At 36.5% G+C, this 105,725-nt stretch overlaps 2 protein-coding genes across 3 annotated transcripts; one reads left to right on the forward strand and one right to left on the reverse strand.

The window, feature by feature from the left end:
• Window positions 1-851: 851 nt before the first annotated feature.
• cep78 (centrosomal protein 78) lies at window positions 852-22,638 on the reverse strand. The gene is made up of 15 exons (XM_088912233.1): window positions 22,305-22,638; window positions 21,878-22,047; window positions 21,716-21,788; window positions 21,470-21,573; window positions 19,847-20,021; window positions 18,504-18,617; window positions 17,629-17,693; window positions 15,438-15,546; window positions 14,134-14,257; window positions 10,766-10,820; window positions 8,956-9,084; window positions 8,008-8,085; window positions 6,414-6,580; window positions 3,196-3,346; window positions 852-1,978 (listed from the first exon to the last, which is right to left on the reverse strand). The coding sequence occupies exons 1-15, from the start codon at window positions 22,555-22,557 to the stop codon at window positions 1,589-1,591; spliced, it is 2,157 nt and encodes a 718-aa protein (XP_088768359.1). The 5' UTR covers window positions 22,558-22,638; the 3' UTR covers window positions 852-1,588.
• A 14,387-nt stretch (window positions 22,639-37,025) lies between these two features.
• Window positions 37,026-98,125, forward strand: LOC148837474 (guanine nucleotide-binding protein G(q) subunit alpha). 2 transcript variants are annotated; one of them, XM_088910835.1, is made up of 7 exons: window positions 37,026-38,028; window positions 58,627-58,811; window positions 80,106-80,260; window positions 85,621-85,749; window positions 86,133-86,262; window positions 94,357-94,510; window positions 94,871-98,125. In XM_088910835.1, exons 1-7 carry the CDS (start codon window positions 37,893-37,895, stop codon window positions 95,059-95,061), a joined length of 1,080 nt encoding a protein of 359 aa, XP_088766961.1. In that variant the 5' UTR covers window positions 37,026-37,892; the 3' UTR covers window positions 95,062-98,125. The 2 variants fall into 2 exon arrangements, with proteins under 2 accessions (XP_088766961.1, XP_088766962.1); XM_088910836.1 differs by lacking the exon at window positions 85,621-85,749 and adding an exon at window positions 84,949-85,077 and having other exon boundaries at window positions 37,037-38,028.
• Window positions 98,126-105,725: the final 7,600 nt, after the last annotated feature.

Below are 105,725 nucleotides of genomic sequence, written 5' to 3' on the forward strand. Positions count from 1 at the left end.
CAACCAGACAAGAAGGGCCTTGGTCAAAGAAGTGACCAAGACCACACTGATCACCCAGACAAACTTCCATGGCTGAGACAGGAGACCCTGTCCAGAGGACACAAATCTCTGCAGCTCTGCACAGATTTATATTCTATGGAAAGTGTCTACACAGGATATTACACAAGTTGTGCTTTATTTTTGCTGAGCATATTATCTCAGTATCTGTATCATATGAAATCAAACCAGCAAATCCTTAAATTCAAATTTTTATCTTAGGCAACTTGCATTCAATTTGCACCTGTACAAAATATCAGTGTAGAAATTAGGATTCATGGCCACCTTCCTGCAGGTGGGACTACCACCCCTGTGAGGCGCTGTGCAGCTTGACAAATAAGTGAAACAAATGGTAGCCATTTAAGTCAGTATGGATCTTCAAAAATAAAAAAATAAATGTTTCTTTGATTTGTGGTATAATTAGTCAAACAAGCTGTTGCCATAAATTCTAACAGAACTTATCTAATACATTTTTGTTTAATTAGCAGATTTACAGTAAAACTATTTTCCATTATTTGTTTTTGATAAAGCAATTTCAAAAGACTCACTCTTCTATAAAAAAAACTAAATGTAAACATAAAAATGAAAATCCCAGCCTTTAAGTAAAAAATACCTTTATTTTCAGTAAAACAAAATACTCAAGGAATGAATATCAAATTTATATTACATGAAATGTATAGCACACATACAAAAATAAAAGTACTATTCAAATCAGATTTATATTTATGAAATTGAAAATGATCATTAAAAGATGCATAAATTCTATAAGCAGTAAAAGAGAATGTTTCATAGAAATATATTGACTGTTGTTGTCAAGAAAAATAATATTTATTTTTAAAATGATACTTCTGCAACATAGCAGGTTGACATCAAACACAAAAGAAAGAAAACCTATCACAGCAAGATTTTAAAAGGATATGCATCTTCTCTTTATATACTGAGGCATTACAAAATGCCACAAATTCATATTTGAACCAATAGCATTTGCTGTTTTCAATGCCTCTCTGTATAAATGTAAAAGTGGCACATTTAACAAACATTCCTTCATGCATTTTTTATTTTACTCTCCCTGTGTGGCCGGTTGAACAAGTTATTCTAAATATGAAAGGTTGGCAAAGTTTGTTTCCATACCAAAGAATGCATTATTCAGTTTATCACGGTTTTGTTCAGCCAGCATTGCCTGCATTATGCATTTCAGAACTTGGCAAATAAAACTACAGTACCTGTTTTCCACATGAATCTGGGAAGGGAACTTACCCAGCCCTACCCAAAACCACCCCATTCTTCTCATTTAAGAATATTTTCTGAAAAATTAGAATTCAATAATAAGCTGTATCTTAGCATTATTGCCAGTTTAGCTGTCTGAAAGTTTTTTTTGCTGACTTGCATGTTTTTAATTACACTTCCGGTTGTTTTTACAAATTGCCTGCTGGATGTAATTTTAGATGATTTATGAATATATAAATACAGATGCCTTCAGTATTCTATAGAAGGTTCCTTTACTGACAATTGTTTTTTTTATGTTTTATCAGAAACCCTCTTTAGACTAATTTCACACATTTCCAAGGCAATGGAGCTCTGAGCCAGATTTGGAAAGCTGGTCTTCATGATGATCAGCTGATCCAGAATCACTCCTATTCCCTCCCAGTACACCAACAGGACCTTCGCCATTGGTTTGAGAGCCGCTCTTTAGCGATTGGCTTCGGCCACTGGTACTCGCGCTGGATATTCTCCGTCTCTGCTTGTGAATACCATCTCCTAAGGCCGATGAGCTCAGGGCAGATGGATGATCAGCAGTGCTCTGTTGTTTTCCGGGTTCTTCTCTATCCTTTGCCCCATTCCTCAGGGATTGCCTGCTACTCCTCCCACTTTCACTTGGATGTTTGAAGTGTGCTTCCTCAGCTCGACTTTCTTGAAAGAACTGTGGTTTCTGGAGCTCTGTCTGTGTTGAAAACACACCATGAACTGGACCACATGACATTACCCTGATAAGACACAGTCTGTATTTCTAGTCCCGATCTACGAAAACCCCACAAAGCTTAAAAAAGGCCTTGCTATCTTACAGAATAGCATTTCCTTAATTGCAATGTATTACGACACACATAATAACATAGTAGCATGATGGGCATTTAATTTTAAAATTTAAATGAAGAACCACCACACAAAAAAGCCAGTGACTACTATACATAAGATGACAAAGGCAGCTTTTCATAATGTATCAAACCTTTTCCTCAAAACATTAATCTTAAAAACGCTGGTTAAAAAAATTATACAGTACATATGGTAAATTAGTGACTCAATAATTGCACTTGAAGGCCATGTGACTGACTGGCCAAGAAGACAGACTCAGCAGCCTTTGTTAACAGCGATCTTGTTTTCCAGACACCTTAATTAATTTTAATTGGACAAAATCTCATTATATTAGCATACAGTATAGTAGTCCTTCAAGACTCAATGGTCATTTTTGCAGAGCTCACAATATTTGCATGCTCATTAACCAGGAAAATATACAGAACTAGAACTATAGACTAGCAATGTATTCCATCAGTTTACTGGCTTAAAATTTTACTTACAAATGTTTTACATGCTAATCCTTGAACACTATATTAATTAAAACAAGATTCACTAAATTCTCCATGATTTCACAGACTGAAAATGAATCAAAGCAAATCAATTTCTTGTAACAATTTGTGCATCATCAAACATAGTGCTCTTTAGGTACTACCACTTAATTGATATCATCAGATGTCAGAAAGTATCTTATGATTCCACTTTGAAACAGTTCATGTGCATGGCATCTGACAGTTTAAAAAATGTTTAAGGGTTGACACGTGACAGTCTCATGAATAGATGCCTACTCTTTAGATGATGCACTCCAAAGCATAATTACATCATTATTTTTTTTTAAGTATTTCAACAGAAAAATATATACAGTATAAATGTATTTCACAAAATCAGTGATAACTGTCAACAATCTCTTCTTCGATATTCTTCATATTTCAATAAATATCACCATTCTATTTTCTCAAATTTTACAGTTTAGGTAAACTTTTGGAACCAAAGGTAAACCTTAAATTATGAAAGATTCTGTATTATTATGTCAAACAACCATACCACTCCACACTCAGTTTTACTGATTTAATTATAAGCTTCACCTACCTGTATTCCTGAAGGCATTTCATCTCTCTTGTGTTCAGTCTCCTCACTGCCTCCTTTTTTACATGTACCAACAGTAGAAGAAAGCTGAGGGACTCCCAGTGGTCCAAAATCAGACTGGTCAATTCCTGCCATAGAAGCAAGCTGTCCTAGACTACAAAAAATATATATATTTAAGAATTGATATTATATATAATTTTAAATAATTGTACTTATTGGCTCATAGTAGTTCACTGGACAATACAAATATTACAACATGTTCTTTAAGAAGCTCACAATATAATATAATACACAACAAAGTAAAAAGAAAGTAAAAAAACTAAATGCAAAGTAAACTCACCAAGTGAAACCAAGAGTAAAGCTAAATTATTATTACATGTTGGGGTTATATTAATTATACCAATATGGATTGTGTAATAATTAATAATAAAATAACCACCCACCACTCAGTACCAATTAGTAAATTCAATACAGACCAGTAAACATTGAGGGCACACAGAGGGCTAACTCAAGTCTACCGTATCTGAAGAGCTATGCAGTTTGCAGAGCCCCAGGGCAGGGTAGGAATGTTGTTTCTGCAACTAATTGTCCTCTGCAACTAACCACCAATGGGAAGTCTGTTGATTAAGATACATGGGCCTTTGGATAGCCTAAAATGACAACTATGATGAGGTTTAAAAGAAAACCTGGTGTTAACTACCCCTAGCCATCTATGCTGAGTCTCTTCACTTTGAGGCATGACATACAGTTAGGCAGAGTGGAAGATGCCCAAACAAGGCCAAGAAACAGCAAGCCAAGAGATGAATGGCTTGTCCAGGAAAAGTAATATCTCCCGATTCGGATTTGGACCATTCCCATGCAATAAATCCTTAAATTATATGAAGCCCACTCAGCCAGTGCCTTATACAGGAGCAGGGCAACCCTAGAATTCAAACCTAAATTTCACCGTTTTTGGGCGTGCTGAGTACTTTTAGATCACACAAGTCCTAGAATTCTAGACTCAGTCAAGTCTATTTTGGACTGAATAAAAAACCAAAAAAGGCTATACAGCAATCATACAGGATGACATTAAGATGTCAATATTTCAGCAACAGAAAGGCAAAGCAAAGGTCTCAACTGAGCAATGTTATGCAGATGGGAAAACAAAATCCTCTTACCAGCAAGATACCTGTAAACTGCAGACAGCATACAGTAGTATCTTATATGACATGCTGTAAAGCCGTTCTCAGGAGACACAGCTTGGTGTGTTTTTATAGCCAGGTGAATCGTGTACTAAAAGATCCATTAAAATACACTTTGAATCCATGTAAAAGCACCAGCACACTACACCAAGGCTTTTTGTACACATTATTAAAAAGACCAAGATGAGGACTATTAGTAAGAAATTGCTGCAATTTACTTTAAGATTTCTATATCACAGCAATAGACAAGGGTTAATCAATTTATGGCCCTTCCAATCTGCTCTTTAAAATGCTACATGTATCCTACCAATTAATAATTATTAATAATCTAAATTTCAAGAAATATAAAAGGTGAATGTTGAATGTGTTCAACATAATATTAAGTACCTAATTTATAATTAGGTATTTCAAAAAATAATCCCGTCATATTGTAAAGTTTTAAATTTAGAAAACAATATTCATGCTGTATAGACTGTTCAGTAGATTAGCAAGCAACTGAACAATAAGTGGTTTTAATCAAGGTTTAAGTAATTTATATAAAGTATATAAGATTATTAAGCCACAATAGTAAAAGGAAAAGCAAACCATTCTATGGAACTACATATATCATCTGGCTGCCATCCCCTAGTACGTATCAAGTGACATATAAATGTAGGAGTTTTGCTCTAGACAAGCCTTTTCATATTTATGTTATTCTATAAATTATTTTGAAATTTATCTGCCAATTTCATTTTGAAATTACTTTTCCCATTAATTGCAAATGCTCTTCCTGGCACTGTTCAGTGATGTGAGAAAAACTTAGCAGTCTGAGCACTAATCCATGCACTTAGAGAAGAAATTCTAATGAGCACTCACTATGACAAGCAATAAAGACTGTCCAGAACGACTATTTAGGGTGTCAAAGATTAAATGTTTTGGCTGATTGCCGGTAGTCACTTCAGAAAACAAAGGATTAAGCTGTCCTGGCCTTAATATGCAAAACATGTCCGTCTTTCAACATGCTCTAAATAACTGTGAATCTAGGTCATGAGAGAAAGAAAAACAGTTTACACTCTGAAACACCCTTTTATGCAGTTAATGGCTAACCCCATCAAAATACATTGAATGTAAAATATATTTCTGGAATAATGCTGGAAAAATGTTTGAACTTAAATTTATAATGAAACACAAAATAGTAATATACTATTTTAAACAAGGTAGCTCATGCAAACATGTCCCCAAGTATTCACAAGAAAAAGAAATATTATTTAGGCAGTGAAATACAACTACTGGTGATAACTGAAATTCAAAGACTGAAAAGGCTAAAGTTGTGACATAGAAGCCAAGGATACAACCCAGAAATCATGCTCTTTAAAAACGTTAAAAGGAGGATGCTATTTGGCAGCTGAAATATGATGCCACTGAAAGCACACCCCTCCAAAGCAACAGGGTGGACTCCAAGAAGACTGTTGTTGGAGTACTCAGAGAGCACCTCAGAGCTTCAGAGTGTACTGTACATTTCAAAATGCCTGAAAACATAATATCTCTATCTGTGTGGGGGACGTTTTATATATAATTTTGCAATGTACATACTCCTTTCTTATGTAATAAATTAAGGTACATCCACTTTATTAAGTAAATAATATATACATGTATTTCAATTATTATTAATGGTACCAAACTAGATTAAAAGGAAGTTCCTATTTTTCTCTCATGATGCCACATTTCTACATTTTACCAGTTGTTAAAACCAGAGAAAAATATACAGTACAGTAGTTACACACAGTACATTTCTTAATAGAATACATAATATTAACACCAGACAGATAGAAGACCCTATCACATTTAAATCAGAAGAAACATCATTGAATTGATGAATACGTAGCATGTTTCAAGGCAGGAATAGATGTAACATGTAACTATAAGCATAAGAAATATTGTTCACCAACTGGCACCTTGAATTTCAATCATACTTTGCTTGCCAAAACTTTGATGTGATCCTGTTGTATTGGTGAGTATCATTATAAAGATGATAAAATGCTTTACATACAAAATTCTTACCCCGCATCTTTTAGAAGATCCAAAAAAGCATGAAATTTTTGAAAGGATGTTTCAATGCTCTCTAACACAGCTTCATCTTCAAGTACACTAGATGTTATTGATTGACTGTGGAGGGCCTCAGACAGAGAAAGGTTCATATTTCTTAATCGCGTGTTTTCAACTTCTAGCTGCAAGATACAAAACAAGAAGAATGAAACATCCTTCCAGAGTACTTCAAAATGCTCAGTTAAATGAAAACATACGTATACAAATAAAAACATTTAATTGAATTTTCAATAATAAATAATTTAATGAAAACAAAAAAAAAATAAAGATTCTGCATAATATACAGATAACAACAGTCAGGATCAAGCTGATCACCTGAAAGTTATCAATTACCCTTCGGTTTAAAATCTGTTCTAGTGCCATTAATTTGTTCTCCGCAATCAACAAAAAATGGTCCATTTTAATTTTTGTTGCATAGCAAGAGATCTGTAACGAGATCTAACGAGAAAAGCAGTTCAGCCCATTAAGTTCAGAGTTTGGGATGTATCGTTAGCTGATGGGAAATGCCAACCACCAGAATAGTACTGGCTAGGAGACTATACAGAGATTGAGATTATAATGATACCCATCACAGTGATACTAAGGCTACCTAAAGTACATGGACCACTGTATAACCAATGAGCATTCAGACCACCACTTATTTCAACACTAAACAATAAAGAGAGCTGCAAAGTGATGATATAGTAGGCTGCATACACTGAACTTCAACCTTTCAGTGGAACATATGAATATGTGGAGTCCTGTGTTTAACATACTCAGATTGCAAGTTAATAGAATAGGTGAATAGCCAGGTCTGTACATCAGATGTCTGAGAATCAATTATCTCACTTTCTTCTAAAAAGCTGCACCATGTGTACAGTTTCTATCATATACAGTCTAGATATCAAGCACTTCGAACCTTCTCCTTCAAAGACAGAAACTTACAAAGTAACTGAAATCTAAAGGGATGCAGTTTAAATTTAGAAAAAGCATATGTTCTTCTATTTGTGGAAAATTGTGGAATTCAAATGGCAAAAGAAACCTCACTTTGTTATATTATTTGGCATACAGAGAGTGATTCCAGCTGGATAAGGCCTTTTGTTTTATGTGAACAGCTTAGTTCTCCTCGTCTTTATGACACTATTGGGATGTTTATCATTGAAATAAGCAGAGTTCCCGAGTCTTGGTTTTGTATGAGGCTGGGCCAAGGTACTCATGACTGCTGTAAATAATCTTTGTGTTTTGTTTTTTTGTAAATGAAGGCATGTATGCATCTTTTAAGATGCTGCTTGTTCTTTTACCCTGAAACTACGCTATGCAAAAAAAACTACATAACCACAGCTGACATTATTCTGCTACAAGGCAGCAATGCTAGCCACTGCACAAACCCTAATGTATATTATCTATTATATTATAAATTACATATACAGTATATGACTTCAATTGAATTCCTAAAACATTTTGAAAAAGGAGCAAAAAATTGTATTGCTGACACTAAGGACTGCATTGCCATCTACCATTAAGCATTACTTTGTGCAGAATTAGAGAGCATACAGATTCGTACAGGTACCTCAACCAACCGAGCATCTAGCTTGGCTCTTGCCCTCTTTTCCTCCTTTAGCCTGAGCAAGCACTCTTCCAAATCCACCTTCACATAAAATAGAAACAATGGGTTATTTCAGGGATACATTTTTCATTTCGTCATTTGGTTGATGAATTAAAGAAGTAAAATTAATAACTTAATTGTGTATGTACAGTAGCTAAGATACATGCCATCTGATTCCACATGGATCCAGAAATTGTTTTACAGAAATGCAAAAGAAAAAGGATTGCAGTGACAGATTGTCACCTAACTTTTATTTACTTTTTAATACTTGATATGTAGTGCATCAGTAAATACTAAGTGAAAGAAATGGTCAAATTAAAAATCATCCATGAATAAATATTGAAGGATTTTTTACTATACTTCTATTCCTGCGAATATTAGAAACATGATCAAATTAAAACTACAATACTAAATACCTGAAGCTTAATCCTGGTACATTTTGTATTCATGAAATGTTGCAGAAATTCAGTTGATAACCCTGCAGTACTACTTTGACAGTATGTTCTCAACCTGTTTTCTTATGTTTGAAGGCCAGAGGCAAAAGATTTTCAGGAAAAAAAAATCAATTCTGGTTAATTCTTAGAAACGGACTTAATATTCAGAAGTATTTCACAAACATACTTACAGCTTGCCTTAAAAGTAATTAAGTTACTATTGAATTTATGGAAAGCTTTTTTAAAGACTAATTTATGGTCTCTTCATGGTTACAGTTCAAAATCACAAAATATACTTTTAACAATAAACAAACATCTGCTGAAAATCAAGACCTAGATGACTAGATTTTACAGTTACAGTACTTATATTTCTTTTTAGTTTTTTTTCCTGAAAGGAACTGATCTGTTTACACACAGTAAATGTTTTCAACCCTTACAAAACACTTTGCCATGGTTCTCTTGGAGAAAAACTTTATACCTGTAATCGCTTGTATTGCCGGACTGTGATTTTCTCTGGAGTGCTGGGCACTTGCTGACTGAGTGTAGAACAGCTAGGCTCTTCAGATTCAGACTCACTTTCTACCGTGACCTTTATAGGACTTCCACCCTGAAAGCACAGATCAGGAAAATGTCAGTAAAGAACTTAGAACTTGCTTGATTTAGCTTTTATTACATTTTTGAGTATATGACAATTATAAAATACCAAAGTCAATGACCACAGAGCAAAGAGCTGTGGTCTGTCTTTATTCAGACAGCTGGTTAGACTAAAGACCCTATTATCATAACATTGTACACAAAAGTGTGACAGACCAAGGAGAACACACTCCCAAACTCATCCATAAAATAACCAGCAGTTCTGCAAAAGAAGCATGAAAAGCAAAAAAAAAACTAAATGAATAGTCAACTTAACACAGCAGGCTATTTAACCAGAAAATATAAAAAATAATTCAGTTCCAAAGTAAAATGTTCTGGATGAACACAGATTTAATCGAGTAATTATGTTTTGGTTGAATGTATCTCATGATAGATAACTTCTTAATACAGGACAAATCAGTTGTCAGTTTATTAAATTAGTTGTCACTTTATCAGTCGCAATCAGACAACTTGACAGAGTGTTTGTGATAAGATGTGCTGTGTGTCCAGGGCCGTACAGGGTGAACAGGTGACAGACAGCTCAGTTGGCTCTGCCTCACTGCTCTTCAATCACACACTTAAATAAATCAATACAATTAATTTATTTACATAATAGCTTTTTTATATTGTATAAAATATTAAATAAAATACATAAAACCACAAAGTTAGCCACTGTTTGAAAAAAACAAATGAAAATTAAAGCAAAGACTTGTAACATAAATCTGTTATATATTTCTTTAAAAAAAAACTGTCAACCTTAACATTAAATAAAATATTTTAAAAATAAACTGTTTTTAAATGGCACATTGCAGCTGCAGGTTCAGATGCCTATCTATGGTCACATGACATGAATGTTATTCCACTTTTTAGACATACAGTATTCTCTGTGGTTACCAAAAGCTTTATGGAAGCAAAATCTTTTTAATTACATTTTATGTCAACTTCATGCAACAATTGACAGTGTCCTCATATGAATAAGTGTCAAATCTATTTTATGATGCGTTTTCTCTTTCAACTTGGAAAATGTGGAGCTCAAAATAGCACTCCTTGCCTTGGTCCCGACTACTGCCACCTAGGGCTTGCCTGGTGTACTTGAAATGTGACGTACAGTACTTCACAAACAAGAGTTTAGCTAAATTCTTCCCCAGGAGTCTAGGCAACATTTTAAATTATCCTAGTTATGAGTTTGCAATGTGGTACATGATGTTTTGTTTGTGGGGTGACAGTACAGGACAACAAACAATCCTTCTGTGTCCGTGTTATAGCTTGCCTGCACTGATATAAATGCTATTTTTCTATTTGTCTCCTTCTGGCCTGTTACTGTACAAACTTAATATGCACTAGGGTCTCAATATTTGCGATGTTTCAATGCAGAGAACCTTTGTGAATAGCTAAATTTGCATATATCAGAAATAAATTAAAAAATGATTGAAGCAGCTCAGGGAAGAAAATATAGATGTTAAGGCCTGTCAAAGGTGTTTGCTTCTACATTACACAACAAAAATGAAAGGCTAATATTTATACATATTAATTATGTAAATGCAACATGTGGAAGTGTGCAATCTCATTGCACTATATTCACTTCTAAATTAGTTACTTGTGTAGTTCATGCCTAATGTGGAAGCTTTCTACATCAAGAGTACAGCAAAGCTTACCTGAGTTAGATGGTCTATGAGCACATTTTCTTGATGCAAACCCCGAGGGAAACCCCTGAAAAATTGAAAACGCTTTATACTTAGGACTGTTTTACGAGACTGTCAGACGTCCACACGACAAAATATTTTATGAAAAACACGAGTACAGATCTCATGTGAATAAATCTTCATAATGCTTAAAACAAACTGATTTTAAGTGCAATGTAAGTGATTTCAAAATTGTGTGGTTACATGAAAACCATCAACAGGTCTCGGGACTGATGAGAAATTCCTAAGAAATACCTAGGCAACAGTACCACACTTAAATTCATTGGTCTTATTCTGTCTTATTTTGTTGTGCTGTACTTTAAGGGAGATGTGCATAGGCATTTACTAATGTAATGTTCCATAAATGTTTTTCTTGCTACATAGCCAAGGCTGTCCAGAATCCTAAGAAAATAAAATACACGTATGGATGTCATTAGAAATAATCCATGTCAAAAGTTTATTCCATGCTGAAAGAAAAGAAACACACCTTTTCGGCTGTGGAGCCTTTTTCTTTTCCAAAGGAAAGAGTGTGGAGGCACCAGAAGAAGGCTCCACAGGCGAAAAGTTGTGTCTCTTTTCTTTTCAGCATGGAATAAACCTTTACTTGTTCCTTAAATTTATGAATTCAAATCTATTCACGGGGATTTTTTCTGGAAGTTGTACCCATGAGTTTGGTATAGACCAATAAGTTTTTTGGGTTGCGAACATGAAAGCACTGCTGGTTAGTGCATGGAAGCTAAGAGCTAAGGACAGTTGAGAAGAGAAATGCTATGATGAATGCTATATTATATAGTAGGTCACTGCTAGTTAACATTGTATGCCAGAGTATTCCTAGCATTGTTTATTTGGCCTTATTACTGCATTCCTAGTTTATTCTTATGACATCAGTCAGGACATTTTGTCTTGCATATTTTTATTTTCAAACTCACTGCAACTAGAACTCCACAAAACCAAATAACAGCTTTTATTATTCATTTATCTTTAACTGTCACTGGCACAGTGGAGTTTATGTGCTTATGTGTCTTAGAAAATAGTTTAGGCTGGTCATCCCTGGGACAGGATAAACTTTAAGAAAGTTCCTTAAACTGAAATAAAGTAGCATATAAACTATTATACATTTGCTAAGATTAATATTGATGTCTAATTCAGTGTGATAAGACTTCAAGATAAGGCAGTTATACATCTCCTGAGAGTTAAGCAGTTGTTTACTCAAGACAGTCTGCTATGACCATCAGAGAAGTTGCCAATTAACAGAGTTCAAATTAACTGTGGTAATTTACTTTTTTCAAAACCCCAAATCTTCGTTTAAAATGTCTGCCACAGTGGGACAGAAACAAATCTATTAAAATGTGTTAATTACGAGATAAAAACAAATGCCTTTTCAATAAGACTTTTTTTCAGTTTCAGGTTCTGAATCAGCAGGCTGTTATGACAATTTTAATTAAATTACATCTTCGCCTATTTCACACATTTTCTCTACACAATGCCTAATAATGAAAATGACAAGCTAAATATGTGCTAATACTGTTACTTTATTTTACATATGTGATATTTTCAGATGGTTAATGACAATTTATCATTGTTATTGTGTGAAAAAGTGTGAAATTAAACTTCACACCTGAAACAGCAATGGATTGTAAGCTTCTATTAAAGCTGTTTAAGTGACACGTGTTGGCATCAAACAAGGGGGCAATATCACCGAGAAACATTGAAACAAACAGACTGCCCTGTTTAAAGGGAATAAAACAGCTATTTGTAAAATTGTGAGCCATAAATTAGTATTTTATTAATTACCAGAAGATAAATGTTGATTGATGTACTTGTGAATATAAAAAAAAGATAATAATGAGTTGCTCCATGGTCATGATGAATATGATGAAAGTCACTTTTTCTTCCATAACTTGAAATAATGATGATAATAAAGTTTGGCTGCTCAGCATTCTGCAGTATATTATCTACAGTATGTACTACAGCACTGAGAAAAAAGTTGTGAACCCCAGAGATAAATCTGGTAACTTCCATCATTTTACCTTCTTTACCTTCTACTCATCATAATTACCTTCTTTAACCAAAACCAGTCATTATAGGGTGTATAGTAACCATGTATCCATGTCTCTTGAAACAAAACAATGTATGCATTAGACAAACAATGAGTAATTAAAAGGTACAGCAGAAAAAGCTAGTTTCAATAGCTCAACTAAGGGAATAATTAGAATTAGCTGTCATACCTGAATACAATTAAATGCTTACTTGCGTGTTATCCTCTCATGACAGATGACATAACATTGACATAGAAAATGACATAATAATTAGGTAGCTCTTAGGGACTACATTTGGAAGTTCCCACCTAATATAAAAATCAGAAATGTTGTGAGCTTGGTCTTTACCGCACAAGTGTGCGTAAACAAGACATGCCACGATCTAAGGAAATCTGAGGACCTCGGAAAATGTTATTGATGATCTGTAAAGGATTGAACCACCATTTCTAAAGATCTGGGGTTCCCCCAATCCACTGTCAGACAGTCTACTAATGGGGAAATTTGAAGACCACAGTCACTCTACCCAGGACAAGTTGCCCTACCAAAATCTCTCCATGAAGAAAACGAATAATCATCAGGTAAGTTACATGGAGTCCCAGAGTAACATCCAAGGAACTTCAGGTCACTCACATCTGGGCTAATATGAATGTTCATGACTCAACTATCAAAAAACGACTACATTAGAACAGTGTCCATGAAAGTACAGCAAGGAAAACAAACGCTGCTCGCCAAAGAACATAGAGATGATCAAAAGGGCTTCGGGAAAAAAAGATTTCTGGACCGATGAGCAATAGGTAGAACTTTTTGGCCTCAATGGGAAATGACCAAACACTCAAGAACCTCATCCCAAATGTCAAGCAAGGTAGTGGGAGTGTGATGATTTATGGCTGCTTTGCTTGCCATCACTCACATAACCATGAATTCTGAATTAGATCAGACAATTTAGGAGGAGAATAATAGGCCATCCATCTGTGACCTGAAGCTGAACTGAAAGTGGGTCTTGCAGGAAGACCATGATTGCAACATACAAGAATGACTGCAGAAGAAATTCCCTTTTTTACAATGATCTAGACAGTAGGATTCAAAGAATGTGACTACTCCAGTGATTTTTGTGACGTAGATAACTTTTTGTCATGCACTTAAACCTACGAGGATTCCTGGCCACTGAGCCGAAGAGTACTGGGGTAGGACCCCAAAAAACATTAAAGCCTTCAACTTCAAATGAAAAGAAAAATCTGTATGACATGGTTAATGATAGCAACAGTGTTAATTACAGTTTCAATTCTCTATAAAATCTCTTACCTCTGTCTACAGGCACGTGCTGCAGTTCGCCAAGGTGTATAGCCAATCGCCCCTGGAGGTAAAGGCTGTGGGACATAAGCAGTAACACAAGTAGTTCTCCCATTTGACGGTGGTCTCCGGGATCCTAAAATATACCAGTTGAGGTATGGTAAAAGTTTTTATATTGTGTTTCTATATTTTGTATCGTCTTCAAGTGTATCAAACGCTCATCATTTATCTTTAGGTTTAAGACTGGAATCACATCTTTTTTATTATATACGTATGCAAGTTGAAGTTTAAATGGCCAGCTACAAAAGAAAGATCAGACAGGTTCCACCAATCCACTCACCCAATGAGTCATTCATCTTTTGACATACTGCAAGTTTTACAGTGAGCTACAGGAGAATTACAAATACGCAGAGGAGAGGCACATTCTTTACTGAGGTCAGTGCAAGCCTGCAGACTTCAAGGAAGTCTAAGGGGTCGATCTGTGACTGAAAGAGTTGTGGTCGACTAATCCAAGCCTTACCGAGGCTTGTACCCAGCCAACTGTATACCAACAGCTAAGGAATCCTAGTCAGCCTGTGACATGGCCCAGGTTCAAACCTGTGATTTCTGTCATTGTGCTCAACCTGCACTCCGAGCAAGATTCTTTGCTGATTATCTTGTTAATTTACATAAAATGAAAAAGACTACAAAAACAATTTATAAGATCTAGTAAAAATCCACTGATCAAGAAAGGACTGGCAAAGACGACTACATTAAACCTCCAGGAAGCAATATAAAAATTTTACGAACAGACATATTAAGGGCCTCAATAATGTTATAAGTTAATGACACTGCTTAAATCAAGTCATCAGGAGGATGAAAAAGCTAGATAACTAGTAGATTAAATTACAACGACCACTCTAATATTAATATTTTTCTTACCACATCGTCTCCAAATAACTGATGCAAAGGTGGAAAATAATGCAAGAATAACATGAATGACTACATGATTTACCACGTGACAATACTGTTAAGATTTCATTTTCAAATGATTAAACTAAACAAAAAACTAATGGAGGAAACAAAGAAGAAGGATAAAAAAATCTAACCATAAAGGAAATAAACTTTTTAAAAATCATTTTGCTTCAATTCACAATGTCCCATGTCTTGGTTCACAATGACTGAGTCAAGAGATTCAATTAATATTAAATATCTGTTCTTTATCTACTAGAGTACCTGTCACTCTAATAGGTCACAGTACACTGAATTTCACTTATTGAACCCAGAAGAGAAAACACCAAATTAATACATGATATTCCTAAGGATCATTAATGTACCTATTCTGATAGTTGCCTTTCCTTTCACTCCATTTCCAAGCATTATGGTTCTTTTTTGTGGTTTCTGTCTCAGTGATTCCTTAGACGAGGGAGGTTGTATCCACTTGTACTACAACACAAAAAAATACATTCAATGTTAATAAAACAAGATTCATGGCACGCATTCCATCATCATTATAATAATCACAAATATAGATTTAGCAATTGTAAAGAATTTTTTAAAAAGACTGGTGATCTATCCATTTTCATTAGCATTAGATGAAAGTAAATAGGATTTTACAATCCTTTAGTATAAACATCACATTTTCACTTTTAAGTACATTTTTGACAATAACTGCTTCCTGGAGCCCCTTTAATCATAAGATGCAAGACAACAATAAAGGAAGAGGAAAGGAAATTTATGACCTGCATTTTTTTCTTTTGTTAATGTGAGCGATTTAATGGCATTGAAACAGATTTGAAACAACTTTAAGAAGGCTCCAAACCTAACAATCATGGCATACTTGAAGCTGTTTTCAAACAGGAATACCTTAACAATGTACACACAGGAGGACTCAAATAAGTTAAGGCACAGAATGCCAGAATATGAATAGAAGTCAATATGTTATAAACTGACAGACACATAATGGCTAAAGCATAGAATTACAGAAAAAAACTTAGAAGTTCATGCTGAATGGAGGTTTGATAAACAGGGGATTCAATTGTCATTTCTGCATCCATCTTATATTGATAAACTATTGTATATGTCTGCAGATTAAAAACTTGAAGAACCCATGTATTAACATTCTAATTGTTGCGTATATTTTTCTATATGTTTAAACAAGTACTTTGTCGTAGTTTTTCTTCTATCCAATTTACTCCTGTGGAATCACTGTAATATTTTCTTGTCCTTCCTTTATAAAATAAGTAAATGCTGATCCAGTACTTAAGTGGCATGTAATTTTGAAACTTGCACTCTCTATACACAGATGACAGATATCTATTGTATATAAAGTGATGTGGCCAAAGCATGTTAGGCAGCAATCATGAGTCCTGTGTTGGGACACCGCTGTTGTATAGCTTAGCAAGAAACTGTGGATCGCTCTCATTGTTTCAATAAAAACCAGCTGTATTAATAGGTACAAATGCAAGTCGCTTTGTTTAACAGCATATAAATCAGTAACATTTTATCCTGTATTATGGATTTAAAAGGATTTTTTGTTTTGTTTTTTGTACTAATATATATTACATATATAGAATATGTTCAATTAGGCAGCTGTGTCGGCATACGTAGGCTGCAAAGGAACAAGTAAAGGTCAGCCGAAGAAGGGTCCACAGCCAAAATGTTGTATTTCTTTTCTTCTGTTTTTACTTGTTCCTATAGAGAATATATTTGTTTGAAGATTTGTATGCAAACTTACCACATTATCTGTTCAGAAATAACAATAGGGTGGCAATTTAGCTAATAAGCTGTGGCAACACTCATTTTGTACATGGAATTGCAAATTGAATTCTAACCTGGTCTGAGGGACTCAGACACTACTTTCCAAATGCTCCCCTCTAGTGGAGAAAAACAAGTTCAACCTTTTTGAACACTTTTCCAAAGCTATGGACGGAAAACTACCTGCATCAAACACAGGTCAGCAATGAGTGAAGAGAGGGCACAGCTATGAATCAGAGTGAGTGGTACTTAGGTCTCCAACTTTAATAAAAATTAAACTGACAAAGGCTCCATATGAGTGATGCTTCACATTTTTTTCCTCAATTTCATATTTCATCCTACCACAAAATCTTGTCCACAGATTTCTCATCCATGGCTTTATTTTCCCAATCAATAGTTAGAGTAGATGATGAAATATATTGTCTTCATCATAAAGGTAAACATAAGGAGAGTTATGCTGCTTATGGTAGTTTTTGCCAATTAAATCAAAATTAGTCTGTCCAACATGACATGATACAAAGACACATTTAACAAATGGTAAATTGCTAAATAATTTCTAGAATGTGAAAGAAAAATGTAACAGGATTTTTAATCTAAACTTTAAACAAGTAATCCAGACTGTCCCTACAAAAAAAGGCATTCATTTTATATTGTTTACATCTTCTTCCTAAACAATTTGGTATCAGAATATAAAAACAAAACTTCAATTTTTCAAGAAAAAAAATCGAATTTCTTTGATGATAAACTTAATCTAAAGAGAACCTCACCTACCTCAGGACTGGTTCCATTAGCATTCACAAGTACTCTCTCAATAATCAACTTCACTAGAGCATTATCTGATGAAAGAAAACATTCATCAATAATGGCCATTACCAGGGTGTTCTGAAATTACCGCATTAAAAAAGGTCATACATAAAAACAACTGTATGTTAAACTTAGTAATATTTTTAAACAAAATCTGAGTTTAATCAAATTCTTTTTACTATTCCTTCCATAAAGGAACAGCCGCTTTTCATATTTGTAACAACAGGCCTCATTTCAATGAAAGGAATTAATGGAACTTACAGTGCTTGAGAAAATCCTCAGGAAAATTCATAGTTACTTTAATCTTTTATTATTACCATTTACAGTTTTTCTTCTTCACTAATTGTAGTTTCTCACTTAAAACTCAAGTCAACTGGGTCTCAGCTTAAAAAACATTCAAGCAGTTATTTTTTTAATTGATTCAACTGAGAATAAGCATATATAGCACACCGTAAAACTATTAACTACAGTGCAAAGTTTTTATATTTTGTTGGCAATTGAACTTGCAATCATGATACTTCCGAGTAAATGTTCTGGTCTGTGTAAGTTTTCTCAGAGATTGAATTTCAAGCCACAGCTCACATAGAGCTATAACGAATCAACCACAAAGATGGGGAAAAATTCATGAAGTGGAAGAGAGAGGCAGATGGTAGACATTGTCACTTTTATAGCTTCTTCACAGGTCTTGCTGACCTTTGAATTTGATTGTTACGATATAAAAAAGTATACATTACTTTTAACTCCATAAAAGATTAAATTATTAGTAAGGATTGAATACTTTTGCAAGACATTTTATATACTGTGCTGTAATAATAGCAAATAAACTAAAAGGAAACACTCACCTACAAGAGGATTTTTCCGAAGATCAAGAACAACTAAGGTTGAGTTGGAATGAAGCATATCCAGCAGTGCTTGGGCCCCAGCATTGGATATCCCACATTTCTGAAGGTCTAGAGCTGTAAAGTAACACTGCATGCTAGAGAAACCATCCACTGCACTTTCTCTTTGACAACATCTGTACAGTTATAATTTCTGACGACCCTGTTGAATTCATGAGTGGATTCCAATATTTTAAATTACATTTCAATCAAAAAACCTCAAGGTGTCTTATTTGAGTTGAAAGAGGGCTGTTTATACACAACATCCCCTACTATTAAGAGACGGACTATGGACACTTCATGGGTGTAGACTTCAAACACAAGGTTAAATACAAAAACAGATTAATTTTGACAAATAATAAGATATATCATCAGCAAACCATACAAAGGTATTTAAATGTATTTTATAGCTATTGCAGTTAAGTCTGATAGTGTTGGTTACTTGAATACATCTTACAAATACATACTACATGTAAAAGTTTTAAATATGACATCTAATACAATACTTCAATTCACATTGAAGGGCAACAAGCAGCTTCCAATTTGGGTAAATACTACTTTAAATTGAACAATCTACGAGCTGTTTCCCTTTTTGCATTGACGGCACTCATCACTATGACCTTTTTCATAGGTAACGCCAGGTGGGAAATTCTGCCCTCACAGTTAAAGTTGTGAGGTCACTGCACAAAGTGCTAGGGCCATTCGACATGTTCTAAGGCAGACAACAGCATGGCTGATCTCCCAGTTTGGCTGTTAATTAATTCAATTTGATGATATGCTATCAATTACATCTTATACTGAAATGTTGTCTCTTTTTTTCTAGGTCTGACCTTTATGCATTCAATAACCATGTGAAAATTTACAAAACCAACTGTAGTTCTCAGACATTCATTTCCAGAGTACGTTTTTTTATGTCTCCTATTTTGGATTTTCGAGCAACTGTCTTTTACCCAAGACACTACTCACAGAACACCATTCACATTTAGTGGGGCGGCCCCAGGTGCCACCTCAGTAATGATTTATAACTGGAAAACATGTATGTAAACACAGTACAAAGCTTATTTACTAACACCAACTTTTCTAGGGAGAAATATAGTTTCTATAGAAGACCACAATAAATATATTTTTATATTTAGAAATACTGATGTAAACATTTGGTTTATTTGACATAATTTAAAATTTTTAAAGCACCTCTCCCCAAAAGTTACGCTACATCTTTGAGAGAAAACTGATAAAATGTTGGCATTAAGATAAGCCATATTAAGATATGTAAAGGTTTTGCTCGTTTATTACGACGGTATTTTTACCTTTAAGCCACAGATCTTCTCCTAGAGCATCTGCAAACGCCGCAGACCCCCGATCCCCAATCAGAGTGTTGCAGCACAGGCTGATTCTTCGAAGGCCAGTCATACAATCTAGGTCAGGTCTCCTGTACCGGAGGCTCTCAGCCCAAGCCTCACTGTGCCGTCTGGTTGCCTGGTGCTTCGGAGATGTACGAGAGAATTTATTTTTTCTAAAGAATGTAAATGTGCATTTCACCAACAGTATTTCCAAAAAAACGAACAGCTCAACCAATAAGTACTGACAATAAAGGAGTTACAGGAAAAAAACAACATGTACCACACAAGCCCCTTCAAGCGTTACGTTTTCCTTGTTGTCGCTTTAGTTAGTGCTGTCAAAGATAAGAATTTCACACTTAATCGATCGCAGATATCAACATTCTACTTTCATAATGTACTATGAAACATTTATTCTCTGTGGGTTTTGTTTAACCTATTATCAGTGCTGCTACTAATGTGGCAAAAACAATCTTAATGAGGTTCAGTTGGGGAGCTGCATGTATTATTTTCATAGGAACGAGTAATGTTTATTTCTATTGTAAATTATGAGGAAAACCACAATGTTTGAGACGTTGAGCCTTTATCAGGGGTGAAGAAAGATAATTTATCCTGAAATTGTTTTTCTAAATTACTATTATTCACACACACAACTACAGTACTAGTGTGGGTTTTTTGCTAGACACTCAAATTTTAAAATTACCTACTTACATGTTTTCTTTTTTTTATTTTATGTAAATTTTCTTATTTAAATGTGAAATGTATAATATGTTAATTTAAAATGAGATCTTTATACATGATTATCTGCAATGACAAATTTAATTTTTATCTGAATTAGATTTAATTATTTCAACTATTTTTAGACTTCAATAAAAATATGGCCAATTATTATGTTTTTAATTACAGTAAATTATTCTTAATCTGTATTATACAGAGCATACATCATATAAATGAATGTTGCAGGTATTGCAGGTATTTCTCAAATACTCTCCTCCTCTTCACTATTCAAATATTAAGAACCATTAATGAGTACAGCATTACTGTGCTAATTAACAAATTGTGCCTATTTACTCAAAAACATCATATTAACCTCAGCACATCAATCACTCATTCCATTTTAATTTAAAGATTCAAAAGTGATCTAAAGTGTTTCTGCCTTTACAAAAGCTAAGATACTCGTTTTAAAAATGAAAACAAAATATAATCTTGCATATGCAGTTTGCTCACAATACCCGAATGACGTATTTTGCTTTCAGGAAATGTACTTTTAGATACTTTTAAACACCCTTTTTTCAAAAGTGTTTCTTATGCTTGACGTTCTGGTATGCAGGTAAGTGCAACAATGCCATTTTTGTAATTATTACCACATTTTCACTCAAATGTCTCTCAACAGCAAATTCAGAGACTGACATTTTTCCATGTTACAAATAATCAGGTAACAAAACTAAAATATTTCACCACAATATCTGCATTGCCAGAGAAGCTGTCAAATTCTTTTGTATTTCCTTGATAGGAACACGACTTTACGCAGAACATTCTCTTCCCGTTATGTTAGGAAGAAAACAAGTGTATTTTTCGGCATTTGCAAATTACCTTGATAATATTCGCCATGTGTTCTGCTCCTCGCCATGTCAGGTTACAGCCTGTAAAATTAACTGTCTTGATTGTAGAGGAGTTCTTCACACTCTGGCAGATTACTTTACAAAACAGGTGTAAATTCAAATGAGGACACAAGAGGAATAAACAAAACAGTTCATTCTCCAGAGATATATCTACTATTAAAATGTGACACAAAAAACACAAAAACAAAACTGCGTAATCCATAATGGCTTTATTTACCTTCCAGCCCTTCATCCGCTATAGGGCAGTATGCCAACGAAAGGTTCTCCAAAGACACAGTTTTTGCTAAACCCTAGAGACAATAAGCACAAAAGAAGCAATCAAGCTCACGTCACTTTCACCCATCATTTCTGAAATGACATAATCTAACTTTTACTTTACCTTCGTGAGAACAACTAAATCTCTTTCTCGCAATGGAAGCCCTTGCAGCTCCAGGGATTTAAGGGCTTGCGAAACACTCAGGCAATCTCGCACCGATTTGCACAATCGAAATGTCATATCCTTGGAACGGAAAGCTGGGATTCTTTTCCTGTAGGTTGATCTATATCTTTCTGATAAAAACATAAGTGCATTTAGTGTACTACTGAAAGGTTCCTATATACCAACTACTGCATTTTAAAGGCCATTTAAAGTAAGCTTTGGGTAGAAATTTTAGGAAACGTTAGTCATGCGGTCCTTATTACAAAGAGTTAGAATCTGGATTTTAATCCTCAATGATTTACATTTTTATTAATGTCCCATCCACTGTTTTAACTATCTGAATAAAGTGGCCATGATCAAGAGTAATATTCACACAAACACTACAAACCTCCTTCACTAAGACCTGGTTGATAATAGCTTCTAACTGCAACATGATGTAAATGTTTGTTGATAGCAAGAGCATTTAAAATGGGAGTCCAGTCAGCCAGCTTGATGCGATCTCCGTTGATATCGAGCACACCCTGGCATAGGTTTGCCCTGACAGCTGGCAGTGGAACCAAGTCCTGCAGAGCACAGGCATACTCATAATATGACTCAAAGTCTACAGCTCCTCGGCGCCGGATTTGGACAGTATCTATCATTGTGGACCTGAAAAAACAAAACAAAAATGATTCCACTAATGTTTCCTGTGAACAATTTCAAATCATTGCTGATGTACGTAGAATCCGTACTCCTTTTCTGGGAAGGTTAGTAGGGAATTATGACACAAACAATAACACGTCTACTATATTGTAGTTTAGTCTGTTTCATGTTTTTAAACAAATCAGGATCTCAGTCCAACAGCAAGTACCTGGTATTTCAAGCTCTGAAATTAATGTGACTGATGTGTGCAGTGAGAACTTATACTGAATATTACCAATGCTATTATATTTCAGAAATATTATATCATATTGCTGCGTCAAATGCAAACATGCCGTTTCAGTAAACGTTATCAGTGTGTCTTAAATCTGTTTCTTTGTACTTTACTCCTATTACCTTTCGTTTTTATGAGAATCGAGATTGGATCCAAGAATTCAGTAAATTAGTCATGAAAACTGTCAGGGACTCGTCAAAAGTCAATCTAAATACCCAATATGTAGTAGATCATTGCTTTATCGTGCAAAAGCAAACTAATAATAAAACTTGAAATAATGTTCAAAATGACGCTGTATTCCCTTTCACCTATATTTTAGCACTTACAGTATCATCATCATCTACTACACCTATGAGTTATTAATTTTAAACACAGTAGTTATATAACAGTAAGTGTTTTATGGATGGTTACTGAATATCAATTTTTGGCAAAAGAGGCACACAAAGGTACTCGGAGGCAAAATGATTTTAACGTTTCAAATGGAATAATCCCACCAACTGTCCTTCGGCTTCACTCCATCTACAGCACTCGCAAACATTCAGGCTTTTATTTAAACCCGAGCTCCAAAAAGTCATCTTCATCTGCGCCACAAAAACGAAATTCTAGTTTAGTTATCCTTTATTTACGCGCATCCCCGACCACAAGCCTCATAGAGTACCAATTGTTTTGGGATAGACCATTAGTTACAATAAAACGAACACGATTATTTAATAACAATACTACAAAAGGAGAATAAACCCGATCACCGTGACTCCACCGTTTGCCTGCCTGCTCCCCAGAGGAGGTGTGCAATCTCCCTGGTCCAAGCAACCTTTGCGTTCCCTTGGTTTCCTAACCGTCTACCCGCCTCACCCCACAACTCCTCCTGCCGCTGCGGTTTGAAAATGGCCACTCGGTCCGGCCCCCGAGTTCCCAGCGCCCTCCGCGGCCTCCCCACGCTGCGAGGGCCGTGCTCTGTTTACACGCACGCCGCCTGCGGCGAGACCAGCGGGTCAGGAGAGCAGAGGATTTTGAATTGTAAATGGCTTTTCGATAAGTGCGACTTGTAGGCAAACTTGTAGGTTTTTAAATAAATTTGTCTCGTATCAAAATTAACCCAATAAAAGTGGATGAATGCGAATATCATGAAGTGATTTTAAAAATGTATGCAGTGTGAAACATTGTGGAAAAGAAGAAAGCTCTTTGTATACCAGAAGAAAGCTCTAACGGGTGTCATTTTATATTCAGTGGAGGATTTTAAGACTTTAAAATGATGGTGGCATTATGTAATTTTTTGCTGATTTTTGTGCTGAGATGAAGTGGTGATCAAGTTCTGTCAGACAGAAGAATTTTAATTAAAACGAAACCATTTAATAAAAATACAACATACTCTGTTTAAAACACTTTTAATACTGTTTAATATATGCACTGATTAAAATACCATTGCACAAGTAGTTTTCTAAGATTAGTTTTGTGTATTTTCTGCTACAAAGTGTAATTCATACTATTCGTGTTCAGAAAGTCACCATAAACTACTCGGGAGAAGGAAACCGAGGGAACCCTAGCGTTTTCATAGGTTATAGCTGGTAAATATTCCCAAAATCCGAGATGAGTTCTTTGACACTGCAAAATGTCTTTATATAAAATACTGTACTTTAAACAATGTTTTCAAGTTGCAAAACGGCGGTTTCTTTCAAGTGTAAAAAATATACACTTTAATTTGGTCATCACGTAAACTGTGATTTTAGGATTGCGTTGCGCTATTTTTCAGGTTTGTACGTCTCCCTTAGTCTTTCATCAAGCAAAGCCAATTGTTAGGGATGCGTCGTCAACCCGATTTTCTGCTGGCCCAGATCTGGGTTGTGCCATGAACCGGCTACAAATGAAGTTCGCCAAGAGGATCCTGCCATCTTACGGGAGGTATTGTTGGTCTCTTAGAGTCCAGTGTAGTGTGTTTTGATGAGAGAGGGATCATAGAATAAGGTGAACGGTTTGTGATGACGTCACACTGTAGGACCCGGAGTAGCCCCACTGAGCTGAAGGGCTGGTGTTTTAGCACAGGAGTTCTGACAGTAGGTGGGTATCCTTCCACTCCCTCCTCACCTGACTGACTGGAGAGAGATCAGTGCCATGTGCCACGTGTCAATATTGGGAAAGCAGCTCATCCAGGCAGGCAGGATGCCTCTTGGCACATGATTGTCTACAGTATCTAACACTCAACTGCATTTTAGACAGTGTCCTATTGTCTGCATTTTAATAATAATAATTCCTTACACTTACTGTATATAGCACTTTTCTGGGCACTCCACTCAAAGCACTTTACAGGTAATGGGGACTCCCCTCCACCACCAGCTATGTGCAGCCCCATCTGCAGCAGTATGCTCACCACACATCAGCTATCAGTGGGGAGAACAGAGTAATGAAGCCAATTCATACAGTAGATGGATATTTTTAGGAGGCCATGATTAGTGAAGACCAATGGGAAATTTGGCCAGGATAACACCCCTACTCTCTTCGAGAAACACCATGGGACCACAGAGAGGCAGGACCTCACTTTTACGTCTCATCTGAAGGATTGCACCTTTATACCATCGCTATACTGGGGTGTTAGGACCCACACAGACTACATGGTTTGAACCCCCTACTGGCCCCATTTTCCAGCAGCAACCTTAGTTTTTCCCAGGAGGTCTCGCATCCAGGTACTGACCAGGCTCACACCTGTTTAGCTTTGGTGGGTTGCCAGTTGTGAGTTGCAGTTGTGAGTTGCAGGGTGATATGGCTGCTACTCCTGGTTTCTACTTCACCTATAAAAATACAACCTAACTTTGGCAACTGCAGTTTGTTTCTTTGTTTCACCCTTATCACATACTAATTTCTGCTATATCCATTCATTTCTCTTCTCTGTTTTTGGGTTTTTAGCGTTTGTATCATTTTTGCTTGAAGCATCCATTTCTGCTGCCTGCATGTTAATGCTGTACAGACTGCAGACTTAATAAATAATTATCTACGTCTGTACATACATTATATATGTCAATTATATGTAAATATTTACAGTATACAGTACATAAAAAAGAAGAAATGAAAAGTATTCTAAATGCAGTTGTGATCAGAACATAGAGGTGTGAATTAAACCTGATAGACGTGGCACTCTAGTGTGTTTTTTTCTTTGTATTTCTAGACATAACAATAGATCTGTCCCCACTACCATTATGGGTTTTTATTTCTGGTTACAACAAAAACTAAGTGGAAAAAATACACTTAAATACATTTGGAAGCTTAAAGTGTTTAATCGGAATTAGGTGGGTCGTCCATGATCTGTTCAAAATTTATTTCTTGGCTTTTCGTCTTGTTTCAGCCTGTGTTGGCATATATCTCTCCACATTTTGTTCCCTAGATGAAATATCTAGGACAAGACACTTGGGCCTCATACTAAATTCCAGATTCATGACTGTATATGGTAAATTAAACTGTAAGTGTTCAATCTTTTAGTCTGATAAACTCAATTATAACTTTTTCAATTATGACCTGAACAATGCTGAAAATACAACAGATACAGTAGGTTTACTAAAAAAAACCCAAAGGCATTAAAGTAAAACTCAGTTGAAACATCTCGATATTTGGTATTGGGACATTTAAAGTGTATTGTTCAAAAAACGATTTAAATCATCATTATGTAAGTCCAGCAGATACCCTTTACCTTTGGTTTCAATGTGTTTCATTGTAGAACCTATTGATAGAGGTGGAAAACCTACTTTTGAAAACTGTAGTTAGCGATTTGCTGAAAAAATCAAAACATATACAAAGTGTAATCCATCTAATAGTTGACAGGTTTAAGAGGGACTGACCTATAAAGTAAAACAATTTTAAATAAATTTGTATCTATGTATGAGTGTAGTCACTGTTATACTGTACTGTATATCCAATGCTTTAGATCACTTAAATGGACTGCACTACTGAAGTCAATAATGTATAAAAACTGTAATCCCTATGTTATAGAACAATCCCCATGAGTATGTGATCATTTCAAGGCTGTGCCAGGCTAGGGTAGCTAGAAACCAATAGATCACCAGGGTCTGATGCTATTTACCCACTCATTTGATGGTATTCATATACTCTTAGCATGGATACTTTAACTCATTTAGATTGGGAGCAGTACCCAAGGACTGAAGAATTGCAGTTGTAACGCCAATTTATAAAAAGGGGGCACAGATATGTGTCAAGAAACTACAGATTTCTTGGCACTTATCTGTGCCCCCTTTTGTAAATTGTTCATGTAGACGATTCATAGAGACTGAGCCTTACTTCAATTACGGGTAAAACCTTTGAAATGATAGATCTAAATGAAAAGATTACACCAAACACAATGGACAGGGAGACAGCCAGCATGGATTGAGAAAGAAAAGGCTTGTTTAACTTAGCTAACAAGGACAGAAGATAAAACTAAAGGATTAGATATTTAAACTTCTGGAAAGCTTTTAAATATGGACCTTCATGAAATATTGATTCTAAAATTAAAAGCCAAAGGAATCCAGGCTAATGTGTGCTCATGGCACAACTTCTAATTGGGCCAATGTAAGCAGTAATGCGCCGCAGAGATTTGTTTTGGGCCTGTCTGATTTACATCAGTGGTTTAGATTGTGATACAGTTAGCAAACTGTTTAAATTTACAGATTGTACAAAAACAAGGGGAGTGGTAAGCATTGAAATCTCTTCAAGAAACGAATAAACTAATAAAAAAATATCGGACAGTACGCTGATATATGGCAAATTAAAGTCTGCATTGAAAAGTGAAAAGTGTTCTACACGGGTAGCTGGAACATAAGATACAGATATTGCACTGGTAATACAAAGCTACTAGAAGCTAAAAAGGATCTGGATGTGTAGACTCTTCTTATGGTCTCATCAATGCACTGTGAGGAAACAATACAAAAAACAGAGGAGGAATAGCAAAATGAGTGTGATTTACAGCATATCCAGGGAAGATATGCTCAGGCTTCAAAGGTCACTTGTAAGACTACTCTAGAATATTTTGTTCAATTTTGGTAAGCATACTGCAAAAATGATTTTATAGTCTTCAAGAATACAAAGGAGAGCAACAAGAATGCTCAATCCATAGGAACATGTGTAAAAATGTTAAATTAGAATATACATCTGATACCATTTTCTTCCCCGTTGAAAGTGACCAATGTCACCTCGTTATTACAACATACCCATTAGATAAGGAAACTGAATCTAAAAATGTCATAAAATCTTACTCCTTGTTTATAACTTCCTAAAAGTCTGATGTTGCACACTTAATTTTTTTTCATGGACTGAGCCTTTCTCAATCTGCCTACATATATTTCTAATTTTGTCCTTTTGTCAGTAAGATCCACATCGGTTAAATATGACCACAAAAAATGCAGACTTAATCTTTTAGTGGGATTGTACCGGAGGCTAGTCTCAGTATCGACTCCCGATTTGTGACACAAGAAATGAAATGCATTTTTCATCCACTAGGTGGCAAAGCAAAAATCAAGATTGCGGTGCAATGATGCATATTTGATAGTCATTCATTCTTCACAATTCATTGCAAAATATTTACACCAGTGTGAAGTTTCACACTGAAAACATAATGATTCTTTTATATGTGTGTATGTTCTCATTTGATGCAGTCTTGATTAATTATTATGTTTAAAATATTTGATTAAATCTTTTAGACTGGATTGCTGCATTTCGTTTTGTGCAATGGTACAGTATGTAGTCTAATATTTAGTTCATAAGCTATAGGCAGCAATACAAAAATATTTTTATAATACTCCCCAAACAACAGCTATTAAAATTGTTGTTGTGTGTTTGTTGAACAATATATAAAATCTAAAAAATATAAAGATATAAAAAATACCAACAATAATAAAACATTGTAACCACATCGTAACATTTTGAAATCAAGACAAATCGTTCACCACTAAGAACACATTTGGGGGGATATTACATCTATCGCAATGATTCCAACTTTATTATTGATTTTAAATTATTAATGTCACAAATCCATATTTAATAATGCAGCAGGATTTAATTTCCATTTGAAAATAATGCAGCAAAATATATAAATATATAAAACACGGCACAAAGCCTATTAAATGTGACTCATTATTAAAGTGTTGTACTAAGCTTGTTTGCTCAGGAACCACAGAGGAAACACAACTGCTCTAAATTCGTTCATTATTTATACAGTGAACCCAGTCTTACACTTAGACCCGGAGCACCTAGCAGGAAGAAAAGTTAGCTATTCTAATGCCTCTAGCAGAAACAAGAGACCACAAGCATAGATGGCTAACAGGACTGACACCAAGCAGACGAGCAGGGGAATGAGATGTAAACAAGCATCAGTATATACTGTACATACAGCACACAAAACAGCAGGGAGAAGGAATCAGGAACCACTTATAACAAACGTGCATTAACAACCCTAAACTCATACAGTGCTTGGCCACCAAGTGCGGGCAAGCAGTCTTTGTCCTGGATGAAGTCTTTGGGATATCTCATCCACTTTTGTGTGCATATTAGCAATCCATTAGAGGTGAGAACACCCTGACCAAGTCTTTGCAATATTTTGAAAATATGTTTTTATTAGAGTCCTCATCTTCTCTTTTAAGATCTAGACTACAGGAACAAGATTTTCATTGTTTTCCTAGCAAATATGCACAATGTTGAAACTGAAACCCAATTTCCCATAAGATTGCATTTCCGTTAACATGTCAAATGTTTTGCCTTTTGCCTTTTGAACAAAAATATAATAGTTCTGGCATCTATCCATTTTCTAACTGCTTTATCCAATACAGAGTCACAGGGGAGCCAGCACCTATCCTGGCAAGCAATAGGCACAAGGCAAGATACTGTACACCCAGTCCGTAGCAGGACACATAAAGTCACAACAGACACAGAGACACACCAGGGTCAATTATCCTTCCACAATGTCTTCGGACTCTGGGAGAAAACTGAAGCATCCAGAAGAAAACCACACAAACACCAGGAGATCATACAAGTTCCATGTAGACATGACCCCAGGAACTGAACCCAGGGCCTCAGTGATGCAGGGTAGCAGTATTAACCACTTTGCTACTGTGCTACCCTTATACTGTTATTACATTGAAAAATATCTTAAAAATTATTTTGGGTATGTCTCAAGAGATGGTCAGGTTTTTTTTTCACACAATCTATTTCACCCACAGCACAGATATGGGGGCATTTTATTCTATTTTACATAATGTACTGTAACACCATGCTAGATGGCTCAGTGTCATGGATCTTTTAAGGAGGCATGTCACAAGAAAAAAGACACACATTAGAAAGGATACCGTTTGGTAGACACTGATAAATTCAAGGATTTCATCCAGTTGTTTCTTGAAAGAAGCCCGGGTATCAACAAGATTGCTCCAGATTGTTCCAGATTGAGGGGAACTAGCTGTGGTGGTTCAGCCATCTGGTGAAGATGCTGAAGGTGTACTGGGAAGAGACCCTTGGGCAGACCCAGGATATGTTTGAGGGATTGTATCTCAGCTGGCCTGGGAGCACCTGGGAATCCACCAGGAGGATATGAAGACTGTTGCTGCGGAAACGGAAGTCTGATCTGCCCTGCTCAGCCTTTTACCACCACAACCCTCACCAGGAATAAGTGGTCAAAAAATGCATGGATGTAAAATGATTTAACACAGTCCCAGAAGGTCTTACTTTCTCTCCTTCATGCGAATGCCAGCACGTTTTCTTCTTCTGGTCACTAAGACTCACACCAGCAGCAAAAACTGTCACATACAGCTCAGAGTGTTACGGGAGCCGGTCCTGACTCCCATGTTGAGTGTAGTTGAGGACCCTGTGCAGATGGTATAATCCAGAAGTGACTTGAAAAGGGCTACGGGGAAAACACAGTTAGGAAAGGAAGGGATGGCGAACAGGGGATGGTGCCGACAGTGATCAGGTGCAAGGGGGGAGCACAGGCAAACAAGTCCAGTGGGAGTCCAAAAGGGAAAAACAGGCGCAGTCCAAAATCCAAAACCGAGTGATCCATCCAAGACGAGACGGGGTTAAATCCGGAACGGGATCTGGAACAGGAACAGGAGGTTAAAAACAGACTAACGAGGCCAGGCGCTCCGAGCCCCGGACTCATCTAGGCCAGGACGCCGATCCAAAGCCTAAGCCCTCAAGCCGCGGATGTAGGGCGAATTGATGCTAGGCGGGTTTCCGGGCGTCCTTCTTCCATTGCAGAGCCCTGAGCTTCCGGAGCACCGGGTTTAAATAATGGTGAATCCAGGGACAGGTGTACGCGATAATGAAACTAAAAACACAAAAGGGTCGGAGGGTCCTCTAGAGGAGGGATGACGACCGTGACACAGAGACACAGCTGCTCCCCTACAATCGTCTTTGAATAGTTTATCTTTGAATAGGATAAACTTTGAATGAGTTTATCCTCATGTTCCCTCACAAGTTCTGTAACATTTCCAGGTACCCCTGGAAAAGGTCCTGTTTCTCCTGCCTAAATGGCACCCTAGAATCCAAAATCAACATTTTTTTTTTCTGTTTGTTGGTGGGGGTTTCATCAGGTCTTCAAAAGACATTTCACACTTGGACTTGCAGGTGCTCTGTGCCCAATACAACCCAACATCCCGATGTCACACCCCACACTCTCCCTCGCAAATGGCGTTGCATTCCCAAACCCACTGTTTCACGATCTCATTCCTAATTGAACGCATCCCATTCCCACATGCACCAGATTCCACAAATTCTCACTCCTGAACCAATTATCCAACCACATCCCTTTCCTTTCAGTATTGAAAGTTCCCTCACACACCAACCCATGCTCCCTATTGAGAAGCCTCCAGTAGAATTCTCTTGTGTGTGGTTCTAAGCCTTTTGACTGATCTCCTGGTACCTAATCTTTGCCCCTGCCTTTTGACCATGCCTTTTGGATTTTGTTTTTGGATTGTCTTTTGGATTTCTCTCGTTACCGGACTCATTGCCTCCTTAGTCGACCTAGCCCCTGGATTACGTCTTTTGGATTGTCCCTGTGCTACTCTGCATCCAGCGAGATTCACGGTTACGCATAAGGATCCTCCAATTCTACCAACTGGTTTCCTGACACCCGAGCAGAAAATTGTTGGATTCCCCAGGAAACCTTTTCTTTCTGGTTTTATACACTTGACAATTATCTTCGTAAGGCTGGTCAAGTGATGTCCTTTCAAAATCATTCACATGACCTCCTGGGGGATGTACAGTAGCAGTTTTCAAATTAAAAAAATATGATCTTGAAAATAAATATTGAAGACCCTGGTTTTGAAAGAGTAGTTCAAATATGAGAGTTTTAATCAACCCATCAGTGTTTTACAATGGTCAGTGCTGAGCTATTTATTAAAGGTTACAAGAACAACACACACTAATACAAATGTAATGTACAGAAAAACTGAAGAAATGTTATATACACACAATTTGCACTAAGACTGATAAACAGTTAAATGATTCAGTTCAGTATATACTGTATGTAAAGACTTTATACGCCTTTATACATCTCAAAAGCTTAACTGTGCGAAAGTGTCACAGGAAAAGAAACTAGTGACCTAAAACAGACAGAAGCAGATCAGATCAGATTTGAACTGGTTATACTGTAGCAATGGTAATAAGAACAGTTGTGTCTTCAGTTTAGATTTTAGTAGGGAAAATGTACTGTATACAGACAAAATAAACAGATCTTTAGACATATTTTGACATAGAAGTATATCACACTGCCATAAAACAATGGGAAGCAATAAATATATATACCATTCAGTGTATATTATCACATGTATTTGTACTGTGTGTAAATATTTCTACACAGATATTGGATTACATTTATTTTGTGCATGTAGTTGAAGATAATATCGGAGAGTGAGTTATAACTGTGTTTAAGAAAAAAGGAGTATCTTGTGTTTCTCTGTTTTTACATATCAATGCAAGACCACTTTTAAATTGTACAATTACGAAGACATTATCATCAAATTTAAACAATAAGCTTCTTTGGCACTCTTCACCATGTGATTCAATGAAAAATGATAGCTACAAAAAATATTTTATTGCTTTTCAATAAGCTCTTCTGATGTGGGTTTAGTTGTTTAAAACAGATTTTCTTTTATTGTAGAACAGTAATATTCTGCTTGACGTTTGATTTCAGAACACAGAAGCCCTAGTGCTTAATATTTCAATGAATAAGAAGACAGTTTAACTGATTTTAATTTTTCACTTAGATATCCCGTGGTATGCTGTTTCCTTGGTTATGTTTATATCTCTGATACAAAGCCAGCTTCTAACTCATGTCATTAGAGAAGATCTTACATTTCCAGGAATTCTGCTCTCACTACTGCTGCTTGCTGTGGAATGAATAGGAAGTATTGTAATCATGCATTAGGGAGGGGGATGAAAAACTGAAACATGCTGCTTATCATGCAAAAGCTTTAGCTTCATGTAAAAAATATTGAAAATAACTCAAAGCGCATATGAAGCATTTAATAAACAAGTTAAATTCCATAGAAGACTAAAAAAATGAATTGACTGAATTTAGTCATTGGGTTAATGAAGGCCCTTTGGCTAAAAATTGTGTTGTTTACAATTTAATGTCTTTCTTAGCCTAAAATAATTAAAGAAATTGGATTTAAATGGCATTATTCATAAACAAAAGCACCAGTATATAACCTTTAACCATGGTAACTGCCTTTTACCCCATTCACAACACACAAAGAAATAACATGAGATCATACTGGCACATTGAAAGTAAAAATTACCTTTGCAAGTATCAAACAACCAAAATCAGTTTGAAAACGAAAGTATACATGTCCACAGCAACACTGTGGTAATGGCTTGTGGAATTCAATGTAATTTGACAGAAGAACAAAGAAAGCTTCAATTCTCTAATCAATAATGTATCATTCTTGAAGACGGCTTCAAGATAGAGGCTTGCGAAAAAGACAGATAAATTATCTGAAGCGTCTGTGAAAAAGATAAATTTGTTTAAAGCATTCAATCAATTAAGCAAGAAATGTTTCAATGAAGGGAGTCCTTGTCCTAGAGAGCTGAAGCATATTCTGATTTTTGTTCCAAATGGTCTGTAAATTACTTAATTGAACACACATCACCCGTTTAATTGATCACAGTTAACTGTTACTGGCCTTTTGAAATGGGTTGCTTAAAAGCTACCTATGAAACTCGTTAGACCGGGGCTCTCCACAACCAGGGATGGAGACCGCTGTTTTAGGGAATCCTTCCAGACATTACCTTTTATTCCTGGTTAGCATTGTGACAATTAGAAGCCAATCCTGGAAATCATAAAAGGCAAAGTGAAACCGCACTCACTTCATCGGGACTGGATCCAGTCCATTGCAGGGTACACACGCAACTTAGAAACATCAATTTGCCTGCCAGCAATTACTGTAGCTGAGTAGGTAGAAACATCTCGTCTGGCCGTTTCCTGAAAGAAGGCAAGGTATCAGCCTATAGAGCATGGAGGGAAGCTTGATCCAGACTCCCACATTTCATAGTAAAAAGTGCCAATTATGAAAATCATCATAAAATAAAAGGAAAATTAACTACAGTACATGTACGTGTATGTATATTTCAATTTCACAAAAATGTTAGAAGAGAGTTCATTATCAGCAGCTGAATAATGGAAAAGGAGAGGATTTATCCTGCTGAGAACTTCTCCAACATATTCCCCCCCAAACAGAGAGATTCTGAACATAATCCAATTTACAGTACAAATAAGAAAATAATGTTGAAAATGTTAAGCAGTCATTATGCTTATCTGGATGTACAGTATGGATGCTAGTAACTGATTTCTTATGTTCTTATTCAGATGTTTCTCAGAGGATCCCAAATAAATAACTTTAACAACATGCTTGGCTGGTTCCGGCCCCTCATAACTTTTAGTGTGAACAGATCTCTCCTTTTTAAGGTCCTACAGTACTGCATATGCATCCGATCACGATTTCCACAATGCTGCGCCCTCATCTCAACACTGAGCTTGAAGCAGTCCCTTGGGCTGACGCTGTCAACTAGGATTTTGAATATTTACATAAATCAACTCTCCTTGCAATCTACTTGTTTGGCTGGGCGTGATTACTCTTTGAGAACATCAACTATTCTTGTATCTGCAAGAATGCACAGTGTTACAATTTTACAATGCAGAGTCCATGGGAAGCCTAGACATACAGTATTTGTGCTTGCAGCAGTTAGACACTCTCAGGCAGCCTAGTTCAGTCACAGGCAGCTCATTTACACACAGACCAACATAAACCAGGTGCACTAAGATAATCTTTTCAGTGCGCCCACACTCCTTTCAAGTCTATAACATTGATTTGAACCAGAACCAGAGTTCTTATAATCCAGCTGTATACTTTACAACCATTGCACTGCCACAGTATTAATTAACAGCATAACAACCTCAACACTCACTTTAGAAAAGGTTTATTTGCCTAAATTAAGGGAACAAAGCCTATAAATTCCAGATACTTAAAGCCGGTGTTAATCATTAAACACTTAAATGGGTGTAATTGTTTTATTTTTTTTAAGAATGTAAATGTGGTATTTGATCTATAGTGTAGTGTTTTCTGTGAAAAGGCTATTCTGAAACGTTTTCACACACACTGTAATATATTTTGTAAATAAAAGTATCTGAAAATATGAGTGTGCATGAATAAGTACATATTAGGTGATTAATGTATATTTCAGTGTATATCAACCCCTATAACTATGAGTTTGTTTCAAACATCATTATTGCTACTGAAATTACAAATATTAACACATTTGATCATTATTATTTGATACTCTAATGAATGTTTTCTTTTCTTTCAGATTAGGTACTTTGGACCTGCCAGTAAAACACTTCACCCAAAATCCATGAAAATATATTAATACATTAAATCAGGAAAAATACATGAAAAATATTATTGACATGAAAGTTGAAAAGAACCAGCAAAAGTATGCATTGTGAGAGGAATAGAATTATTTAGATACAGATAGGGAAATAATTTATTTTCATATAGTGAATATATAAGTGTATACAGTCGATTGAAGGTATCAAGGAGGTCTAGTGATTTGTGCAAGATTTGTCAGTAAAAAATGCAATTCTGAAAATAAAAGAAGGGACCAAAATTACAAAGATTAGGCATTATGATTAGATATCTTTAAATATACACTATAACCCTATAAAATGAATTGTAATGTTCTTTTTATCTTAACCATTAAGGTTTAATTGTTCAAGTGTACAAACTTTAAACTTACTTTTTGTTTGCCTCATAAAAAGAAAAATATACAAAAACAGTACTGTATATGTGATGAAAATGCTACTAGGAAATAATCAATAATAAAAATGAATTGCATTTATGGTGTTTTTCAGCCCAAAGAATCCAAAAACCCTTTACATACTGGAGGAGACCTACTGTATTTCATCCACCACTGAAGAACAGCCCCTCTACACAGCAGAAAATGAAATCAGGAGAAATGAAAAAAAAATGCATCACCAGCTAAAACAAAGGGGATCTTTAAGGAGGTCAGATTGTACTGGCCCACAGTTTCAAAGAGTGCTGTGGGCTCTTTAATGACCTAGTAGTCAAGAGTTTAGTTTGATTCAAAGAACTGCACCACAGTGTCCCCAGTCACCATACTGAGGTACTGGTCTGGAAATGGTAGTCTGAGGCAACTGTCCCACCTGCCTGGCCAGTAACAGAACTGATAGTAGCAGCCTGGTCTGCCTTGGTGGTCACAAATTCCACTAAAACCAGGAGCTGTCTTGCTTAGTTTTTCAGGCATGATTGGGTCAAACTGCAAAATGTAATACAGTAACATTACTATCAATAATAATAATAATAATAATAATAATAATGAAAATATTTTTTGCATTACCCTGGTACTGTATATCAACTGGTTAAAAATGAATGTTTTTAAGGTAATAACAGTCACAATCATAAAAAAGCTGTATTTGTAAGGCACATACTGTATACCTGTACTGTGTATTGTCTGTACAGTAATGTCTGTCATATTATATTTGAGATCTTGCGGTCAGCACTAATCTTACTTGATATTTTGCACTTAAACCACGGACTATTTTTTTTTTGCTGAATTGTGCTTTGCCATCCACAGGTTAATTGGAGCTACTTCTGTGTCTGCGTGTGCTTTCCTTCAGTTTGTCAGATTCTTCCCTCCCCAATTACTAACGTCACTGTTAGGAGTGGATGGTGTGTATAATAAAATTACATGCATGGAAAAGAGGAAAAGCGGATAAAGAACGGAGAATTTCTTGCATGCAGTGTGTCTTGATGCAAAATAATTTAATGAGATACTTCTCTACGGACATTTCCGGGATTGTTACCGTTCCCCATTTTGCGTGTCATGTACCTGGGGTTCTGGTCATTTTTTTTTTCCGTAGGGTTTCCATCTGGAGATAACTGTATTCCTGTCTAGTGGATTGGAGCGGATTGGAGTGAAAGTCCGCCATATTCTGCCTTACCACGCCCGGGAGTCGAGCAATTGAGAAAAGGGCTGTATAAATATATTTATTTATGTGTTTTTTTTTTACCATATACATAAAAGGAAAAAAGCATACAGTCTGGAGACTGAATTTCAATTAATAATACAACAAAGAAGATTTTAAGAAATCATCTAGCAAGGATGAAAACCCTTTACAAGATTAGGTAGAGAAAGGCTACGGAGGCTTTCTGAAAGGATCTGTTGCTCAAACTGAGAAAGAAAAGCAGATTAGCCCTGTTAGGATTTTAATAGGGTTCCAGGGGGTTATTTAGAGTTGCTGTTTTGTTTAAGAGGAGCTGCAGATTATCAGAAAGAGAAACCAAAAGGGGGGGAGGGGGGCAATTATTACAAAAAAAATCTTGGTCATTTTTTGTTTTGTTTTTCCTTTTTTTAAAATTCCATTAATCGTGAATGTGTCCGCGTTTTGTGCCGACTGGACTGAGATTTCTCTTCCAAAAGCCGCAAAGGATTTTGATGTTTTATTTTCGCGGGCGCTGTTATTGAAAACATTGTACAATTAAAAGGCACTAGAGTGAAGGAGATTTTTTTTTTGGAAGAATGACTCTGGAGTCCATCATGGCGTGCTGCCTTAGTGAGGAGGCGAAAGAAGCTAGACGGATCAACGACGAGATCGAAAGGCAGCTCCGCCGGGACAAGAGAGACGCTCGCCGGGAGCTCAAATTGCTATTACTCGGTAAGAAGCAGCTGCGGAGAACGAATATTTAACCGCGGACAAACAAAATAATTTTCACGCTCAGGCGAAGGAGCGATAGCGTTTTCGTGCAGGTACACTTACAAAACAGCGGTTAATGTCATGCAAATAAGGTGGTTTCAAGGAAATTTTCACAAGAGTCCGGGGCTTAAACTGCTAACGGTTATTTTCTTCTTTCTGTCAGTGATTTGTTAGCGATAATTTAGTGTTTTTCATTTTACGAAAGCGCTTCTATTTTCCTTAATATAATTTGTCGTGTAGTTTCCGCCCTTATTCCGAAAAGGCCAAAGTCTGGGTGCTTTATTGATGGCTATAAGAGGTTCAGAAATTCCTTGCCCGCAAATTATTAACTTAAAATTCATAAATGGCAATGTGGTATACGTTCAAATGCTAAGGAGTTTTCTGAGATCACATCAAAACATATAATAAAATAGTTCGCTTAAAAGTAGCCTTTTGACAGCTCTAACATATTGAATCAGGGTTGTAAGTGCAATTCATTTTTTTACTCTGTACATTTTTGTAATTACTAATAGAAGATTGTCATTGTACATGAGGAATCAAAAGTGCGTTTTAGGTCAGTGATAAGATCTTGCAGGGGCTCCATGTTAATTTATCAATAAATCTAAGAATGATGGCGCTTCTTAGAAATCATAAAGGCTGTTTTGGATACACCGTTTTACACGGTGAACAGCTATACTTAGAGCATGGTGTTGTATAGTCAACTGTACAGGTTTTCTTTATTCTCCTTTCAGTTTAAACATTACTAAAGTAAAGATATTGCGTTTTCTTTTGTAAATGTGTGAATCTCCCATAAAAGCCTTGACGAATCTTTGGTTCTTTTGGGGGCGTATTTGTTTTAAAATAGTTTAAATTATGCATTTTAACGAGCTGCGAAACAATTGTGGCATCTGTTAAGCTATCGCATTGGTAAAAGCCCATCAGACTATCAATGAAATAAGTTTTTCATGAAAATGCCCGAAGTATTTTTTTAAGATAAAATTGTTCTTCAGAAAGTCAGTGTTAAAGCAGCATACATGATTCTTGCATTGCATAGTAATCGACTTGAGTAAATACGGTTGGAATCTTTCTGTTCTTAACCAGGTGCTGTACAGTACCTTCTTTAGTCTCTTTTTGTGGTTTTTAGGACGAGGGCTGCTTCTAGTACTGCACCAGAATGTCTTTACTATTATTTTCTCGCAAGATACCACAGGTTGCTTTTCATATCCAGATTCACGGTTAATGTAAAAACTCTGTCATGAACCTCTCATAGACATTTGAAAAATTCACAGATGTGTTTATAAAAATGGAGGATGTTTCTTAATTTGGTTTTGAATCAAAAGGCTTGATACCAGAATCCCAATAAATCCAACCTGATAAAATCCCGTATTGTCGGGGCAAAAGGCACACTGCAGAGAGGAGAGTGGAAGATCTTTAAATCTATCTTCCAACTAAGGAATTTTATTACGGGCGTTGGGCAGGGTATCTGAGTAATGGAGGTCTGCAATCTTCTTGCCTGATCTCACCACATGTCTGCTGGTGGAGTGGATTCTGGAGGCTGTGATGCGAGTTTGGGGCCCACAGAGTTTCTCCATTTGTGAAGTCCTCAGCGGAGCCAAGACACGGATGGATCCTTTGCGGACCTTTGCTGCCTGAACTTTGTACTTGTTCTGCCAGTTGCATGATGGAGCAAACTCCCTAAAATGTGCAGAACAAAACTAGGCCTGTGGGCATGTGAACCAAGTTTAAAGGATAGAGCAATGGTGTAAAAAAAAATGCAAGTATCATTTTTGAAAGAGTGTGCATTGCTAGACATGCCCTTTGAAATGTAGGCGTCTTTGTTGTCTACGTTGGACATGGAAAACGGGGATGTCGACTGCATGTGCTTGTTTTATCTTTTTGGTATACTGGTTAGTGCTTCTGTTCAAATCTTATTTAGGAATTACCCGTTTGAGGTGCATTGAAACCCACTGGTATCATGATGCATGATGTTTATTAAACAAAATGAACTGTCACATCACAAGTTCTCTGGCTGTGCTGCCAAGGAGTACATTACAAGGTCCAGTTAAGTTATTTTCTAAGCTTGTTTGTGTTGAGGTGCTGGGGCGTTGACGTTCATGGCCCAAGCCTTTTCAAGTTTTTAATTGGACTCATAGATTTACTGTAAAGCCATTTTAATTTGTGTTTTATTTATTGTTCATATTTACTGGTAAGCATGACAGTAACAACGTTTTACGGTACAGTAAATGTACATTTTAATGCTGTATGTATAAATATTTAAAATAATAGAGAAAAAGATCAAATGGATTCTGTTTCACTGTATGAGAACCATACAGACACAACAGCTTTACTGTTTATTACAGATCCAATGTTTCCTAGTATATTTTGTTCTTACTTAAAATGACACTTTTTCCCGAAATGAGTTTCAAATTTAAAAGGTGGTAGAGGTGTGGATTATGCAATCTGTTGACATACCTTGGCAGGATATTTCCTAATTGTGCGTAAATGGGGCTCTTGTTAGAATACTGTGGCCAACAACTAAACTATTTTTACCATTACTTTTTGTTAAATCATTACAATAAATGTCCTGAAATAGGTAACTGAAGTACTTATTAAAAGTTGAAGTTTTGTTCTCAGAACATCTTTCTCTGACTTTGAAACCTAAGTATCCATGTAATTAGCAGTAATAAAGTATGAATGTAAAATGACACAGGTTTTGGCTAAGTAACAATAAAGAAGCAAGAAATATCTAGCTGCTTTGCCTTTTCAGGTCTATCGTTGATGTTTGAGAGACCCAGGAAAAGTTGGCACTTCATTTTGTGTTAAAGGCACGATGAAAGCTTACACCAGGTTTGTGCATAGGGTATACACCTTGTAGTTGTTCATTGTTTTCAAAGCAGTTGCTCACTTTGCCCAAAGGGAAATAGAAAAGTATGTTATGGCAGGTTGAACAGGTATGTTTAGGTTGATAGTGAAATGTGATAGTGAAAGCAGAGAGAATTTTACTGTTTCGGTGCCTCGCATGCATAAACATAGCACACTGCATGCACAAATCACTGAATTCCTTAATTTAGAAATTGTGCTAAAAAGTGCAGCATCTTAATATTATTTAATGTCTAATTAAAACTATTTTAAGCAATGTGATATTTTGAGCTCTCACTTTATTGGAACGTAGTATAGCAGTATGACAGTAACTTAAAAAGTACAGCATTTGTAATTTTCCATAATATAGGCAGCGTTTTTAAAAGATTCACATCACGTCTAAAGGGGTGTATACTTTTTCAAGTGCGATTGATTGGTGAACGTTGTTATACATTCATTGAGAAATCATACAGAGCAACAGACTGTTTTTAGCTTGTTTAGATTTTTGCTTGGTCTCCCCACACAGTGATTATTCTACTGTCCTTCATACTGTACATACTGTCCTGTAATGTAAGGGAAAGACTTACCTAGATCTAGTCTGTTAAGGAATAAAGTACTCACCCTTCTCCATGCAAAATTCTATAGTGTAATTATTGTAGTTTTCGTAAATGATTATACATTTTTGCTGGGGTATATAACCTTATGTTTATTATTATTGACATAGTCGTTTCAATACATAGTTGGCACATCGTGACAAACTGTACTCCGTATTTATTCAGCATCTCGGACTGGAAATAATGAACAATCCTATTATGAATGAACAATCTTATTATTTTCACAACAGGCAAGACTAAGTAATTATTCTGTTGATCCCCACATCAAAAAACAAAATATATTTATGCATGTATTAAAGTGGAGGCCTTTTCTAAACCTTGAGTGATGATTGGAATCTGTACATTTAGCTTGCTGTTGATATATACTGTATCTTACTCCTAACTAAACTGTTCACTGACTGCTTAGATGTAAATTGTAATTGGGATAGGTTGAAGTTATAAATGAAGCACTTTATTCAGTACTGAGGTTTCTGAACAGTTTTTGTGTTTTTTAAAAATGACCTCTGTTGATTTATATAGAAAGTTCCTTCTTACTAGGTTAAAATAATGAGAAGGGCTGACACAGACGTTTAGTTGTATTGAGTTACCGTGATTGCAGCAGCCTTCAGACAGTTTCTCAAAAAAAACCTTGTAGCTCTTTTTTAGCCTGGGACGGATGTCTCATGGCTGTTTTCAGTAGCCAAGAGAAAAGACACTTGGATACCTTCTTAAGCTGTGAATAAGAATTAACCACATATAGCCTTTGAATTTTAATAGGCATAGACACTTCAAAAATACAGAATCCTAATGTTTTAACAGGATTTGGCAGGATAAAGTTAAGTGTGTTTTGTAATTGGATTTTGTGCTGTCATGTTACAGATTTCTATTCAGAATGTTTAAAATTTGCTAGAAGCATACAGTAGGTCACAGTGCATGTGAATAAGATGCCCCAACACAAGTGATCAGTTAGCTCTGGGTTTTGGGGCTGACCTTGATACTGGGGACCCATACTGTATACCTGCTGAACTCTTCATTTAACCGAATCCTTCAATCGAACAGCCGAGTTGCTTGGTCATCAGCTTTGCAGTTTTCTTCTTCTCAAAACGTGAAGACTTTTGATTCTATATATGTGTTAAAAAGCAGCTGCCAACACGTTTTAGTACAAAGGATGAAAAATAATCCTGTCGTGAGCTCAACAAAGTGTTCAGTCATGTACCCAAGATCACAGCTGTGCTGAAAAGCAGCAGGCACATGGATCTGTGAATGCTGGGTGCCCTACATGCAGTGGCATTAAGATTTTAGATGAAATATAAGGGCATAAGCATGTGTGATATGCAGAATACTTGAAACGCGTCCTCTCAGTGCCATTTCATTCTTATTTAAAAAATATCTTCATGTGATCTGTCCACCGGTTCAGTAAGTGGGAGGCATCTTATTGTGTTGGACTAAGAAAGAGTGCTGTACAAACTGCCGTTAGCTTGATTTGGTATAAGTCCGCTGCTAGATAGCCATCTGTCATCTTTATCACTGCAGCTCCAACTCTTTCAAACAGTATCTGTCAGGTTGGCACAGTTTGATTTCAGCTTCAGGGCAACTGCTAAGTGCTGTTAATGTAGAAGTGAGAAGGGGTGTCTTTTTACAGTCAACGTAATTTAGAGCACATTTCCCGCACTGTACCAGGTTTCACAGATTTATTAGGCAAATGTAAAGCTGGCAGTAAGATAACACAAATACACTGTTAATTCTGAATACTGATCACGTGTAAAACTATAATTTCTACACACCATCTCTTTTAAACCCGCACTTATGATCAGAGCAGTATGCAGATTTCATAAATGTTCCTAGTAAAATCTTTAAATTACAGAAGGAAGCCTTGAGAGTCCCAGCTTGCATTGCTCCCTTGTAATCCTTCAAGCTACGGACTGTAGCTGTAACAGCAAAGAACACAAACCTGATGCACAAAGATGTCTCTTGATCCGATGCCCGAGAATAATGACAAGAACATGCATCTTCATTTAAATAGCATGGAGAGGCTGTTCTGGTACAGTTGACATTGTAGCAATTGTTACACAGTATGACAGGGGAATTATATATAGCCTGCCTATTAAGTAATACTTTTAAAGTGCTTTGTGTGCCCCATCTGGTGTATCCCCTACTTGGAGCAAGTGTACCATCTCTTTTGCTGTCTGATACAAACAGTTCACATTTGCAGCAGACCTGGTCGCTAGAAGCTAATAGGTTATAAGGTAGAGTATCATTTGAGCCCATTAATACTATTGGCCTCTAAATACTGCACAGTAAAATCCCAATTTGCAAGGAGTAAGCTAGCGTCTGTATGCATGGTATTGGTTTAGTATGCAAACAAAAATCTTTTCATTTTTCAAAATGGATTTGTATTTTTTATTAGACTCATGCACTTGAGCTCTAAGTGGCCATGAAAGATCAAATTTGCCATGCCAAATTTAGTGGCTGTCCATGATTTATTTATTTTATTTTTTAGTAATGTAAGGAGATTACTGACTATTTCAAGGTAGCAGGAGTAAAAATATTCTAGGAAATTCTTAATTGTAGTTAGAGGTAAAGTTCCTCAATGCTGTACAACTAAGTAATCTAAACAGAAAATATAAGATGTGAAAAGTTTGTTGTCCAGGTGCTGTGACCCATCTGCAGGGGTGTTTTGTCTATTCTAGGATTCCTTTATGTAATATGCACAAAAAACTACTTTCACCAAAGTTTTGGTCAACATGTTCTGAAGCCAGCCAAGTACTGTAATTACTGTATTTTATAAGTTTTTTTTTTTGCTGTTGATACTTTGTTCCATATCTCCATTAATGATATTGGAATATAGTGTGAAAGTTGGAACTTTGAATTCACCCTGTTTCCCAAGGCTGAAGATGTGACTGTACACTGAAGAGTAAGGGAGGTGGATCTGACTTCACAGGCCCACTGTAGTCTTTTCTGCTGGTGAGAAGGCAACTTCAGAGCACAGACCTACAGCCCAGCCAGGTGGGGCGGCACTTTTGGACAGGCTCTGATAAATGTGTGCTGATGTTTTCAGGACGCCATTGGTGGTGTTTGATCTCCATCTGGGTCTCCAATATGTAATCTGTGCACTAAACAATGGTTAATAATCAACAAATAAGTTGAACATAAACATGTTTAGAAAGTGGGCGAATTATATTTTGCATAATCTTTTTAAGGCATTAAAATATTGCGGAGCACACCACTATATGTAATCACTTCGCTCATAATATTTTGGTCCTGGTCATGAAAATGGCCGTAGGAATGAATGGTCAGCATTTTATTTTCTGCTAAAAGGTTCAGCTACTCAAATGGGCGCACAGTTAAAATGGTCAAACCCGATAGCAGGGAATGTATTTATAATGAAAAGGGAAGCGGTCCCTATGGTGGCAGACAAGCTTTCAGTTCATTCTTGTCGGGTTGAGGCTCTCTCAGTTTTGTTGTTCTAATAGGGATCATCAGAAACCAAATTTCACACTTGATCGTTGTGACTTCATTAACTATATAAAAACAGACAAATTCTCTTGAATCATTTTATTACAATTTATGCGAGGTGGTAATTAAATGCATTGTCTGTTTGTCATGCGGTACATGATTGCGATGAAAATAAGGTCCTTTTATAAACCTGCCTACTCAGCAGGCAGACAGCCCTGACAGAAGAGTTTTGCAGGTGTTTTCCTGTCACCTTTTTAAAGTGTTGGACATTCTAACACTGTCAAATGGACATTGTAAATATGTGAGCAACAATGTCTGTTTTTGTTGGGGGGGGGTTCATAATGGTAATTACACCTTCTTGCATTTCTTAGACATTTCTCAGTCTAAAGGATCCCAACTTGTTGTGCATATAGCGAAAGGGACCCGCTTCATCCAGTGCTGATGTTTAATGCCCAGCCAGGAGCCAGCAGGTCAGGTGGAGAAATTGACCCCCCTGCAGAATTACTGGGGAAATTCCAGGAGGCCAGATTCTGCAAACTTGAGCAGCATTTAGCCAGTGTGGGATTTAGTTGTAATTCAGTGACCCAAATATACTTTTTGCAAAAGAAAGACATACATTTCAGATTAAATGAAAGTTTCCACTTCTGAACCACTTGTTGCAATTAAATATTGAATTTTCACCACATTTAGCTTTGAAATGTGAGTTTTTTTTCATTTTTTAATGCACTTTACATTTTCTTGGCTCAAAGTTGTTGAGATATATATATAAATATACGATTTTTGCATTTTAATCCAGTGTTACAAGCTACTGAGCATGTTTTGGGGGTATTTTTATTTTTTATTTTTCACTTTTGTTTGGTAATGCCAAATTACAGTGGTTCATGAAGTGAAATTTTGAACTGACGTTTTTTGAAAGTAGTATATGATGTAATCTGTTTCTGAAACCTGATTTTCAGTCCGCAGCCTTGTAGATTTTGTACGGTGCCCTGAGCCTAAGGTGAAATCTATAAAACCATTATAATCTTCTTTAATATAAATTTCACTCCTAGTAAGGCGAAAGAAGAAAGTGATTTCTAGTTCAGTCTAGAAGCTATGTGAGATAATAAGGCTTTCATTGGCAGAGGCAGTGAAGAATAATCTTTGCTCTTTGGGAAACTCAGTATAAGAGGGACTCACTCAATGTGCTGCCCAACGTGTGCGCAGATGACAAGTTTACTAATTCTTACTGTACTTTTATGCAGAAGAAGCAGCAACTGAAATTGACAGGTGATGTTAACAGTACACCACTGCTTGAGTTGCAGTCCTGTTTAAACAATCAGACAGACGAGGGCAAACAGCAGAACTGGTGCACGTGACTTTTGGGAAATTTGTGAGTCTGTAGATACACCCTGACAGACCAGACATACATAATGTGACAAGTCTCACATTCGAGACATAAATGCAGCTTATATGTTCTGTAGGAGTTGCAATGCTACGTCCTGTAACTAAAAACTCAATACTTTACATTTTTTACTCATTTCCTCTGTTTTATTATTCTTCCATTTTTTAAAGTTAGATATCTGTGTTCTTGTTAGGTTAAAAAAAATCTTACTGAAATCTTAGTCATTTTCATCTCTGAACGGTGTGAATATCTAGTGCCTATTTCCACGACGTGACATGACGTGGTCATACTATATCTTTTATCGACCTAAACTGAGGAGTTTTTAATAATTTCTTTTCTTGATACACACGCCTCTAGGATTTCCATTTGCCACTCCCATCACATGCACACCATGATTTTTAGACATAAGATCAAGTAAGAATTAAAGGACGCCTGTCTGCCAAAAAGCCTGATATATTTAAGATGTGTGTAAGAATGGATACATTTATCAACAGAATCCATTTGTCGAAATGAAAGTTCTCTATTGTGAAAATATTGATTAGAGAAAAGTGTTGTAGAAGGTATAGCAGCAGTAAATATTGCCAAACATTTGCAGATATCCGCAAGAGCCCTGAGCTCTCAATTTGTACAGCCCCTTACTTCATTCACTGTAGCTTGTTTGCTGTTTCCTGCCCTTTGAGACGCTGCCATTCCTTGCCAGTGAGTTTAGATTTTCATTTTTTATCAGATAGGGATCAATTATGGGTGTAGTTATGTCAAAGAAAGTTTTCATTGTACTGTCTGCAAGTGGTTTGTGCCATTGGCTGACTTCAGTAAAGTTCTACCATTGTCATCAGTCCAAGAATGGAGTACTTTTAAAGAAGTCCATATACAGTACTTATATACAGTGTTGGTTGCTTTCTTTAATTTAAGTAGCTTACCACAAAATGTTTATGCAGGGCTAATAATAAATAATTTCACTGGCAGATATCTAGAATGGAAAATAGTGTCAGAGTAGTCTCACGGATCTGGACAGAACGCAATATTCGATTGATAAAAATACCAATAAGCTTGGCTCTCTTTAATTAAAATGGTGTTAGGTGGAATCTATAACATCAGAAAAATGTTCAGTAAAACAAGCCAACAACATCAAAAGAGAAAGGGACAGAATGTAATTTAGATGTGTCCTAAATGTGTCAGTACTGCTGGTTGCCTTTAAGGAGCTTGTCCCGAATTAAGACACTTTTCAGCAGACAGTTTTAATATTGATATAAATGTGTCCTATCTGGATGAAAGTGGAGTGTTTCATTTTTATCCCCTACGGCACTATCTTAGTATCCCAGGGCAAGACTAGGAAGTGAAATTGTGTCTTAAAGGAAAATGCAATCCAAATAAGAGAAGTTTTAGCTCATTAGGAGTTGTGGGCAGTAGGTGAACCTGGCATGTGGTTAATGCTCTGTGGCAAGCTGAGGAGATGCTGGATGACTTAAATCACTCTAACCTTGCAGCTTAAGACCACTTGTGTACGGTCTGCTAATAACATATCCCATGGCAATACTTGACATTTGGTCCCAACCTGTTGGTTTCTTTGGTGAGTACCTTTACTGTGTGAGCCTCGCTCTAGCCCTTTAAAATTAACATTAACAGAAAAGTTACATTACGTTAAAACCTGGAGATTGCCAGCCTCTAAAATAGAAATATTGAGGGTGTTAAGCAGAGTTCATTAATCCTAGGTTAGGTTAAGGATAAAGTGCTTGTATGAGCAGAGTGGCTAATTGGAGGCAAAACTGGTTTTTGTATTGTTAAGCCAATTGAGAGTACAAGACTACTGCAGGATGGACAGCTAGCAGGACAAGCAGTGTAGCAAAACAATGTTGGTAAACCCTTATAGCTGGGTGTGCAGGCACAACTGAGGTACAGGGTAAAGGGACTTGAACCCGTGTCCCGCTGGTAAAGAGTCATTGTTCGCAGCAGTAGAACTGCTGGTGTTCTAGCCAAGCCCTCTCTGAATCCCCCACACCCTTGCAAGCTAAACAAATCCCTTTTGGACTCTCAGTGGATTTCAGGATCAAGTGACGGAATGTGCACTTACTCATAGTACAGTTTTCCCACTCTGTGCGTTTTCTCCCTGTGGCCCTGGAGATTCTCCAATAACATGGGGAGCTCCCATTTGTTGAAGGGGTCAAGCAACAGGACAAATAGCAACTTTTCTCACTTTGACACTTCGCAGTATTCTGTTTAGATAAGAGTTTATCGATCCCGAAGTGAAATTGAGGTTATGAAATTCAGATTAGCTGAAATTGTTACCTTTCTGTTTTAATCTACCCCGTTAAAGAACCCAGAGTTTAGCAGAGCATTGATCAGACTTTCCTTTGTGTGCCTTGTGTAGTCAAGATGTGGAAGTGGTCAGTTCACGGGAAGAGTTATTAGGACCCTCTCCATGAACCTGTTCTAAGAAAGCAAGGACGTGCATCACCGGCATTCATGATCACTGACAGCTGAGGCCGTGTCTGGTCTTGATTTGACGTATCAGCTGTCAGTGCCATTAACAGCTGCTGGATAAGACAAGGAGGGTCTGCTACTTCTGGAGGTCCAGGTCGCATAAGGTGAACATTATTCAGATGTGTATGGTTGACTCTTCACAATTCCCATCTATAGTGGATCTGTTGTCCTTGACATTCCAACCCAATGAGCAAGCAGCTATAATCAGAGTTGTTGAGAAGCAGTTCCTGATTGACCTGAAACTGTCCCATAAAATATTTTCCTAATACAAGTTCTAGAGCATCCACTGTCTGTTCTTTGTTCCCGTTTTGAGTGGCAGATCATCTTTTCTGCACTTTCAGTTGTGGTATTGCCAAACAGGGGTTAATCTTCATTTCATGACTCGTAACAATCATCATATCATCACCGTGTTGAGGTCATGTCTCTTTGTCTTTCTTACTCTTGATTCTTAGATTCCTGAACAGGTTTCTGCTGCTTTTTGCTAGACTGCAGTGAGAGTTTCAAGACTGCTCTTCACCAGAAGGAACACTGTTCTCATTTGTATTTGAGTTGGGAAGAGAGAAACATTTCTTAGTTTATAAATTCCATCTGCTTCTTTAGTTTTTGAAGTGGATAGGGCTTAAAATGCATCCAATAGTGTCTGTGTATATGAAATATTTTATTTAACAATTAAGTTAAATTCTACATTCTAAATTGGTCCTCCTGGAGTTTTTTATGTTATGGCTTTATGTGAGGAAATAGACATTAGTAATTAACAGTGTGTTCCTACAGTTCATTGCCTTCAGATTGACTGCAGATAGTTGTTTTATCTTAAGCAAGCTGTGTATCTAAGATTTGGTTCTTGCTTAACGGCTCTGTAAGCTTGTTCTTTGACTTGGGAGAGAGTACTTAATTCCATTGTTAAAACAGGTACGTACTGTTAGAAATTATGAAATGTTCAGTGTTCATTGTATAGTTCTAATATTCAGTAACACATTCATAATGTGGAGAGATTACTGAGTAGAGCATTGATTTATAGATGTTATTAAAAATGTTCACTCGTCTCCATTTTAAAATAAAGGATACATTTAGTTCAGATCTTGTTGGTGCATTGTGTCTTTTCTGGTTAGATATGTCACAGGTCTGCTAAATAAGTCTAAACTTTTTTCCTAGAGGGGAAATTTTGAATAAATAGTTCAGTAATCCTATTCTCGTTCTTTGTGACATAAGGTCTTAGAACAAATTAGGTCTCTAATATTTGAATGTAAAGGAAACAAATGATTCTTTACATTCCTAGCTTAATCAAGGCTCAAAGTTAATGTGCATTTCTGTATTTAACAAGTGGTTCATATATACATTAAGGTTTGCCCATTTTTCATAATTTAATGTTTCTTACAAAATGAACTGTTTCATGTCTTTTGCCATTTAATTCTCAAATGAAATTCCGATTTTGAAATTTGAACTATCCTTTCCTCTCAGTCCAAGCAATGAAGCAAAAGGAAAAAATAAAGGGCTCATCCTTGGTGCACAGATAGGTGCACGTGAAGACATTCACGTTCCAGTGCCTCCAAAATGAATTCCCTATGTTTGACACATTTAGAAAATGAGAGTAAACAGTTTTTCGGTATTAAAATATTAAATATGTGAGCAAAGGTTAATTCTTCGCGATGGGGAATGATAATCCCCTGCCATGCAGTGTCAAAGGTGGAAAGCTGAGATGTGAAAAAATGTACAGGGTGCACTGTAGATGAGCAAATCAGGACATCCAGCTCTCCTTTAACTGTGGGTGTTTGCTCCATACTGCTCTGTTTTGATACATATACCCCTTTACCATGTCATTACCATGGCTCTGCCCAGTCATTTCATTGATTAGCAAAAATCTTTGAAATTTATATTTAGGTTTAAAAGATGGAAGTATGTTTTAGCCTGAGAACAGGAGGACCTTTTTCTCACAGAAAGTTGTGAGAGGGGTGCAAATTACCCATCCTTGTTTTTGTAGCTGTCACCCTGGTACATTTTCAGGAGATGGTTAGAAGACATTCTTTTTATCAATTAGTTAACAGTGAGCAAACGAGTTAAATGGGCCAATTGGATTCCTCTTGCTGGTAATTTGTTTTACAGAAGTAATGAACCTTACATGCCAAGTTTAGGACATCCCCTGCCATGACCATATCCCACTCTCCCCAGAAAAGCTGGCAAAAGGTGATGTGATTCTTTTAGAGTCATGTCTGAAATCTAGATAAGCATTAAATACACACTTTTCTGTGCTGCTGTGCATCTGTTGGTAGGAAGGTATAATGCTGGCAAAAAGTATTAAATACTACTAAGGTACAGTTTACTAAATAAAGACTAAGGACTATTTAGGATCCCACTTTGATACTGTATTTAGCTGTCTTACCTGGAAAATAGGCACGAGCAGATGGTGACCTATATATAACTATATAACCCAAATACCACAGATAGGTTATCAAATTTTTCCCAGTAAAAATACAAATTTTAAGTAGCATTTGCAGAAACTATCAAACATAATCTGGCACATCCCATTCAAGGTGTTGCCCAGACGTGTGCTGTGTCCTTCAAGGATAGGCTACAGGGTGGCTACGTCTCTAACTAGGAATAGACCGTTCTTGTAAGAGGCGTTTGCAAATTCTTGTTTCAGAATGTGGTACTGTATTTCATCATTTTTATTGCACTTTTGTCCAAAGAAGATGTTTCACAATGTCATGTATGAATAACACTGCGGCATGAAAAATGTACCCATTTGCTCACGATGATGTGATGAACTTTATTAGCCAATGCCAGAGCTATGGAGTAAAGCCTGGCCGGTATGTTGTTGAATTTCATATCAGCAGTAGTAAAGCAAAGTAGTTACTATTCTTCTCAAAAACACAGGGATCCGTTTAGTTTTGGAGTTCAGAAATTAGTTGTCTTCAGACCTTTGTAATAGTGTTTGGATTGTATACGTATTATTTGAAAATGAGTTCTGATTACGCAGATAAGCATACGGTGGAGAACATGGTTAAAAACAAGTCCCACACCTAATATTTATCACGGAGAACAAAGCAGCAAACTATCCGCCTAAGTAAATTTCAGCTTGTTGACTCTCACAGCAACTGACTCCTGAGGGAGGAGGGCAGTACACACTGACACAGTTGCAAAGCAGAAGTGACAAAAAGAGGTGTAGAAAATGAAACCATGACTAAGAGGCGGCTCAGTGCTTATGACACCTGTCTGATCAAAGGTGACAGAAAAGAGCACAAATGCATTGATCTCAAAATGTTATTGAATGGCGGAAGATGGGTTCTTGAACTGTAACTTTTGTTGGCAATATATAACTTAATTTAAATGTACATATACAATTCAAAAATGTCTGAAATGTTAAAGATATATGAATCACCAAAGTGCAGTCAACAACATCTGCCAAATTTAAAAAAAGATTCATTCAGCCCTTTCCTGTGTTTAAGGATGTACAACAATTTGGAAGAGCAGGGAGAATTTGAGGGTTGGCTAATAATACTATCACATCATCTTACAAATAAATAATACTTGGAAATTTGCCATGTTTGAATAGCTGTACAGAATTAGTGTGCTTATAGCCTACTTCCTCTACAACACAATTATTTAAATAGGCTGTGCTTTTCATTTGTTTTTTTAAACTAATTCACGTTTTTAATTTTTAATTCTTAAAGGTTGTAGCTAGTTGTGATTGGTTTAAAAAACGTGCATCAATAGTTATTCTATTGAATGAATAAAAAGGAGAGGCAGGTATGCTACTGTATGTATGATGTCTGAATTTTAAAAAATAAATTGGATTAAAATTCTCATAACACATTGTGTATTGAGAATTATAGTGCATTTGTTTAAAAATAATTTGTCAAACTGGCATACTATTTGGAGAGAAACCTAATTATTCACATAGAAAAGTTTAATTGTATAGAACTACCATAAAAGCCTTCATTAACCTATATTGTAAGCTACTGCGAATTCCTTTCAGTTTAATTACTTTGTGTCCTTTGGGATGACTGCAGAAACTGTTATAGCAGGAAAAAAAATCTCTTCCATACTTTCTAAATGAGAAGTAAACTGCAAAGGCTGTTCCAGTATTTTAGTGAACAACTGGAATGTTGAGGGGTAAAATGTTCTGTTGTTCCTGTTGCTAGACAAACAGTGAACTGGCAGGCTCCGATTAACATGCAAAAAAGGGTTCAGAACTACACTGATGCACAGTAGACTGGAACAGAGAAGATCAGATGATATGAATGGATGAGAAAGAATTCCTTCATATTGCTTAGTCACAGCTGGGATCATGGATCAAAGCCCCTTTCTTGATGTGTGTTGAGCGCGTGGTTGGAAATCAGAGCTCACATCTGAGCCTGTAGTATGGATTTTACTTTGAAATTTACAGTTGTTTCTGCAAAGGTGTCAGCAACTTGCAGAATGTAAATGAGATGTTTCTTTTCTAAAAGCAATAAGCAATAAACAGATAAATATGGAGTCCTACTAGCTACTAAAGGTTAAAAAGGACTTAGATGAATTTCATGTTGATTCTACTTCAAACAGCTTCAGAAATCCTTTTAGTACCAGTATTCCGATAATTAAATTTTTAGATCTTATTGTTAGGAATGCGCAGTAGGTATAGAAAGTATTGACCTCCTTAGACCTCTACCACATTTTCTTGTTACAACCTCAAATTGCAGCATTTGAACAGGTTTTTTTTTGTACGACTAACAAAACATTTTGATGGAGCATAATCATTTTTATTGTAATAGAAATTTGTTTGAAAAATAGAAAATGTAAAAATCAAGCTTGGACAAGTATTTGCCACCCTCAGTTCTTAAGCATTTAATATTTAGTTGCACCTCCTTCTGCAGCAATTAGAGCCTCAAGTCTTTTGTGGTACTGTATGTTTTAACCAGCTTTTTACATCTTGTGAGTTTTATTTCCGCCCACTCTTCCTTGCAAAATTGCTCCAGCTGTTGCAGATTGCTGGGGGAATGGAGGTGTACAGCACTCTTCAGTTCCTGGCACAGATTTTCTGTGGGACTTAAGTCAAGGGCTTCCACCTTCTTGAAAGTTTGGCTTTGTATTCGTGGTCATTGTCCTGTTGGAATATGAATCTCTGTCCCAGTTTCAGATCTTTTGTAGACTGTTCCAGGTTTTGGAATTGGACTGTTTCCAGGATCTGCCTATATTTTGCTCCATGCATTCTGCCCTCCTGTTTTGACAGGTCTACCATTCCCTGCTGATGAAAGCCAACCCACAACACAACGCTGCCACTGCCATGCATTCATGGTGTTTTATGAGTGATGAACAGTGGTCTTTTTTCACCAGACAAAGTGCTTGGGATTAAGGCCAAATAACCCAACTGTTGTCTCATCAGACCACAGCATTTTTTCCATATTGTTTCAGAGGCTCCTACATGCCTTTTTGCATATTCAAGGAGTTCATGTGAGCTTTTTTCAGATATGGCTGCCTCCTCGCCACTCTACCATACAGCCCAGATTTGTGCAGTACCTGAGCTATTGTTGACTCACTCAGGTTCTCCCATCTCAGATATGAAACATGGTAGGTGTCTGAGGGTTGTTTTCAGCCTCCTGGCTGCTTCTCTGACCAATGTCCTTCTTGCCTCAGCTTCTTGACTGCTAAGTTTTGTGGAAGACATGGTCGATTAAGATGCTGAGTTTTATGTGGTCCTCTACTTCCTGTTAATTAATACTAAAAAGTTTTGTCAAGGTAAATGTATGAGCTGTATCATTAACCCAGCATAAATTTAATATAAATTGGAGTTTGTTGGTTTACACCTAAAGAAAAAGAATGTATGGAGGAACCTGAATTATAATGCACTAGATCATCACAGTTTTATTTACTTCTATTTGTAGTTGATTAGATTGAGTTGTCAATCACGCACCCAAAAGAAGTATTTATAAACCCATTTCAAAAATAAAAACCTACTTCTGGTAATTAACATTTGTGATACAACATCCAGAGTTTTATGTCCAACTTTTCCAAATTCCAAGGGAAATTACAGAAAGTCAATGTCTGAAACTGCCCTCTGAGGATAATTTGTAGGATAATTTGGTGCTTGAAAATCTGCCCGTATCACAGTTTGAAAGTGGTTTAATTAATTCTCTATCCAGGAATCATTGTCAATGATTTGTACAGTTTTTAACTCGGGATATCCAAACCTTTGTTTGGCTCTCTGATGTTGACTTCCTGTATCGCCCAAAGCTTTGAAGTCCTGCTCACACTAAAGACAAGCTGGCTGATTTCTGATATCTTGTGGTTAGGAATTTGTTTTCCGATTTTATGTTCATGGATGGCCTCTTCAGAGAGACTGGGAATTTTCCGTATGAAAAATTAAGATTCGTCAGCAAACAACAAAACCTTAACATTGAATGTTTAAACATTCTGTAGTATTTCCTAAGCAAAATAATAATATACTTTAATGTTGCAAACAGTTGTACAGCATTTATAAATTTGTTAAAAGGTAGTTCCCTCTGATTTACTCTGTATTTGTGTTTAGTTATTCTAATTTTAGGGTTTTTAAAACATTTTTCATTCATCGCTATTGCATTTGTCTTCCCCTATACAAACGGGGGAAGTTTCCTCTCTCTCCCTCCGAACCTCATAGTGCTACTTTGTTCTCTCTCTTCTCCCTGCCTCTCCCTGTGATCAGAACACACCTGTTAACCATTAAAGGACAACAGACCCCAATGAGCCTGCAGTTCTGCTCTCGCATCCCTCCTTCCTCACTCACAGACACAGCTGGGGAAAATAAGGGAGGATCTTTGCCGTATCTTGAACAGTGATTCTTTGTTTTCACCGAGTGGCTAAGAAAAAGTTGCTTCTGACTTACAGAATGTAAAACTGGGGCGATGAGAAGAGTTCTGAAGCAGAACCCTTATATAACACAGGGAGTGGATGTTTTACAAATCACATTTACATTTAATTGTGTAGTGGTCTTTGTCATGTATATAATGTCGTAAAGTGTGCTCTCGGCAAACGTGAAACAGATGTGTAACTGTGCTGTGTAAACATAGTTAAGTAAGTCTTTTTAGTTTAGGTGCTTTACTTTATTTGTAAATCTTCAAGCTTATTTTTTAAATCTGATTTCAGTGTATTTTTTTCTGTAATTCAAATGATGCTGTTATGCTATAAATCTGTGTAATGTTTATGTAAATCACAGGAATCTGTGCAAGGGTGAAAGGTTGACATGTTTCAGCTATCACAGAAACGTCTTTCAGAGGGTTTTCCTCCTCTAGTGAGGACTAGTGAGGAAAACCTAATCATTTAACAATGATTACCATTACTTTTCTTGGATTTGTCTTTTAAAATACTGGATTAATGGTGAAAGTTGACTATTAATCTGTGATTGGTTTAGAAATTTCTTTTGGGAAGTTTATTTTGCTTCAAAACCAGAGAAGGTTATAATGACTTCTTTTAACATTTTAAATGTAAATTAATTTACAAAGGTACTGCTAGTTATGGAAACAATATTATGGATTGCTTAACAGACATGAGAAGTCAAAAAGAAACTATAGAAATACACAACTACAAAGAAAAACGTGACAATTTAGACCAACTCTGCAGGTCCCCGTGTTAGAGTAGTGAGACCCCGAAAGAAAACATTAATAAGAAGTAGACTTTATAAGACAGATTTCCCTAGTGGTCCTGAATAGCTGAAATGGCAAGCATGGTTTCTAGTAATAGTTTTAATGAACTTAAAATTCTTACCATGGGTGGAATTCCTATGGATTTATCATTTGTTTATATTTTTTCCTGTTCTATATCTATTTGATGAAGACATTACTTGCAAAAGAGCACTAGTTATGACTCCAGCAATTTAGACATTTTACATAGCATATGTAATATTGCTTAAAATTGACAAAAGCATGTTAGGCGTTAAATTAAAACACTCCCTAGACACTTTTGTACATATTTTTGTATGCAAACCTAAGTTATAATGTTTGGACTTGTATTGTGCTGGCGACAGTCAAGATTCTTTCTGGGATTAATAATAAAATGCCTTGCTTCACTTTTAATCCCACTTTAGATTACTAAGGGGAGATCCGTGTCTTCTGCCACAGAATTGCAGCTCCTATTATGTATGGCCATTGAGCTCCAGCAATCCCTATGCCTCAGATCACACAGAGCACTGAGGGATTGCTTCACTGAGTTAAGGGGGAACTTTAGAAAGACTGGATCGAATAAGCCAAAGGTGGAATTAAAGTGGAACGGTAGCAAGAACTCTTTCCAAGTGTCAAGTCGCAAGAACCTTGGCTTAACACCTCTTCCTAAAGATGGTACATCCATCAACACTGTGGGCCTGGTCGCTATACTGGGCCATGTAGGTTTGGAAGTTCTGGTCCATGAATATCAACTGCAGCAGTGGTCAGTTTGTCCTTGGAGGTGTGTCATCCCATTACTGACCAGGCCTGCTCTTACTTAGCTTCTGAGATCTGAGAAGATTAGGATGTAGGGTGGCATCACTGCTACCTTGAACAAGGATTCTAAATGTTGGGGAAAAAATATATATTTTTAAATTTTGTGACTGTCTTTAATGTAATATTGCTTAATGCTGATCTTTCTGTCTGAATGGTCTTATGTTATAAATACTTCAAACAAACTTTACCCACAGAGTTGTGGGCACCCCATCCAGTCATGAAGAAGAGGTACCTCCTGCTGATTTAGTATGGAGAAATCTCTCTCATTTTGCACATCAGCAGGTTTCCCTAGATTATTTTTAGGTGTCGGGGGGAGTCCTGTTCTCGTGTTCAATTTGTGATTGATGCTGTTTTTGCATGTTTTTTAAAAGGAAAAGGCAGTATTATATTGTTCCAGGCACTCATGGTGAGAAAACAGTCATCAGACATTATTATTTGTGACCACTTTAATGACTGACATTAGGGTGCTCAGCCACTCTCCTCTTCATTACTGCGTTAACTTTACTATTATGGGTTGAGTCAGGCAAAGTCTGAGGCCTCGGCAGGTAGATGGTCACTTACTTCATTTCAGAGACAGTCATTATAGGGTGTATTATTACTAAAGTTAACTTCAAATGAAATGTCTCTTTGAGAGACATCTGCTGTTATTTCCTTTTAATTTTAAAAATAATAGTAACAGTTTCACTTCACACAGCTGTACTTCATATCTTTTAAATGACTGTGTGTAACACTAGCCCATTTCAGGGAGACTAGGATTTTCTCATTTGAAACAATGTAGCAGTTTGCTTACTGTTTCCACAAGTCAGCAGAAATACTGAAGGTGGTTCTAATCTTTTCACACTACATAATTTGTACAGCTCTTTAGTTGTGTTTTGGAAAGCTACTATAAACCTCGTGTGCAGTTTGTCGTGCTTTTACAGTGAAATAAACTTCAGTTCCCTTAATCTCTTAATTCTGTGTTCATTTATACTTTGTACAGTAATGTTGGTTTATCAGTCAGGGTTACATATGAACTCAGTTGAACTGGCTGTTTACCACCAATAATGGTGTGTTGCTATCTAATTCTTATAACATAATGCCTACCTTGTCATTTTTTCCCAGTCCTCTTGTTGATAAAATAACCTAAGCTTTCCATCAGAAAAAAATAGGAAACCCCTCGCTTCTTTTTACCTGCATTGACTGTACTGTACTTCATGAAGTTGTACCTTGTTTTGAGAAGTGTATATTCTGCACTTGTCGTGTGCAGCTGTTGTTTTTGGATTTTGCAACCATTTCGAAACATTTGCTTGAAACAATATTAAATGAAAACTGTAATGGGTATCTGTAAATTGTGAAATAAAGACTGATTTTTAAAAAATATTTTTCTCTTTTTTTTCCCCCTGTACAGGTACAGGAGAAAGTGGCAAAAGCACGTTTATCAAACAAATGAGAATTATCCATGGTTCAGGTTACTCGGATGAGGACAAACGGGGTTTCACAAAACTGGTGTATCAGAATATCTTCACAGCCATGCAATCTATGATAAGAGCCATGGACACTCTAAAAATCCCATACAAGTATGAACATAACAAGGTAAGATTTTCAAAATGTTTTGTCTGTGGTGCTGAGGAGAATGCTGTCTCTTTTTTTTTACCCAACCTGGTAAAAATAATGTATTGCCCTGCTGTGTTTTTCTGAATATAAGTAGTAATCTCTTGTGCCAAAAGAGCTTTTAGCTCCTTCACAGCTTTGGTGAAAATGTAAACTCTTGTATTGAAATAGCGTTTAATCTCTGCAGGGTTTTTCATAACATACACTTGAGACGATCCTGAAGAGCTGCGATTATTTTTGGAAAACCTTAGGCCAGTGTTAAAAACCACCTCCCAAAATGTGTTTTGTAATTTCTGAGGACTTCAGTTTTAGATTTACACAGTAAAAAATAAAAAGTAAAGGCAATGGTTTGATTTCTCGGATGATTCAAAATTTGACTTGACAGTCATTTGACACTAAAAGCTTGTAAGTATATTGTAAAGACTTCCAGACTTGACTTGTTTTTCGTGGCTCTGACTTTGACTTGAATCATCTTTGCAAGAGGCTAGGACTTGACAGTGCATGACAGGCATGTTTAATTATGCTTTGTGATGCATAGATAACTGCCAATAAATTGATTTTTGTTCTACAAAATGAAACCCTAACTTTATAAACATAAATACTGGTCTGTTGGGTGTTTATTTTTTTGCTGTGTAATATTCATTTATAATTTGAAATGATAAATTATATATTTTAATATTTGATTCTGAAAGCTATTACCAGTACAGCCATTGAGTGCTTTAACTCATCAGTTCCTCAAGAACAGCTTACAGGTGACACTGATCAATAATCCCAGAGCCAATTTAGAACTTGGAATTTCAATGCGGTAGTATACCACCTGATATGTGCATTCTGGTACATTTTCTGCCAGTTGTTGAATAAGACTTGAAAATCTGAAATTATTTTTCAACAGAACAAGCATGTACACTAAATACAATAATCTCAACCTATATGCTTTAAATGCTTTTGGTTTATTTGGTTAACAATGATTACGATCTTATTGGAACTGAAAACTAGAGGAACCACTGACTGCTGCTAATTGCATTTTGTGGGGAAATAATGTCATTGTATACTAAACGCAAAAACTGCAGAACACTATAAGTAAAGTGAATTTTCACCTACTCTGACCATAAGCATGACTTATTCTTCGCATGAAATGCTTGTTAATTGGAAACAAAAAATGATACATCCGATGAGTGAATCAGTGGCTCTGGTACAATAGTGACCTAGATCTAGCAAGAGAGGCAGCAAGAATTGTTTGGCAAACAAAAAATATTGCTCTAATGCAAACTTTTCTGCAAAATGTAAATTTAAGAGTATATGGCATCTAATTTTAACTGTCATCTTATACTTATCCATCCAGACAAGGAAGTTGGTTCTGGAGCTCTAGAGCCAGTTTATTTAATACATTAATTACTTTTGCTCTATTTCGAACTCTAAATGTATTAGAACTGAGGATGTGTCAGGATGCACATTTGAAATAAGCATCTAGGACAGATAAGGTTAGACAGATAAATACGGTATTTTGACATCTTGCTAAACAGTTTTGTTATGAGTACTTGTTTTGTAATAATTCTTTTATACCTCATACTTACAGTTCACCAAACACAAATGCCTTAGGGATACCCAAAAGAATTAACTGCCAGCTGTTATTATTGGTATTGTTATTATAGTGGCTGTTTGTCCTACACAGTAAATCAGCATCTAAGTTAACCCTGTGTTTTTCTATTGTGTAGTGGGTTTTGCAATATGAAAACATATGAAGTATTAGTAAATGTCAATTTTTTGACAGGACTTTGTGATTTGAGGATCTATTTAAACTCTTTTTACTTTTGCTGTCTTGCATGTTTTATGTGGTTACATAATTTTTTTTATTTAAACATTTATCAAATTGTTACAGATGGCATCCACTACTGATTGATAAGAGTACTGAGGCAATAGTAGAATAAGGTTTTGCAGGGTTAATCTGGTAAAGTTTTATTCAGCTGTAGAACAGTGACCTTTTTAATGATTACATTATTGTTTTCCATTGATAAATTATTTTTTATTTATTATTATTATTTTTATTATCGGTAGTGCTAGAAGCAGATATAGAATTACGCACCTAGGTTAACTGATATACACCTTCATCTTAACAATTGTAAGAATGTTTATATTTTTATGTATTTTATAATACTATCACAGCCTGTGTTGTAAAATGCAACAAGGTCTTATTAAACTTAAGAATCTTTGAAAAGCAATTTAATTTATTTAACATACTTATGGAGAGGCTGTTCCCTTTTCTTTCAGCACTTCGTTTCCATTTTTACTTGGCTGGTTTGAAGAAAATTCTGCTGTTTATCATTTGAGGTATTTTTTTTTATCCAGGCATTGTTTAAAGTAGAACTCAGTTTTGTTCAGTTGACTTAAGGTCAAATTTTGTGGTTGTGGAGTGGAAACCGATGATCGTGAGTCAGACTTGAACTTGTATTTTTTATTTGGATTTGACTCTTGCCTCAACTATAGATGTACAGATTGGTTAGGAGTGCGTCGCCCCCTGCCAGTCCATCAGCCGTTTAAAGATCTGTTTTTGATTTTTAAGAGTTGATCAGCATTAGGTGCGATGGAAGTAGCAGCTGTAATTCTGCATTGACCTGAATTTTTTTTCCAGTTAGTACTTCATAAGCACCTTTCGTGCATCTTATGCTTAAGCCACTCCTGCCTGTTTTTATTGCTGAATCACGTTAACTTGCTCTACATCATTTTTTTTTAGCTTGGTATTGCGCTTTCAAATTTCAGTAGGTAATGTCGTAATTTTAGCTGTGTGATATTGCTCCTCTTACTGTACAGTGTAATTTGGTTACTGTATAATTGCCCATCAAATTGTGATACTTCGTTGAACATACCGTACAATTGGATAAAGGTAACCCACTAAATAAAATAATTAGAATTAAAAACCTTGTTTTTTAGTGTTGCCTTGCATGGGAGGAACATTTCCTGAATTAAAATAACAGTACATACAGTAAGGTCCTCTTCCTTGTCTGATATACCTTCCCAAACTTGTTTTTAGTCTGTAATCTGTTTAAGATTCTTTATCCAGGAGGGATGGGAGGTATGTTTTGTTGTGTAACAAAGCTCTCAGACGCACGTCCCAGAAAATCCTAGAGAAACTTCTGTTGTTCCACCCAATTTTATGAACCTGGTCTAATTAACTGCTTTTGATGGTCTTTACCAGGCTCTGTTGTGATATAGAGGTAACTCTACCCTTGGGAAGAAAACTCCAATATATTTCTAAGTTGTAGGCTGATTTATTAAAACAAAAGCTGGAACAAAGACCATCCACCCATGTGGAGGTTCAGACAGACCAGAAGTATCAGTGTTTGCATTTAATTTTATATCTGTATGAATTTTTAAGTACTGTACAGTTTTTGTAATTGTTCCTTACAGATGTGTCCAAAAGGGTTTAGTCAACACGATGAAGTTAAAAGAAAAAATAAAGACCCCAAAAATATATCTCCCCCATCCTACACACACACTCCACAGATAGATCTGCTCCATTACTAGCAGGTCAGTGATACTTTAATGCCTTTTCTAGGCAAGAAGCAATAAGTGCCTCTGGAGCTCCTTTCTTAAGTGTGGTGTGAGGTGGGGTGGACATAGGAAGTGATGTAAATTCTCTGGATAGCTCACTACTGTTATCTTTTTCCGCCCCTGTGAAATTCTGACATAAAGGGGTGGCAGATAACAAGAAAAGCAGTGTTCCACCCAGTTAAACATAATGTGCTTGATGCAGAATGTAGGTTGACAGAATTGTGTTTGTGCCAATATTCATGACACTGATGGGGTTAAGCTGTCATAAGCACGTAGTCATTTAGATATTTTATGACGGTATGTTCTTCATTCCCACTTCTTTCTGTGTGGTTGGTTTGTTGATTTGAGGTCAGTGCATTAGTGGAAGTAAAAGAAAAGCTTGCTTTTTTTCTATTCCTTGGACAAGCCATTGAGTTGCTTTTTTTTTTGGTCCCATTTTTTTAATGGTCTTTAGTTTAGTTTTTTTTAAAAGATTACTGTAGCCTTACATGCTGGTCTGCTAAAAAGACTATTATTTTTTACAGAAATCATTTGAAATGGGGTTCAGTTATTTGTTCGCTCAGTAGTAATCTGGGAAATCTAAAGGGTTTTAAAGGGTAACTGTCACTGTGCATCCTGTTCACTTATTAATGGGTCCATGTGCTCCAGTTCCGTTACTGAAACTTTACTTTCTAAAGAAACGTGGCACCTTGTTCTTTGTGTTTGTAGCCCAGCTTTTACACTTCCTGTGCTGCTTTTGTTTCTACATGCTGAATCACTCGAGCATTGTGGTTAATGTCAGTAGTCAAGACAGATACAGCATTCATCTCCTTCCCGTATGCATGACAAGTGATAGCAAATGACTTATCACACTACAGAGAAAGTTAGAAACAATGGCAGGGCAGTACAGAACATGTCATAGGAGGCTTTTAATTAGGCTTGATTGCTTTAGTCTCCTCAAAATCAGCAGAGTGTGTCTGCGTTTTTTTTCCAGTACAAATGTTTTAAAAAATAATAGAACCTGGACTGTAGTCCAAGGCTGTGTGTGTGGCAGTTTTTTTTTGTAATGTAGGTTTGTTTTCTTATTTAAAAAAATGCTACTGTTTCTAATTGAAGGAGATCACATTCCTTTATTCACTGCCAGAACAGTGTAACATTCTCTTAATGTTCCAAAATGTGAAATCAGAGTCACTCTTTCTCCCCTCTGTGAGTATGCAGGTATTTTTTAACTTGCTGTCTAGTCTAACATTTTTAACAGGAAGCTTCTAATGTCTCAGCAGTGAAATTAGCCAATAATTTTTCCCTGAGGTCCTAAGAGATACTTACTACATCCCATCTATTATTAAAACCAGTGCACATTACTTTAGCAGGATTGAAATTATTGTGATTATCTGGTAAAGGATTTCCCTGAGTCCCTTGTCAGTGTCTTGTCTGTATTCGCACTGTAGACCTGGAGAATGATATCTCGCTCCTCTGTATACTTGTGTATGGCTGAACTTGAAATGAACTTATTTTTTAAGTGCCCATGTAACAAGACCCTGGAATTATTGAAGTATACTACTTTTTTGTATTTCAGCTTCTAGAATCAAACTGCAGTACTCTGAAGTGCAACCACATGTGAGATGCATTCCATTTGGTATTGGCTTCTCATGGACTTTAATGCTATTCTGAAATTGTTTCTTGATCCTTCTTTGGCACATTTGTAATTTTCTTTTCTTCTTGCCTTTTATCTGTTACTTTTTATAGCAGTTACATGTGCACTAGGTTTGAATATGAAATGATAAAAAATGGTAGTTAATATACTGTAACTTTCGGACATTGTTACAATTTTTATTATATTAAAGTCATTTCTGTGAGAGTGCTAAAACTGAATTCTTGTCTCTGGCCATTGTTAAGGAAATGCACCAAGACGAGTAGGTAGGGTTGCATGACAGAAGTATTCCACTTTGTCCAGTTAGTTCTCAGTTTGACCCTTTCTTCATTTGCATATTTTTGGATTAAAGTGTCCTAAGGACTCTACAGTAAATCTTTGGCATTTCCCAGGGTTAGGTGCCTTGAAATCTCCACGAAAGGAGAAACAGGACTTAATACCTTATTTGAAAAATAGGGTATCATACCACAGTTCGCACAACAAGTATTTTCACAAATTTTGTGTTACAACCGTCAACTACTTCAGAAATGGTGTTAGTAATAATTACTACCAATAATATTTCATGGAAATGAATACTGGTAACTTTAAAAAGATTGCTTTCCCCTTATGATTGAAGTTATTGCTAAACGTGCACTTTCCTGAAGGAAAGTGAATGACCCACGTTACACTTGTACATAAACGTGTTAACTGAGTTAAGCAGGCCGTGACTTTACTGCGGACGCTGATGCTGGTCAAGTGAAGTACTGTGGATCCACAGGATGAAAATGTAGCGGACTTGGGCGCCTCCTTTTTCTTATCCTTTTATGCCGCCCACAAATAGGTGAATTTAATCTGTGAAGATGGAAAAAGAGGTCACTAAAAGGTCTGCACAAATAGGCGAAAGTGCGAATATAGAACTTGTGAAAATTAAGGTTTTACTGTATATGACTTCTTAATTCAAGATAGTTATAGCCCTCACTTTAACGCGCGTGGCCGCTGCCACCACCAACAGGTGGCTTGATGGTGTGCTGAAGACTGTGTGTAAGATGTGCTCTGTGTGTAACTGGTTGTGTGCCGAGAGTAAATGAATTGCTCGGGTGGCAGACTGCTGGGCAGTCTTTGTCTCACTGTCCTTACGGCCACCATCTATCTCCCATCGTCTCACACTTATTCAGTCTATAAAGTGACCTGGTCTTGGTCTGTGCTTTACATAAAACCGACTTAACTAAATTCAATATAACTCTAAAACAAGGCAAGTTACTCTCTGTGTGTGTGTGTGTGTAAAAAGTCCTTTGTAATATTCAATAAATAAAACTTAAATAACTGTCTTCAAATAATAAGGGCTAAAAGCGACATAAGGTGAGATGGTATCTAATGTTTCTTACAAGACATTAAAATAAATGACACTTAAAGAGGTCACAGGGAATAATGACCAAGGACCGTTACGCAGTTCAAGTACATCTACAGACACATTACATATGCATTTTCCACATTGTTCACTTTCAGCCACATAATAACATCTTCACTTCCCATTTTCCATGAAACTGATAAACATTAACAAACATTTTATTACCCCTCTGGTTGGGAGTACACCCAGAATGCATCACCAGCTATCAGTTACATGCCTTTTTGTGAAAAACTAGTGCTTGGCTTATAAAAAAAAAAATTAGGGGACCTGATTTTTTTTATGATGAATTTTTAAAATGTGCTCAACTACCCTGGCATGAAATGTTGTTTTAATGGTTCCATTGTCTTCATGTTTCCTCACAATCCTTCCATTTTATCTTAAGCGTTAATGATTCAGGTGAGAAAAAAACACTGAGAAAACATTGAGAAGACCCAAAGAGTTAGCTTTCTATCAGTCATTGCCATAGAAGAACACTCTGGAATTCATTAGCCAGGGCAAGATTCAGTATCTGATAAAACATTGTAGAAAAATTATTCCATATCGCTAGTACATATAATGCAGTGACATTTCCCTTCCAGTATTTTCCAGTTTTTCTTAACAGTTTTGTCTTAATTCCTTTGTTGGCTTCAGTTACAGTATATTGCTAGTATCATCTTGATAAGTCGGTGCACTGGAGACTGAAGGCCTAAGGTGAGGTAGTAGTATTTTCAAAGACAAGGATTGTGATTGTAAAAATATGGACTTTTTTGTTTAGCTGACAGAAAACTGTTGTTGTGTTTATGAAGGATACATCTCTCTTCCGGTCATGCCAGTTGTTGTTAGTATCCACATTTTTTCTCCATCTGCAATCATTACTTTTAATGCGCTTTCTCACTCCGTCACCTAAATTTACTATAGTAATGACTTAACCTGCCTAATTTAAATTCAGGTGAAAAGTTTTCCCTTGATACTGTCACATGAAAGCTATTTTAATGTCACTTAAACTGTTTTTCATTAGTGTCAAATAATGTAAAATATAAAAAAATAGAATCCATTTATTTAACTTTTTCAGGTATAAAAATCATTTTTAAGTGCCGATTAGACGTATTACCTCCTATTAAATCATACTTTTGAAATGCACATCGGCATTCTAATGTGACCTCACAGATTGGAACAGTATTAGTTGTCCTACTTTAACTTTGCACAATAAGACATAATGAAGGTCAACATGACATTATTATGCCATATAGCATGTTTTGGTATTTTGCTGGCCTAATGGCTGAACCTTTTAAAACTGCTCTATCTGCCCTGGCCTCCTTTTGTCTTTTGTTTTTATTGACATATTGTATGACTGGACACATTCTGCATGTACAATATATGTGAATTTTACACAAATGGTTTAGAAGTATTGTAAGTGCCTGTTGGCTGCAGTTAGGGTTACAAATATGTTTAGGAAAGCTCAAAAGACGTGCTTTGTTTGGTTAGAAATGTACAACTCCAAAACCGATGAGTCTTTTACAGTATAATAGTCAGTTTGTGTTTTATGCTTTTCTTAATTATGTCAGATCTTTCTGGTATATGGTTAAAAGGTCCTTATCCTTAGTCTTCTAACCAATGATTAATTTAGTGTATTTGTCATTCTTCTTTAAAATCCAGGATTGGTCTAGTAGATGCCTTATGTGAAAACAAATCTTTAATATATTTAGGAATTTGTGTAGTTAGCCTTTTTTAAACAAATTAAATTGCCTTAGAAGAAATTTGTGTATACTTTGATTCTGCAGAACACTGATTATGCACGCCCAAAAAGATTTTTATTCTAAACTGGCTACAATTGTGACATACACGTGGTTTGATAAGGCTATCTGATATCCTGTACACGACATGAATAGAACCTGATTTTTCTTAATTACTCCAGTTAATGTCACATATGTTTTAACCAACCAACTACTGGTCAATTTTTTTTGTGCAGAATAATTTCAGAGTTTTTCTCACACTTATTAATATTACTATACAGTGAGCAAAACCAAACCTTCAAAAATTTCACCAACTTTTATTTGCTGTTAAGTCCAATTAGTGAGGCATGTCAGTCACAACTGCCACCTCTTTGTTATCTTTCATATTAATCAGAATAATATTAATCTGAGTAATATTTAGCTGTCTTGTGGACACCTCTAGTTTCAGCAGGGAGAAATGAACTGTAGGAAGTAGCAGTAGAATGATGTTTGTAGCTTTTGTTGTAAATTAAGAAATACGGTATCATTTTATGTAAGGTTTAGTGTGACATTCCTGTTTCCACAAAGTAGTTTACAAGTGATGAATATCATAAGACGCATGTGATGGAAATCCTTAAAATACCCAATAAGGGTATTTTCGCATTGTAACCTTATCTTTTGACCTTGAAGTGCGGGGCACAGTTGACCTTTTCTATTTAAAGTAACTTTTAAAAGGAACTTGGTTAAAATAGAATGGGGATGTTTGCAGCAACAGCTTTTGTAGTTGTATGTGATCAACCATCTAGCCTGTTTTGCTTTACATTTGTAAATATGAGAAGAAGGAGTATTTACAACGTAGTAGCGATACCAGTAAAAACGACAATGATAAGTTAGACTTTTTTGATTTACAGTTTGTTCTCTTTCCTAGTATTAGATCACAAGACTGTGCAATGATAAATTCGGCATGTTTTTTTGTTTGTGAAGAGCAGATGTTCTCAAGCTTCTGCTGAACCCAAATGTGTAATCATCACATCCTTTCTGTTATGGGCTTCCTGTTGGCAAAATTACACAACTCATGAGAGATCATCTTTGCTTTCTAACACTCTTAAGCCAGTGGTGTGCTCTAGGTAAATCTTCAGAATAAAAGCTTGGTGTGAACAGGTTCCAGGTTGAAAGTACAATATAGCTGGAGCCATTTAGTAGCTTTTTAAATTTTACAACACAAGATTAATAAGGAGATGTAAATCATATGCCATTCCTTAATATTAGATCAGATATATTTCTGTGCCTCACCAGAAACAGAAAAAACTAACCCAGACTCTCTGTTCTTAGAGGCTTCTAACTGCACTAGGCAAAAGGCTTGTTTCAAACAAATACACATTTGCTATATGCCTGGCTTAAACTCGCCACCATCTTGGAGAAGTGTACAAACCAGTTTGTCAGTAATATAATAAGAAAATAGGAATTTCTCCCATGGAAACTGGAAAACCTACTGCACATGAGCATTCCGCAGGTCTTATATAGGAGTTTGATATTGTCATTTCTGGCCTGACCACTTCCAGCTATCAGCAGTTGTCAAGGCTTCACATATTGAACATGTATTATTTTGACGAGAATTGGCAAGTTGCATTTTCTGTAACATTTTTGACGATGGGCTGTTTTTTGTTGTTGTAGATTTTAAACAAAGTCATGCATTTCGACCTCACTGCTTAAAGATTTATGATTGTCATATTAATCATTTTCAGTTGAGACAGTTGCTGTTTACAGTACATGATTGTCACTAGATCATACAGGGGTTAAAATAAATCCTTTCTGTTCATGCTGTTTTATGAACCTTGATAAAGATATTCACTTGTAAGTCATATGTACAGGTTAGCTCTGTTTTCTAAACTACTAGCTATAAAGTCTTTATTAAAATATCTTTCAAGCATATTTGAATTATTTTAAAAGCATATTTTAATTGGAGGTTCTGAACTGCTCTTTCAATTATTTTAAAAGATGTATTGAATGAGGAGGCCATTTGGATCTTCATTATTGTTTTGTTTAATTGATACAGTTAAGAGCTTGTGAATGAAATGTAGCATATATCAGAGATTTTCGTTTTTAATTTCCATTTTTTCATTTTTTCACAAATTCCAAAATTTCACATTTTTTGGCAATTTGTGAAAGCTTGGTTTTACTCACTATGTAGTAATAGTAATTCTTTATTGAACCAGAAAGGCATTCAAGAACAGTATTTACAATGACGAGCTGTCCAAGAGGTTGATAAGAGCACTTACAGAAGACATAACATAAAATAACATAAAATAGAAAAATAATTTTAAGAGGACGTGTCAGTTTTCATGAGTGTCAGGTAGAAAAGATTTAATCATATGGAGGAAATCCATAGAGATACATAACTGTATATATCTGTGTACTTTGCATCTATAGGGTCACTGCAAGCCATTAGTGTGCTTTCTGCTACTCTGTGCTTTTTAGTGGTTAGGTTAAAGCATAAAGTCATCACTGTACGTGTGTGGTTTTGCAATAAAATATTTATTGGGCATCTCCTTCTATGCATGCCACAGATCATAAACGTGAAAGAGACATTGTTTGAGAACCTTTTCAGTCGGATGACCTTGGGTCGGGTTCAGATACTGGGAACTAAAGCAAGCTTTTATCTGACCTAAAAAACAACTTAAGTGGTGCAAGACGAGGGGAAAAAAAATCAATTTCACAACATTTACAGTTTTTGTGCTTTGGGTTTCCCATGCCTCATTTACTCCAAAGACACACGTAAACCTCAAGTGAACTTGCCTTAACAGTGGATCCTTTCAATTCAGAACTGTAGCTTTAGGGCCATTCAGCCCTTTCCTGATATGTGCAAGACTAACTCCCAAGTTAATACAGTAAGAGGTGGTGAATCCAAAGCTGTTCACTGAACGATCAGGTAATACTTTAAAGTTACCTGCTCTTTTATTACATTGTAATGCACATCTTTGGTTTAAGCAGCTGCACAATCTTATCTCAGAACAGTGGGTTAATTAAACCATACAACCAGCTTATGCCAAGGTCCTACAATGGAATGAAAGACCCGGGTTTTTCCTTAACCTGCGTCTGGCAAGTGATCCCTCTATTACATTCAGCTAATTTGAAGTAATGGTCAAATAATGATGTTGCCTTTTGAGAAATTAGCAGGCATAGCAAGCATAGGAGTTCAATCAGAAATGTAGTGCAGCAAGCATATCACTCCAGCAGGCGAAATTGGGTATATTGGGTGATGGTGTATAACTGGGAATCTAAAAATCTAGTATGTAGCATGTCAAAGTGGGTGCAGATTAAGTATGAATGTAGCATAGTAAAGTGTAGTTTGTTGCTTTTATATTTTGCCTAGCACCAGCTAAACACAAACTACATTCAGATTGAGCAGTCTTGCTGGACATTTGCTTTGTAGTTCTAAAAAACACTTGATCCTTAGGCTTGAGTATCTTTGATCCAGCAGTTTGTCCTCAGTCAGCTCTGTCATTGCGCTGTAAGATCAGTCATGGTCTCTCAGGTAACCAGAGGTTCAGAACATTTATCTTAGAGAACCTTTTTTGTTTGTTTTTAATAGTTTGGTATCCCCGTATGTGTATCACATTCAGGCTGAATGTAAAACTTGGACATAACGTTCTCTGACCACGAGTGTCTGTATAAATATTGTACTGGTTCAACCACAAAATCCGGAAGAGGTCAAACACACCTTTGTAAAGTGACACTTTGGAGATCAGAAGGCTATCACATTTGAATTGAAGTTACAAAAATGTGTGATATTCTGATTGTCTCGGAAATTTCTTTGCCTCTTTCAGCGATAAGAGGCCTGTAGTTACTCTGATGCGGAATGTGAGGTATCGGGTATCTTGTAGAAACAAAATGGTTTTGGGGTAAAGAAAGATTAAATTTTCTAAAACAAACTTGGTTGGTAAATCCAAACCTCCTGTGAACCTCTTAGAAATCCACAGTATCACATGTAATGTTTTATCACCTCGCTAGAGAGGAACATTTGTGTCATCTGTGTTGGATAGCCTTTTATCTTCTTTCTAAAAGTAAAAGAGCATGTTTCTGTTGATAAATGTGGGTTAAGCAATTGATGATTAAATGGGAAGTAAGTCCTGGTAGAAGTAAACAATAATACTCAACTTTTTTGTGATAAATGTTTTTCAGAAGTAAAATATTCAACCTTGCTTGCACATTCTAGACGAGTCACCTTCAGTGGCATCTTAGGTCCTAGGTTTGCACGATATTGACTAGAAGATACAAATTTTATCCACTATTTTTTCTCCTATCATATTGACATGACACAAGCTGGACATGTTCTTGGAACCTGCAGCAATTGCCTTGCAAAGTAGACAAAGTTTGACCGTTTAACGGATGTGAATGAAATGGCTATTCCTGTGTTGTGTGAATATGTCAATTACCGCAGAAGAACAGATATTTACTAGACTTTTTCAGTTTTCATGTCCAGTTTGCAGTTTTGTATTCAGTTAAATCACTTAACAGCAGTGAGTGATTCTTTTTAGGAGATCCTGGATTTAAAAGGATTCATAAAAAATAAAAACACATATTTAAACTAAAGGCTTATCAGCCATATCTAGGCTGCTTGTTGTAAGAACAATTACAAATGGTAGCAAACAAGAGGAGGCCCATCTAGCCCATTTGGTGATTGATCCACAGATCTCATCCAGTCATTTCTTGAAAGAAACCAGGGTACTGGCTTAAACGACATGGCTGGGTAGATTGATCCAGACTCCCACAACTCTGTGGTGCGTATGAGGATTCTGAGTACTTGTAACCTTGTAGAGTTGCTATTTGTTTCCCTGCTTTGACTGCATGTCCATAAGCAAGTGACTTCACATAGATGGCACCTTCCAAATTGCTGGACATTTCCGGTGGTTTCTGTGACAAAGATTAAATTCCTGTCAGTGTTAACCACACATGTTTTAACTGGGACACTTGATTCCAACTAGGGTCTTCAGGGGTTAAATTCTTAAATGGTGAGTGAATACCTCCAGAGGTAGTGCTATAGAAAGAGAATCATCAAACTATGACAGAAAAATGTACTGACTTTCCTAGAACCTGTTGTTTCACTGTTTTCATACAGCTCAAATGAACTGGTCTGGCTAGTGTGTTCTTGCAGTGGATTTCAGAGGTTTATTGCATGGGGTTGAACGGCATCTAAGGAAGCTGATACACTTAGTAAAGCTAATTAAGTTTGGCTTCAGAGTTTAATTGACTTAAGAAGTAATGACACTCAGAAATACTTTTTTATTTATATAAATGAGAACAAAAGATGACATACCTTCAGGGCTTTGAAGTTATGGAACTTTACGTTATGTTAGTAGCTTTCTGGCCAGTCCATGGATTATACAATTAATTTCATGGCTTGAAGCGATATTCTCGCTGGAGAACATTTAGTAATTTACTGAAGTGAATTGTGTCCCTTGTGTGTTTTTACTTTTTCCTGCTGTATTCATTGTCACATGAGTTGGCCTATTTCACACTGAAAATCTGTGCAGTTACTTGGTATTTCAGAAGAACATAAGTACCTTATGTCAATTCCTTTTAGTGTCAAATTGTGTCTCAAGTTCAGTGCCCCTGAGACATTTGTGTGATAGAATTTTGATCTCTGTACTGCCTTCCCCCAAGACAAGGCTCTGGGAGCACAAAACTAAGAGTTAAAGCTTAAATGGTTGGATGGACAGTGTAGATTAATGACATTCAGTGTTGAGTTCTGCTACAATGCTAATATTCCAACTAAAAGTTCTCCCACACTATTTTATTGTAAATTCGTGGAAAGAGCGAATTAGCTCTCTCTAAGCATTTTGCTTAATTAAAGTGTGGTGCTCCTGGTCACCAGCTTGGATATTCATTGGGTTCTGATCTCAGCACTGGAGTTTTTTTTTCCATGGAGGCCATCTGAATTCACTGTAGGCAAAACATCTTTGTCTTGACATCTTGACACTTTTTTTTTTCTTTTAGTCAACGTCAATAAATTACTGTTCTGTTCCATTATATATTGAAACCAAATAAGGAGGAGAGAGCTAGGATATCAAAGCCTACTACGGACTACCCAAAGTGTTTAATAACAGAGAAGGGATAGATATCTGTCACTGCTCAAATACAACGGGTAACCTCCATAAAAAATTAAATGTCACAGCTTGCAAGAACAGAAAATATTTGCATATAGTAACAGGACAATAACTGACCCTTGGTTGAAGAGTCCTTTTTTTTGCAAAGTAGACTTTGCTGTTGGGTATGAACTGATAAATGCTAAATTAATTTAAGAAATAACGAGGTGTAAGTCATCTCCTGGCATGTGGCCTTCTGCAAAATTTTGAACTGATTAATTCATGAAATCACATAATTTCTTTTGCCAGTATTTAAAAGTCCATGCTGTATCTAGGGATAAAAAAATATACTGTTTGGGCATTGTTTGTAATTTTGATATTCACAATGTCCGTGTAGACCATTACTGTACAGCCCACCCCCAGAACTACTGTACACTGTCATTATTCCCAGTCAGATTATGTGTGTGTGAGACTGCAGCCCCTAGAATGGCTGTGAATCTACTAGAGAAGCATGTACATGAGGGTGGCATGACGGTGCTTTGGTAAGCGTTGCTGTCTTGCAGCTCTGGTATAGGGGTTCAATTCCTGGGGTGCTATCTGTGTGGAGTTTGTATATTCTCCCCTTTGTATGTGTGGGTTTACTCCAGGTGCTCTGATTTCCTCCCATAGTCCGAAGGCTTACTGGTAGGTTAATTGGCTTCTGGGAAAATTGGCCGTTTGTGTCTGTGTGTGCTCTGCGATGAACGAGTGTCCTGTCCAAGGAAGTGTGTGTCCCTCCTTGCACCCCTGGGTGCTGCCCTATAACCCTGTATTTGGTAAAGTGGTTAGAAAATGAATGGCTGAATGCACTTATGAAAATAGAGGACGTGCTAGGACAACTGACAGGCGTGGGCTCTTGAAGATGTCGTAAAAATATCAGATAGCACCAGCATTTCAGGGGCAGTTCGCATGCACTTGGCTTTGGTGAGGAATCAACATCACATTAAGCAGAGTGAAGTTCAAGTAAGTAGCTGTGTCAGCACGCGTAGGCTGTGAAGGAACAGGTGACACACCTGAAAAAGACTCCACAGCTGAAACGTTGTGTCTTTTCTTTCCTGCAGCATGGAATAAACCTTTACATGTTCCTGTTAAGCAGAGTTTATTCCTCGAAGGGTGCAGCCCATCCTTGTGTGCTGAATGTGTATACTTTTGAAAAATTTCAGTGGTGGATTCTTGAATGAAGTACAGAAGTTTAATTTAAGGACAGAATTCGTCTTTCTCTGCTTCTTTCTCTGCCTGTGCAGGCATTGGTTAATTAGTTCGATATTTTTAAGACAAATTTAAGACTTACATCTTTAGTTCCATAGTATGAAATGAAATTTGTATTTTAAAAAATATACTGATTGCTATTTTTATGTAACACTAAACATAACAAATGCACAGGTAAGCTGTATTCAGTTCATGTTAGAAAGTATAAGTGCAGGTTCTTTGAACATCAATGCCAAAATGACAAGCAGCAATATTTACAGTAGGCTTCCTTTCTCTAAGATTAGGTGTGCTTTAAATAGTCCTGCTTTTGTAAAGGGGCGACATTATCTTTAAATGTTATTCATCTTTTATTTTGATCTAAGCTCTATGGTATGACACATACAGCATAATATTATTTGACATTTTAGGCAAATATTAAAATATTTGCATTTACAAACCCTGTCAGAATAAAAGGCCAGATGTGAGGGAGAGGCATTTGGCCCGTCATGCTCAGTTGCTTTCTGTTTCTTGACAGTCCCACATCCTGTACTGGTTGTATTGGGAATACATTATCCGTGAACGAAATCCTCTGAGATCTCCTTCACCTGGAAAGTTTAGAGTAGTCAAAACCAATCTGCCAGCCTTATGGAACTCTTCTAAATCCAGAATTCTTAGAAAACTCGCAGAAAGTTCCTTACAATTTGAAACTGGGATTTGCCTATTAGTATTATTTGTTTCTATAGCTATGAAAAACATACCTCGGTTTCATGAAGCTTTATGTTCTAGGCTAGTGGTTTTTAAGTGTGTACACGGAGTCATTACAGTTGTGTAACCTTTAAGTATCTTCTCTCCTTGACTGCTCAGTATATCAAAACAGGTTCATTTCTGCAGTGAGAAATCTGTGAATTAGGTGGCAGCACACCAGCTCAGTGGTTATCATTGCTGCCTCTTAGCTATGGGACCCTGGGTTCAATTCCTGGGGTGCTATCGGTGTGGAGCTTGTGTGTTTTCCACTGTGTTGGTGCGGGTTAGTGCTCTGATTATTCCCTCAGTCGAAAGGCATGCTAGCAAGTTTATTGAACCCGGTGTGACTGTGTCTTTGTGTCTCTGTGTGCCCTGCGGTGGACTGGTGTTCTGTCCAGGATGTGTCCTGCCTTGTGCCTGTTGCTTGCCAGGATAGGCTCCAGCTCTCCTGCGACCTTTATTGGATAAAGTGGTTTAGAAAAGAAATGGAAGGATGTAAAAATGCCTAAAAATCTAAATCCGTGCCCTGGTTGCGTTACAGCTTTGTCCCAAGCAGCAAACAAAATGAACTATTGTAGCTGAGTTAAAAAACCCTTGTTCCACTGACAACTGAGAAGTATCCTAAGAGGCTAAACAAATCAGTAAGATGTTGTACATAGGAATAATTAAAAGTGACTTGTACACGCATCATAATGTTAAAGAATGTTACTTATCAGATGCTGAAAGCATTTGTGCCTGTAAGAACTAATCTAAATTTGATAGCGACGCAAACATTTTAGTGAAGTGTGTTTATCTCTTAAGTTAAAGACACATTTTTAAGACATTATCCACAGATTCCTGCCTGAAGCTTATTCGTGCATTTTTGTTGCCAAGTCTGTCAGTGCTTTTGATTTCAAGCTCCTCAAGTGAAGGAGACTCCATGGGGATTTTGATACAGTCTCTGCTGGTACAGTGCAAAGCAGCAACATTAGTACAGGCTATTCACATACCTTCGTCTTTTTGCTTTTCTGATTTCTGTAGGGATCATATATCTCATTTCGTTTTTATCTTCACTTATGGAATGCTCAGTAAACGGTCAAATGAATAAAAAGCTCACACCAAGTGAGGTACTGGCTGATGGAATTTCATAATCAAAGGATTTCATGTATGAACTCAGGATATGTCACACTCTCCATGTCTTTAGAATGTATTAATCTAGACTCTGTGTCAGCACCAAATGTGCCTTCATCAGGATATAAAAATACCTGACGTGACTCTCTTATCACTTAGTAATAATATAAAGGCTGAACTTGAAACTACAGCACCTAAATGAACTCATATGGCCCTGGTAAAAGTTAAGACATTAATACAACCTTAAGCGATTATTTACAATTCACAATCAGCTGAAGCTTGTGCAACTTATTATCCATTAAAACATTGCTTCTAATTACAGGTTGACTATGTTGTATCATAACTATTTTAGAATATTTAACATAAAAGTTTGGTTATTTACTGCCATGCAATCTCATCCAGTCATATCATATTTTTGTGGAACTATATGTATTTCCAAAAATGAGATCAATCCAATCTGAGTCGGTCAAAGCCTGTTTATTAGTAATTAAGACAGTTGCCTTAACCAAACCAATATATTTAAAATAACCTATAAAATTATTTATAAAACTGACTTAAGATCAGGATTTGTTTTTAATCTGGTAGATGTCAGATTTCAAAGGAATGGTTATTTTTTTAAGGCACTGTATCCTCGACAGATGCAAACCTCCTCAGTGCCCATAGATCTAGGAGAGGCAATTGGACGATTGGGTTCAGTAAAACGAACTGCCAGTTGGAAAGTTCATTATGACATCTCATGAAACATCCGCCTAATAGATGTTCATCTCCTGGGTTTATTGTACAGATTAACATTTGTCATTGGCAAGCCTGATCGACAGACTTTGAGCTGTGAAAGTCGCAGGCTGGTTGTGTGTGCGAGACGAAACTGCCGAAAGCTCATCGGAGTCGAGCTTTTGGTATTCATAGATGGGTATTCTAATAATCCCCATCTATGAATTGGCTTCGTTACTCTGCTCTCTTCCCCACTGATAACTGATGTGTGGTGAGCGTTCTGGTGCACTATGGCTGCCGTCGCATCAGCCAGGTGGATGCTGCACATTGGTGGTGGTGGAGAGGAGTCCCCATTACCTGTAAAGCGCTTTGAGTGGAGTGTCCAGAAAAGCGCTATATAAGTGTAAGCAATTATTAATTATTATTATTATTATTATTATTATTATTATTATTCCGTCTCATTCCGCTCGTAGAACCTGGAAACACAGCGTGTCTGTTCACTGGTCTCTGAGCTATCGGTGCCACCCGTCATCCCAGCTCGTCCCACAAATGCTCAGAGCGATTGAGACATCAAAACAAGTAAGAAGGGAGCCCACGGCACGGCTGTCACATTCCCAGCTCCCAGGAAAACCGCTGTTACACGAGCGTGCATTGTCACATTACGACACGTAGGGTTGTTGCTTATGTGACAATCAAAGTCACTCAAGAGCATTGTGGTCACGAGTGATCAATTCATGAAAATGAGTCCAAAACTATTAAATCTGTATCCAAAACCTTATTTCAATAGAGAGACATGAATTTCAAAGTTATTTTTAAATCAATTATTAATGGTTATGAATGTCCATCAGCCAAAAATACATGCTTTTTTCCTTAACATGCTGAGATATTACAGAGTATATATACAGAGATATACTATTTATACTATGTACATACAGAGATGCATGCAGTCAGATTGTCGTCTTATTTTTTTAATTTTTTACAAAATATTTTAATTTTTATTTTGAAGTAACACTGCTCAATGTTTTTCAGTTGCAGGAGTTTGCTAATTTTGTAATGGTAATTAATGGTCAGTTTGTATACATTATTTCTTACGTTAGGAATACAAAAATAATATTCAATTCACAGAGCCTTGTGAGGTGGATTTCACCTGTTAGGATGTGTTGCTGTGAATTTACCAGTAGGGGGCCCAGTGCAACAACATAAATAAACAAGAAACAAATTGTAACCACAGTTGACCCAACACAGAGAAATCATGCTGTGCTCATAGAGGAATGTAACATAAATAGTAAATAAGTTTTAAATGACTTTATATTAGATTCTTTTATTCAATAATGATTCCCCTCTTAAATACATTTTATGGATGAAAATTAGAATAAAGTAAAACTCAATTTGAAAGTCTTTATTTTATCGAAAAGAGGGTATTTTAAAGCGATTAATTATCTATTTTTTTCTGACCTTGGGGGTTTTCATTTTCACTTGGGGGAAATTAATAAAATAACGGACTTTATGTAAGAGAAATTGAAATTCTGTCCCACCTCATATATTGGCTTAGTTCTCTTCACCGTTAACCAGGGGCTACAAATATTTGATGGAAGCATCTTGAAACAGAAATTCTGAAAGCACAGAGGTCAGATTAGAAGAATGGTGCTGTAGTGACAACTAAATTATTGATCATACATTTCCCCTGCCTTATTCTCTGATGATCTCATTTGTCTTTATTCATATAGTAACTGTGAAAGCTTTCAAAAAATTGTCAGAAGTCTTATACTTCAACTATGTCAAACTGAAGTGAACTTAACCTTATGCTGCAGTTCCCAGCTGGTGTTTGTTTTTTCTTCCTTTCAAGAATGATTGGTTTGGATGAGGGTGTTCCTCAACAGAGTGCATGAACAGGAAGCTTTGGACTGCTTGCCAGACTGATATGGGGTTTTCAGTAAATAAAAAAATATTAACCGGCTTTCTCTTCACATTAGTCTCCCAAAATGAAAGAGATGTGCTTGGATGTCATGGTGAAAAGGTCTTTTATTTTGGCTCTTCTCAAAAGGGCAAGGGATAAATATGGAAACCGTCTGAACATGTCAGTAACAACAGTCAGGTTTAAAGCAGTATTTATGAAGCTGGGAGGTCCGTATGTTTTATTTGAAAGGGATCCAACATTATCTAGTGCAGAGAAGAACTCTTTAGCAGAACCTGCCTCCCAACACACTTGAAGAAACTAAATCAAGGACAAGCTCAGTGTAGTTTTCTGAAGTGTGCCGTCTAGCAGATCAATACTGACCTCAATCTCATAATGTCAGCGCTTGCAACTGTTGATATAGTGTACAGTATTTTCATGAGGTATATTAACATAATGGCAGCTTTTGGCTTCAGTGTATTTGCAGGACAGGGTCAATATTTGTCAGTTACCTTTCTGAACATTAAGGGTTTCTGAAGAATGAATTGTAGATCTAAATGCTTTCCCAGATACAGGACATGGGAATAAAAGAGCTGCCAAATGCTATGTGATCTCTCACCTGTAAATCATTGACCAAGGACTTCATATATCCATTTTGGTTTGATTGTGGGTCAGTACTTGAAAAATTAGTTTTTGTTTCTCCTTATAGAGTTTGCCAGTGGAGACCTCAAAGATAATTAGGTGCCATCATCGAGGAGACTCCAGGGGGTTTAACACATTAATTTTCTGTAGGAGAAGTGTTTTACAGAGTCTTTTTTAGTGATTAGTTAGCACGTGAGAGTCCTGTGAAGGCTGCGAATATAGCCTTGGTACTTTTTTGCATGCCAAATTGTGCCATTTAAAGTCTCTGTTGTCATTATCCAATATGTTTATCACATCAGCAATGATAATTTTATCTGCAGTCTAGTTGAAAACAAAAACAGGTATTAACAAAAACAACATTGGCATGATGGCAAGGACAGTGTTTTTCCTGCCTCTTCACATGAGCTTTCATGGAAGCAACTTGTTTGCATTAGAAAAGTATTGTCCTGGCTATTGCATTCTGTGATGTTAATGTTTTTTTCCACATTTATGGAATGGAATCATTGGATTTTGTAAAAGTGATTTTTAAATAAGTAAAAGTCTTAATAAATACCAAAAGTCTCTGTGAAGGTGCATGAAATAATTTTCTTTCTTTTCTTTTTCAGGGCAATGCACATACAGTCCGTGAAGTTGATGTAGAAAAAGTTACTATATTCGAAAACCCTTATGTAGATGCCATTAAGAGTTTATGGAATGACCCAGGTATCCAGGAATGTTATGATAGACGGAGAGAATACCAACTTTCGGATTCAACTAAATAGTAAGTGCTCATAATTTTATCATTTTTTAGTTTCTACATGCTGCAGAGCAAGCAGACTGAAAGTGGATGGATGGAGGTAAAATGTGAGGACGAATATCTTGAAAAGGACTTTTATGAGAAACCTGTTCAATTTTACACTTTTATTTGTTTAAGATTAACAGAGTTTCTGTAGCCTTGCTTTTAATCCACAGAGGCTTGCACATTTATCTATAAAATCATTGTTTTTCTCTCTTACAGATAGTGTGTATTCTGAAAGGAATATTTTAAAATAAATTCCCAGAATAGGGTATTTATTATGTAGGTATTGTTAAATCTTTTTTTAAAGTTGTACAATTCAGACTGGTGTGGTTTTAAAGGTTTGATTTCTCTGAGAGCCATATTTTTTTTAACAATTTGTAAATCAAATAGTGCTCTGGAAATATGCAAAGTCCAACTCCAAACGAGTCAGTGATGTTGTTTTCCAGTCAAACCCGGTGGGTCAAATCCAGTGAAATCCAAAGCGATTATTCAGGAAAGTAAGACAATTATTGTTCTGGTTTGTTTTACTCTGATAATAAAGCTATTTTTCCATTCTGTCATTTCTATGTTTTATACACGGTTTCTGTCTGATTTTAGAAAGCTGGTTATAGTCGGTCAGTTTTTTTGGCTAGTTCAAAAACATTTTAAAGAGGTGGAAAAAATAGTTTAAATATTGCACATTCTTGATTTATCCAGTTAAGAACTCTTCAGGAGTATCCTCTGCTCTCCTCTGTTCCTGGTAAATTCTCTAAGCAGCATTTGTGCTCTCTTAGATTTTTCTATTTTATGGGTGAATTGGAAGGTAAAGTAGACTAAGGTCTTTTGTTATAAATCTGAATTATTTAAGGTTATTAGATGTAATAATTCTATAAAATTCATACAGCCTCATGACTGTGTGCTTTACCTCAAAAAAAGGAGCTGATATTAATGGCTAATAAAATGACAGATCCTTGAATATAAATGGGGACTGAATTTATGCAGTTATCTTTTTATGGTATGTTGAACTAATTGACAATGTAAAACACAGTGATATCCTGTAAAAGGGTATCAATCAAATCTTTAGCAGGTAAAAGTTTTTAGTATAGCTTGTGGCAATTGACAGCCTTCACTTTACCAAATTTTAGTTTTAACCTGGTGATGTCTGAAGGGGAAAAAAAATAACCAAAGAACTGGCAGCTGGATAAACTTTTAATCAAATCAGGCCAAAGGATTTGTTTTAACATTTGTTTGCAGCACAGATTTGCCTTTTGTGACCTTTTCAAAGCGTGTAGCATTAAAGGCAAGGTAATAGTTCTTTAAAATACTGACCACAGGGCATGGCTGAAAGCCCCTGCTTTTGTTAACCCACACATTTTACTTAATTATTTTGTGCACCAGTGTCTCTGTTTTTTTGATGACAAAAAGTAGAGGGATGCACACAGACCTCAGCTGTGCCCTATTTCATTCTTTATGGTTGTGCATTATCCTGTTGCACCCTTCTGTCACAAATGAACATGCACATGCTACTCTTTCACAAGAAAGTAACAGATGCAGCAACTATGTTAATTCGTGAAATTGACCTTCATGTCCTTTGTCTTCAGAGTGAATACCTGATATCTGAATGTCCTTAATGTGAAATATATGGCTCTATATATATTACATTCCAGCTGCAGTTTATGCTTAATTATTGGCAATAAACTTGGATTGGCCAAAATACATTTTTATTTTATGTATTGCCTCTCAAAGGAGTAAAGCTTTGCAATATGCTGTGCGATCATGATAATTCATTTTTATTCCCTTCAGTAGAATTAACTGTGCACTTTTTTGTCCATCTTGGAATATTTACTTGTGAAAGATTGTGTTGTGTCGAGTATCATGAATTCCGCTTAACATCCACATTCTCTATATTAATCCTTCGTATGAGGATTGTTTTGTGAGATCAGTTTTTAATTTTTTGAACCTTGACAGAAGACAGATCTGACATTAATTGTGTGTAACGTCAATGACGGCTGATATAGGCACATCTCGTTTTTTCACTCGTCCTCTAATCCTCTTGCAAACATAATAACAGGTATAGCATTTTGAGAGTTTATTTTTGAGGCCCGATTGATGGCCCCGTTACATCCGAATTTGTTTCTTGTATAAGTCAGTGAAATGCTCAGATCTGTCCGCTGTTTTAAAATAGCCATGTTTTTTATCTGCTTCACAATTCTTCTGGGTATTGAGTCTCATCAGGTTTTACTGCCATCAGATGGCGTGTTCACAGGTACAGGAGCACTCCATTTTTTCACCAGTAGCCAGTTGCAGAGGCTGTGTTCAATATCCAGTGTCCTCTGGGCTATCTAGGCCACTGAAATCATATAACCCTTTTAAAAAGCTTTAATCCTCCCTTGTAGTTTCAATCGAGTTACAATTGATTGTCAAATAGATGTTGTTCCACATTTTCTGCGTGTCTTAGAAGGGACTAGCACATGGATACACAACTTACAGCTGAACAGAAGCTTTTTTTCCATCTCATAACCATTAATACTAATATTAATTAATATTAAAAATGGCTGCTGCCTTTTAGAAATAAATATGCTGCCATATTTATACAAAAAATTCAAGGTTATCGACAATATCAAATATAAAGGTTTTGTTCTTTCATAAAATGTATTGTAAGATGTAAGGGTCACAAACTTTCCATTTCAATTATTGCTTTGCGTGTTTTAGTGCATGTTTCACTGTACCCCCTTCTGTAGAACTGGGTTAGGGGGACCTGAATTTAGTCATATTAAGATTAGGTTTGGAAAAGCCAAGAGAGACTTTCAGTTGTATTATATACAGGTTAAAAATAACAAGGGAAAAATATGTACCTGCCCAAAAGTATTTTTCTCCTATGAAACATTTTGTAGTAAATATCTTAACATACTGTAACTGTCAAAGTCTAAAACATACCAGGTGCACACTGTGTCACATGGAGCGGAGCGGAGCGGTGGCTCTGTGGCTAAGGATCTGCACCTGTAACTGGAAGGTTGCCGGTTCAAATCCCACGGCCGGCAGAGGAATCCCACTCTGTTAGGCCCCTGAGGAATTCCCTTAGCCCCAACTCCTCCGGGGGCGCCGTACAATGGCTGACTCTGCGCTCTGACCCCAAGCTTCTCTCCCTGTCTGTGTGTCTGTGTCTCATGGAGAGCAAGCTGGGGTGTGTGAAAAGATGAATTCCTAATGCAAGAAATTGTATAGGGCTAATAAAGAAACATTATTATTATATTATTATTATGCCTTTATGGCTCAAAACAGCCCAAATATGAGGCTGTTCGGGGAAAGCAACTTGTAAAAAAAAGAAAGTGAGCCTGAAAATTGGCTTCTCAGTCAGCAAGGGTGTTGCGAAAAAGAAAACCAAAGAAATTGAAGCTGCTAGTTTAGTCATTTTTGAAGTTTCTCAACTTTTTCCTAAATCAATGTCCTTTTTCCAATGGGAAATTACTGAAAGACAATTAAATGGATGAAAGGGCCTATGCTCTTGTGCACATAGTAGAGCCACTTACTGACATTTTCAGTGAAGAGTTGTCTCTGCAGTGGGATGAATGTGTGGTTGGGGACAACTGTCTGTTCTGCTGCCGTGGTTGGCGAAACTAATGCCTTCATTCGCTGTTCGGACAAACACCAGGGGAAGCAGCAAAACTTGCTGAAGCAGCAAAACTTCATATTACACCAGGAAGGCCTGTAGGTATCTGCTGAATTGTTGTATCCACTATAAACTTTGTGCGTAACCTTCTGACATACTATGGACTCCAGTGCTTTTTGAGTGACTGCAGGGAGATCACACACAGCAGCATGCAGCAGAGGTTTTTCACTTCCGTAGATGGGAAGAGTGAGGTCTTTGGTGGATGATGTTGAGGGGATCGCAGGTCTTGCCGTTTTGACTGATATCATGGGACAGCCTATTTGAAGCCGAAGTAACGGGGAGTCATAGTTCTGGTTTGATTTGATTATGGCAATGCATACACGTGCATTGAAACTGACCGTTCGCAAGGCCGTCCAAGAAGGGACAGCTGACACATTTTACAACATATCAAGCAGCCTTCCGAAACACTCGCTGGAGGACAGTGGACTCAAGTAGAGTGGTGGCCACCTGAAGCACTAGATTATTATTCAAATAAATGTCAAATGAGGTAGTTTGTGTGCTGTGATCTGCACGCCAGAGTGAATGTGCATACCAGCAGCTATGTTTATATTAATAAATTGCCACAAGGTAATGGATGGCATTGGATATCTCGCAAGCTGTGGCCTGAGTCCAGTCTTATTCAGATAGACGTGGCCCCAGTGGGCTGGGGAAAGCAGCTGTGCTCCCTTGGACAAGCACGTTTTTGATGTACGGTACTGGTTTCGGTTTGAAGGACTGTGGAGCAGAGCTTGTCCAATTTTATGAGAAAAAAGTTAAATATGATAAAGATTAAATGCAGTTTTAATTTGTTAGAGATTTTCAAAACCAAACTCCTTGAGCTGTACCTTCAGTTTCTGTAGACATCAAGGAAGCACGATGACCACCTGAAAGTAAAACCGAAAGTGAGCTTCTGGGAATAAGGGAGGAAATAAAACGGAAGTTATCCGACTCTTGAAGAATGTTTTCCTGATAACGGCAGGTCACCACCAGCTTTTCAGTTTTTAGGGAGCTTGGCATGCTAACATTCTTTCTTACTCCACAGCTACCTTAGTGATACTGACCGTATTGCAGCACTGGGTTATCTGCCAACCCAACAGGATGTGCTGCGGGTTCGAGTGCCTACAACTGGCATCATTGAGTATCCATTTGATCTGGAGAATATTATCTTCAGGTACTGATTGCGGCCTGTTGTAAATTTTCCAGTTGGCAAGGTGTGTCCATTTCCAAAATTCTTCATCTTCTTAAACCAGTTTGAGTGTCCTGACATAAAATCTCACGATATCTCAGTTTGAAACATTGGATATTAACCATGATATTTTTACAGCCCTATGCCACTGATTTGTCTCGCAGAGATTTGAAAAGAATGTGGCCTGTACTCTGTTACATTTAAAAATAAAAATGCTTGAAATTGTTTAATTGCCTGTGGCTTAAGAATAAGGGAAAAGCTGGAAAAACATACCTTGTGTCACTGGGAAACCTTGATTGGCACAATCTGGCAGAAAGCAGGGTGCTTGGGTCGTTCCTGCTCCGAGACGCTGAGGAAGAGGATGCTTGCCGAGGGAGAACCCCACAAAGGAGGAAGAATGGTGTGCCCCATTCCTCCATCTTCCTTCCCCCCCCCTTCCCATTTCTCTCCTTGCCTCACTCCTCCCCTTCCCTCAGTGGGATCACAGTGTCACTGTGTTGCGTTCCTCTTGTCTCTCCCTGTTTGTAGCTACCTGAACGACCTGGACCGTATAGCAGATCCTGCCTATCTGCCTACTCAGCAAGATGTGCTTAGAGTCCGAGTCCCCACCACAGGGATCATTGAGTACCCTTTCGACTTACAAAGCGTCATTTTCAGGTAGACGGCCTGCTTTCCAAGACTTGGTCACAGATTTCATTTTGTAGTGCTTTGGCACTTTTTATTTCTTTGAATACGTATCCAAACTAATATGGTCAGATGGGGATGTTTACCCCACACATTTTTTTTAATACTATAAAGTACAGTTAGAGTATAAATTTTAATGGCATTAGTTCACCACTCTTTAACTGTTGTGCTACAAATTTGGACACAATTATGTCTAGCATGTGTCCGTTGTCCAGCACATGTTTTCTATATGTTGATCTAATTAGAAAGGCGATTTTGGTTTCTCTGCGTTTCGTTTCGCACCCGTTAAGCCTTTTCTTTTCCGTGGAAAGATTTCTCGTTTTCTGGAAACATCACTCTCATTTGTACTCTTTCAGGATGGTGGACGTGGGTGGACAGCGATCTGAGAGGAGAAAATGGATACACTGCTTTGAAAATGTGACCTCCATCATGTTTTTAGTTGCCCTCAGCGAATACGATCAAGTGCTTGTAGAATCTGACAATGAGGTGAGTGAGCATGAGAAGACTGTGGGCAGGATGGAAGCTTGTTGTCCGTTTTACCTACACCCTGTGGTTTTTCTTCTCTACAGCTTTGCCAGTGTTTAATGATTCCAGAAATGTTTTTTTTTTAGTGGGCGACATCACCCAGGCATTGTCATAACATATGTGATCAGCTGATGTGATCAACGTTTTTGTAACCTGAGTTTCAGTCTTCGTTTATGGATAATCTATGGGACGGTTGTGGTGTAAATGATGTATTGTGAACATTTGCATTCATTTTAGTTTTATGTTTTAGAATAGAACACAGATGAGAAGTCTGTCCAGCTTACTTAGTACGTTGCTTTGAAAATGGTTTTGCTTTGGATTTTATCAGCCATTTTCTTGCAAATAGTGACGGGCTGGAAGTGACTAGTTCCATGCGAAGAGAGATGTTGATTTGTTTTTAGCAGTAGTGGCTAAATACTAGCAATAGGTTTATAAAGCTTTTTCTAGCTCCTATTGATCTCACTTGTATTTACACTGGAGGGCCACTAGCATACCAGCTACAGTATATCCTTCTATCCACAGACATGTACTGATTGGTGAGGCCTCAATACTTTTATCTTTTACAAATCCATAACCATACAGTTGAACCAGAGCAAACTCCAGTTTGGATTTTTGAATAAAGAAACATTCAGTTCTCTCAAATCTAAGCTTTGGCTGCACTTTAGTGTGTTTGGTTGTAACTGTTTGTCTTTCTGGTGAATTTAGTTTTACACAGTGTGTAAGGTCAGTCACATGAGAAAAGAACAACAATACAGGGCTTTGAAATGTTGACATTTTGAAAAAAATTGAAACTCAGAGAGGATGATGGGGATGAATACAAACAAGTAAACATTTTTACTGCAAGATACTTGGGATTTAATGGATAGTGATGTGTAACTACAGTATGTATCCCTAATACCCTAAACATAAGAGAACTAATATAAGAGAGTTGAGAAATGTTAGAATATAATATAAAGGTTAAACTACAAAATAGAAATTCTAATGACTTAACATTGTGTGTATGGGTGCATTTATGATATGATGAGATGAGGAAGGTATTTAACAAATTTGACATTATTTTGCTGGGAGATTACAACTTTCCACTCGTAAATTGGAATATTTTGAGGGAGAAACTGAAATGGATTTAGTTGAAATGGTTAATGACCTGTGCTTAAACCAATTTGTAAATGTACTTCCCTAGGAAAGATGCTCTTAAGTGCCATATTTTTGCAAACATCCTGAATATAATTTAGGCAATAAGTATGAGAGAATCACTGAGAAATTATGATCCATGATATTTCTTCTTAAGACTTTACATTTTTTCAAAATTAAGGATTAAAGCCTAAAGTTAAGGATTACAATTTTAGAATACCAGACAGTGAAGGAAAGAGGTAAGCAGTAAGTCCAAGTTTAGGAAAATATTGACTAGATGGTTTAAATGATAAATCAAGAAATAAGAATGTGCTCTACAGAATGTGTAAAAGGGTCTGAGATTCAAACATAGAGTGTATCAAGATATAGGCAAAGCTTACAAAAGAAATTAACATTTGCAACAGGTGTACAGAAAAATATTAAGGTAAAACAATAACACAATGGAAAGTAAAAAAATAACACAAAGCATTTTTCAGTGCTGTGACCAACTGAAAAATGTAGAAATGTAGAGAGTTTGCAGGATAATAAGGGATTAATAATAGAGTATGAAGATACATTAAAGATGTAAAATTAATATTTCACAGAGATTTTTACAATAGATAATGGCAGTGGTAATTTTATTTTGAGGTTCTGCTAAAATGGTTATAAACAAATTGTCAGGCAAGATCAGACTTCTTGTCTATAGTTAAATGCTGAAATAACTACATCTTTAATGTATGCAGAATGTCATCACAACTCACAAGATGAAAGAAGGAAAAAATTACGTCAAAAATCTCATTCCAAGCAGTTCTGGGCTGCGTTCAAAATCGGTCTCACCTCTCTAAATTTAGAAACTCTAGACTCTGATGGATACAGTAAAGGAATTTGATTGGGTTTTTTTAAGTACAAGCCTATTGACATTGTCACCCGTACTTAATGCTTTTCCATCACTGGCACTCACACAATTTAAAGTGAATATTTTCAATCAAATTCTGGAAAATCATCAAAAACTGCAATGAAAAATCATTAACTGAAATACGTTGATTGCATCGGTATTCACCTCCCAGACTGAAAACTTGGAGGTTTCACATTTTAATTTCATTCAGAACTTACTAGCTTAGCACAATAGGATGGTTTTCACTTATTGTTGCTGTTATATTACCATCCTCCTTTTTCTTTTTATATTTGCTGGAGAGATGCTGTTGCTTTCCATTTTTTTTTCAGTTAAGCTTTCTTCCCATATCGAAAGATGTTTCTACCAAAGTCGGTCAGTTTTCTTGATAAACAGGAACTAAAAAGGAGCGTTCTCATTAATAGTCTCCTGTGTTTAAACCTCTGAGTCAACACACGTATTGTTGACTTACATCAATCAGCTTTTCAATGACTAGGGATACACATATGGTGAATAGGAAATACATGGTTCAATCATTATTAGAAATATTATAAACCAAATGCTAATTAAAGCATTTTGGCTTGGCTACTGCTAGAAGTAAGAACAGAAGGAAAGTTACATATGAGAGGAAGCCCATTTGGTTATTTAATCACTGTGCTGTTATGCAGTATTATTATAACGTTACACAATGTTTCAGTGGTATCATTTTGTTGTAACGCAACTGTACAACATCAATATGTTTTTCAGATACCACATAAATGATTTTGCTTTAATTGGGTTATTTCCAGGCATGGTCATGGGTGATTCAAGATTAGCTGTGAAATTTACTCAATAAACTAAATTTGTGTGAGCACGGAGAAATAGTTACTTTAGCCATTAACATGCTGGTTTATTAAATGTACATTTTGGATGTTGTGCTGTAAAAAAGAGGACAGTAGGTCCTTCTTGTTGTGAGCTCATATTATTGGAAAGCTTAATTTTGTTTCACATTTGAAAGATATCGATATTGTTTTCTAGCATTATAGTTCAGAATTTTAGATTGAATACTTTTTCCACATTTTTATTTGGATCTAAAGCATGTCTTGTAATATTTACAAGTTGGATTATATTTGTTTTAATACAATAAGTCACCAAAAATGTGGCTCACAGAATTTAATTTGTAGTTTATCTAGTTATTTTGTATAGAATACGTTTGTTCTTTCCGTGACAAAAGTAATTGAAAAAACAAGTTCATGTGCAACACGATTTAAGTGTCTGTGGCACAGATGGTTTTCATAAAATGCAAGTATAAATAGGAATTCAAGAAAGTATAAAGCAATTTTGACTTCCTTATATAATGGTGGATGATTTTTAAATCAACACTATAACTTTGTAAGAACAAAGATATCCCAAAAATGGAAAGCTGCTGAGAGCAATGTTAAGATATTCATATTGATGTCCAATGCATGGTTTCATTTTTGTTTTTCTAGACGTTATTCTTAACTATTCATAACATTAGAAACTGAAAGGTGAATAAAAAGTTCAAAGTGGGTTTTGTTCTTTTTTGTTAATTTTTGATGGGGGTCTTTGGGCATGTGTCAACTTTCCATTTCATTTAGTGCGTGTCTTTTCTGAGAGGCAGAGACGACTTTCACAATTCCAGGTCTTTTAATGCAGTTAACATTCTAAATGCTGCAGTGAAAAACCCCTGTAAGGAGATGTCCATGTTGGGGAGAATCAGGATACCACAGCATAGTATGGAATGTACAAAGCTAATCTTGGCTTATGTGAGCCATTCCATTCCATTGTAATGTCCCAGATCTTCTGAAACAAATAACTAAGGGCAGCGTAAGACACATTTTTATTCAGCGATGGTCTCGTCAAAAATAGTAGTCTCTAGGTAAAATCTCCAAATCGGTCTCATACCGAGTGCTTCAAGATGATTTTATATTATCACTTACACTGACTTGACAATATTGTTCTTTAAATTTCTTACTGGGGAGCACCAAAAGCATTCTAAAATTATGCAGTAGCATGATAATTGTGTTAGAAAATCTCTGGATGTTATTTTAAGTTTCAAATAAACCCACTTATTACACATATTGGTCTAAAAACATCTTTCATATACGGTATGTCTGATTCAGTTTGCAAGTGAACTTGGGTCCATCTCTGTGGACTCAATCCAACGTGGAATATAAAACTCTGTCCAGTTCAGTTCATTCTAGGTTGAACAGAATCTTCTTGTTTGGCAGAGATGATCTACATTCTAAAACTCTCTCAGGCCATTTTCCTTGTGGCTGTAGGCACCTTTTCTTTTATCTCTGCTTACCACGAACCAGTAGTGATAAGTGTTACTAGGAATGTGTAAGTACAGCTTGTTCTTTTAGTTAAGTTGCAGTGCAAAAAGTAGTGTAGACCAGGGTTTGTGTTTCTCCTGGTGAAACTCCTCACTCCTCGGTGAAAATTATGGTAAAAACGTTATAGCATTAGTCTCAGTATTACAGTAGTGCAGATAAAATGTTCCTGTCTTAGTAAAATATTTCAAGTTAAAAAAAACTTTTGTGCTGTGGTATAGTCTGCAGGCTTGTATTTTACACAATAGTTTGATGTGTCAGCTATCTATCCACATGTCCTTTTTAGTATTGTGTGTGATTTTGTGTAGACAGCGTGAACATTTTAACTTAAGGTTTCAAAGGTTTTTGAGGCAGCTGAGCGAACTCAGCATCTTTTATATACTGAAATTGGAAGCAAGGACCTGGAAATCAAGCACAATTGCTAATAAAATTAGGTGCTTTCTGTTAAAATTGGAGACATCTGCAATAATCTAAGTCCAGCCCTTATAGTCCCTGGCTGCCATGCTTCAACAGTTGGCTGCAAGACCTGGTAGTGTTCTCTTTTTTCTCTTTTTTTGTTGTTGTTGTGTTGTTTGATTCTCACTTTCAAAGAGTTGCAGTAGTTATGAGCACAGTTTACGGTAAGCCCTTTGAAAAAGGAGGGTAAAAGGTACCGCAATTTTTTGTTGGTTTCCTCTGCTGCACAGCATGCTTTGTATTGCTCATTGTAGGAGTTAAATGAATTGTCTAGGGAGACGGAAGGAAATAATTAAGACTGCTCATTTCTGGGAAGAGAGCTGTTTCATCTGACATTGCTTGACCCCTCGAGGCGAAGAGGTTGTGCTCTGGTGCAGAAAACACTGTAGAAATGCATTTTGCTTTGGAATAGTTTGGAGTCTAGCCTATAAAAGGTATACTTGAATTTTAAATAATTGCAAGTTCAAAGAGTTTTTGAATTTTGTTTGAAGTGCCCTGCAATTTGTGTTTGTGTTGGGGTGGGGTGGGGGGGGGGGGGTCATCTTTGACCTTTATTGCATGGGCCACACTTGAGCCAAATCCTTGCACGGTGCTTGAAGTATATTTTTATCATGTTCACTTTCTTTATCTAAGAAAAAAATGAATAATACTTTTCACAGTCACAATCTGATCAGAGCACTGTTTTTAAAGGACTGAGCCAAAATGCACATCAGACCTAAATGCAGATTCCTGCTGGACAGCCTTGATAAATGCAGTAACAAGAGGTGTGACTTCCAGTTCAGATTACTTGTGTTGCTGTTAATGAAAGTAAAAGTTTGTTTGCCTTGCCCAAAGCTAAGCAGTTCCTTAAAATCCGTAAGCACCTGCACAGTTCACAGGGACAGAATAAATTCCGGAATCTGCAGAAGTGATTTCCTGTATTCTGGGAGAGAAACCGTTTTTAATCTGTGTCCCTTATGTGGACGTGGTTTCTTACAGGCCACACGGGCTGCCTGGCCAAACAAATGTGTGAACACCACCAAAATTGACTCAATATATTTAAATACGGTTTCAGAATAATATACTTTTGCCAAGGTCTTCAGCCAGCAGCTGCAGTGGTACATAATCACATAGCTCTCACGTATCGCACATTGGGGACCAAATCTAAGGTCACTAATGAATGTAAAAATTTGATTTAGGTGTAGAGACTCGCAGTTCTCTTAATGAACTAATCCGTTTTTTTTTATGCATGGATAAAATAAACCATCCAGACCAAACAATATGCCGTTGCTCTTTTCAATGGACAGTCCTGCACATGAGGGTTTTAGGCCCTTGAGAGCTATGGTAGTAATCGACATAAAAAAATAACGCAAGGTTTCCTCACAGCTGAGTCGTCGGCTCAGAGAGAGATACTGTGCCCCTCCGTCACTTGCAAAAGTTGATGAACATCATTTCTAAAGAACAATAAAGGGAGTGGAAGCCAGTGATTTTCAATGAGCTCAATGCACAGCACCTCAATAGCAAAAAAAAACACAATGATGGCTTGAGCATACAGAAAACCGCCAACAGCGATGCGTTTCAAGCACAAAGCTCTTCCTTTGGTGGCAGTTTAAGTCGCTTATGTCTTTGACTGAGTCCTGTATAGTCAAACTAGTTACTGTGGTCAAATAACGTCTTATTAATATCACTTATTGTTAAGTTACAGTAATAGGATAGCTAAGTCGTTTGCAAGCTGCTGTAGTACAGTAATCTAGCTGTTGGTAGCCGGGCTTGGGGGACTAATGTTAACGTGCTGCTTCATGTTGTCTGTGGGAGTTTACCACCTGGCCTCAGCATTTTCCTGCGGGAATCCCTGCAGGCCTGTTGTTGTTTATTTTTCCTTCCTGTTGTTAAAACATTGCTGTTATATACCCCTCACCTTTTTCTCCCTTGATGAGTATAAAAATTATCGTAAATAAAGCGACAGTATTGACAGTAGTAAACGCTTGGCAGTGTCCTGTAACACTGTGAAGTGTTTCAGGGAAGTATTTTTTTTTCCTGCTGTGCGTTATAACACCAGAAGCGTCTAAAGATTTAAGCTGTTACCGGCACACGGATTGTGTTGTGTTGGGCAGTCTTTTTATTATTTGGAGCACTGGGTTTTGTTTGAGAATGGTGCACGCTGCCGATCCTGCAACGGTGTTAGGGGGATTTTAGTGGCGTTTCATGTAATTAAGAAGTGGGATCAGTATTAAAGCCAGCTTAAGCTCGGCATGTTTCTTTCCTACTGCTTCCTGGTTTTTCTTGGAATGGGACTAACAAGGTTATGCAAACTGGCCTGCTTGTCTGTTAGGCACTGTGCTGAGATGTGGGCTGTAGGCGGCAGGCGGAATCCTGAAATGTTGAAGTGTGTTGAGAAATCTTCAGCTAAAGAATCCTTTACAGGCACAGTGAAATATTCTGCATTCTTTACCATGATGGTAAGCCAGACAAAAGCCTGCTGTTCTGGAACTACTGCATGAAGTATATGGGATTGCATAGACTCTTAACTGAGATTATCCCAAACCATCACAAGCAAATCCATTTCAGAATGTAAAATTTTGGACAGTTGGCAAAATAACAGCAATTAGCAATTGTGTGAGGAGGAGCAGGCTGTAGTCTGTGTTGAATGTTTTTTTTATGTGCTTTGCATATGATCATTGCTTATGTCAGGTTTAAAGGAGGTTACTGGGCAAATATTGGTCACTCTGAAACCAGAAAAGTGCAGAAGAAGCAGCGACAGTTGCCAAGTATTATCTTTATATAACAGAGTGATATAAGCAAGTATAGAAATATTTTGTTATCTGATGCCTTGCAATGTTAGTGATATGTATCATAAAATGAAATGTGTTTTAGAATAAATGCCAGACTGTAACTAATGAAACACCTGTATTGTGATTTGGATGACCTAATCCCGTGTACTGTTCCTGTTCTTAAACAATTGTAAACCTAACTGATTAGAAAAGGGATGTCTCAACTGCAGCTTGTGATCATTATTTTGATTGCCTGTACAGTTAACAATGTTTCTATGTCTTGTTTTACTCTGGGTGTTGATTTCATTGTATTAAAAGAATTCTGTATTGTTATGTAGTAGACCTTGTATGAGAAGAAACAAGTCGAATTAGACATTTGTATTGGTTTATAATTTCATCAAACATTTTAAATAAGATATTCATCAAACTTTAAATATGTTTATAGTAGCTTTTATGTACATTAATATGTATAAAATTTGACACTCAAGCTCATTTCTTTTTTTCCCCAATACAGAATCGAATGGAAGAGAGCAAAGCCCTGTTTAGGACAATAATAACATATCCGTGGTTCCAGAATTCATCAGTCATTCTGTTTTTAAACAAGAAGGACCTTCTTGAAGAGAAGATCATGTATTCTCATCTTGTTGATTACTTTCCTGAATATGATGGTAAATGACCATAATTTATGTGTGCACGCATTACCTGTCCTGTTATTATAATGCATTTCTTTTCATGTGGTTAATGGGCTTGATTCATAGTATGTAATAGAGAAATATGGATATATTACAACAAGGTTCAAAAACCATTGGTGAGTTTTATCCTCACAGTATTTTGTGGCTTGCTTAATGTTTTATTAAGTCATCCCATTTACTCCTTAAAAGGAGTTGTACAATTAGAAGATACTTATCACTGTGGAAATAGTCTGGCTTAGTTCCTTTAGGAATTCTAAACATAATGTGCATGAAAATGTTATATATTTGAAGTACTTCCTTAAGACCGTTAACACTGCCTTACTTCATACTTTTCAGGGCCTCAGCGTGATGCACAAGCTGCAAGGGAGTTCATTTTGAAAATGTTCGTGGACCTGAATCCTGACAGTGACAAAATTATCTACTCGCACTTCACATGTGCCACAGACACAGAGAATATACGGTTCGTCTTTGCTGCTGTCAAGGACACTATCCTACAGTTGAACCTGAAGGAGTATAATCTGGTCTGAGTGCTCAGACGAGACTGGGAGACTGAAGAGAATATGAAAGTGTGACTGTATTATCTGTGAAAAAAACAATGACAAATAATTGCATAATACTAATTTATTGCGTCCTGGACTCTGTTTTCACAGAGTTTATAGTAAATATTATGATTTTATTTAAAAGGAAAAATAATTGGGGGTTGGAAAATGCTGTTGAACATTTGCAGCACAATTCCTAATTTTTAGGCAGAACCTTGTGAACTTAATGTTTTTTTAAATCTCATTTGTGCACTCAAAAGGGTAGGGGGATTTGATTTTTGCTTCAGAAGCAAATCATGACTTGTAACCACCTTCCAGTTTTCTTTGAGGGTACAATGGCCTTTTATTCTGATCCATTCCTTAGTAACTCTGTATTCTGCAGTGATAACCGTAAAGTTCTTTGTTTAATAGAAGTTAAGCCATCTGTTCTTCTAATTTATGTACTTTTTTCTGAAGGATGAAAAGTATTGATACTGTGATTTTTAAATTATTGATCTGTATAAATTATTACATCCAGTTAGGTACTATCTTCATCTTGGGCTGCAAAGGAAAAAAAAAAAGAAAAAATTAGGAGCTCGTCAAGTAATAGGAAGAATTCTTCATAAATGCTACCTGGTTATCCAGAAACACAGATAGACTTAGGCAAGGATAGTTCCTTTGGATAAAAGTTATATTTATGGAGTGGTGCTTGCCATTCTCAGTACTCTGTGCCACATTTGCTTTCTAGTATCGTTTTTATTGCAGATGCCAAACAGAAATGCCATGGACACTACATCTTTCCCACACTGCTAAAATCTAAAAGCTACCTTTTTTTAAAAAAAAGCTATATCTGGAAGCAACTATTTCCGTGCTTCTACTTTAACCTTTTAAATTAATTTTTATTGTGTACAGTTTTATGTCTCCAACCATGTTGGGTCTATCTTGATTTCTTGTTTTCCTTAAAAGTGTTTTTATTTTCTAAAATGCCAAAACCACTGTTTGGGAACTGACTTGATGAGACCCTGAATGCCAAGCCTATGTTTAACTTTGTGGCATCAGCTCATAGGGTTTGTTTAGAAAGTGTTGTATAGTTAATGCCAAATAAAGCAAACTGATAAATATATAACATTTGGGTGCTCTTTGCACAGTGTAATATTTTCTGATTATTTCTAATAATCCTATAGAACACTTTTGATGTCTGTGTGTGGTTGGTTGTATTATGTTGGCACCTTTTAATATAGGATTTAAGATATTATGCAATTGTACTGGCATAAAATAAAGATTGTTTATGATGCAGTTGCTGTTTGACACTGCCCAGGTGAAGTAAAAGTACATTTTTGTGTGAAACACAACATTAATGCAGCTCAGTTGTAAAAAAAAATCTCCTTTTTTAAAGAAATGATATTTAAGATGTGGGATTTGGTGGGGTTTTATTTGACTTGAAAAGACAGTTTGTTTGAAACAGATTTGAGGGCTATGAGTTGGGAGTTCAGCTTCTAACAGAAGATTTTTTATAATTAGTATTTACTTCTCAGGCCAGTCAGAATTGCATCTGAGTTTACAAATGTTGTTCTGCTTCAGAGGAGTAAAGCAAAGTGTATTTATTGTGTACCAAAGTTAGTAGTCATCTCTAATTGGCTTTTATTATCCTGCCCCCATTTATTTCTTTTTTGTTATTCCCTTAATTTTAATTTTATTGAACCTGGTTGTAGGTATAGTGCAATTATGAATGCTATAATCATTGTACATACATCTCTCTCTATATATATGGCAGCATCCATATTGGCTTTGTAATCATTAATTTTTGGCAGACTGAATGTGCTGTATTGAAAATATGTATCTATGTAATTGTATTGTATGTCTTATAGCTAAATCACATTTTGAATGATGGTATTTTACTTTTTTAAGAGAGGAGAATGTACATTTTGCCAGTTCATTTCTCAGCTAGGAATATTTTTTTCTTTGATTTAAAACCTTAAAAGAAAAATATTGCTATGATACAGAGCAGTATGCCAGTAATTACAGTAGTTGTTGGACATTTTATCAATCTTTGTATGAAAAGTGACCCAGAATGAATTGCACGGCTAATCATATTTGTTGGGACAAGAAACTGGTTCCACAAATAGAGCACTTGCCATAAGAGAAACATTATCTGGATATGTTCCTTAACTCTTAACAACACTTCAGATTTTACTTTGCAGTAATAGTAGGTGATTTGGTTCCAGTTGACAGCCATCCATTAAATGTGCTTGGATGTGTGTGTATTTACATACAGTATTCTGTTTTGCTCCAGACAGTTCTGAAGAGAATTCCTTTGGTAATTAAACATGCAATGAGTGCCATTAGGTTGGCTTTTGCCAGAAAAAAAACAAGGTGATCGGCTATTTAGCAAGAAAGGTAACTAAGTTCTTTGCTTCTGGTAACTGGGTGCACTTCTTAAATCAAGAGAAATACAGTTGAGTAACTGTCAGCTACAGTAGGTCCATATGCACTGTGTGAAGGCAAGAGTTTTGTTCTAAACTGTGCATACCAGGAATCGTCACATTTATACCTGGCTTTCACTGAAATTTGCAGGATTTTTTTCAAAGTAGTCTACATTTCTCTTCAGACTGTATTCCTTTCAATAAAAAGTTGAAAATGTACATATTGCCTTACAGAATTAGTTATGCCTGAAAACTGAAGGCAAAAATGAATCAAATCCCAGCTCCAGAAAAATACACCCTTTATAATGAATGTTGCTAGTGAACTGTACAATGACATTTTTTCATAATGATTAGAGTTTGAAACAAATAAAGGTTATTTTGTAAAACCAGACCATCATATATAATATCGATAAAGAGTGTTTGACTTTAACAATGAAATAACTCTACAGTATAATTCACAATGCCTACAGTACCTGGACTGCAGAACCTTTCCTTTGTCTTGTACATAAGAAACCAAGGAGCAACAGTAGTAGAAAACAAAGAACTTAAGTCTTGTCTGAAAACTACTGATGATGAATAATGCATATGTTAAATTTGTTTCAGTTTTATTTATGAACTAATGTTTAGCCGTAATAAAAAGGAACTTAATACATGGTTGCCCTTTCTCATTGGAACTCTAGTCTTGGCAGTGCCTCCAGATCCATGTTATTGCCCTTGTAAGCTGTACAAACAATTCTTATTTCATTAACATATCTCCTGTCTGAGGAAATGTCTGGAAGGATACTTTGCAACACAGTTAATTTTTCAAGTCCTACTTTTGCAGACCATGTGGATCCGGTAGAGACTTAAAGCAGAGATTCATGTGAACATGTACCGATTTCGGAATAAGTGATGCATCTTCTAAATGTGGCTCTTCAGTCCAAAATAGTTTTTAATAATCCAGTTTTGCACGAGTTCATACATTAGGAGAATGGGGTTAAAAATTCTGCTTCTGTACAGATGAATATGACACTAACTAAATTGATCACTTGATGCCACATTTTCAAGTTTAGTTAGGCTGAAGATGTACCTGCTGCTTGTTCTGCAAATGTAAAGTCTGAAAGGGCTCTTCGTGTGAGCACTCATAGGCTGTAACAGCCTGCTGAAGTAATGCCCTTATGTTCATTCCTGCTCTGTTGATCCCAATCCATTTTCCACCTTGTTAAGAACAGATGTTCAAGTACCTTGGTGGGATCACAGAGGAATGCTTGTTTGTCCTTTGCTTTTGAAAGCGGGACTATAACAGTTTTTAAAACATGCTTCCTTTTAAATATAGATAACGCTGCAGGACTTTTTTGTAAATGAGTAACCGTCGGCTGGAGTTGAAGGAGTTTCATCATCTTCTGTTGATCCCTTTTTTTTGCAATCACATTATACGTTTAACAAAGTCAATTATTTTTACACTAACAGAGGTTACAGCATCCATGTTTATAACTGTATGCACATCAGGACAGATTGGGAGCCTCCTTGTCTCATACTGCTCACAATCACACTAGGGAAAGGTTTTACAATAGATGACCAAGCGAATATATTCCGTTTCACAATGTGATGGAATCCCCGAGTAGTACAAGTGCATTTTTTAAAAAAAACTGAAGTGACATGGAGTAGTTCTGTTTGATGTTGGTACAATTATAATTCAAATGCATGTATTAAACATCATCTGGGGAAGTGAATTCATTGCAGGAAAAAAAATGTTTGGTATAAATACTGCTTCAGTTGGCATTTGCGTGTTAAAAAATATAGTATCTTTGGCTATATTATTGTACTATTTTGCATTCCTTGACTTTTTTGTCTCAAAGGTATTACCAGTTGTCTTCATTGGCTTCTACATATTATATTATGGAGTGCATTAGGTTCTTTTGGTTTCTGAGACCAGTACAGTGCTTTTTCAACCTTGGAAGCAATGTTCGAATAGATTGCTTTTTTTTGTCTATTAACTTTCTAAAGAATTACTACATGCATATGACCTGTAGTTTTGGCTACTGAGAAATTAGGATGCTGCTGTTACTAAAAAATTTATACTATAAAGGTTTATCTGCAACATGTTTATAGAACTAAGAATTTAAGAGTTAATTCAACAAGGTTTAAATTAAATGCCTTCATGATTGTGTAGTGAACAGCAAGGTCAGTAATATTTTCTGTACCTGCACTGATTGCTTTTGTTGGTTGTCTTTAAATGTGGATAAAAGTTTGCAGACACTTCTGAAAATGAAATCCAGCATTTGTAACACAAAGTATTAATGATATTGATGAATATAAAGTAGGAAATAACATTATGGCATAATGATGTCTCCCATTTTGCATGCCTATTTGTTTGGTGGGTAGCAGGTGAACATTTGTGTTCTGATCATTTGTATTCCTTTTGTGCCACAAAACAATTTACCAAACGTAAGTTTTTTTTTTCTTGAAAATGAAATCTCCTGCCTACAATTTCATAAACCCTGTGAACTTCTGACTGTGGCTCTTAGCACTCGAACACTTTTCAGCCATTGATCTGAACATGTGGTATGATTTATTTTTTTAATCCCTACCCTCTGTAAAACCTATGTTTTCCAGATAACTCCTGGTGACCTGAAGGTAAGGCACTATATAAGCTTCTTCCTGAAACACAGCCGTTTTTTAAATCTGCCATCTCAGTTCTTTAGATTTTTATGGAATGATAAAGAACCTGATGAGCCTTTGTTTTTATATATAAAATGAATCACAGGTCCTTGGAATAAACATTTTTTCCAAGGTCTAGCTGTACCATTCTTGCCTGAGGTTTGAGTACTCTGCTTGTAAAGCCAGTGTCTGTCTCCTAACTCTGAAATTAACAATCCATGCTGTTTTCAACTGGACTCACATTTTATTAATAAATAATAAAATAACTCACTCCAGCATGGTCTTATTTTTTTTTTTCCTTTGTGTAGGTGTATTTCACTTTTGGATATAAAATCCGCCTGTTATTGTTAAATACATATGAATGCAAAGCTAAAATAAGGGTACCATATTTGAGGTATTTTTTATCATTTTGTGGGAGTGAAACCTTGAAAAGTTGACATGTTTAGAATTATGTGTAGTATAAACAATGCTTATGTTGCCTGCTTGACTTTTAAACAAGTGGAATGTGTCGAGCATTATGATGGAATGTCTATGTATTAACACTTTTAAACATTATCAATGTGCATTCATAGAGTTTGTTTCATTTTTAAGAAACGCATTACATGCACGAATATTTAGTTTTAGGCAGTGCTGATACTGGATAGTAATGCTTGCTGACCGCTGCTATAGAACATTTTGCTGGTAGTGCTTTTTTTCTAGGGAAGGCCTTTCTGCCCATCTGGACAGTTTGGTAATGATCCTATGATCTGATGTAGCTATTTCTTGAAAGCAGTCAGGGTATTGGTTTTAATTTGGTTTGGTAGCTTGTTCCATGCTCCTACAGCTCTTTGCAGAAAGATGGCCCTCCTGTCCTCAGTTTTCATTGCACTCCCACCTGCTAAATTGTATGTCATATTTTTGCTACAAAAGGCATGTTACACTTTTTATGCAGTTGCATGAAATGAATTTGTGAATTTGTAAAGAGTTATTTGGAGGGTTAAAATAAGAAGAGGTCATGTGGGCCATTTTGCTTATTAGGTTGTTCATAGTTTAATGTTCCGAGAATACTATCCCTTTTTCAAAGCATCCCACACAGTCAGCTTCACCCATATGACATTGGAGTTGATTTCAGACTCCTAAAATTCTGTTTTTTTTCTTGAATGACCGTGAACTCAAACTTTTTTCTTCTATACTCGACTATGTACTCATTGGCATAGTACCCCACAGTTTTGATTCTTATCTTCTGAAGAATGTCCCAATATTAAATTGCCAGGAGGGAAGTAAGTCTCTGCATCATGAATGCAAGATACTATTCCTTAGTTTTGGTGATGTATTTGTAAAGAAGAGACATTGTTCAGAGAATCCAAAATAAGTGAGCTGTCTTTGTAAGGGGAGATGACTAATCCACACCGTAAGAGTATGCCATTTGCTGCTTATGCAACTTTTAACCAATTCTGATGTTCTGATGTCCAGTTTTTGTCATAATAAAATGAACAAACACTCCTGCACAGTTTTTCCTGTATGTGTGTCTGTATACTATAAGTGGTAAGACACCTGTGGTTCAAGTAGAATGATCCATCATGTCCTCTTGGCAGTTTATGCCACAGAGGCTTCATTTAAAGGATGTTCTAGTTTTGAGATTCTTTTATTTGTTCAGTTCAGAACCAAACATAGGTTCGATAGAACTTCAGGAACATTGTGCTTCCTGACATTTTGCTCTTGGAAACATCATTCACAAAAGGTGGTAAAGTGTTAGGAATGCACACCTGTATACTGTAGGTGCACATCATGCTATTAAAAAGTGCAAATGGTCTTACTGCCCACACTGCTTGGGCCATGAGGAAGCAGATGTATTCTACTCTAATGGACAGCCTTTAAAAGTGTTTAGTGGTATGTGTGTGGTATGTCTGAGCTCTGGTATCTGGAAGAGACATGGAGATGGTCATGTTGAAGTATGGACAGATATGAAGATGCGGGTCCCATTCATTAACAGTGTAACACTCCTAACATCGAGGAATGATATCCTATGTTGAATATGGAACAGTGAATAAGCAAATGTTTGAGCTTAGTTATGTGTATATCTAATATCTGCTCCTGCCACAAGCAGCTGTGGTTTTCAGAAGTGACACTTTCAGGATATTTACCCTTTCATGAAGTCATTAAGCAGGGTGTGCCTTCCAGCTTTTCCAATACAAGGGAATTGGCTACAGTAACAATTACAGTAAAGGAGTGGCACGATGTTTTTTTAGTGCTTTTTGTGAGGCACCTGTTAATATATTTTTTTTTTGGAGTTTAATATACGGCATGTGGAATGTGTAATGATTCTTAACATTTGTAATATAAGCTTTTGAAGGAAATATATAAAGGGCGTAATATATAATTGTATTTAGAATAGAGGAAGATTTTCTAGCAACTACCAAAAGTTAAATTTGAGAGAAGCTCTTTTTAACCCCCTTCTGTTTACTTAAACAAGAATTATGAGGTGCTTCTTATGGATATGCATTATTCTGAATAGGAAATTATGAAATAATGTTCACATTTTGCAAAGGGTTGCCAATAGAAGTGTGTTCCTGTTTTGTTCACTGCTTCCCCTGTGATAATTTAAAGTGCTTTGTAACATTTTTTCATCCACTATTTTGAAGTGGGCTATACTGATCATGGGTAGCAGCTAATAATACTGTATAAAGCTTTACATGCTAAAAGAAGCTTATTTGTCTTTGTGGCTAAGCCTTTGGTGAATGCAGTAATTTGGAGTTTATGGAACTGATGTATTGTGGATATTAAGAGATGCACTAAAGCTGCCAGTAGTTGCAACATTTACAGCAAATGTGCCATTTCATTAAAAATGGAAGGCACAGCATAAACTGTTACTTTTAGCAAACCTTTAAAAGATAATGTGGGAGGAAAACAATGTTCTCTATGATCACTTTATTTAAAGAAGGAAACATCATCTTTTGCAATAGTGCATGAATCATGGGTAATAAATGAGAATATTTTGTGTTCTTACTACCTCTTCTCTCATCTTCCACTCCACATTTTCTTGACTGATAATTTTTGATGGTTACAAATATCACAGCCAAGTACTGTATGCAGTTCAGAACCCTGTTATTCTTATGAACTGCAGAACTTTTTTTACCAGCTGAGAAAATAAATGCATGGAATTTATGACTCTTCATCAGACAGAAGTTTACTTTTTAGTAGTGCCAAGTTGTGATCTGGGTGAAACAGACTGGGATTTTGCTGCAGAACAGTTTTAGTCATTGGAAAAACTGGCTGGTAAAGAGTAAAAGGCTATACACATTGGACTTTCCACAAGTTGCTTAATGTGACATATTTGAAAAACTGTCACAAAGATCCTGCGATACTTTGTGTTATATTATAATACTTTATAAAGTACAGTACTGTATACTTTAGTTGCTATCTGTTGCCCTAATCTACATTTTGAGCACATCACTCTTAAGTGATGCTGTTTCTGCATTTACTTATACTACAACAATTTAAGATGACATTTATTAAAAATAATCAAAACCAAAAATACAATGAGCATCAAAGGAAACTTGTAACTTTTTTTGCATTATTTGGCTGAAGAATATAGCATATAGGTTTCAGAAATCATTTAAATGGGTTTTTGCATCATTTGGCCTCATTAGAGAGTGTTGGACTGACACAGGTTTTGAAACCTGTTCAATGCCAAGCCTGGTGAAAGTTACCAGAAAGAAAATCGCTGTGCCATCGGTCCGCTGGGACTACATCACCAGTGGACATATCAGTGGTGATGCCAAGTGATGGGGGACAACAGTTTTCTTGCAGGGTGGGAATGTGACAGTTATTGCAGAGGAAACTGCACTTGAAAGACTTGAATCCCATTGAACATGTGTGGGATGAGCTGGAATGATGTATGGCATGTAGGCTGTTTGTTGTCCCTGTCTTATATGTGTCTAGTCAGTCTGTCACGTTTCCTGGTGTAGATCACTTGCTGCCCCCCAATGCTTCTCCACAGGTGTTCCACATGTCTCAGTTTTGGGACCCCTCCTGTTCTCTGCATGCACTTCCTGGGTTCTCTAATCCCCTCACATGGCTTCTCCACCCATCTCTACATTGCTGATCCCCAAATCTTTCTTCCACAAAAGGTCTTCCAGTATTTCTTTCCTCATCTTCTTGTCTCTCCCCCACCTTTTCCTGGGTGCAGTCTCATCGTCTCAAGTTCAACCTCTTTAAATTTGAACCCCTTTAAGGGCCTTCCTCCTCCCGTTCCATTGAACTCCAGATATTGCCAGAAACCTTGGAAGCCACCAACCATTCCCTGCACATCTCTTTTCTGACACACCTGCTTTTTCCTCGGTAACATTTGCAGAATGCACTTCTTCCTGACCAACTATTCCACACAGCTCCAAGTCTAATCCGGGGCGAGTCAACTGCATTTGTCACTAATAAGGAATGAGCCCAGAGAGAGCAACTAGCCTAATTCTAGGGATTTAAGGGAGTTTTCTAAACTGACAGGCTGAAGAATCTGAATCTTTTTAGTCTTGTACAGCGAGCATTATGAAAGAACCTGATCCAAATACTCAAAGTCCTCAATGGCATTGAGAAATTCAACACTGTGGACTTCTTTAGAATAAAGAGGAACAAAAAGAACAATGTGAAAGTGCATTTAAAACCAATAACAGCACTTGTGGAACTCTGTCTGGATTGTGCGAGTGTGGAACAAGCTGGCCAGAACGTTGAAGCTGATACCCTGGCTTGTTTCATGCAATTGCTGGTTGAGATCAGTTAAGTTCCCGTGGTCTAGATGGGCTGAATGGCCTCCTGTCATTTGTTTTTCAAGCCTTTTCATCTTGAACAGGGTAGACTATGAGTGGACTTGATTTCAGTGTTCAAGACACTCGAGGACTTTGACTTCGTCATAATTAACAATGAAAAACAAACCAGATGACACCAAGGGGAATCTGGAAGGGCATTTAAGCATGATAGTATGAGGGCCTTCTTTATGCAAAGGGTTTTAGATGTCTGAAACAAGCTACTCAGCCATTACGTCAAAGCTAATAACATTGTTTTCTTTCAAGAAATGGTTGAATGAGATCCTCACATCAATTGGCAACAAAATGACTTACAATAGCCTCCTTGCATTTGAAAAAAATTCCAATGTTCTTAAAACTTGTTAAAAATAAAAAAAAAATCGTGCAGCTATGAGCACAAAGAAGGTATTTTATTGTACTTTAATACTTTTACATGTATGGCTTGCAACAGATACCGTAAATGTTCTTTTAAGTAAATCATCCATGAAAAAGTAGAAAGAAAACATTTTCCAAAACCTTAATTCTTTTTATCTCTTTTAAATTTCTTTCTTTGTACTTTTCAGTATGGAAAACTTGCACACGTTGCTAGGCAGGATAGGTTCTGGATCCCCCGTGACCAGTATTGAATAAATTTGTAAATTATTTGAAACTGTGCTTCAGATCCCGGAAAAGCATAAACAAACCTACGGTAATAAACTGATATCTTCACGTTTTCTTTTTGGGGTGCAGCATATTGACCGAGCAGCCATAATACCTACAAGACTTTTTCTTTGGCTTCAAGGTGTTTTGTTTTGCTACATAGAGATTATCTTCCATCTTTCTACAGTATCACAAT

The sequence above is a fragment of the Atractosteus spatula genome, chromosome 3 (assembly GCF_055471065.1).
Source record: "Atractosteus spatula isolate fAtrSpa1 chromosome 3, fAtrSpa1.hap1, whole genome shotgun sequence".
NCBI classification, from domain to species: domain Eukaryota; kingdom Metazoa; phylum Chordata; class Actinopteri; order Semionotiformes; family Lepisosteidae; genus Atractosteus; species Atractosteus spatula.

What these genes read in the sequence shown, in the direction of transcription:
- LOC148837474 (XM_088910835.1), top strand. Translation starts at nt 37,893, where the DNA reads ATGACTCTGGAGTCCATCATGGCGTGCTGCCTTAGTGAGGAGGCGAAA. An exon ending in CTTTCGGATTCAACTAAATA is followed by an intron (nt 80,261 to 85,620) that starts GTAAGTGCTCAT and finishes CCCTGTTTGTAG; the next exon opens with CTACCTGAACGACCTGGACC. An exon ending in TTACTTTCCTGAATATGATG is followed by an intron (nt 94,511 to 94,870) that starts GTAAATGACCAT and finishes CATACTTTTCAG; the next exon opens with GGCCTCAGCGTGATGCACAA.
- cep78 (XM_088912233.1), bottom strand. Translation starts at nt 22,557, where the DNA reads ATGATAGATACTGTCCAAATCCGGCGCCGAGGAGCTGTAGACTTTGAG. An exon ending in AGAAGATCTGTGGCTTAAAG is followed by an intron (nt 18,618 to 19,846) that starts GTAAAAATACCG and finishes GTTACTTTACAG; the next exon opens with CTCTAGACCTTCAGAAATGT. An exon ending in TAGATGCTCGGTTGGTTGAG is followed by an intron (nt 6,581 to 8,007) that starts GTACCTGTACGA and finishes TGTATCTTGCAG; the next exon opens with CTAGAAGTTGAAAACACGCG.